Source organism: Homalodisca vitripennis, chromosome 3 (genome assembly GCF_021130785.1).
Source record: "Homalodisca vitripennis isolate AUS2020 chromosome 3, UT_GWSS_2.1, whole genome shotgun sequence".
In the NCBI taxonomy this organism is placed as follows: domain Eukaryota; kingdom Metazoa; phylum Arthropoda; class Insecta; order Hemiptera; family Cicadellidae; genus Homalodisca; species Homalodisca vitripennis.
Genome location: NC_060209.1, coordinates 115604976 through 115749154, shown reverse-complemented (window position 1 = coordinate 115749154; position 144179 = coordinate 115604976). Strand labels below are relative to the sequence as shown.

Here is a 144179-nt window from a genome sequence, read left to right as displayed (position 1 = left end):
TTTTCTTTCCTCTAACTCTTTTTGAAGTGCACTAAACAATCTATTTATAACTTCCGCTGCTGACCATCCTATGCACAACATTCTGGATATTCCACTGCACAGGGTGCAGTTTTCCAAAGGAAAAGGGATGATATTTTCAATGCGTCCCGTTACTTGACACTATTTGCTTGCACACTTTTTAGCGATATACGAGTATCTGACATATATTACCTCCAAGCACACGACCCTGATCAAACACAATCCACTGCCTTGATCCAGTCTTCCAAGACAAAAAGTTGCACTGACAAAGGTTTGCTCACTTCCAGTTACTTCATTCCGTTTGTTTTTACTGTTTATTTGTAATACGATGTTGTAAAATATATTCCGTCACAGGTCGGACGTTTTTCTACAGCTGTTGGAAAGCAGTTCTGCGGGCTCGAGCCGCCTTTTTTGCGCAGATACCGGGATGAAAGCGAAGCTGCCACTGTCCAGTTTCTCTGAGGCAACTTAATTAGATCTCTAATGAGGTGGCGGATTGGTGGTCGATATCGTACCCATTGTCGACAACAATGGCCTGGCTGCTTCGTCATGCCGGCCGATAGTAGCGACAATGACGGGACAATTGGCTGCTCTCCTTGCCTGTGGAATCGGGACTAGAGGTAAAGGTTGGTCTCTTCGTGACAGCCTCAGGGCACTGTTAGAACACGAGTGTGGTGGAGAACGCTCATAGATTTAAATTATACTTATTTGTAAAATCTCAATGATTATTTTTATTGAAGTTGTAACTTTCACAATAAAAACAGTAAACTGTGTAACATGGTGCAATTTTAATTTGATTACTATATTGAAAAATACAACCACCAATATTGTTCTTTGTTTGAAGTTTGTATTGACGATGGAAAATCGAAAGGATAACAGGATTTCGGACATTTTCCATCGCTATAGGTTATAACACAACGTTTGGAGGATCCCACAGCAGTCAGTGCTAGTGTGATGTGTGATTGTGATCCTCGTACTTATAATTTGTGCTCTGGACTTGTAGGGCATCCTGTGCAGTGACAATGCTTGGACTAGACTCCAAACAGCTTTTGGGTATGTTTGAACCCTTTTCTTTCCCTTCTTTACTTCTTTCTGTTCTTTACCTCCCCCACCTGACGAAGAGGATAGATTCCAATCCTCGAAAGGTTGTGTTATAGCTTTCATAACCCATAACGATGACAAATGTCCGATATCCTGTTATCCTTTCAAACCAATATTGTATAACTTATTATTTTGTGACGCATTTCTATACTAAGGCTATCTTCGTCAGACACGTCACGGAAGTAACACAAAAATACATATTCTAATTGTCTATAATACCAAATATTTTTTTCGCCAGCCATTAATTAATCGTTGTTGCTATGGATACTGTTACTAGGAAAAGCCAATAACTTTTATCAATTTTGTAAAAAGATTCTTATATACATTACCAAATAGAATATAATATTTCATTTGGCACATTTAAGGTTACGAAAGTAACCTATAGCAGTTAATATTCACAATATTAAAAGTACAACCTAAAATTTTCAAAGTGTGATATGTTTCAGGTTGTTAACAGCTCTTCATGTAACGTTTGTATGATTTTGTGATATGGCTAGTAAAAGTTGAAGCACCTTTATAAAATCTCAAATGTTTTATGATTTTGCCCTACTAAACGTTTATCTTTAGATAATTTACCAAAAACAAAAGACTCAAAATAAGTTATTGCACATTATTAACATGTGAACACTTGTAAACCTTTCACACAACAGGTTTTATAAAATATTAATATTTTCCGGTATAAATGTTAGTAGCATAACACATTGTTAATTGTTCCTAAACTCGCATTTAAACAAAATATCGGGTTTTACGTGTAGATGTGACGAAAGCGCCCCCCAAAATTTCATTTGTATTAGTGTCACCTATTTCATCGCGTCCCTTAAAAAATAGTTGTATTCTACAAATTTCGTTTTGACTTGTTCCTGCTTACAATTTAATGACACGTACTTTAGATATTAAAACGCTGTTTAGTGCAAAAACATTCTGTCAGACTCTACCTCAAATTAATTCGAATCATTATCTATACAATTAACAGGCTGAACCATGCATGTTACCATGCACTCAACTCTCACTATCTTACATATTGCCAATTATGTGCACGATATAGTTTCTTAGTTTTTACAAATAATATTCAGTCACAATTAATTGTCTCTGCGTACGCTTGTTATTGGAATCAAGACCAAAATAATTTTGTTTTGTTCCTTTATAAAATGTACGACTCATACTATTGTTATACTGGTTGTTTAACCAATTTATTTTCACGTATGCAACATGCAGTACACATAAACGATCCCTGTAAGAAATGAGCAAGCAAATAATCTGCGCGCCTACAATGCAATAATACAGGCATTAGTTCGCACAATAGGCGCAACTGTGGACAATCGGCTCCCTGGAGAGCCTCAGTACACAGGGGGTCAGGGACCGGATATGTGAACTGTGTGTGGCGCCGTGCTGGGACTGCTGATGCTTGAATGTATTGTAAAAGAATAAGTTTAATCTTATATACACTTTACAGTAAGATAGCCTATCTTAGATACAGGTCTGTATAATGTTTTCTTCGCTATTTGTTAGGTTATTATTTAGCTTAATTTTTTTCACTTAGGTCAAGAAGCAGAAGAAACCCCTTACAAATTTCGGTCTTTTAAATAACTACTGCACTTGCTTCCGGAGTGGGAAGATATTTAGGACTGATAAGGTTGAGTGTAGAACCGCCTCCTATCAGGATAACAAGCATTATATCTCTGTCCTAGCCTCTTTCAGTTAAAGCGGGTACGGGGACAGTACTTCCAGTGTTTAGGCTAGCCTTTGACACTAAAGGAGCTCCACCCACTCCAACACTCATTCTCCGTAATAGAGCAGACCTAGACATACATGGCTTCTCAGATGCAACTAATGTTTGGTCTGCCCACTATAGATTCATGTTAGAAACAACTCTGATTATATTGTTACGTACTGATTCGTTACGATATAACTATTAATAACTATTGATAGTTTACTTATTTAAGTTAAGATTGTAATTGTTAACATTATAGTTACTCATACACACATAATTATGCTAGAGATCAAGATCAATATTTTTATAAATATATTCAACCGACCCGGGACTTTTTGGACACCCTGTATATGTATTTGAGAGTAGAGAATTACTATGATATTATATTTTCCAAACTTGTACTTCTTCTAATGCTACATAAGTTATGACGCGATCATCCTAGAAATATTCGTCATTTCATCAGAAGCAATTTGTGTCAGTACCAAAGTACTGTAGTTCATTGTGGCAGCGTCATGAGTGTACTACGTGATTTCTTCTGTAAGAGCTACGTCTATTGTCCGTAGAAAATCCATAAACTCTTTTTATGAGAAAACTTTCACTATTATACTACACTCTGTATAATCATAGCTCATATTAACCATAAGAGGAAAGTAAGTAGTGTAATTATAATTACGATTGTATGTGTATCAAAGTTGTCGAGACTTTCATTTTTAAGAAACATATTATATTAAGTTAATATTTAGTAGTATTTTGAATTGAAAACAGAATATTGACCCATATTAAAAAGATTATTTACACAGCCACTCTCTTCTGTATGTTCAACTATGAGCGATAAACTCATTTTAACCTTGAATGTGAAATCAATGTTGCCTATAGTTATAATCCACCACCGTATAAAGAACATTTTAAAGAGAGCATTATTAGAACTATGATCAATAAGTTCACACAACGCTGAATAGTATACTTCTTTTTCGTAAATGTCATTACCCAAACAGTTTGCTACACTATATGAAATCAAATATTCTATTCGTACATGCATAGTGTGTTATTACATAACACGTCAAATTAACTCAAACTAAACATTTTTCTTACATATCTTGTTGGCAATAATTTTTAACAAAAAAGTGTATTTTACATTTTTCTTTAAATGTAAGAAAATAATGTTCGCTATTGATGTTTTCGGGCAGCCTGTTATAAAATTGCACTAAGCGGCGCAACCCCCTTCTCAGACATGTTAGTACTATCCCAGACACAACTACCATGTTTTAATGAAAAAGACATTTTTTCTACTTCCACATAAAATTTATTTAAAAAAATAATTTATTTTTAAATAAATTTTATGTGGAAGTAGAAAAAATGTCTTTTCCATTAAAACCTACACACTTCCATCAAGAATAACAAAGCTCTAAACCGTTTCTGATATCCATGTTAATGGTCATTACAAAATTTTTGAACAAAACACATAACTCGTATCCTATCCGAATAGCCTGGGTAAGATTTTCGAGATCCTCTAAATAAACTGAACTCAAAAACCTCCACTACTCTGTAATGATTCGCGTACTCCATCACTAGAGGAAAACATTCTGGTAATATCTAATACGCTAGATGGACCCCAAAATATTAACCCATACCTCAACATTGATTATGGAAGTAACGTAGTTTTGTTAAAGTTTTAAATTGTTATTATGTATTGTATTATATTTTTATTTTTTTCTCGTGCTGTAATAGAAACAGTTAATTTTTACTCAGCCTAATAATGATTTTGTAATTTAGTTTCTTCGTATACGTACTTATAGTATATTATATTGTAAATTATTATTATTAACTTGTATTGTCAATATAGCTGTTTTGGGATAATATTCCTGTAGCTATTGTACAAAATAAAATAAATAAATTACTTATGAGAAATACATCATAAGTATCTCTTGGATACAGACTTTGGCGGGACTGTTAAACAAATCCTATAGTTCGAACCCTTCTGCATGATTCTATTAAGCCTATAATTGGCTAAGCTTTAGCGCAGCTGGAAAAAAATTCATTTCTGTCAGTCTGTCCTCGAAAATGAACTGAGAGAATATAGAAAATGGTAATTTATTATGTGGTAAGATATATCGAGAAAGATTTCATCTGTTGAGTCTAATTTTTCCGTGAGATTGCATAGCTACATACACAAGAATGTTTCTATGAAGGTGTTCTATCCATCATGTCCAAACATGGAATTTGGCTGAGCGTTATCGAAGGTTAAGACTCAGTTGCCTGATACAATTGAAGTGTGAGTTTAGTTCCTGTTCACCTTACTTTTATGACAGCGTTTGGTATCTGACGCTGTCTCAGACTTGACTCATGGAATCTGGAGTCAGTCCGTCTGAAGAGATCCAAAGAAAGTCGACGACGAAAAAGCTCAAAACAAAATATTTACATCGTTTCGACATCAGAGACACCTATATATAGGTGAAGTGGTAGTCTCATTGTCTCATAAATTACACAAATAACGAACTTACCTATAGACTTGAAATTGTGCATGAAATTCCATTTTGATATGAGAAACACTGAGTTCTATGATGGTGCACGTCACTTGGCTGAACTTTAGCGAATATTATTACATTATTTTTATAGGTAACCACGGTAGCAACGAGAAAATACCACAATAAAACAATATTTAAACAAACTCAGTACACTCATAAGATGTGACATTGTAGTCCAACTATCCCGACGGATTCAACATCTAATGAGATTTTGAATGGCCTTTAGGATAGTGCAGTGATTACACGGTGCAGTTGATTACATCTCCCTAGTAATATTTGTACTCTTCAGCTGTATCAAATTTGAAACCGAGACTTACGAAAAATACAACTGTTATGTTAAACTTTAAATAAAACTTATTGTTTATGACTGGCAGCTCTATTTAGCCACGGCCGATGGCAAGATTGGAAAAGCTGGATTCACTGTGGTACCTGTCTCGCCACTCACGAAGCCGAAGCGATATTGCGAGTGCTGCGTGTCTCTAATCGCCAGGCGCATGACTGTATACAGGCTTTGCCGGCAACCCCGTTCCTCGGTCTATATCCCGCCGTTAACTAGTGTAAGACACGACTTATAAGCCTATTAAAAATTATTAATAATATTCATTTTTAATGTAACGTACCGTACACAATTTAACAATATTGAGTACACAATACATTGCTCTCTCATTGACCATACACATCTCAACATTATTATTATTGACAGATACATACAACATGGAAATAAGGTGGGGAAAATGGTTTGCTTCTTTGCCTCAACTTAAGTGAATAGAATATCAAAGTTTATATTCCACATTATGAATTGAAAATATGGAATTTGTAAGAAATATTTTACAATGAGTGAGGAAACCCTCAAGAATTTGGTACCTTGTATTAATCCTTGTATAAGATTAGACTTATATTAATCGTGCAAAACGACAAAATTAATTGTTTAATTATTATTAAAAGGTTAAAGTAAATATTGAATTGTATTGTGTTCTTATTTATGTAAATACATTCAAGTTTGAAGCACAGTCCAATAGTCCAATTTTCACAAAATTTGCACTATCCGTTTGATTATTACAACAGGAATAACACTTTAATCTAAACTCGAATTTAATCGTTGGCATTTTAACTCCGTATACATTTATTTCTTAAAATAATGTTGTTTATTGAATTTCAAAAATGGGAATACATTTGTTGGTTGTTGAAAGTATGATATTGCATAGCTTCATTACGGTTTGCCTACTTGGCAGTCATATTTTTTCAATAACAACCGTGGCACAGATTCTATTCTGCGGCTTGGATCTGCATCAAAGCAGATGTTACTGTCTTAACATGTAACCGTATATACCTACAAATGGTGGGTGCTGTTAACTGCAATACACCAGGTCATTTCTGAGTCTTATACATTAGTGATGGGAGAGTCAACAACGGCTGATCCAGAAAGCAACTTGGTGACTTGCATTGTCGTCCCCCAACGCTCTAGTTTGTCAGTCGACCCAGTTATAGATTACAGAATAATCAGAGGGTCTTCTCATGACATTTGAATTCTTCCACTGATCACTCTTTCACCATATTTTTCACTCTAAGCCTTGATTCCTATATGTTCCTATAAAATGTGAATGCTAGAGCTGCCAAAGAGCTCTTACCACTTAGATCGACCTGAATGTTCATGGTCGAAGTATACGTTCAGATGATGAACATTTAAAAAGAATAAAATTCACAATCAATAAATTCAGAATAAATTGTGGATCAGCTCTTGTGGAGTTCCACTTTATAACACCGTCGTCAAAACTTTTATTTATTTCAACACAGATTAATAGCAGTATAATAAAACTGTACACATTTTCAATTTTCTTTTATGTTTTCGTTAATGAAAAGTAAAAAATACAGTAAGTGCACTGAAACCTAGTTATTAAACAGTTTACCCGAACAAAACAGAAGTATTGAACTTTTATAATCTGTGACGACTATTAAATACTTCACACATAACTTAGCTATTGTGGGAAGGGTTGATTCAATCCTAAAATCCATATTACATACTTAAACCAACTTCCAAAAATAGCAGTAACTATCAAAACCAAAAATGTATTATTAATACAATAACTTTTTAAGTGAAATAAACTAAATCGATAACGTTGCATCTATCTTATGGTCTTGGTGTAGATCAGGATTCATATATTGGGTAGATGAAGTGTTCATAGATAGGAGAGGGGTAGAAGGAACAATATAAATAGTTTATACTAATTAGCGCTTATTCTTGCCATATTTAGTTAACAATACGACTTTTTCAAAACTATTCGATATTTTGGTGATTGAACGAAAAAAAAATTCCAAAGAGTATTATAGAAATCATTGAGTATAAGTAGATTATCACATTTGGTACAATGTAATTCGGATTTGAGTTTAATATCTTTAACTTCGTAGATTGGGTTTTAACTAATCCATGAACTGCAAAACTACAATAGAAAATTCACAACATTTACTGGGGAGTGAGATAGTAAATTAAGAACTTTTCATTGAATAGGAATGTATTTTAAAATTAACACGTATCATATTCACCTTAATTTTATTTTAATATTTCGATAAAGGATTTCCAAAATACTTTATCAAAATATTACTTACAAACAGAAGTGCAGCGTCTATTGTGTTTGTCCCTGTGGATTTAGATAGGCGCTCTGTAGAAGTAAATGCGGACAGTAGTCCCGAAAGAGATTTTTAGTGTGGGAGTGCCTGGACTGGTGGGATTTTTAGTGGGTGCGAGTCCTACTCATCACAGGAATACACGGACAGTGGATTAGCATTTCCCCTGTCGCCACAAAAAGTTGTGTTCTCCTACTCCTCATTTACCCTCATTCTCTTTTCGGGAGATATCCCAGTTATAGTAGTTCTGTAAGCACTGCTTCCTCAAGGGATCTGAATATTTGCATGGTATCAAGACTGAAAATCTATTTCGCTTCACCGGATCCTAGCCGCTTCTTCTTGTTACTGCACAATATTCTGTCAGTTTACTGAATAAGGGCGTTCCCTGCTTTTTCTGACAGAATATGCCGTTACTATATTCTCTCAAGAAAAGTTTCAATGCCTTGTAACTATAAAAACTCTTAGCTTGTTCCCATCAAGGCTGATATGCTGTTTAATTGATATTTCATGAGTCTGTAGTTCCTTGGTTTGTCTTAGCCCTAAATGCTATCCCAAAGATATCTTCATTAATAGCTTCCCTTTCCTGAGAGCCCCTTTACAAATATAGTGCTCACCCACATCCTGGTTCAGGTCCTATTAAATGTGAGAAAGCCTTTTCCTAACACATGGTCAGCTTCTTTATTTCCTGCAACTTGTGCGACATTCAAAAAAGGGAAATTTTATTGTAAAACTGTACTACCGTCTCACATCATTAAAAAGTTGCTTACTGTTCCACAGCATATTAAAGTTATGATTAACTTTGATATCTGGAGAGTTCAGTGCCCTCATTGCACTTTGTCTACCTCGTATGAACAAAATGACGATGTCTCGTTTTTTGTGTTTCCGTGTAAATAAAACCGTCCTCATGACGGTCGATGACTCGCGCCATTTTTGAAAATCAGACGGTACTTCTTCAGCTTATTCCAAAAAACCTTAGTTCGTAGTTCAAATATACATATTTAATTCCACCATCGATCTTCAACCCATCTGTATACCTCTTTAATGATATGGTTCTCACGCGTTTATTTTAGTATCAATTAAGCTTCATCAGCTATATTTGTCCGAATTCACCCCAATTTCATTATTCTGACTAATGTTTTCTCAGAAGCCCTTTCCACCATTACTGGTTAAGGTAAGAGATCTAGAAAACCGCTCTGGCAGTTATCGAGCAGGATCTCATCGGTTCTGTAATGGCTATCTATACACACTCGCGTATGCACTTTCTCCAATGTCTTCCTGCCTTACTGTGCCTTAGTTTGCTAGCACCGTGAGTGAGACTGGGTCTCATTATAATAGTGTACATCGATCGTAATAGTTGTAGACTGAATTCACTTGTCCTCCCTGCAATTCACTTGCAGATCATTAGGTACAAAGTAACGTTCTTGATCACTTCCTCAACATGATTCTTTAACTTTAATTATTCATCGCCAGTTAGTTTCCTTAGGTATTTCCCCTCTGGATTTCACACAATGATTTCTTTATCCAACTTAGTGATTCTTAAATCCAATTTCCTGTTTAAACTAAACGGTACTATGGATGTTATAGTGGAGATAATAATAAACCCATCGTTGCACATGATCTCTTTATAAGATCAAAGAGTGCATTTTCGAATCTGCCTCTGACCACAATGACGATAGCAATGTGGTTGACCATGTGGTTTTTTCCCTCGTATGAAATGTTATTAAATAAGCTTCGGTTAAATTTAGGAGGGCGCATATAGCCGAATCTGTGGTTTAAGTAATTATTGCGGTATCTTTCAACTCAGCAGAAAATCTGTTCTATATACTTTCTGAGTTGGGTTAAGTGGCATTCTTTTAACAATCCCTATTCTTATATAAGTGTGTAATATCTTCTACATTGTTTAAAAAATTTGGGAATCGACTTTGGTTGGATATTGATTTCTTTCCAGTTTTAGGAATGTTACATCAAAATGAACACACAATGAATGGAATTCTGCCCTTTTCGGCAGCTCCGTTGTGTAACTAAGAACTAGTCTGCCATCGTCAACTTAATCAGATGTCGTAAAATCTCATTTCGTGTCGTATGTAGTATGGTTACCCAATGATTTAAGCTGGAGAAACAATCATTGGGTAAGTGTAGAAACTCCATTGTCCACTCCAGCCTTTGTGGTTTTGATAATCCTCATCTTCTTTTAAGGATCTTCGTCCGCTTTTCCATCCCTCTAGTACTGGCACAGCTTCATTTTACGTAGTGCTTTTCTTTTTCAGAAGGTGTAGATCACTTTTTGCTAGTCATTTTCTGTATTATTTGACTTCCAAAACGCCATGGGTCTCTCTACTTTTGCCATGGCTTTGTGAACCGTGGTTGCAACAGTGATGGAGATGTTTCATCGCAGGATTTTCTACAGCTTCCTCTGTTAGTTTACCTTATCTCTTTAGTATGTACAATTTAATTAATTTATATTTATGAGTAAGTGTCTCAGTCCCGATTGTTCTTGCCTCTTTGCATAAGTTCCTCACTTCCCTTTGGATTCATGCTAGATAAGTTTCGCTATATTGCTGCCCATCTTATTTTGTTGGTGACATCTAGATTTGAACGCCGATCACTGTCTTATTGAATTATTTCATTTCCCGTGGTAGTTACTAGCCCTAGATTCATTTTGAACAAAACCACTTTACAGCAATATGGTATATTAAACCCCTAGGGTACTTCTCAAACCTGGAGGTACTTTGTCCTGGTTACCCGTTATAATCAGATCAATCGTTATAATCATATGATAAGTATTTGTTCATTGAGCACCCTCCACTTCCTTACTGATCGCTGAAGAAAAAATGTTCATGAGTTTACAGCAATCGCCTCTTTTTTAACCGTTAAAAACGTAGGTTCATTTCCCAGTTTCAGTATCTTTAAAGTTATTCCCTCTTCCAGGGGCCAAAGAACCCGCTAAGTGTATTCTTAACGAGTCAGCTGTGTGTGTGTGTGTGTTATTTATAAATAAATTACTTCGTTCAGCATAGAGTTTTATTCAGAAATTATGAATCTCAAAAGAATAAACTAACGTAGTATCTCTTAATGATAGTACAAACATTTCTATGATTATGATTAGGGGTCAGCTGTGCGTGTGTTATTTATCAATAAATTACTTCGCTCAGCATATAGTCTTATTCAGAAATTATGAATCTCAAAAGAATAAACTAACGTAGTATCTCTTAATGATAGTACAAACATTTCTATGATTATGATTAGGGGTCAGCTGTGCGTGTGTTATTTATCAATAAATTACTTCGCTCAGCATATAGTCTTATTCAGAAATTATGAATCTCAAAAGAATAAACTAACTTAGTATCTTTTAATGACAGTAAAAACATTTCTATGATTAGGAACTGATACTGCCTAAAGAAACTAACGGTCGATATCTGAAGTGCCAGACTACAAGGACGGTCTCTGGTCAGCACGCAGCACGGTCCATCGCTCTTTATCACAACCGCTGATAATAATCGCTCCCACTTTCTAACAGCTGATTAATCACTGAACGTGCAATTCTCCCCTCCCACCTGCCCTACACACGAGCATACTAGCTCGTAAACACACTGACACTCAGACAGGTGAGAAAGGGAAGAAGGGGAAGTGGGGGAAGAGGCGAATAAGAGATACTGATCATTGCATTATTTATGTCTATTATACTATGCATTATACTTCTCAAAACATGCACATATATTAAACATTCATTCTCAATAGTTATCAGGACTGCTTCTTCTATGTAGCAATACAATATCGATATTGTTATCAGTTAACCATTAGAAACAACATTTAGAATTTTGAGACACGAGATGTATTAATGTAAAAGAATAACATAAAGTTTTTAAAGTTTAGTTTTTAATTTCATTAGCATAACGGATATTAACAAAGGATTTCCATAACATTGAGTAATATAAATAGTCCATTATAGTATTATATTTCAAAATTAAGGAGCAGACATGTCTCGAAGTCGGAGTATCTTATATTTTTTAAGATTTTATTTTCATTCAGCTAAACATAAACTTATAAATACACATAATAGCTCTGGTGGGAAGGGTTGATTCAATGAGAATATTCTGTTCAGCTCCATTATATCTTCCACTTACTACTAAGTGTAGCGTGTGAAATCTGACACTGGCGCATACTTGTTTCCTGGAATCTGGAGTCCACGACTGTCTAAAATGGAAAAACTCAAAAGTTGGTGAAATTCAGACAGTAATTGAAGCAACCTCAAAGCTGAGCGTATAAAGTGTTGTTTCGTACTGTAACTTCTGTTAATAAAATAAACAAAAACTCATAGATAACACTTTTTGTAAGAAATTTCGTTTATTTACTTGAATATTAAATATAACCACATAACCACTCTGAATTAAGTGACAAAGAGAATTTTACTTTGTATACTTTGGTATGACAGATCTGTTAACTGGAACTTGGTCATGATTCAAGATATAAAGTTTTTCAGATACCGGTGTATAAATCATGTCGATATGAATGATCTTACGAGTATGTAAAATCAGTCTGAAAATTTTTAATTTTACATGTCCACTTCTCTTTTAAGACCATGTACAGCCAGCTGGCCGATGCAACGATTCCTTCGGGACACTTACAGAGAGGAACCGGAAGACTACGATGCGCTGGCGGAATGTGTGGCTGTGGGCAGTGTGACACCGAAAGAGAGAGTGTAATGTCAAAAGAGAAAACAACAAAGTGTGGATCAGAACTGGTTTACCGGAGCAGAGCAGAGCACCCGAATGGTCGTCACTTTCATAAGGTCAACAGCACTTTCCGTACGGCAGAGACAGAATAGCTCCTCCCCGCACCACACCCTCCGTGCCGCTAGGTCCAGAACCCGGGAACTGGTTTGTCAGGGTGAGTCTTGGAACTCGGATGACACAGGTCAGACCGGAACCTTCTCCTGGAACCAATCCTGTCACAGTCATCAGCTAGCTGCCGCGGAAAAAATGGTGCTATTTTCACTAAAATCCTGATGTTGGAAGTGTAGATACAGACATATTTTCGAACTTATGAAAATTGTCGAATATGTTCTAACTCTTCATTTGCTAGTGCAAAGCCTAGAAACTCTTAATATTTTAATTTTCCAACCCAACCCCCCAAAACTTGGAAGGTCTTAAGATAGTCACACCAACTTCCATTTCAAAATCGTGCTCCGATTTGTGCTTTCGCACATAAATATATTTTTGCGCCACGTAGAGTATAAAAACAACGTATTTTTTGTGAACCCAATAGATTAGTTTCATGAAACCGATATATCGTTAGCCGCGCTATTTGAGGTAGGAGTCTAAGTGACAAGATAGCGAAAGGACTAAAGAATAAAATGTCAAAAACGCAAATAATAGTTACATGGCGTTTGCCTATTATAAAGACTGCGTATGTAAGAAATGGGATTAAAGCTGAAAAAATTATCTGTATGGCCTGTACAGAAATATACAATAATTTTGTAATTCCTTTCGAAAAATGTCATTCCCACCGAAATCTGTGTGGCCGACGATAATTTTCTGTTTTATTTCACAAATATTTTGTATTCTTATATAATAGAAATTTGTACTTACTAAGATTATTTACTATATTTACGCCATTTCACAAATGATACAAGAATACAACTAGAACTTCTAAGCGATGTAATCTAACTAGAGACTACCAGAAAGTATTTCGTGCCTTAATGATTACTGTTGCAATCAATAGTATTTATCATGGTTACGCTACACTATAAGTAACACAATACAAGAGGGGGGAGACACAGTTTGAATTTTCCTATGTCTAAGTGTGTCTTGTCATAGTACTGGATGTGATTGCAGATAGCACTCAAAGATGGCGACATCAATCGAGTCCCAGTATTAAAATATTGATTGAATTCGGTCAGAAACTTCCGAACCGTCACTGATGCAGTAGACAATGTTACTGTTCCATTGGCTGTATAAACCTAATATGATTCTTACCCAATATAAAGGTCTCCATACACTCAACCCTCTGTTACACTAGATACACAAATCTACAGCTATATGCTTCTGCGGGGTGGGAGGATAATTTGGTGCATTCAAGGTGAACCAGACCACCTTAGCCACTGATTATAGCGGTATAACAAGTGAAGATAGAAACTCAGTTTCAACTGAACTCGCCCGTATTTTGTAGCCAAAGTATGCGAATAAAATCATTTGAACCCCCCAAAAATACCCTTTACATATTTTGGGAGTTTTATAAGTTGTTTAATAAAGTAAAAATATCTGGTTAAAAATGTTTTCTTCGATGTTTTAAACATTCTGTACATTTACAGCAAGATAATTTGGAAACAATTTTTAAATAGTCTGTGTTTAGAGAACTTTAAAATGAAGTACCACAAGCCCCACCTTTACATTTTAAAATTGTACATAAAAAACTTCCAACCCCTATAAATAAATATTCCTTACAGATTTTTCTGGTGTTCAAAATAACTTTAGCTAATTAATCACCACAAAATTGGAGGAGTTCAGTTCAAACAGAGTTTCTATTTTCACTTGTTATAACACTTAATTCAGTGGCCCAGGCGGTCTTGTTCACCCTGTATTGTACTCCCAAGTATATAAACTAATTCTAAGTTGACGTTCAAGTGTATGGCCGATGTGTTGACAAACTGTGTTTGCTTTTGCTAATGTACTCGAGATTGATGCCAACTAGAGCAAGTTATTACTATAATCATGCCTCATCCTAAGAACGTATGGAAGGAGTAACATAACGGTTAAGGGAGTCCTCAGAAAGTAGGTTCAGGCTAAAGCACATGTTGCTCTCTCAGCTGCAACACTCGGTAGTGTACGGATCAAATCTCACAAGACTGAATGGCCCAAGCTGTTCCTTACCCTTATTTTAATTGTTATGTACTTATAACATGAAACAATTTTATCTGCTTAAATCTGTTGGTATGAAATATACTATTCGAGTAATTAAAACAAATCGGCACGCGTGGCCTCGGCGGCCAGCCAGGTGTTTGAGGTAATGTGGTTAGACCACGATATCTCGCACTAGCCGTGGAATATACGAGTATTGCATAGATGTTCCATAGTGTCTATTATTTTAAGGGGACAATCTAAACAGTTTTCAGCCAATTATGCACAACAGGTAAACAAGGGAGTTGTGTTATAAAGTTACAAACTGGCAAAATTAAATGTACTGAAAGAAACTCTTCTATTTGCTGTTTGAAGGATATCAAAAGATTGTTTACTGTTGTTGACGCGCATAAGTTCTACTCCATGCTAAGTGGATGTACAACACCTGTCCGTATGTACTAAACTAGCAATCAGTTCCTAGATTTGTACAATACATGTATGTGGACCACTTGGAACTGGTATACGTTCTTTCTGATAGTACTATGTCTGTGTCTAACTAACGCTGTTGCTCCGTCGCAGTTCGCAATACAGACATCATTTCATAACACAAATTCTTCGTGAAAGAGAACACGTGAGCATGCCGACAAAAAATGGATAATAGCCGAGTTCAAACACTGCGCTGGAAAAACCTAAAGTAGCACTTTCCCTTCACTTCCTATTAGGATGTGTTCAAATGTTCACTGGCCAGGCATATATGTTATTAGCGGCACTTCCGGGGCTCTGTGAGTCAGTTGGACGCCGCAACCCGTGCCATTTGTCCGCCACTGGAACCGCACCATCAGATTGCATCCGTCACTCACATTGTGACACCTCACCCGATATGGAAGGTACATTCATTTTCTCTTCGGGCCTTATCTTATCGCCCTCCTCTCTTTTTAAACCTTTGAATTTTTCCTTTGATAAACCATTGTGACGTCTTTGTTTATTACCTTTTGAACTAGTTGAAAATGAGAATTATGAATGTTTACTTATTTATACATTATTTTCTCACAGATCAGGAACGCTGACATGTTTAAGTGGGTTCCCAAGGTTATAGGCTACCAGCTGTTACCTGTGGACTTCTATATTACTATAAGGTTACGTTAGATATAATATTGTCCTCAGTTTGTGTGAGGCAGTATGGGACAGTTTATGCTCCTGAAATCTAGATGCGTCTCAGCATGCGTATGTTTATCTTCTAAGTTTTGATGAGATATAAAAACTAATTAACCGATACAGCGTATCGAATGACCTAGCGGAATGTTTTATCGACCAACTTCCTCGACCTCACATGCACTTTATGTCACTATGAACGCGGCACTTGAGAGGCATTTCAATGCAAGTTTAATGAAAGCGAGTGTGACTGATTGTTAAGTGTAAATGTTGGTATTTCAATTAATTGCTTTACGATATTTAATGCTAAATATCAATGTATTCTTACTTACTTTAAAGAATGGTGTTACATTTGTTTGTTTAGTGTAAATATGCTTGTTAATTTTACTTATTAACGACCTTTATATTGAGTAGTAGAGGGTGCTTAATAGTCTAGCTTAACTTCTCAATGCAGCCCTTATTTATTTGATTCCAACTCCCAATTAAGGGGATTGTGGAGTGATTTTAAACTTTTTCTTAAGTGTATTCATTTGGGAATGTTATTACAAATCCCCAAAAGCGATTTCAAAATTCATAACCTTGAATAGGGACATTCGGTATATTATATCGGTATTGCATTACGCACATATGCCTCATCAAAAAGTGCATACGATATTATTGATACTAGAGATTTTAGGAGTTACCGATTCAATATATAATTGATAACACAAAAAACCACTAATCTTGTACTTTATTTTATAGTTTTATAGTAACCTACTACGACTACTGCTTCTTTTTTAATGATCCACAGATGTTAGCTATCCTATAGACTTACTTATTAACAGGAATACTTTATTACATTCAATATGCTTGTTATGAGCCAAAACGGCACTTACTGCAATAAATGCTTTCGTCTGTTAAATTCGTAATTTAGAACATTTTCTCTTTATGAGTAGGCAGTTTTAAAATTGTATTTTAAAGTGGTTAATTACAACACATTTATTCTTAAGAATTAATTATGCGTGCCTTCAATTTTCAAGACAATTAATTGTGGTTTTAAACCAAATGCGTGGAATCTCTTCAATAATTAAGTACAGTTTTAGGAAATATATTTTATTCTTTGCTTTTACAGTTTTGTTAAACAGGTTAAAAGCTAAATTAGGATACATATAAATATTACGGAAAACATTTTAAACCTCAAAATGTGCTATTTTGCTCCTAAAGAAGGTTTTTACTAAACGATATTTTAGGGTAATATCGAACACGTACATTTACTCCAATGGTCTTGTTCATTCATGTTTCATAAATAAAAATGGTATAATAATAATGGTGGTAATAAATAAAAATTTATATATTCACCTATCAAGGAAGTAACGGATACAAGTTACGAAGCTAATTGCACCGTTATAGTTACAAGTTAATGCTGCCGATAACAACCAACCGGTCTTGCCTGCGACCTTTCCCCTCTTCACTCTCTTCGGCCGCCCAACCCGTCTATCGCGATTATTTGTTAGAAATGTCTACTCGCGTTTCACCGAGCTTTAAAATGCTAAAGGTGACCAAGAGGTCCGCTGACTTGGTCACTCTGAAAGGTCAAGATGCCGAGGCCAGTGACCGCCCAATCGCACACTCGCTGTTGATGTATGGACTACATGATCAAAGTTTGTTTTGGCCCCAAGTGGTAATTAAGTTGTAGAAGAGAGGCAATCATGAAAACGTATTTTGGCACCGCCACGAGCCTGGTTGAATAAGTATGTAATCATCTGACACCTAGTCATGCTGACATGTTTGAAATAAGCAGTTGCGTTAAAACATTATTTTTCACTTAAGGATGTCTCATTTGATAATTGTTCACCTGGGTAATTATTGGAACTTTGTAATTCCTTAATGAAGACTGTATGCGAGTATGGCGGAGAGTGCCAATCTGTAATTAATCCAAGCTCTCTACCGACTTTTAATTAGATTCACGTTACACTCAATTTGTTTGCATGCACACGCCTCTAACACATATAATTAATATGTTTTTGTTAGTTTTATTGTAAGTCAACATATGATTGGTGACTATTATTTCGTACTAGATTAAAACAATAATACAATCTACATGACACTATCGTGTCTATTCTATTTGATGCTTCCTACACCAAGTGATCTGATTCCTTGAAGGAAATTTAAATACATCCTATTTGAAAGTATAATTGGCGACAGGTAGAGGTAGGATACGGTCGTGAGTCTGCAGTATTCCGCCATTATTCAAATGCAAGAACAATGATACCGGTGAAAGTGTAGGCTATCACCGCACCACCTGTATCTGCGGTCAAGGTCAGCTATACTGTAATAGAGCAACCCTATCCCCCCCCTTTTGTACCGATGCGTTCTTGGATAAATCTTTAACTATTGTGACACACGCTTATATGCCGTTCAGTTAAAATTTTCTTGTGTAGTGCCGGTTTATTTCTTAAACATTTGGAAACAATCTAAGCTTAGGCTACTTGACAACACTGGAGCAGATGAAGTTACAATCCACTGATAGTTATAATATAGATTTACGTTTAGACAAAGTGCATGTTCAAATTCGAATGTTTTTTATCAAAAATTATTATGACCATTTGAAACTTTGTTTAGGGACCTATTTTGCTATTTTGCTGCTAATTATTATGCTAAATAAACCTAAGTTCACTGTAGATACCATTTTTATTCATATCACTTTAATGGACTTGTAACAAAATTGTCTAAATTTGCGTTACAAGTGCTCGTCTCAAGACCATAGCCAGAGAAGAGGAAGGATTACGGGCTCAAATCATCCCTGAAATGCAGAATAAATAATAAAGTTGATATTAAGCTTGGGTTTCCAAAGACCAAGATTTCACAGCTACAAACCCCCGAATTTTTTTCTGGCTACAGACTTGGTTTTCATCTTAAATCAAATTTCACAATAGTTTCACTCGTTTATTAAAAAGGTAATTATTTATCCAAATTCTAAATGTACGCAAATAGTTCCTAAATTTAGTTTCAAATTATTTTGTAAACGTAACTTTTTTAATTGATCCGAAAAGTTCGTAAAACTTACTCTTTGTTGAAATTCAATCCTTTGTGAGGATTTTTACATTTTTCCTCTTTTAAATCGTACGTCGTAAAACTGAGAAGACAGCTGGCTGAGTAACAGTAGCAGGAACTAAAGAGGGGCGTTTGCGGAACACTTGTGCAGGAGCAGGACGTGGGCGTGACGTTCAGTAGGTACCCAGCGTATTGTTACGATTGTACGACGGAGATAGCCGCAACAGTGACTGGTGTTATATGATTCATGAGTCACACTGACGCATTCATTATTACTTCTATACTTCATTGACATATTATTTTGTTGTCTAATGAATTCAACAAGTTTCATACCTTTTAATGTTTACTTAAAGGATTTTTGTTTGTGTCAACTGTAGATACAGGCGTTATGAATTGCCTTAAAGTGTGCTCAATATAAAAAAAAATATGTTTAACCCTTTGGGTGCCAAGGGCCGATATTATCGGCTCACTATATTTAACCAAAGCGTGCCGAGAGCCGATATTTTCGGCCCTTTACGTTTAACCGAAGTGTGCCGAGAGCCGATGTTTTCGGCCCATTACGTTTAACCGAAGTGTGCCGCGGGCCGATATTTTCGGCTTTGCGATTATATTATTTCTTTAAATCATATAGTAAGCGAATCTTCATAATAGATACATCAAACGAAAGGGGAAGAGTTACTTAACAAATTGATATATAACTTGTTATAGTATAAGGTCCAGGACAGTATGTGTCAAGTGCACCCGGGGTTGCCACCTTGACTGTTTCCCCCGCCACGAGTGTAAATAGACTGAACGTTTATGTAACAATGTATATATTTTATATAGAGACATTTCTTTGCATAGTTTTTTTATAGACTTAGTAACATTTTTCAATAGGCCTATGCTGTAGACTATAGGCACTAAAAAATGGTGAGTGATTGAAGATTGGACTTTTTCTGCCTTTCAATAACTGAGGGTGAGTAAAAGCAAATAATATAAAGAAATAGGCTATTTGTCATGCTTTTATTTTTTGTGAACATGCATTAGGGTCCTAACCAATGTTTTTCAACCATCTCAATGCTAGTTTAATAAATATAGTTTTGTTTAGAAAAGTCCTTACAATAACATGCCCTTACATTACATTGTCAATATTTTAGCATTTTAGTCCAAATGTAAAGTTTTATTAAAAATCTTATAAAACTTTTATTTCTCAATATTTCTTTCTGAAATTTTCTATATTGGTTCATAATTATACATACGAATGTAAAATGTAACATATGTTTACATAAATAGTAAAATAATATAAGTTTTCTAATTAAAAAAAAAATAAAATAATTTTTTTTTATTTATTTTTTTAAGTTTTCTTATTTATATTTTTGGATATTATCATAAAACTTTGTTATTACATAACAGTATATTTCATAACCTACAAAACAAAACAAAAATTGTCCATTTATCAGTATTAGGATAGGAGTTATACAATTTTTAGTCTAACATAACAAAATAGCTGTTTTGTGCTTGGCACACTTGGCTGTTATAGGCCATTTACCACTGGCACTCAGGAAACACCCACAGCTCACATGCATGGCATTACTCAAAACGAATCTTGAAATTTGCTTGGCATCCAAAGGGTTAAGGACTCACAACACACAAACGTGTAATTTTGTTATCAAGACTTAACAACCAACTGCTTTTGGTGACTTTGTGTACAGTGGAGGCTGTGTGGCTGAGCATTAGCGAAGCTTATAAATTTCGAGGGCCCAGCCAAATTCCATTTCTGTCTGTCTGTCCACACAGTATCAGGAACAACGAACTGATCGTTTGGAACGGACTTGACATTTTGCATAAAGTTTTATTTCCATATAGGCAACACTGAGTTCGATTATGATGCATGTCACTCCATGGGCTTTGTCTGAGCATTAACAAATACTTTTACACTGATCTTATGGGTAACCATGATGGTAACAAGAAAATAGTAGAATAAATCAATCTTCAATTTTGTTATTTCAGTACACTCTCGTGTTGTGTAGTACATTAGCTTACCGGAACTTAAATTATTTGAAGACCGCTATAAAACTTAACTTAATAAACAAAAATGTGAATTCACTCATATCATATTGTAAGATATCTCATAAATGATTTCAACTGTAAACAATAAACTGTACACCAAAATTCTCTCTACATAAACAAGAATGAGTTCTTTGATGGTGCATGCGCAACTTTGGAATGTTTAAGCAGATTTCTCAGTACCCTGACACAATTTGTCTTTGTCTGCCTGGAGGAGAGGTGGTGAGTAAACATATATTTTCTGTTTGACAACAATAGAAAAATTAAGTGTTTATGTGTTGATATTTTATTTTTGTTTATATCTTTGAAATAAAATTTATTTTTAAAATGTAGCTATATACATTCCACTTTTATTAAGCCTAGGTACTAACGTACAGTGTTTCCTAAATCTTGTCACACTTATACTTTTTAATTTTTGTATATAACTGTTTTTATATTGTTATTTTGTGTATTATAAAATAATATTATTGGCATTATCAGGTAAGTACCCGAAGTATTACAGTTTATCATTTTATAGCTATGAAGAAATTATTACTTTTAGTTTTAGTTAGGGCTGGATTTACATGTGGGCTGAATGGGCTATAGCGCAGGACAGCAGAAATTAGGGGTGGCAAATTTTGGTAAAACGGTAAAAAAATAAATTATTCCAAAAGTTAAAAATATGTTCAATTTTGACAATTCAACCTATTTTATTTTAGTTTTATTACAAGCTTAGCGATGCTGCCGCCGACAGCTCGACCCACCAAAGTACCAAGGTAAGCCTACATGGCTGGTTTGCGGAGGGAGGAGGGCGGCTAATTGTGGATAACCCAGGGGCGGCAAATCTTCAAATTCGCCTCTGGTTTTAGTAATCACATATGTATATAAAACATATATTATTCTAACACAATAGTTATAATAATTTTAAATTTAATATTTGTTTTATTTTAATTGTGTTTATTTCTCTTTAATTTACTTTCAATTGCTTATTTTATTACAACTAAATTGTGTATTTGTATTTATTGACACACGTTAAGTGTAAGAAAGAACCTAATAGTCCTAACTCCACCTGCCAAAATAAAGCTCTTAATCAACCTTTTTTTAATTAAAAGGCCAAGAAGCAGGAGCTTATTTTGGTGTTGTTATGGCGAAACAATTATTATGGACATTAGTCGCTTATAGAAACAAGCTGTGTGCCTTTTCTACATTTCCTGCCAATCTCAGCCAGTTAACCATGAAGGAACAACATATTTTATTCGTTGAGGGTTAGAGATGCTCAATTTTTACATATGTTTAGCAAATTGTTGGCAAAGCATACATATACCCTCAGTGAGTTAAAAAATACATATTGCTATTGGAGTTTTGTACTGAAATTCCAATAACCAACATAAAATATTCCATGCCAAAGGATTACTGAACTCAAGGAAGTGAGGTTATGGAGAGAACCATAAAACTGCACCACGCTACTCTAGACAGCATAATTATTCAGTACAGTTAAAGCTGTCGGCCGTCAGAGGCTGGAGGCAGTCAGTGAAAGTGGGTAATCCCGCCCATCTTACTCGAGGCTACTGCTTTTTTTGCCTGGCTAGCGTGTTTCTAAGGCAAAATATACAGGACGTCAAAAACTATTTCCTGCTTTAGCATAACAACCTGTAGAACAATTTGGGTGCAATTTTCAACAGTCTAATCGTTTCTTCTGTCACTAATAAACTTTTAGTCCTTTTTATGGTAATCAATGGCATTAATTGTGTTGTTACTGATGAATTGGATTACTCACATGATTACAAGTTGTTCAGGGACACATATGAAATTTAGCATACTTTAACGTCGTCGTGTCACATTGGTTATACAATCAATTCTTTTTCAAAAGGTCAGTGTAACATAGAATATAAGCAAGCATTCACTTGACCAACAGTTTGGTTTCAACTATCTCTCCAAACACAGTGTTGGACATTTGGTATATTAGCAGCCATTTGTCTCGCTTATCGTATGTACCATAGCCTTATTTTAACAGAATGTCTACTCTATAAACCTCAAGACATGCTTGAAATACAATGGCTTCATATTTTTGATGTCTAAACATAGGTAGTACTCAACCGATACCCTGAGGCCAACCACACAACTGCATGTTTCATTTACCACAAGGAATTATTCATTCATTGTTTCATTTGCCAGTGGCGCAGTGTAGTGGGTACGGCGGTTATCGCAAGATAACCAGATCAAGCAACGCCGAGCGTGGCTGCTGCTTGGACAGGTGACCGCTGAGCGATCCTGTCCTTGCAAGCGGCCCGCCTGCCCGGCCATTGGTGGTGGTTCGGAAGTCACCTTTAAGCCGTTGGTCCCCAGGTTAAGTGTTAGAGAGGGCTTCTTAGCCCTAACTTCGCCTGGTAAAATAAGACATTCTTTACTTTTTTTTTTTTTTTTTTTATTATATATCACTGGTTTTTGCCTTCTGGCTACTGCAGAGGTTAAGTATTTTGGCACACAGTCCAAAATAAAATTTAACGAATACTGCAACAAAAACCTGTTCTACTAGCCACAAGGTGCGCACTCTAAACAATTGCAGCTTTCTCTCACTATTATCAAAGTGTACAAACTAAAGTCAGGCTACAGGTATTGCAGAAGTCTCCACCCCCAGCAGGATTCTCCCTGATTGATTGCTATGAGCAGACATATTGTGACCTGTCTCTTTTACTCCAGTTTATAATAATTAGTGTTAGTTTTATTGAGTGTGTTTTAGAGATAGTGTGCCTCGATATGGATAACAACATACTATTGATTCTTAACTTCTGCACGTCATAACACATTAGTATGATTTACTTATCACAGCAGCACTAAATGATCTTCAGACCTGTAATGAGCCAGCACGCTAAGGTTTCTGCCGCAGTCAATGTGTTGTACTACTGTACAATAACTGTCTAGCTATAACACCTTACTCTCCATACTGAGTAATTTGAGTCCTGTAATGAGCCAGCACACTAAGGCTTCTGCCGCAGACAATGTGTTGATCTAGTTTGTAATCTATGTTCATGGTTTACCACCAAAGGAAGACATCATACTGCAAATATAAAAACATATTGTTACTATTTTAAGTTTCTCTTATTGAAGGAAAATATTTTTTAAATCCTGTTTCCTTCAAATTTCTCCATAGTAACAAAAGTTAAACAAAGATCTTGTTTGCATAATACAACACTCCAACCATGAACCGCTATTTATGTCAAAAATAGATTATTTTATGGAAACTTCTCAGAGAGTTGACTTTGACAGATATTTTATTTCTTTGTAAAGTGTTTTGATAAAAATAGTTTCATACAGGTTGAACTCAATTGAAAAGCAGTGTTATCCAAAGGGGTGAGGGCAAAAAGGGTAAGTTGCTTCGGGCCACAAAGTCAGGCGACCACATGTAAAAAAAAATGTCTGAAAACAGTTTATATTTTTTTCTTTTGAATGATTTCAAATTTAATACTGTGTAATGTATAAATCAGTGGTTTGTCTTGTGTTAGTCAGTACAGTGATTACAACCATGTAGTTGTTTTAGCCATGTTCTTCCTTTCTTTTCTGTTTTCCAAACTACATAGTGATGTGATAACCTACCAAATTCAATAAACAAGCTGTTCCTTCATTGCTTTTTCACTCAAGTAAATAACGAAAATAAAGTCCATATTACATCATGCTAGAGAATGAATTCTCTCATAAGTTTTGAAACCATATTAATTAATTACGTTATACATTATACAATTTTAATTAAACAATTACTTGTAAATTTCCATTGTAGCCAATCAAATACCTATTGTTATTGTTTAATTTTAATTTGAAAGTGTTTCCAAATGATTAGTCTTTCTCACAATAAATTTAGTTTTGATTTACATTAAAAATAAATTACATTGCTCTTTAGATATTAAAATAAAGCAATTTTTTCTTCAACTTGAATTACAATTACAATACCGTTGTTGCATAATTAAATAGTAATTAGCCTAACCTTAATCCACAGTTACTTCAAACATGATATTTGTAGTTCAGTAAAATTTATCTCTGTGTTTATTTATTATTCCATAAATTTAAATATATGGTTAAAAGTTAAAGAATAGACATTCTTAAGACATCACAAAGGTGTAATTGATCATAATTTCATAATTTAAAATCAATATTATAATTTAACGGTTTAATTTAATATTGATAAAAGTTGTAATAGTTGGTTAATAATTTTTGTAATTCGAGGATAAATGCTACAAAAAATGTATAAATGTGTTAATATGCAGTAAAAACTTCTTTGTATTTTATTAAACTGCTAATTATCTTTTACTGTTGATTCAATCAGAATTAATCGAACTACAAGTTAAATATAAAAAATTTGATTATTATTAAATTAGAAACTGTGTTTGCTGCAGAAATAACTGCATATTTAGAAAATACTAAAATATATTTTCACTAAATGTCAACAAAATGGAGTAGTATAATAGAAGCGATCTGATCCTTAGAAAAAAGTTTGTGTAGTTACAGTGATGTAATGTCAGCATTAATGGAACTGGAAGCCTTGTATGACCAGATAAAGTTCATGCTTATATGAACAGATTGATTGAATGGAAAAATTCCTCCAAATTTATTGTATAACATCAATTTAATACAAATTTTTCAACTGTATTGATTTAGGAAATAAGATCCTACATACTTACAAGCTTTGCTAATCTGGCCACTAAACAAAGTAAAGGGTTCATAGTTCCTACTCATAAACTGAAAAATGTGTGGGTTGCAATGAAAATAGTCTTTATTTCAGAGGCGAAGTTAGAGATGTGTATAGTCCTCTCTCCCAATTAACCTCCATGGGTTCAACTTCTTGAAGAAAATAGTTGAAGTACTGTACAGAAGTTAAAGATCCTGATCTAAAAGTGACTAATACATGAAAGAAAGTAGATGGAACTGTTGACGATAAATATGTTTACATGCCACAAGGAAGGTTTCAAGTACGAGTAATCAGTCTTATTCTTGATATCCTGGACTAGACTGAACGAACATCCCAGAGCTCATGACTGTTTTCGTCTGAACTTAAACTGAGGAAAACAGCAGGCTATTGTACCAATGGCATAACCAAAGGGGGGATAAAGGAATAGAAACTCCCTCCCAAAATCCATATCTTTGAAAAGATATGTATAACAGCAATCGTACATGTTTGATATACAACAGTTACATGTTTTACTTTGAATTAGGCCTATCTAATTTCTTTAAATTTAAATTTATTCCATACCCCCTCCCCCAGTGTGACATGCTCTTCAATCAGATTCATCCTCCCTCCCTACAAAGTCCTAGTCATGCCATTGTACAGTATACACATTATTTGTATATTTTTGGAAATTTCCACCATGTTGGTGGTGAACATTTTAAAGAGTTAGTATACACAACAATATTTCAACTATAAAATCATAATGTGGCATTTTGAGCTCTTATAACTATCAGTGCAAATGTAGATAAAGAAAGGATTCCCTGAAAAATTCTTGAAGGTCCCAAATTTTTGCAGCGATATGGAATAGTGAGAGATCAATTACTAACCTCCAAGACATCCATGTACATTAATGAACTTGTGATATGCATACATTGGAGCCCAAATTTTTTGAATACGCAGTGGAAGGTATGGGTGCAAGCAAAATAAGGATTTCTACCAATATATTTTACTGAGTTTGTGAATACACAGAGATTTCTTGATATACAAGTAAATGTACTCAATGACACCCCATGAGATTTTTGAGCTTCTGCTCTTAGTTCAACAAAATGGGATTTGTTGGGGAGATACTGTGAAATATCTCATCCTTCTAAGGGTATCATGATCACAAGACCATGTCCAATATATCCATTCTCCCATGGATTATTTGTAAGGTAATTGTGTGCTGTGTAAATGCTGACAACTCAAAGTTCACCTTTCAACAAGATAACTGCTCAAAATTCATCTTGATTTCCAAATTGATATGCAATACTAAGTGCAAGTATGGTTCAAAATGGCCACCGTATCCAACTCCCCCACCGACTGTCAAGTACATAAAAACCTCATTAGATTTATTTTGGTAAACAAATTCAACCAGTTAATTCATCATCTTTCGTGTTCTGTGGCATATGGAGAAGACATTATAATCTGTATTGCGGTTAAAATTTATGTGAATTGTTTCTTGAATAACAATTTAATGTCCACGACGAAAAGTGGGATGGCTGATTTACCTGTGGTTACCAATGACCTAATCAAACAAATCAATCATAAGGTTAGGAAAAATCAAAGATTCACAATCACTGATCTTTCAAAGTAATATATATATATATATATATATATATATATATATATATATATATATATATATATCTCAAAGGTATAATATTGTGACTTACAAACTTGGATATCTTAAATTTGGTTTCCGATGGTTATCTAAACGCTCAACTGCTGAACTCAAAACAAAGAGAATGGGACCATTCTAAAGTTCCTTATCCATTACCATAAGAAGGCAACACATTTCTTAACCACATAGTCATTGGTGGATTTCTATGTGAATGTCAATCAATAGAGTGGTGTGTACCTCATCTCCACAACCGTTGTAACTGATCATGTGCATAGGCAGTAGAATTTTATTCAATAGTTATTGAAAAAAATTCTGGAACGTAGATATGAAAAGTGCTTAAATTTAAACGATAGCTATGTTGAAAAATAGTTTTAAAGAGTTGTTCTTTAAAATGTGTATAGTAAAAAAGCTGTAAAGTTACTTGTTATACTTTATTTATTAAAGCAACTTTATTGTCTGAACAACTCTTGTCTTGTCTGAATATTATAGCTTGGTTAAAATATTGACAGAAATAGAAATGGGTTACAAATAAACCAATCTATCTTCAACAGCCTCGATTTTATTTGACCCAACTACGCTAACATATTATTCCCCTTTGTTATAATTATTATGTAACAGAGCAGATCAGTCTGAGAGCCATGCTGGTGGCAAGTCCTTGGCATAAGGGAAGCTGGACTGAGTCCCTCTCTTCATGATAGAGCGAGCTGCAACACTACAGGACACTTGAACTTTACGCTTCAAGGGCCATTCACTGCGGTACGCCAACAAAAAGGCAAGTGCTCCCAGAAACGCATCACCTGCGCCCTTTTGAAAATAAACATTTTATCAATACAGTTGTTAAGATATATATTAATTCAATATGACCTAAACCATTACTTAGGTTAAAAATAATTCTGAATCTTTCCAATCAATTGTCATTGCTCATTAATGAAATATAGAGTGAATCTCTAAATAAGAAAATCTCAATTTTCTCTTACTTTTATAATTAAATTTTTTTACTTCCAGAAAAATATATTATATTTTATAATAATTGTATATTTATCTATACTAATCTTAAGTGTAATTTCATTTGTGTTATATACTACCCTTGCACATATTATCAATAGAGAAACCATCAATGGGTTTATTTCACTCAATGTCAATTAATATTTTATTTTTCAAAGCCAACCAATCACATATTAAAACTTGTATTAAACAATTCCTAAATGAAATACTCTTTATTCTTCCATGACCAATGCATCTTTCATAAATTGTTCTATATTCTATTGTAAAACAACTGGTGTAGAACTGCACTAACCGTGGTATCAACAGGGCTGGCGACTGGAGTGCCAGGCTCATACTGTACAGCACGATGTTCACATGAGGCAAACATGGCACCATCCTTACCCAGTGTGATGATCACCGAGGCACAGCCGAGATCCAGCAGGTGTGCCAATGCGACCTCACATTGGATTTTGGTTTCTGTTGGCAGCCCTGTCATCATCTGGGCCTGTATAATTTCTTCACATCTTCATTTTCTAATTTAATCTTCTAAATCTATACATAGTTACAAACTTATATATTTTAAGCCAATATATTAAAATAAGTCGGATATATTGCAATATTACTTTGTTTTTTTAATACATATGTCTAATATGACTACTGCAAATATTATACAAATGTATCTTTTACAAAGTTTTGGAGTAAACACATTTTAAATAAATACACTTCCAAATATAGGGCAACTATAGTCATATGCAATTCAAATCCACAAAAGGCAATCTAGAGTGTAAGAGCTTATGATTGATACTAAATAAGTACATGACATAAAAATTTCAGATATCTAAAATGGAAGTGCACAAATCTAAAAATGAGGAACCCTTTCATGTTTTTAGAGATATTTAAAATGTTTATTTTAAACTTTAAAAAAACCTGTGTAATTTTCCGATATAGGGTCAACTTTGTTTTTTTCTTATAGAACACCCTATATTTTTTTTAATATTTATGTTAGAAAGAGTAATTTTAAGACATTTTTATTATTTGCACTTTTTTGATATTACCCTTAACAACCTAATAAAAGCTCAAAGTATTAAGATTCCTTATGGAGTTTTAACATTGAGAAAACACATTTTAAACAGGCGTCCATTTTTATAATCTAAACTGCGGATAATTCTTTGTTTTTAAGATATTTTATAATTGAGTAAACAAGAAAGCAGATGTATTCTTTTCAAGAGCATTTTCCTTTGTCCAAAGAGTAAGAATACAAAATAGGGAATAACAATGGAAATCAATAAAAATTTGTTTATTTACTTAAAATATTTACAGTTACAACTGAACAGTTATGATTGTTAAAAACAAACTATTTTTGAATACACATAGTAAAAATCTTAAAAATAAATTTAAAATTCCCAAATTTAAAATGTTGGGTTTGTAATTCAGAATATTAAAACAGACACCTATTTAAAAATGTGTTAATTCTCAATATTAAACTTAATAAGGTATTTTAATACTTTGATCTCTCATATCTCTGTTATTATTGGATAATAAATAAATAATAAAAAACATAAAGATATATAAAAGTCTTAAAATGATTTTTTTAAGAGTGTTCTATAAGAAAAATCAAAGTGGACCGCCATATTGGTAAATGATAATTAGCATGCCTAACCCTGGTAGGAACCTCAACTTTTTACACGACTATTTTATGAAATAGGATGACTGGAGCACAGCAACATGACTACAACACTCAACATGCTGCAAACTACCATCTTCCAGCTCACCGCCTAGCGCCCACGGAGAAGAAGCCAACGTATGTCGGAGCAAAGCTGTGGAACGCCCTCCCACTAGAACTGAAGAGGAGAGACCGGCTGCAGTTTGGACACAAACTAAAACTCTGGCTTCAAGACCATCCATTTTACACGATAAATGAATTTTTAAATTGTACTGTTCTCTAAGAATATGTTCAATAAAGAATTTACAATTTACAATACATACTGTGAACATTGTTTAGACTTTCCTTCATTCTTGCCTTAGAACCATCTTAGGTGAGGTTTTTAATATAAAATATTCTCTGCATTAATTACTTTCTCCTCCAGTGAATGTTTTGAAATAAAATACAAACAAACTGAAGACATGAAAATTTCTCAGATGTGAACTAACTAATCATAGCAAATATTAACTTATGATAAAAACTAAACACAGAACCTTGATAACTAATCCCACTCAGATAAACCAGCCCAACTTCTGAGCAGATTATACATACCTCTGTTTCATTAATGCACAGAATGTCTGTGTACTTGTACAGTTCTGGATCTACTGATTGACTGACTGGAGAAGCGTTTACTATTGTAATACCTAATCAGAAATACAAAAGTTTATTGAAAGTAAGAATCTATGTTGTAAAAACTACATTCCTAAAATTACTAATTATAAACTAGTATTAAAAGTAAGCCGAAGACAACACAATACCATACTAACAATATTTCAAATAAATACAACCTTGAGAAATAAATCTAATAACAATTTAATTACCTCACCTTCTTATTATGATTAACTAACTCAAAACTAAGGAGGAGAGTATACAACTCAGCATGTTCCTGTTTTATGCTTGTCCACAGATCTTTCTGAAACTAAGGGACAGATTTTGATGAATCTATTTTTAATGAAAAAGGTCCAACTCCTCTTCATCTGGAATCCTAATTACTGTACAGTAAACAAAACATTAGGCACTAAAAAGCTAGTGCCTAAAAACTGTATAAAAGAAAAGAAGTTTATACAAAAAAAACTTTCAGAACTGTTAATTTCAATTTAACATAAGGAGCTAAAATATAAATATTAATTATTTTCTAAGAAGTTCTTAACTCACCAGCAGGGTTGTTTTGTTTGCAGTATTTAAGAGCCTTAACAGTGGTTGTTAGTGGGGTCTCAAACTGAAAAACCACCACTTCAGCTGTGGACAGTAATCCAGAAGCATTTGTTATTTCTTGGGCACTCAAACGATTGTTAGCTCCTGCTACAATGATTATGTGATTGTCTCCTACAACAACAACGGTACTATAGTTCTATTAATATTATAAATCCTATTTTATTACTAGTTTTTAAAGATGTTCATGATTCGATTAAACAAAAACCATGTGTATGGATTTAGACAAAATTTGGCATGTATTTCATATATCGGGATATTATATGTAAAAGAATAAAATATATAAATCCTCTTATTCGAAATACTAACCCATAAATTCCTATGAAAAGTAATTTAAAGAAAATGTACTATACATAAGGTAAATAAACACTGTACACAACTTATCAAGTTATAATGTTGGCAAAGTCACAGAATTTAATATTTGCAAGAACATCACCTGGTTTAGTGTACTGTAATTAATAATGACAGTAGTATTATCTAACTTCTGCTACAGTAACCGGTTACTTGCCATTAACTTAGTTAACATCTAAATTTTTCTGTTCAAACTGCATTAAAACACTACTCTACAATTACACTCTTACAATATTTCAGATTCACTGTGGAGAACCATTTTCAGTAAATAAATGTTCAATCGAGACTGCCATTGATATACACCTGCTTTCACAGCAGTGAAATGTGGCCTTGTCAGACATTCATCATTCTGAATTACAACCTCATTAAAGTTCAAATATCATATTAAACAAGATATAAATGTATTATAGAAGCAGGATTGAGAAGTCCTGTGTTTATCTTTGAACAGAGTATCTTTGAAAACATATAAAATCATAATCCTTTAATCCTTGCAATAAATCAATAACAAGGCATTCACTAGTTGTAGTTTTTAGTTTACAGTCTACAATGATGTTATCAACTAGACATTCTGGGCAATGAAAATAAAATCCTCATTCTGGAAGTGAAATGAGTTATATGTGTACAGAGTTGAGCTAACTCTGAAATACATTTTTGTTTTTCTTTAAGAGTGATTATGAAAGCTTGATAAGATAGAAAAATCGTCATACTGAGTTAGTACATTAAACTATGTTTATCAGAAGATGAGCTGAGGTCAAACACTGCTGGCATCATTACAACATATCTTCATTACACTGCAATACAAGTCTTGCAGTTTTTGAAGCAATATTGCATCAATGCAATAAAATATCTGCCTAATTCAAAATAAGGTTATCTTACTATTTCAGAATCGTTAAAAGATTGAAAAAGCAAGTGAATGTGAATTTAACATGTGGAAAATTTAACTTCAATAGTACATCTAAGTTGTACTCTATACAACTACATTTCCAAAGCTTTACAAAAGCATTTGATTTTCATTATGCTATCTAAAAAGCTTGAAGATATAAGTAGAACAAATTGTAGAATTCACATAAAACAATCACCAATGAGAGAATGTAATTTGATTGCTTTATAGTCTTACTGAATGGCTATGAACAGTATAAAAATACTAATGACAGTGTTTCAACAGTATATGTAGACTCGTGTTTCCTTAAGAATCCGATATAATGATAAGTTAATTCACCAATCAACCCATAATTAGTGAAACAATTAATTCTAAATATAACACCTACAATTATATGAAGAAAGCACTCATATTTAATGTGGCAAGCAATTTAATCCAGATAAACAGTTACAGATTACATCCAAACCAATTAAAAAAGTGAGAGCAAATGTATTAACACAATCACTATCATGATACGATCTCCTGTGGAACAGAGTAAGATATCTAATGCAGTAAGCACATTAAATACCATAACGCTGTCTTGGCTATACCACGAAGCAAAAGAATGAATTACAACCGTTACAAGCCACTAGATTTGTGAGAGAAGTACTGATCTGTATGCCCTTGATACTCAGATCATAAGTAATGTTCTACCATAATGTGTCTTCCAAACTGGATAGCTCATCAAATATAACCAGAATTACTGAGATTCGCAGCACCAGCAATATTTTTTTCTTGTAAAGTACAAATATCAGCCTGATATTATACAAGGTGTCTTTAACAAGGAAAAGATATGGTGTAAAAGGACAGACAAGACTTGTTAATAAATCTGTACTATATGAAGCTTGCTTTCTTTACAAGAACTTCATAAGGGCTATTTATGACAAGAGTGCAGGGTCAAATGCCAAGTCAATCTTATACGATAAAGTGGCTAGTCATTACGCTAAGTGAATAATGATTGACAAACTCTGGGCCCTTTGACAGACCAGTTATGTTGGCTCTGTATAATAATCATCAGATCTTCCTTATAGTAGGATCATACATGTGCTACCTGGTGACCAAGAACACAGGCAAAGGCTAAGAATGGAACTTGACAGAATTCAGTGACTAATTGTCTGAGGACTACTGTACAGATCAGTATGTTCAATTTCACTCAGTGTCTTGGAGATACTTTAAAGCCTCCCACTTCTGGGTGGATTTAATCAGGGGGGGGACATGTCAGCAGCTCAACAAGTAAAGGCATACCATGGAAACTGCCTTTTATGGAAGTAATAATCTGTTCCATTATGTAAATAAAAAGTATTAAATTTTAACGAAGTTTGGGTCTTAAGATCACAAAATTCATTTCAAATAGCAAATCTGATGCTATGTGTCTGTTATGAGAGAAATGACTGAATAATGAGGCCATATCATTAAGCCACATAGATTTGGTTCAAAAATGAATTCAAGTTGGAAAGAGGAGCTGTGCCAGTGTGTGGTACCACACCCTCCTCCCTGAGAGAGGAAAAATTCCCTTTGAATTCCATTGTATTTCAATTGCATTTCTCTTACGTTTTCAAAAAGAAAATTTCACTAAAAACCAACTTACTATACTTTTTCTAACTGAAATGAATCACTAAAGTCTTATTACATTATCTTAATGAATAACACCAAGAAAATTCTTATTTGTTCAGTTTTATTCTTCTGTGATCTTCTTCTTAATGATTCTCTTTATCATGGAGGATATCACCTTTAATTTTTTCATGTTCTCAAGCATGCAGGTTCAATATTTATTTTACATTACTTTTCAACCTATTGCTGTTTCCATCTTGGACTTCCACCATCCATCTCAAACAAACAAAAATGTGTATATTTTGCAGTGTCTGCTCCTCACCATAAGTTGCAAGTAATATTATATAAGTATTTAACTGGCTATAAGTGATAATAATGTAATCAAAATTGCTAGATCCATTTTTAACGTTTATTTTTACTAAAAATATAGACTTGGGGTATTAACATTCAAGATAAAAAATTCAAATTCAAATTCAAATTCAAATTCAAAATTCCTTTATTCTTTTTATACATAATGTACATGAATTGCGTCAATTACCTTTACCACAATATAAAACATAAGACTCAGGTTAGAGTATTCATACTTTATATTTAATACAGTATAATAATACATATAATATTTTAAATATTTATGTCCATAGTGTTAATATGTTATTGTAATGGTAGGCAAATACAAACAAAATTACTTTCAAGTCACCGTGTAAAAAACTCTTCAAGAGAGTAGAATGAATGATCTGTACAAAATTGTTTTCAAACATTTTCTTAAAATTATTAAAAGAATTCTCATTCTTAATACAGCCTGGAAGGTCATTTATAAAATTTTATTCCTATGTATGTCGGACACTGTTTATATTTTTCTTTATTATGTTTCTTTACTACAAAATTTTCTCTATTTTTTCTTGTATTATAATTATGATAATCTTGTTGTTGCCTTGGTATAGACTCTGCAATTTGTCTTGACATGTAATATAGTTTTTAATAAATATATAAACTATATACTGTCATTATTCTTAGGTTAATAAAGTGGTCTTACAACTATCATTATTTTTAAGGTGTAGAATATGTCTTATTGCCACTTTTTGTAAATGTAATATTTTGTTTAAGTTATTTGCACTACTGGTTCCAACCATAAATTTCAATGCCATATGAAATGTGTGGATGTATCAAGGCATAGTAAACAGATTTCAGTGCATTTATTTCTAGGAAGAAGGATAACCGCCTGATTGCAAATATTCCAGAACTCATTTATGACAAATTTTTTCTACTTGTTTTGTCCAACTTAATGTATTACTTAGAGCCAGACCCAAGAATTTTGTATCTTTTTACAAATTTATTTTCCAATTGTATTTATCTCATTTGATTGTTATACATTTAAATTTCATTAGAATTGTTTTATCAGAATTTAGTAATAAATTTCTATCATTCACACTTTGTAAATTTTATTTGTGACATTGAATATTCTGTTGTAATTTATACACTTTGTAAATCTTTTCCAGAAACTGACATACTTATATCATCTGCAAATAAACATAAATGATTTTTATTTGATAAATTGGTCAAAATCTGTGCATACCTCCCAAGTAGCATAAGAACAAAAATGGGCCCAATACTGAACCTTAGTGGTACAGAATATTGTATTTTTTCTATTCTTGAATTAATATTTCTTATTTCATTATTACCTAGATATTTAATACTAACATACTGCGCTGTCGCCCTTCCAGAATATGACTGATGCCCAGCTTAATTCTTTTATCCTCAATACCATATGATTCTAATTTTTCTAGCATATTTTTAAATGGCAGACACTATCAAATGCCTTTGTCAAGATCCAGAAAGGCTCCAACAGTATGATTCCCTTCATCCATAATTTTCTAGCACACTTCTCAATATAATCAATTAATGCTGTTACCGTTGATCTATTTTTTCTATAGCCATGCTGCTCCAAATCAATCCAGCAATTTACACCTTCTCAAAATAGTCTACTAATTGGAATCATCATAGTCTTTTCAAATATTTTTGATAAAGCATGTTGTATTGCCAATGTCCTATAATTTAGAGGATTTTTGCTGTCTCCTTTTTTTAATACAGGAACAACTTTTGATATTTTTAATTGAGTTGGGAAGTTTCCTGTTATTATAGAAACATTCACCACATGTAAAAGAGGATTTAAAAGTGCATGTTTTGCCTCTTTAATAATCTTTATAGGTATGTCATCATACCCTGCCGACCTTTTGGCTTAATAGAATCAATTATTTTAATTAGTTGATCACAGTCAATAGTGTTTGCATTTAAATTTACTTTTATAATTTGAATTTCGATTAATAGAAATATGACTTTTTGTTTAAATTTGGAGCAACATGCTTTTTTACCATTTCGACAAAACTTATGTTTAATAAATCAGCTACACAAACAGGGTCACAGATTATTTTTACCAACCATCGTTAAGCTCTATATTTTTAAATGAACATTTCCTTACTGTTTCTAATTTCATTATTTACCACTTTGCCATATAGTTTTTATTGATATTTGTTGTATTCACCACTTTATTATTAATGTAATCTCTTTTCTTTTTTTTGAATCAATTTTTTATATTTATTTTTTTGTTCCTTCAAAGAAAGTTTTATTTGTTTGTTTATTTTTACTCTTCCTATATAAATTATGTTTATTTATAAGTTCTTTTTGTTTGCAAGTTATTTCATAATCTATCCATTGGTTTTTATTGTGTTTAATAAAGAAGCGTTTTAAAGGGAAAATTTTATATCAAAATAATATTTTAGAATGTTGTAAAAATATGTTAAACTTATCATCTACTGGTGCCATATAAAGTTTAGTCCAGTCCTTCCTTAGATATGTCTTTCTTAAAGTTTTCTATATTTCTTTCACTAAAAATTCTTCCAATTCTACTTATTTTTTAATTTAAACATTTTTATTTTTCTTTATTTTGAACATTTGAGCATCATGATCAGAGAGTATGTTATTATACATTCTACATCAAATAAAATAGCTTTCATGTTGGTGAGAAAATTATCTATTGCAGTTTCACTGTTGTCTGCTACCCCTGGTTGGAATTTTTAACTGTATAATAAAAAACCATGCATATTCAATGTATTGACAAAGTCTTTTTTTTTCTATCCTCCCTTCAAAACATCAACATTAATATCACCACCAATAACAATGTTTATCACAAATTTTGGATAAAATCTCTAAAAACATGTCTAGTTTTTTGTAAAAAACTTGCAGTATTTTCAGATGGACTCCTATAAATCCCTCCAACTAAGAATTTTACTGAATTGATTTTAATCTGAATAACACAAGATTCAAATATTTGTCTTCATTCAGTAGATCCCAAATTAACATCAACAAATTGTTTTTGTAAATTTATAAATGCACCGATACCAATATTAATAACCCCACCTCCCTCATAATTTTTTTCTGACATACCCTTTTTGCTAATACAAAAACCTGGTATTTTAAGTTTTTCAACTTCATCACTAATTTAATTTATGTTCAGTCAGAATTAATGATGTCAGGTTCAAGCTCTTGATAGTTATTGTCAGAGGATCAATTCTGGTGGCCATGTGCTGTATGTTCTGATGGAAGACAGTTACATATGAAGTTTGATTTTGTATGTAGTTCGGTTTTCCTTTTTATCTTACAATGACTTTTTGTTTTGTTGAACATTAAAAAAATCTTCAGAATTGTTATTTGAGTTATTAATTAAACTACATGCCTTATGCCCTACCATTTAACAATAATTCACCACTAACAGAATCACTTAAACCTATATACTGCTAGAATGACAGCTATCATTAAAACTACTATTTGCCTCAGAGCAGTCTTTTCTTGTAATACAATGCGTCGAGTTGTCATGTGGCGAGGACCTGGGTATGTAGAGTGTAGTCTCTGCTGGCTCAGTGAAACTCATCTGGTTCTCTTGAGCTGCTGTGTGTGCCCCTTCCAGCTTCCCTGGTGGTAATGGTGGGTTGTTTGTCCATGGGCGTTGTGTGTTGAAGCAGAAAGATAGTCAGTTGGTGCTGTCTTTTTTTTATCTTCCACTATTTTATGTAACTTTGTCTGGTACTAATAGTATCCTGAATTTTTTTCAGAAAAATCCTTGTGAGTCATACCATTTCTCAAGCTTCTTTGGGATTTTTTCATTAAAAACAATGATTTTAATTTGGGCATTAGTTGCATTCTGGAACTCAAAAATATTTTCAATGAAGTGACCTATTTTATTTTGTCCCGCATACATCCCATCGGTGAGCAGACTAATGTTTTGAAGACCTTTGTTTTTGAAATCAGCAGTGATTGTTCAAATGCCTCATCATAGTCGCTTTTTGATGGTTTCAATAAAATAATTTTGGATTTGGTTTGGTTATTAAACTGTATATAGTGGCTCCATTTTGTGATTGTTGGCAGGCTAGATGGCTGGTTATACAGTTTGACTGTGTAGGTTTCCCAAACTGACTCTTAAATACCACTGCAACACCGGCACTCATGTTTTTTTCGTCATTCAAGTCGCTTGATATGCAGTGTGAGAATGCCACTGATCTGTTATCTTTATTTTTTTTTATTTCTTTTGACATATTGGGCTTCAATTACTGTAATACTTTTGGTGCTAGTCAGTTTATCTTGTGCATTATTATTGGTTAACTTTGTATTTTCAGAGTTCTTCAACAAAATTTTTAATTTTGGCTGAGCACATATCAATATTGCCTTTATTTATTATTTTGCTGACAGTCATAGAACCCTTTCTGTTTAGGTGGACTCCATCTCTTGAAAGGCAGGAGTCATTAATGTACTTCCCAACATCCAAATAGACTGCTTTAAGTTCTTTACATGCCCACCTAATATTTTGGTTTGTTCTTTGCAACAAGGATTGTGGAGTATTTCTTCTAGCAATTATACTATTTACAATTATTGGTTTACCACTGAACGTTTTCTTGGCTATTTTAATTAATTTACACATAGCTCCCATTACATCTTCTGAACTTCCAAGACAATCCAAGTCATTTGAACCAAAATGTAGCACCACAGTTTTCGGGTTTTTTGCAATCGTACTCACATTTTTAAGTCTTTGACACATCTGTTCAGCAGTTGCTCCCCGAAAGAATTTTAATTCTGTGTCTGGCACTGATACATGCTTCAGCATAGAGTCCCCTAAAACAAGAGCATTGACTTCCTTTTGCTTATCTTTTTTATATGTAAATGTAGGATTTTCCCAATAGTACTTAGACTGTTTAATATCTGCCTCTACAATGTTCCGGCTCTACTCTTGGGTATCAATCTCCTCTTGATCTTCATTTCTGAGACATTCATATTTGTTAATAAGAGTTATAGGGTATTCATTTAATTTTGTGTTTGTTTTCACACTCTTGCCACTCTTAACCTGTGTCCAATTTCCATTATTTTTTTGTTTGACTTGACAGGCTTGAGACTTCTGAGTAACACGGTTCATCTCATTATTCTGCGGTTCACTATTGTACAATCATATCATTTAATTTATTTTTCAGTTTAGTTTTGGCTGGAACTTAGAATTATTGGGGCTAGACATTTGATATTACTAGAAGACCTCGTGTTGTGCAGTATTGAGTCAAGTTGAGCTCTTTTGGTCCCATACATCAATTTCATACAATCTTGGAATTTCAAAGTCTGTATCCACTGATCCAGTGTCCGCAATGTGAGCCAGTAACATTTCTGCCACTAGTAGCATATGTAATCCGCAATCATAAGAATTGTTCTGCTTTGTTATTGTACATTAGCTTTATTTTCACTTGTTCAGTCATACCAATGCGTAAGAGCAATTTTCGCTGCCACCTACCGCTTCAGCTACTTTGAGGTTGTAAGTACCCAAAGAGTCAAAATACAAAAAATTGTTTTTCTTTTCTTGCATAAAGTAACATACTCCAATGGGTTCCTGATCCTTTACTGTCTGTAACAAGAGGGTCTCCGATGGAAAAAATGAGAATCCGTTTATTGCATCAATATGTAGGATTTTTCATATAATTTTTAGAGGTTCTAAAACATTTTCAATGTGTCCAGAATGTTTCAAAATAAGTACAATGGCTGGTAGCATCAAACAGATTTTTTTTTGGTCTATAGTAGTATAAGTAGATCAAAATATATAGTTATAGCATCATCTGTAACCCATTCACCATCAAGCAGAGACAGGGCTACAGATACATTATTTTCGGTGTTAGACTGTGCCACTGTAACATTCTTTTCTTGAGAGCTTGTACAGTGTGCAGTTTGTTATTTAATTTCTCTGAGGTCTTTAATTTCTTCCTTGTACATTTTTTTTCTTTTTTCAGTAGTTTATTTATTAGATTTTCATTCTTGTCTACCATTGAACTGTCACTTTTTCCTGATTTTTTTTCATTTTCCAATGTCTTATTGTGTTAGACATGGTTTTAATTTTATTTTTATAGTTATTGCATGTTTTACTGATTTCGTTCTCCATTGCTTCATAAGTGTTAGTTAGACCCTACAACGTTTATTTTCCAAGTTTATTAATTTATTTTTAAAACATCGATTTCATTTTTTAACCTTTTGTTTTCTTCATAGTTCTTTGTAGTAATTTGTTCAACTTTGTATTCAGTTTTCTTTAAGTTTATCCTCGAGTTCTATTTCATTCTGTGACTTCCTTAACTTTTCATTGTGTAGCTCTTGTTTTAGATTTTCGTTTTCTTGGAGAAGAGCACTTCCTAGCTCAGCTGCATTTAATGAGGTTTCAAGATCCTGATTTCCATTTTGGCATTGTGTTATTCTTTTCAGAGAGATCTGGGTCAATGCAGAGCTCTAAATTTTGTTTTTGTACGATATTTATACAATTTGGACATTTCCAACATTGTCTCTCATTCTCTGATAGTTTTCTTCACCTCCGAGTATGCAAAATTCAAACATTTTAGATGAAACCACATTTTGCATTGTCCACTGCAGCCCAACGCTCCATACCTGACATTTTTTATGGCAAATTCCACAAGGATATTTTGTTTTCTTGGTCTTTGGATTTAGAGTCATAGACAGTTTTCATTATTAAAAGTTAACAAAATAAAAATCCAATTTTAAATATCACTTTTATTTGGAAGACGAAAAAATATCATATGCACACAGATATAATCTGTCTTTATTTGTTACTTATATAAGTGTCAGTTTTACACTGAAAGATAAATTATTTTATTGATTACAGAAATTTGAAGAAAAATGTTATAAAATGATAATAAAAGTTTTTGCAGCTTATTTTATATTACAATAACACATTAAATATATGCTAGCCAGTTAAAATCAGCCTTGCAAAAAGTATATGCTACTGGTTGGATTTGAACTGACGACCTCCAGAACTTGAGGCTGTAACTTAACCAGTTGAGCAATCTCAACTGATAACAGGTGGTATTGACAACAGCCCTCTCTTCCTCCTGTCAGATCCAGTTCAACATGTGGTCCTTTCAACAGCATGTAATTTATATTCAACACTACAATCAGTCCACATTTAACTACAGTGATGAAATAAAATTAATTAATTTATTATTATTATTGTTCAGTGTTGTGCACAAGTATTATTGAAAGTCTAGTATTGTTTTATTTATAGTTATCTGTACAATCCAGGTAAGCCTAGGTTCTGACTTTTTATTTGATTCTATAAATAACTGTAGTAATTTAACACTAGTAATAAGTAACCTTTAATTTAATGGCTTATTATTTTGTTAGAGTTTCATTAACACACAAAATCTTCACAGATCCAAATTGGAAATTTAAAAATAATGCAAAAATGCAAGTTCACTGTTCAGGTTAGGTCTGTAATTAAGTGAATAAATTTTATTGTGTCGAATGAAAACTGAAATTTAATTTTTTCAGTCTATTCAAGAGACTTTATTGACTGAACAAAACAAATACTATAGTCACCGTTTTGGCTTTTCCACTCAAAATCCCTCAAAAACACAGCACCAGGAACATACGTGGAACATACTCAAAAAAATAGTCAATGGACATACGTTTTCACAAAGGCTTAATTTTCTTCCGATTTCAGGGTACTTAAGAATAAGTAGTTCCATAATATCTGAAGAATAGTTTTCTTCTCCAGCAAAAACAATATTTCTTTATAATGTGCAAAAGAGTTCAACATATTTTTCCCCCATTACCAGATTTAATATAATCAAGCTTACATTAAACTTACAAAATAACACATAGAATAAGACCACAGTTTAAACTATTACAAAACCAGTAACTCTAACTAGTACCCACCACTATCTGCCACGGAGATTTGAGCAATTCCACAAGATTCCCCTTCAATTAGAGACACATGTTTAGTATCAACATTGTTTTTACGTAAATGGCCCAAGTACTCCTTTCCAAAAATATCGTCACCAAGCTATTGATGAATAACACAACATTAACTTATTGTTATAATTTAACTAAAGTAATCAAATATATAATAAGAAAAAATCATATATTAATACCTAACTAACATGTATAAAGCTATTTCAAGTCTCCTCTGTATAAAAGAAATTACAATAAAACATGCAAAGCCATATAATGTTGGTTGGAGAACTGCCAAAATTCTCAAAATAAAGTTAAAAAATGCCCAAATTTATATAACAAGGACAAGAAGTTATTAATGTGCTACAGGGTTGTAGTATATTGAAATACCAGCTAAACTATATAAGAGGTCTGTCCAAAAAGTATCCGACCGCCGACCAGTAGGCGGCCGCGGCGTAACCGACCAGCTCGAACCGGTTATTGGAGGGGAGGGGCGAGCCTACTCCTTCCCATATTAGGCATTGAATACGATCCGGTCACTCAGTGAGTCACAGCGTTCTGTTCCGTACAGTACTGCCGTGTGTGTGCGTCACATTACAATAAGACTGAACATGTTGAGCAGCGCATTTGCATTAAATTTTGCAAAAAACTTGGCCATTCAGCATCAGAGACGATTACTATGATACAGAAAGTTTATGGTGACGTGTCTATGGGTGATACACAAATAAAAGAGTGGTTTAGGCGGTTTAAAAATGGCGCATATCAGTGGAGAGTCATGACCGGTCTGGCAGGCCTTTAACGGCCAGAAACGCTGAAAATGTTGAACGTGTTCGTGCAGCAATTAATGAAAACCGTTGATTAACTGTCCAAGAGCTGGAAGAAGATTTAGGAATACCAAAATCGTCAGTTTGTAACATTTTACACGAAGATTTAAAAATGAACCGTGTTTCGGCAAAATTTGTTCCTCGGCTGCTGACAGAAGACCAAAAGAACTGTCGACTTGAAATCGCACAGGACAATCTGGATTTGATAAAAAGTGACCCAGGGCTATTTAAAAAAGTTATTACTGGTGATGAATCATGGGTTTATGGCTACGACCCTGAAACAAAGGCTCAATCTTTACAGTGGAAAACTCGCAAAGAGCAACGGCCGAAAAAAGCAAAACAAAGTCGAAGCAATGTGAAGGAAACAGGATTTTTCCGGACATTTTCCATCGTTCAGTGAAACAAGAAATCAGTAACACTACTTTTCGAGATCTGCAATCTGATCTCTTCTTCAGGTAAAAAACTAACCTAATACATAATTACAAACTAGGTTAAAATAAACAAATCTTACCAAAGCAGTGTGGCACGCCTAGGTCAGGAATCACAACCATGTGCATGTTTATAGTTAGTGAAGTTGACAAACAACATGGTGGTTGTGATTCCTGCAAACTCAGTTCTTTGGGCAAGTAATCTTTATAGTGACGTCCATTCTGTCAGGCTCTCATGCACCACTTACTATGAAGATTGTCAAAGACCTTACTTTTTGCATTATTGTATCAGTCTTAGCCACCCACATTGCTTTCATTTGCATCCTATACCTCCTACGCTCCCATGCACCACTTATTATGAAGATTGTCAACGGCCTTACTTCCTGCATTATTGGATCAGTCTTACCCAGCCACATTGCTTGCATTGCTACGCCTGTACAATTAAATATTTTAAGTCTAGAGATAGGGTAGGTAATATACTTTAAAAGCTCAATCTTATTGAACTGGCTTTTGTAATTTTATTAAATAAATATTGCAACAACATGTCTATTTACTGTAATTTAAAGTTTATTTACAAGATATATAAATTTGCCTTATTCAAAAAATATTTTAAACGTGTAAAATAGGTTTGACAGTCTATTATTTTTAAGTTTTAACTTGTTGAAGTGTATTTTTTAATGTTCTACCTTACAACAATACAAGCCAGAAGATGTCTTGTTTGTTAGCAATACAACAATTTTTAAAGGTAAGTAAATTTGTTGATTAGGTAGGTTAATTATAATAAGATGATTTTGGCCAAAATGGTGAAATTAAACTTCTTCTTACAATACTTAGGGTAGTAATTTATAATTTTTGTGTTTCCTTATTCAACACTCTGGTAGCTAAATTGTTAGTATCTCGAATTATCTACAGGTGACTGAGTCAGTTTCTCGAGGAATGGAATGGCAAGTTATCCCTCGATTATTAAAACTTCATGATTATACAAAATAGAATGTAACATCCTAAGAATGTGGAACTGACGGAGTAGATTCAACTTTAACAGATGTAACTGATTGATGAAGGGTGTTATATGGTCATATCGTCTAAGGTTGAAGATAAAGTGAACACAATAATTTTGAGCACGTTGTAATCTGTCCGAAAGCTCAACCGTCATGTCATTTGTAACTTCGTTACAGTAATTGAAATGGCAGAAAATCAGGGTCTTCACTAGGATTACTTTCAAATTCAAGGGTAAATAAATAGCAAATTGCTTAAGACTATGAATACCAGCAAATACCCTGCCACAAGCCTCGGTAACATTATCGCCCCAACTAAGAGTTTTTGTAATAGTCAATCCAAGATTTTTGACCTTGTCACTGTATGAAAGAGGACGACCGTTCAATATGAGTGTAGGAGAGTTGTTCAAGTCGATACCGCTCAGAACTCTGGAAGTTCCAATAAGAATGGTTTGAGTCTTGCTTTCGTTAAGTTTCAGTCCGCGTTTCAATTGTGTGCAAGGTAAACAGCAAAAATGCTGACCAACCACCACAAGGAGCAAAGAATGTCAAAGGATGAGAGTTTTTGGGCCATTACCAACAAGATGGAGAGGATTTGTTTTCTCCCATTGTTACTGGGGACGAGACATGGATATCCTAAATCAATCGAGAAACAAAATAACAATTGATGCAGTGGCGACATTCTTCACCAAAACGAAAAAATTTTAACCAAACATTGTACAATAAGTCGAAAATTGATGGCTACCAACTTTTGGGATGTAAAGGGTGTAGATTTTATGGAACGTAGAACAAAAATTACAGCTGATATGCACTGTGAAATGCTCACACACTGAGACGTGTGATCCAAAACAAACGATGAGGGAAACTGTCATCTGAATAATCCTCCTTCACGATTATGCACTTATCACAATGCTGCTAAACCTGACCTTGCACCTAGCAACTACTACCTCTTCTTGCATTTCTAAAGGTGGCTCGGTGGACGTTTTGAAACTGAAGAGAAACTAAAGACGGGTTTGTGAACTGGTTCAACTCTCAGGTGGCAAGCTCCTATACAGAGGGGTTAAAGAAGCTGGTGCAGCGGTATGAAAAATACTTACAAGTGAACAGCGTTTATGTAGAGAAGTGAAGTAGGTTTGTAGCTAACTAAATATACCAATAAAATGTGTTCTATATTTTTTCCTGTAACCAAACAGCCCTTACTTTATAAATATGCCTCGTAAAATACAACTAAATCTTAAATTTGAGGCTGACTTACACAAGCAACTAAAGCAGTCTCTGCTCCTAGACGCGTGGCTGCAATGCACTGGTTAGCACCCTTACCCCCAAAATCTCTTTGAAAACATGTCCCATGAATTGTTTCTCCACATTTTGGTAGTCTTGGAGAAAAGCTGAAAGAAAATATAAATGATTGTATAATTTTAAATGTTGCCAGTAGTGTGAGGCAGTACTACCACACTAGATGGAGCTTAATTAAAGGTTACACACGCAGAACATCATAAAAGTGCTTTTAGGTCAAAATAAATTTCCCACTAAAACCCTAGTTCACTTATGTTAAGTGAGTTCATATTAATTTGGAATATTATTATTGGTTTTTTTTGGTATTATTTAAATTTTTCCAAACTAAGAGTCATGGTCTTTATGACTGTTTATATCATCAGGAATATTGTAACTAGGTGGTTTTAGATGGTTATCAATGATTACTCAAATCCAATATTTACCCAGAAAATGTCTAAAAATGGTTTAAAAGTATGTTTTAAAACATAAAATTCACAATATTTATTTCGTTTATGTCTTTTGAAATAGTATTTACTTCACTCACTTTACCTAAAAGAAGCTTAAACCACAACTATAACAAAATAGGATAGAACTTTCAATTCAATAAAAGCGAGGAAAGACTTAAAACTTCTCTTCAAAAAAAGGGAGAAAAGTTAATACTTTTCTTTGGGTACTTTGGTATTATAAGGACACTCTGTTCCCCTCTACTACTTGTTATTACGTAATATAAGAAGGTATAAATTAAGTTATCATAAATGTTACTAGTAATAGCAAAGTTAAAGTTAACCTTTATGAGTCCTCATGTAATATGATTTTGAATTTAAGTACTATCTCGAGGGATATTTTTCTTTTTTCTCCAGAAGTGCGGGGTGGCGAAAGGTGCCACCATTGCCCGCACTGATGGCCAGGGGCATTTCCCGACCTCAAATCACATGCCAAATCGCCCAAAGTAATCTCACGTTGGAAAAGTATCGATCGGAAATGCCCTTGGCCATAAGTGTAGGCTCCGGTAGTGCTAAAGGCAAAAGAAGAGAAATATTCAACCTCCTCAAAATTCAAGCTCATATCATGTGAGCACTTGTAAAGGTTAACCTTAACTCTTTTCGTTTATAATATGTAGGTATGTATCTACTATATGTATAATAGAATTTCGGACCTTTTCTGTTATTATATATTAACATACAACGATGGCAAAATGTCTATAATCCTACTAACTAATAATGCTATTTTAATAAAATAAAACTGTTAAAATAAATTGCCTGAAGATAGGTTTTTAATAAACTTTGAAGTCAGATACATTTCTGATAAACAAATATTAAGTTACAGGTAATGGATTTATTTACTGTTTACTATATTATTTTAAATAACACATGTTATTAAAACTATTACATCAGCTATCTAATCCTATTCACTTTTTAAACACTTTAAAATTGAAAACTAAAAAAAAAAATGAAAAGTGAGTTACGTAATACAGTACTAACAATTTGATTTATACTAATAAACACTCACCTAGCTGACTCAGAACTAGACTGTCAAACTCACCCACGGATTAACCAGCCAACCCTACGGAACCAGCCTTTTTCCCGTTACAGCATTATTGTTATTTTATGTATCCAAAGATGGAACAACAGCTGATGTCAGCACTAACCAATACGAGGTTGACTCACAGTTACAAGACCATATGACGCCAAGCACAGATTTAGAACCAAGAAATGTGGCTGCAGTATAATAAGCCGTCACCAACACAATTGGATGATTATCGAATGATTCAACTATCCAAACGACTGAAAGCAAAATGTCAGACCAAGTAACGTAATAGATATTTCAAAGAACAATATGGTTTTGCTTGTTTTCAATATTAGAAATTAACGTATAAATATTAATATAATTTACAAATTCAAATATAATATATAGTTACGAAGAAACAATAACATTTACTTACCTTATGTATTTTTAAGGATAAATGTGCAGGTAGTAATGCTGTCAAAAGTACATTAACTAATAATTCAAAAGTCATAGTTTGTTTGATTTCAACTAAAAAAATAGTACAGATTTTTCATTCTATTCATAATATCAAATTTAGAATGTTCAAAAAGTCTTCTCAAGATTGTTTTTAGATACGTCATGTTTGTTCTTACTTTTCTTGTGATTTTCACCTTTAATTCTAGTTTTCATCTCTTAAAGGAGCAAGGCCATTATCTTGTACCCATTTAAAACATTGCTCAGTGTTTATAAAACATTTTGAGCCAATATCTGCATTGTGCCTGTTGTTGTCACTAGCCTTCTCCTACATAAACAAAATAAACAATAGCTGGTAATGACGTCACTAGTCTAAAGAAAGAAAGCTGGCAATGATTATTTATGAATATCTATAGGTCAAATGTCATATTCGACAGTATCAATATTTAAAATCGATAATCATAACCTGATTGTGTTGGTGACCGTTTATTATACTGTAGCCAGAAATATTTTTCCATGCAAGATAAGTAATTCTACTTTTAATGTTCTATAACTTTGTTATTTGTCATTTCCATCCCTTGAAACAGTATATTGTTTTGATGAGGAAGACATTAGCAATAGGTTAATAATGTAAAGCTTATCTTTTTCCATTCCGGTCCTTAATTTTAAATTTAGGGTAGAGTACGATAAGCGGACCCTGTTTTTTACATCCATATTGACAAACAATATTACTTAATCATAACTTTCGATATAACTAACCGATACTGATTTTTTAACAACAACTAACTTTTATCAACTATAAACACTTTTTCATTAATACACGTTTTTCTTTTATAGATAGTAACAGACAGTCGAAATCTCGTAGAGGACCATGAAACGAAGTTTAAAAAGTGGCATATCAGCCGACCTTCTTGCAAATCATCTCTGTGAGAATTTGTATCAGAAAAAAGTACGGTTTTATAAAGAAAATGCTTCAACAACTTCTCGAAAGCGGTTAATCATTGTTACCCAGGAGGGTAAAACTTTCATCTTATTATAAATGTTTTTTGTTGTTAGCACTTCTTTATTATTTATGAGTTTTTTTCTAATTCCAGTTCTAATTGTTTATTTGATCGTTAGAGCTCATTTATTATTCATAAAATTATCACTTTGTGCATTATACTAATTATTTTAATTAAAAATATGATTCTTATTATGACTAGAGATGTTGACATAATTTATAAGCGTGTATTTGATAAATGAATATTAAGTAACAATGATTGTAGTAATTGATATAAAACCGGGTCCGAATTGTTTATAGGGTAGGGTACGATAAGCGGACCCAGTTTTTTATATTGAAGAATATAATCATCGATACCTAATATTTGCATCTCGAATCCTAGACTATCAATTGATATAAAAGTATATATAGTCTTAAATAACAAACACATGTTTTAAATTAAAATATGAGTTTATAGGAAAACTCATAAATAATTAAGAAAAAAAATAATAGTCAAACCAGAACGAGATCGATCAAACAGGAAAACTCATAAATAATTATTAGCCACATTTCATATGGTTTAGGTCATAACTATTGAATTGTTTATAATTATACACACGTAATTATATATTAGGGTAGGGTACGATAAGCGGACCCAGTTTTTTTTTTTATATCGAAGAATGTAATCATAGATACCTAATATTCGCATCTCAAATCCTAGACTATCAATCGATATAAAAGTATCTGTAGTCCGCAACAACAAACATATGTTTTAAATTAAAATGTGAAATTAATATTAACAGTGATCAAACAAATTATTATAACCAAAATTATTAGGAAAACTGAAGACGACCATATTTGCTCACAGTTACATTTGTTTCTTCCCCACAAATTTCACATAATGGGTTTTTCGGTACGAGTCCTACATTTTGAAGCCACAAATAACATGTCTTATCATCTTTCAAAGCAATGTTGTGTAATTTTCTAAAATTGACTGCCATTCTTAATAATCCAATGTTACTTATGTAAAATTGAAATATTACCTTACGTGTATTATTTGAAATTGTTTACAGCTGTTGATATAGATTATTTATTTAAGTTAATTGTTCAAAATAATTAATTAGTATCGATTGATTATGTCGATGGTTATGATTGAGTAATATTGTTTGCCAATTTCGATATAAAAAACCGGGTCCGCTTATCGTACTCTACCCTTATTATTTAATATTTTATGAACTTCCATATGGATTGGTAGTTATTTTATTCAATACAGGAAATATCAATGATTATACCAAGGGATATAAAATCCCAACTAGGTCCCTCATAGTACAACATATGGGTAGGGTATGATAAGCGGACCCGGTTTTTTATATCGAAATTGGCAAACAATATTACTTCATCATAACCACTGATATAATCAATCGATACTGATTAATTATTTTGAACAAATAACTTAAATAATCTATATCAACAGCTGTAAACACTTTAAAATAATACACGTAAGGTAATATTATTCAATTTTACATATAAGTAACATTTGATTTGATTTGAAAGATGATAAGACATGCTTTAATTGGCTTCAACATGTTGGACTCGTTTCGAAAAATCCATTATGTGAAATTTGTGGGAAAAAAACAACTGTAACTGTGAGAGTAGCAAATATGGTCATCTTCAGTTTTCCTAATTTTGCTTATAATAATTTATTTCATCAATGTAAATATTAAGTCCATATTTTAATTTAAAACATGTGATTGTTATTGAGGACTATAGATACTTTTATATCGATTGATGGTCTAGGATTTGAGATGCGAATATTAGGTATCATGATTACATTCTTCGATATAAAAAAACCGGGTCCGCTTATCGTACCCTACCCCAACGTACACCTATGCTTCCTTTATTTGGTTTCACAATATATGAACATTGTGGAATAAATACATTAAACGGAAATAGTGTAATATATTAAATTATAACAATACATACCAAGTTAAATCGATCATACAAGATCCAACAACAACGATCTTTGCCATAGTGTCAGTTAAATACAGAATGCTTTAAAATTAATTCGTATTTTATCGGATATTATTTTAACTATATTTTTATTTTTATATCGATTTATATTAGAACATGTCTACTTCAAGCACAATGTACACATAAAACAAACCTATCATAACCATAACATGATAGGCAAGTACTTCAAGATAAGATAAACATCAACACCGTGAACACCAACCTCTCCCTTCACTTTTCCCTTCATGTTGATGATCAAATTTACACAGCTGTTTTTTTCAGTTTCCTCTTCTACCATGGAGTGGGATGGAATTAGGAAACTGAAGGAAACGTTGACATAATGACATTTCTGGTATATTCTCTACTTATTGATTCTGATAACCTTGAAAGCCAATGCAATCGGCAATATTACAGAATTACAGTAGGATGTACAGTACATACATTTTAACATCGTTGTAATAAAAGGTAAACAGTTATCTAAACTGTATTTGGCACTTGAATATATTTGTAATTAAAATTTCAAAATTACGTACACGATAGTACCGATTTCTATATTGTCGAACTGGAATATCTTCTTAACACCGAAAGATCAATGCACAGTACAATTCTAGGATTCCTACAGTGTCAAATCAAACTCTTGTCCACATTGCAAAATAAAAGTGAATGTAAAGAAAACATTGGACAGAAAAATGTAGACTTGTTGCAATGTAGACTATTATACTATTCTTTAATAGCTAAATGATATCCACTGAGATATTTAACTCTTGGGAAGAAATCAGTTGTCTGCATAAAACATTTTGAATAACTTTTTGAATTCGAGTTAATCAAGATGCCTAATAGCAGAGTTAAAACGTTAAACGAGATACAATTGAATTAGATTATAGTGATATAAGTCATTACAGAAACGAAGCCCTTTTATACAATTTTACTGTTGAATTTACAGAATTTGATGTAACTGAAAATGATAAGATGAGTCTTGTTTAAATAAGTGAATATTCAGTGCATATTTTTTATAATAAGCTTGAATGATAGGATTTCTTGTTATTGAGGGTTCAAATATACATCGTCTCTTTTAACGGAAAGCAAACATTGTTATTTTTAATCTTATTGATAAAGGTTTCATCAAGTTCTTTTCAGATTTCCTTATGTTAGTAATCTGAAGGGCAAAAATGCAACCTTGTGTTGTTCAGTATAAGGATTTTTAGATTTAATGTTGCTGAAAATTGTGAAGAGTTGTGTAAATTCGTTTTCAAATATACTTTTGAACAGTTAGAATAACAATAGGGATACGATGAGTTGTAAGAAATAGAAACTTGCTACTGCAAGTTACAAGACAAAACTAACAAAATATACATGCTTGACGCATTGTTGGCGGTTTCGTAGAAAGATCCCTCCTACAATTTCCACTCGGATGATGTCACCGTCGTAGGCGATAGTTCATAGCTCCGGTCCTAGGATCAAGTCCAACGCAGTTTCTTTTTTTAGATCTCCCTCTGGTGCGAACTATCAGTAGTCACGTAGGTTAGCCAACTATGCCTGAGATTGAGATAGCTGCTGCTGAGCATGTTCAGTAAGTAAAAGTAGGCAGGAACGCGGAAGTCATCCTGCTGGACAGCCTACATATCAGCACCATCTGGCCGAGGTAAATGCGTTTCGCTCGTCTAGCGTAGCAAATATGACACCGACGCTTGTGGTATTTTAAACGCTGTGTCTCACGAACGCATCTAAAAACCCAAGTCACCTCCCCGATTATGGAGGGCCCGCCTGGCGCTAAGCTGTGCTAACGGTCGGAAAGGTTATCGTTCGTCTTGTTCGTTTCAATAAGCATTGACTTCAACGCAGCCGGACGAAAAGCTTCCCTGCAGGATCTAGCATATAGAGAAGTCTCTAAGCATACTGAATTTGGGGACCTTCCGTGCCTTTACTTAAAAGGGTCAGGTTTTACATATTCCATTGAGAGCCAAATGTGCCTACATTTAAGTAGTGGTTGTCCATTTTCAGCAGCAACTGCGAATCCTAGCCACCATCTGAGACACTATCGACGTGAAGCGCCCTACACACATCACATCTGTCCAACAAAGTGGGACAACTCCGTCTTGTTGAAAAGGGGTATCTGTTTTAGACCGATTCAAATGTCTTCTTATTCTCTAACAGGGTGATTCGGGAACATTTACTGTATTGTTCATATGAGAGGAACTCATGACTGACTGGACGTGGAGTCTGCACGTTGCGAACTGGCAAAGCGGTTCCTAATTGTCTTTATTCATGTCCTCTCTTAACTAATTCGACTTATCGAATTTGCTCCGAAAAGCGGCTTTTTAAAAAACCTATCTCATAGTACGGAACTTTTCCGCGGTGGCTCCGACGATATTCACTTTATCCGCCGACCACGGGTAATCCTGCGCTTCAGGTCGACCATATTTTTCGTAACAGTGCTTTGCCCTCTATCCACCAGTTGAGCTCTACCGTATCTATATTTTTCGTAATCGAGGCGGTAGAGCATAAGTTCTATTGTCGTCTTTATATGGTCACTGTCGTCCTTCCTTACTTTCAGACCAGAGTCCTTTCCCTTAGTGACAATCTCCGTTAGGAGTGTCTTCGCTAAGCTTGGTAACGTTCCAGCCTTGAGATCGTAGGAGTTTAAGCAGATCGAGACCTCATGTACCATCTATACGAGACTGAAGGTGGTATTCCAGTGATCAGATTCAGCAAAGCCCTCCGTTAACCTGCAGTCCGAGACTGCGATACAAGTCTTCGCAAAAGTTATATCTGGACTGGTAAGGCGTCGTGAGAGTATTTCCCCCATTCGACCAGAATGTAGCACTTCCTAGTGTCCATCACTTCAATTCCTTATCGCCATTCTACTGCCTGTGCATTAAAGTTGCCAATACCAATCAACTATCGACCGTGGGAGCGAAGTACGTTCTCCAGATTGTCCCTGAAATCTGCCACGTTTTCGTTGGGTGTCAAATGGCAGCTGACGAGGACGACCTTGTTGCTACACAGTTACCTCGAGTCTTAATGAACACATTCGTCTATGGCACTCAAATTGCAGCTGTTCCAATGGTATCTCTGCACCAACATGGCCCGCGTATGTTACGGTACCGCTCGCTGATTATAACCACATCGATATTGTGTGTTTCTGGACAAGCTGTGAGAGAAGGTTGTCCTCAAATCTGCTTCTGAGAGCTGGCGACCTTCTTGGTTTTAAATACGACAGAAAAATACGAGTTTTGAGTTTAGCTTTATTTCACCCTCTACGTGAAATTCAAGGTCCGAGGTGCAAGATCTCATATCAACAGTGCCTAATATCTGACACTGGCAAACTTGACTCCTGGAATCTGAAGTCCATGTCTCTCTGAAGGAATCCAACAAGACCAAAACAGTAATTACCTTGGCAATACTTGCCACTATTTCAGTAATAAAAACATACTCTCGGCACACAATGAAGTTTTAGTTGTTTTTGTGTTGCACTGTTTCGACATGAGACACTTGGGCCACAAAAGCGCTCCGTCTGGTTTACTCAGCAGAAATCCAAGAGGTATTCTCATTGTGTCATCAAGTGCACAATTGGCGGAAAAGGCCGCATGAAGCAGCAGGTGAAATGGAGCGAAATTCAGCGTTTGTATTAAATAAACCCTACTCACCACAGCTGTTATGTGGTATAAACCTCAATATCAAAAAGTGAATATTTATAAAACTTTTATGTACTTATTTTCACTCTTCGAATTGAGAGATGTCTGATCAATGTAACCAATCAGGGATCAATATTTTTTTCTAATCAATATGACTTCTTTATAACAGGCTGCCAAGTTTTCTATAACCTGACACTATCTCTTTTGTTGAATTTAGCATTGAAATAACTTCAACAAAGAACTGAATCTACACTAGCTTAAAAGTGTTTAAGTACATGTAAAAAACTAGTAAAAATTAGTTATTATTCATCTAAAAAGCTTAGAATATTTTTATCTTCCTGTGTAAATTTAAAAAATGTTATTCATTCATGTAAAACCTATCCACTTATTCATTTTACCCATTGGAGAGCCCACTCTCTCACATGAGAAAGAAAGTTCTGAAAAAGTGGTCATGGAGCGGTTTCAAGCAAATAGATTGACAGAGTAAACCATACAAAAACGGAACACATTATATTTTCCCTAAAACAAATAGAAATGAGTCTGCTAAGCTATTGGGTATTGGTTTAGACCAGTAAGCTAAGCTGGGATTATCATTATCAGTGCTGTGTACAAAATTATCTTGTGTTGTCTTATTATGTAGATTAAGAGAATGTGTTAGTCAGGAAATGTTGCTTAGATCGTATTATGCATATTTTCATTCTCATTTGAGTTGTAGAATAACTCTTTGGGGAAATATCACAAGCTTAGAAAGGGATTTTATCTGCCAGAAAAAGGCATTAAGAGTTATAAAAAATAATCGTGAATCATGTTTAAAATTTTTTTAAGACCTAAATATTATGACTCTTCCCAGTTAGAAGGGTTCAAGAAATTCATTTGTATGAAACTAGAAAAAATATTTGCTTGACTTACCCTCTTATCAGTTGGGAGGAAACAAAAAGAAGTATCTTGTATTCAAGAACAAAATTTTTCAATAAACTGCCACAAGAAGTATGGACTATCCCTCTCCTAAGAATTAAAACTTAGACTAGAAGCATGGTTGAAAGCACAGGCTTTCTATTCGATTAATGACTATTTGGCCTGTAACATTAGTTCCTTAAGATTTTAATATTTTTATTGCATTACTGTTATTTGTAAATATTGCTTTGTTTGTCTATTTTTATATATTTGTACCTTTTAAAATACATGTGACTGTCCACGATAAATAGGGTATGTCCTTGTTTTGTATGTCTGTATTTTATAATTACTGTTGCTATGTGGACATATTATGTACAATAATAATGAAATTGTTCATACTGTATGTATTATATTCTGTAAATGTCTAAAGAAAAATAAAAGTTTGATTATGAATTTGAATTTGAAGCATGTGATGTCAGATTAAGGAGGATTGCTGACGAGTTAAGTGATATTGACGAATTTATCACTTAAAACATTACTGTAAATAAACTGTTTGCAAGTGTGAAATAAATTATAATATGGCTTTGAATGCAAAATTTGACACTTTGTTCTTTTCTGGATATAAGTCTAGCATCAAGTCCGACTACACTGACAGCCAAAATACAACCTCAAAGGTCTTGATTGATGGTGACTTAAATTCTCCACATTCTTTGGATGATGCAAGAACCCATCATAAAGGTGAGATTGAGAGGGAGGTTTTGTTGCATAAAACAAGAGGTTAAATCTTTCTCCAACAGTAATAAAGTGTACAAAGAATTAAAAATTACTGAAATGTAGTAACCACAGGAAAGGAATGGTCTTAACAATAAGTTTAAAACCCATTCTAAAGAATTCAATAAAAAGAGAAGAAGATGGTGTTTTCCTAGTGGGTCTACCTGAAAATTAAGATAGATCTACTACTAGGCTGATCCCAACTTTCAAGGTTGTGCATGAAACTCTAAACGCAAGTGATGGTAATCCTATTAAGCCTGGCAAACGTATGATGTGGCTTTTTTTATCAGGTTTGGACACTACTGATTCTATTACAACCTATTTGAAAAGTCTAAATAAAACTGTTCTATTTTAATGTGACAGATTTGCTTCTAGATATAACTCTTGTGCTCTTTTAAGTGGAGTAGCTTTTGAACTTTTAGAAGAGCTTATTAACCCAAATCTCTGGTCTGAATGTTATATTATAGAACTTCAAAAGCAATCACTGTGACAAGCAAGGGCAAAGAAATTGTTTAGTGTCAAGCAATCAAGAGGTATGTGGAACATAAGTATTGAGAAATAGTCTACAGAAAATGGGCTTGAATCACTTAAAAACATTTGTTTTCTGAACATCAGGTCCTTGAGAAATAAATCAGACCAGATGTGGAGGCAATTCTGAATGATAAACTGGTTGATATTGTCAGTCTTAATGAACATTGGCTTGCTAATAAAGATATAAAAGTATTATGTGCCTAAGTTTTAATGTTGCTGACTTTTAAAATGCTAAAAATAAATGTAAAATGTCATAAAAAATAGTAAGTGAATCAGTTATGTTAAACCAAAACCTATGTATTATACCAATTACTCTAGATTCTCTTAATGATTATTTTGTTAATGTGTCAAAGACTGTTCATATCAGTGTAAACATAGTGATCAAAACCATTCCAATGTTCTTGCAAATTTTGATTTGATTATACCAGAGCCTGGATTCAGCCTGACAGCCTTGAAATAGTATCTAAAGTTGTTTTTTACCTCAGCAACTTAAAAAGTAAAGATAACTATGGTCTCTCTCTATGTGACAAAAATATTGGTGCAAATCCTATGAATTTACTGATTAATCTGGTATTCATCCATGGAGTTTTTCCTGAATGCTAAAAATGTACTATTATCACAACAATCTTTAAAAAAGAAGGACCTTAATATACCCAAATACTACTGACCCATTAGCTTTTGTGCCCATTTTCTGAAAAATTATAGAATTATACTTAATTCCGCAGCTATATGGCTACTTTAATGTTAATCACTGTACAGCCATACGGGTTTCATCCTAAGCACAATACTGGTTTAGCTATTGAAGCCATTGTAGATTATATTGTTAATAATTTTGAATGTCTAATGGTATAATCTAGAATGAGTTAAATAGCTAAAATAACATTATGCGCTTGCACATGCTCACCCTTCCGCTCCCCCTGATAATTGTGTATTATGGCCTTTCCCATTTAATAATTAGCTATGTAATACATCTTTGGAGCAATTATTCCAATGCCTAAAAAGCTTTTATCTGGCAAAAAAAGTTCATTAAAGTCTTGGACAGTCTAATTTTAATACAATAATGTAAAGCAAGTTTCTAGAAACTGAAAATTGTCACAGCCCTATTTTTATGTATATTATATACTTGTCTCATGATAAACAGAATACAGATTCTTTTGCTTACCAAAATTCTTGTTAAGATCATTTAACTCTGATAGGAATAACCTAGTCACTCCATATGTATGACTTTCCAAAATTCTATATAGCCATACCATACGTTTAACAGCTTAGATTATATAATAAACTACCTGTAGCTATCGCAAATCTACTATTTAACACTTTAAAATCTTTTGTAACAGAGTGGATCAAGTATTTTATACCGCAGTTGAATATTTGGACTACAAATAATTCATAATTTGGCCTACTGTATATTGCATAAAAAATATATATCAATTTATATACATTTAATCTATAATATAGTAACAAACTTGGATGCAAATTATATTGATACATAACTATTGTTCTTAGTAAACTTTGGATGTGTCTTATTGCATTGTATATAATGCTGAGAGGAAATGAAGATTTTTTTTAATTACACCCAGTTGTAATTGTATAAAACATCATCATCACCAACCAAGTTGACTACAGTAATAGATGCAAATAACATCTCATGAACTAAACTTGAGTTTCATAACTGAATAGATTACAATTTAATGTCCATGAGACATTTACATTTAGTTAATAAATCTTAAACATTTTAATATTTTAGTCTGAAACAGAATATTCTAAAAAGTCAAATAAAACAACTGCAATCATAATATATAAACATTTATTTTAGTTTTATGCTCTTGCTAACACTTGCTTTAATACCAAAAGGTTCACCACCATAACGTGAGATTTCCTTATATACTCCTCGCACCTGAAATAAACACAATAAGAATTAATTTGTTATTACAAATAAGACATACACAGCATTTGATATAACTATAATATATCAAGAAACTATTAGCACTGCAAATGGAAGGAAGGGACTATGATAGGGATAAGTTTTAAAATGGCATTATTACACATTTGTACAGTAAATTATTTAAATTTTATAGAATAACAATTTCAAACACTTTATTATTATTAATTGAATGGCCAGAGATTCATTGAAATGCAAATTAATGCTCATTTACATATTGCAGGAAAGACAATGATAGTCATAGAGTATACACTGTTACATAAAAGCTTCCAATAACTATAAATCACATAATTATGTCTTACTGGAACAGTAAATTTATATTTCAATATGTCCATTAAAAAATGTTAAATATATATAAAATATGAAGATCTAAGCCAATTCTACGTTATTTCAATTGCTACACATAAACAAAAATACACTATACTTAGCCTAATTTAAAATGGCAATGTTCTTGGTTACCATTCTTTAAAATAGTTAAAATATTATGAACCGAATACTTACTTGACCTTTCCTTCGAACAGTTGCTTTACGGAACTTGTTTTTATTCTTGACTCTGGGATTTCTATTCTCCTTTTTACGTTTTGGAGTTAGCCCTTTGTTCTTGGCAATTTCAAAGGTAATGCCTCGTTTTTCTGTCTCACCTGAATAAGATAGCCACATATTAGATACTCATAGATTTTGTTGTTTGGCTCGTGTAGTGTCAGCCACGATGATTTGTTCAGAAAATCAACAATATTGAATTTATTTGTTTCAAATTTAATTGTTCTTGTCTAATTTCATTTACTATAAAATATTAGGCCTACACAATGTGCTCATTAACATTGTAATCTCATTTTACAACACTAATGAACTGATATTTTGTAAAAACTGTAAGTTGTATGTAATTTTGTTACTCATAATTACAACAAAACTGTACAAGAAGCAGCACTAGAATGTTACTGCACAAAGCAAAATCATCTCCCTACAGCCACTAGCACTTATGACTTAACTATTTTGTGCATTTTAACAAAATGAAACATGTCAGTTTCACATACATACATTAGTGCTTATGCAGTAGAATAAGCCACTTCCTAAATATTAAAATGTAACAAGTATTTCACCATCAAATTCAGACTTATAATTCAGTCTAAATAAAAATTAAGGTATACTATCCATAAAATAATATGAATCAAATAAATGTTACAGTTATGTATATTTAAGTGACACGATTCGTTCTCTTGAGAGGCCGCACAGCCTAATGCATCCAGTCTTTGGATCTGAGTTGAAATATAGCAGGTACAAACCCTGTCTGACTGTAACACTGTTATAAGTGCTGAGATCTTGTACAGTAGTATACCAACTCTCACCTTGTTCTGTTACAAGCCAGTGGCTTATGGAGATGGACAGAAGAAGGTAAAAAAGAACATTTGTGAATTTGTGTTTTTAAAACAAAATTAATCTGTAGATATGATGTTTGATCAGTTAGCTCACACATATCATGTCTTGTACTTTGTTTCCACATTGATCAGAGCCACATTCTGAGGTGATTCGTGTTACGTTGGATCTGGAACTTTGGGATGAACAAGTATTCTTTTTATGTTGTTTGTTCCCTGAACATGGTAGTTGGAAAAAACTGAGAGGTCTTTGGTGTGTAGAGAAGCTTGCTATATCTTGCAGCCATCTTCGAGAATGTTATTGAGAGATTATAGGCTATGCTGGTATGTGGTGATGAGTAATACACGTTCCGCCCTGTTTTTAGTGGGAGGGTTTGGAGATGTCTCAGATAACCAGACTTGGTTGACAATCATGGATTTTGGTTAACCACCCCTGATGAAGGCATCGGCTAAGTATTGTTTAAACGAGTATTGTTTAAAATAGGTTTAAACGAGTTGTAAGCAAATGGCTTACAAGAAGGCATTTTACTCTGTGAATGAATATTTGGCCTGTGATATTAGTTCCTTAAGTTTATAATTTTGTCTAGTCAAGTTTTAAGTTTTAACTTTTATTTTATAGTTTGGAGATTTTATGTTTTAACCACCTGACTTACATATTTTAAATATTTATATGGTTACATTTTTCATTGGGTTTTAATTGTATGTGTTATTTGTGTTTCTTGTCCAGTCTGTGTTTTTTTATATACTTTACCCTACAATGCTTTCTTATTTCTTAAATAATTTTATACAACCACTCTCTATTTATACCAGTTATTAGTTTTGTAAGTTCTTATGTCTTTTGCAACATTCCTGTTAATTTTAAAATAAGTCTCCAATTCTAAAATTGTTAATTTTTTAAGTATTACTGCCCAATAATGTGACAAAGTCTATTGTAACTTATTACGCTGCTTAATGACTAATAAAGACATCTTGAATCTTGTTGAATTTTCGAGGCTCCTGTTAGGTTGAAAAAAAGTACTTGCCCCTTAAGGCTTGGCTTTATGTGATAGATTTTTTGTATTGGATGGATGGTAGCTATTGAAGTGAAGGTGATTGATGGGCTTAAGGTATATACCGGTTTCTATTTGTCCTTGCACAATTTTTACATTTACATCTGGGAAGGTGATCTCTTTGGGGGAGTGAATTGTATTGATTTGTACAAAAGGAAAAGAGATTCTCAAAACATTTATAGAAGAGCTTAACACATTCATCATATTAGGATTTACTAAGATTATTATGAATTTGGTACTAAACTTCTTACCATACAGACCATTAACAAATCGTATAAATAAAAATGAATCACTAAGTGTATAGCTAAGCGCTAATCTCAAAAATGGCTGAACCAATATGGTTAATTCTTCTATTAAAATATTCATTGAAGTCCAAGGAAGGTTTATATGAAGAGAACATTAATGAAAAAGCTGTGAATGATTTCACACAAGGTACTCAAAACTGGTTGGCTTCCTTGAAATTTTTATATGGCATTTTTAAAATGGCTTGAGAAAAAACAGGAGGAATGACCACTGAAATGACTCAACAAGCCATTCTTTCCCTAACTACATTCTGAAAAACGGGATTTTTGTAATGAAAAACCTATTATGTACGATTATTTTTTAATGTTGCATGTTGTATGAATTTTTCCCTAATACTGGAATTAGATGTTTTTTGGACAGTAGTAGGCTTCTCAGTCCTAAGTATATATGTATAATGTCTTTACTGGGACAATAAGGCAAACTCAACTATGCACTAGAAATATCTTATACCAAAAGAAGATTGCAAAAGCTGGAAGTAAACCCTTTTTTTGAGCGATGTAGGTTTCTGAGACACATAGTTTTGAACAGAAGAAGTAGATTACAAGGACTGGAAATAAATGGTATTTTAGTGAAGTGGGTTTCCAAACCTACGTATATATTTTCTTCATCAGGAAAACAGGGAAACTCAGCTGCGACATCAAAATATAATTAATTTAAAACCAAAATGCTCCTACATGCACAAAACCTTATATACGTGTTGGTCCATCAATCTCTGATTATATTAACCATTAACACTGAAATAATATGTACCTGATGTATGCTTACTTACATTTGAAAAATATCATATGACACAATCATATTACATCATAAGGGGTTTAACTAAGTAGAGCTATGATTTAAAAAATTGCATGCGAAACCACTGGTAGCGTCTATTTTATTATAAAATTAATACTTTTTCATTTTAAAACAAATGTTTAATTTAAATTCAATCTACAGCGATTTAGTAAATGTTATAATAGGAAAGGTTTTTTTTTATTTAAATTTTGGCAATAACATAGAAAGAAAGGAAAAAAAGTGTTTTTTTTTTTTTTTTAAATTCAGTTCAACTTGTTTTTAAATATATAGAAATGTGTTATGACACTACTGTTGATACAGAAATGCTGTACCTCTAAGTTTAAATAATACATATGGCAAAACCAATAAATCTATAAAAACTACTTCTTGTCTAATTTTAGGTTAGTTTATATAAAATTTAAAATTTCATTAAGTGTGATAACATTTTAAAAGTGGAAACAGAATGGAAAAAGTACAGTTTCTTTTAGATTTTATACCGACCGTCAACTTTAAACTTTTATTCCTCTAAAACCCACAATCAGAACACTCATTCAAATTTAACAAGATTGTTTTCTTTGAAGATTAGAAATTTCAAAATGTAAACCATTCCTTTATTAATATATTATATTTTTACCACCTATCTCAATAATTATTAGAGTAGATGCTTAATAGTAGCATGTTTACTTGATCTTTATTCTTAATTTTGAAAACTGAAAAAAAAAACTATAGTAAAAATTTAAACAGATTACACTAAAACTTTGTAAAAGTAAATAATTCAACAAACTTTCTGCTTCAGGTTCTTCACTGCCACTTTCATCCAAGTTGTCCTGCATCTGTATATCTTCAAAACTTACACCTTCTGATGTTTTAATCCTACTCGTGTCTTCTTCATTTTTCAACAACTCTTGCAGCTTTTTCCTTCGCTCAGCCCTAAGAAAAAATTGTACATTATTTTAAAAAACACTCCATATAAGAATTAGAAGAATAAACATTATAAAGGTATTAATATTTAAGTAAAGAGTCACCAAAGAAAATAAATCTTTATTCTATACACTATAATTGCACGTGCTATCTTATTAATTTATTGTTTACATGAAATGCTTTTAACCTTGTTTCTGACCCATCATTTTATTTCTACCAAATCATTTCCAAGCCTCATGTAAGAGAATTTATAAAAAATAAGAATTTGAATATTAAAGAAGACGCAACATTATATATATTAACATTATACAGTAGAGTCCCGTTAATCCGACCTAATTGGGAGCGAGCCCTATTCGGATTATGTGATTGTTCGGATTAGCCAGAATTACAGAAAAATACGGTTTTAAACTTGAGAATGGGTCTATTTTGTTATAGAATTATCAACATTGTTTATTAAAACATGTTTTCTGACTGTTGCATTGTATTTCTTGAAAATAAACGTGTTTGCGAATACTAAGCACATTTACCGTATTTAGTGTGAGAGTTCTATTGTTAAGCAATGTGAGCGTACTGGATATTGTACGGGTCCACGCGTTCAATAGTTGTACGAAACTACGCGTCATCCAATAGACTGTCTTTAATGCGACAGAAGACAATAACTGAATTTATGTCTTTTAACAATTAATATTGTACTCAATAATAATATCAGTACTGTACGTCCAATTTTTGTTTGATTTCACTTCTTAATACAGTAATTCAACTCATACTTAACCTATAAGTTTCAATTTGGTACTGTATTTAACTTCATTATTTATGTACTGTACCGTACACAATTTGTCTTAATAAAATACTGTATGTCTATTTAATTAAAGTTTTCTTTGTTTATGTACGAAATGATGCACCCATTTTTTTTATGTAATTAGTTCCTATAACTGTTCATTATCGTTATAAATAATTCCTCCTGGACCTGTTCGGATTAACCGACGTTCGGATTACACGTGTTCGGATTAGCGGGACTCCACTGTATATATCTTTTTTGAAATGATATACATATATCTATCATTTAAAAAAAGATTGAATCACAAAAAGTGCTCGCTTTGTTGTGACCAGATCTCTCACTCTCTGGACAAGTGTGTTACCACCCCACAGAGCACTTTTTACGATTTAATTATTTTGTATTTGTCCGTTTTAATCACATATTTGTAGTGATATACAGGGTGTTTCAAGAGAGGTTGATACTACTTAAGGATATAATAGTTGACACAAGGGGAAGCATAGAAGTTCATATGAACATTATGTTCTATCTCGCTTTGTTTAGTGTTCATGTTTTTTTTTTTTCAAAAATCATGCCACAAAACCTGTTTGAATCAATTTAACATGAATCTTAGCATTTATGTTAATGATAATTAAAGGACGATAAAATAAATGTCACTTTCCATTTCAAAATGGCAGCATTATTCAAGAGTTTTCAAAATTAGATATCTCTAAAATTGTATATCCTTGTTTTTAACAATTCCTAGAATAATTATTTGTTGTAAATTTAATTACAAAACTAATATTACTATATTGTTGAAAATAAAATAATTACATCGGTTTTAATGCCCTCTAACAAGTGGAAAGTATATTTTTAGGTCCAAATCAAAATTTTTTTTACCATTGGCATTTGCACTAGAACAGCTGGTTTTTTTTTAGTAAATTAAAACATGTATATACATACAAGAAATGTAATTACAACATCTATATATCTATGCTATATAACGCAGCCTTTGGAAATGATAAATGTTCCAAAAAAAGCCTAAACAAGTTGAAACTTGGTGCAAAAATTGATGTTGTTAATATCTTGGCTGTTCGTTGACCAGAATGGTATGGCATTTTGTTTCAAATATGCGGCCATTCAAGAGGCAGAAGGACTATTGTATACAAAATTTATCCTAAACCCCAAGCTTTGTTTTAAAAGATTAGTCTGTATAATGACAGATTAACATACCTGTTGCCTGTTAGAACTGGAAGTTTGGGAATTTCCGGCTCAATTATAATTAATTTGTCTCCTTTTTGTTTAATTTCCAGAATCTCTTTCACCTAAAATGATATAATTACACAATTATATAGAATTACCAATTCACTAAAAATACAGGTAACTCTAACTGCAACAAAAATACAAATGGAAAAAAAAATACTATTATATGTTTATTAGGTGTGTATTTATTATTTATTTTGATTTTCCACTGTTATTTTATTTCTATTTATTTATTTATTTATTACATGAACATTAAGAACAGTAATTTGTCAAGTTACAATAAGTATAATTAAGGAGATGTGTTCATTAATTCCAGGAACTCTTCTATCTTGTACACAGGATTCTTCAACAGGAATTCTTTAAGCAAGCTCTTCAGTCTGTTGCCAGTCAGGGTCCGGAGGTGGTCTGGAAGGAAGTTTTTCAGTTTTTGGCCTACGTATGACGGTTTTTTCTCGAAGAGGGCTGTTCTATGTTGGGGTAGGACGAATCTAGAGGCATGGCGTGTGGGGTAGCTGTGAAGGTCCATGTGAGTCTGCAGGTTTAGTGTGTCTGCATATAAAATGGCTTCATAGATGTAGAGCGCAGGTACTGTTAGTATGCCTAGGGTCTGATAGGCTTGACGACAGCATTTGCTGGGACTCCAGGTTTGCAATGTCCTAATTGCCTTCTTTTGTAGTACAAGTACTCTCTTCAGATTTCCTGAGGAGCTTCCCCAGATTGTAAGACCATATCTAATATGAGATTCTACTAGAGCGTGCCATTTTTGCCGCTTCCTGAGTGCCAACCCATTTAATGCGTTTAACAACATAGACACCAGTGCTGATTTTATTGCAGATGTTGTTTACATGATTTGCCCATGTGAGTCCATTATCTAGAGTTATTCCTAGAAACTTAATTCATCTGATCAGCCACTGCTAAATTGGGGGATACTAGTGGGTAGAATTTTTTTTCTGCTAAAATGTACTTGTGTTGTCTTGTCAGGGTTTATTGCTAAATCATTTTGTTTACTGTAGGCTATGGCTTTTTGAAGAGATGCAACAGAGTTGTCGTACAATTCTTGAGCTGTGTCATTTTTTAAAAGGAGGGTTGTATCGTCTGCATACATTATGCAGCTGGTACTGTAGTTGTGAATTAGAGTTGGGAAGTCGTTAGTCAACAAAATGAATAGAATGGGTCCCAGCACGGATCCCTGAGGAACTCCTCGTTATTGGTTTAGGATCTGATCTGAACATGGTAGTAAGGCCAGCTGTAGTATGTTGGATGTCTACAACTTGGGATCTCTCTTTAAGGTAGCTGACAAACCATTCGTTTTCTAAGCCTCTTACTCCTAAAGTTATAAGTTTTTTAGAGATCAGCTCATGTCCCAAACAGTCGAAAGCCTTGCTGTAGTCTAAAAATAAGGCTGTTACAAATTGTCCTTCATCTATGCTGTCGATTATAGACTCAACAAGGTTTATGATGGCAGAAATAGTTGATTTTCCTTTTTGGAATCCATGCTGACAGTCAGTAATTAAGGCTTGATTTTTGAGATGGGTCATTAACCTGTTTAGTACTATTTTTTCTATAATTTTTGAAAAAGTTGAAATTAATGATATGGGCCTGTAATTTTTTGGGTCGGTTTTTGGTCCTTTTTTATGCTTTGGATATACCCTGGAGACTTTCAGTTTGGTTGGAAACTGCCCTAATGAGAAAGATTTATTTACGAGGTCCAATCAAAAAGTATCCGACCTCGTCGTGTATCGCGGCTTCTGCTGCTAATAATGAGATAAGATTTGTTGCGACAATAGTTCCTACTATGATAAGGAAAGGTACAAAGTCTTATCTTGATCCCCCGACTGGTTCGCCGGCCCGACTGGTTCGCCGGAGACGGGTCAGTCAGTATATACTGATAAGTCAAGTGCGCGTATCGGTTTTCTCTAACTGTGAAGATGACGGAAAAAGTGGAACAACGTTATTGCATTAAATTTTGCGTGAAACTCGGAGAAAAACAAAGTGAGACCATTCGGAAAATTCAGCTAGCATTCGAAAATGAGGCAATGAGTGTTACGCAGATTAAAGAGTGGTATAACCGTTTCAAAAGTGGTCGAACCTCGGCAGAAAGTGACGCGCGTTCGGGCCGACCAAAAACAAGTCGAACTCCGGAAATCATCGAGAAAGTAAAAGTTTTGATCTGTGAAAATTGTCGAATGACTGTGGAGGAAGTAAGTACTGAGTTAGATGTCAGTTTCGGATCAGCTGAAGCAATTTTAACGGATGACTTGGGATTGCGCCGGGTAGCCGCAAAATTTGTGCCAAAATTGCTGACAGACGAGCAGAAGCAACGGCGATTGGATGTTGCCGAGGACATGCTGCAATGTTGTGAGAATGATGCAGACTTTTTGACATCAATAATAACTGGAGACGAAAGTTGGGTCTATGGATATGACCCTGAGACCAAATTTCAGTCAACACAATGGCAGCCTCCCCAGGATCCTCGGCCAAAAAAAAGCAAGGCAAGTTCAAAGCAATGTCAAAGTGATGCTTCCTGTTTTTTTCGACCACCGTGGAGTTGTGCACCATGAATATGCCCCTGAGGGTCAAACTGTGAATGCACAGTACTATTTAAGTGTCCAACGTCGTCTCCGAGATGCGATTCGCCGCAAAACACCTGACTTGTGGGCGTCTCAAAATTGGCGGCTACACCACGACAATGCGCCAGCTCATTCAAACTTTTTTGGCGAAACACACGGCACTCCGCAAGTTCCTCAGCCTCCGTACTCTCCAGATATGGCTCCATGCGATTTTTGGCTCTTCCTCCACCTCAAAAAACCATTGAAAGGCACCAGATTTGAAAGTCGAGAAGCAATTATGAAAAAAACGATGGCTGATCTCATGGCGATGCCGAAAAGTGATTTTCAAGACTGCTTCCAGAAGTGGAAACGTCGCTGGAATCGTTGTGTTGCTTCTCAGGGTGCTTATTTTGAAGAAAATTAACGCCAGCTTTTTTCAGGTAACTTCAGTTTTACGTTGCACCAAAAGGTAGGATACTTTCTGATTGGACCTCGTATTATGGATGTGAGAGGGGTAGTTAATTCTTCTGCACAGTGTTTTACAGTTTTTGATGAGAATTCGTCTATGCCACTGGATGGTTTGTTTTTTAAGCTATGTATGACTTGATTTACTTCTTTGCATGTTGTGGGAGTCAGATAAAATGATTGTGTTAAAGGAGTGTTTGAAGGGTTTTGATCCTCTTCCAGTCTGCAGCCTCCCAATTGTTGATTGTTCTGTTGAACTGTTACTTCTGCTATCTGAGTAAAAGTGTTGAATTGGTCAGCTACCTGAATAGGATTGTCAACAACTGTATTGTTGATGTTGAGCTTAGGGCAGTTTTGACTAGGTTGTTTGGCATTTCTTTCTGTGTTTATAAGATCCCATACAGCTTTTGACTTATTGCTAGAGGTAATTATTTTCTGTGCATTAGCATTTTGCTGTAATGTCCTTAGTGTGATGTCATACGTATTTTTTTATGTTTACCATTGTTGCTTTGTCTTGGTGCCTTTCCAGTTAATTCATAGGTTTTCAGGGCCCGTAAGTATGCAGCTTTGATCTCAGCTGATTCTCGGTCATAGTAGTCAATAGGCTTGCTTTTTATTTTATTTTTGTTCTTCCTTTGTGGGCAAGATAAGTCCAAGGCAGTTCGCAGTGCTCCTTCGAAAGTGTTAAAGGCTGATTCTGCATCTTCGGCATTGTGGACAGCATCCCAGTTTTTTATGGAGAGCAGGGATTTCAGCTGGTCAAGGTTTTTCCTACCCATTTGTTGCCTTAGAGTTTGTGAAGTGGTATTATTTTTGCTGAAGACCAGACTGCACATTTCAGCTGTATGATCTGATAGCCCAGTTTGTAAAACTGTTGTACTAAGGTCATGGTCTGGAATATTAGTACATATGCAGTCAATTGATGTGCTTGTGTCAGGTGTAATGCGAGTTGCTGGGAGAGGAATTCTTCTCATATTTTGTGTTGCCAACTCATTTTCAAGCATCAGGCTGTCATGGTTATTAGGTTTTAAACTGTCAATGTTTATGTCTCCCACCAGAATTAATGACTTATTATGAGCTTGATAATGGTCCAGGATGTTCGATAGGATGTCCAAGCTAGTTTGAATATTTACACCTGGGGGACGGTAAACACCAAGGAGATAAAGATGCTTCCCATTGTTTGCGATATGAACCATTGCAGCCTCAAATAGTTTTTCTTCACAATGGTTAGTAATGTCAATTGCTTCTGTGTCCTTTGTTAGGTTGTCCTTACAATAAATAGCTACTCCCCCTAGTTTATGTTCTCTTCTACAGTACTCAGACACAAGTGTGAAGCCTTCAAGTTTTGTGTGTTCAATATCACTTTGTTTGAGGCCATGCTCTGTTAAAACTACAAGGCTGGGGCATATTTCACTTAACAGGTGATTTAGCCGGTTTATTTTTGTAGACAGTCCTCTTATGTTTTGATGACATATTGTTAGGCTATAATTTTCTTCTGCTGAGTGTTGCCTAAAAAACAGTTTCTATCTTCTGAGAATGAGTTAATGGGATCTCCCGTTCCAGTGACATCATGAGCAGGAATGGAGTGCAGACTGGTTGAAATATTCAAATAGTGCTGGTTGATTCTAGTGTAGTAGTCAATGTGCTTAGTAAAAAAATCTTCCAGGTTTTCATTGTCAGGTCGTATTCTTGCAGTCATCGGGGGTAGTCTTTCTTTCACAGTGTTTGAAGGATAAGTTAGTTGATGGGTGGGGTTCCTTTTTGTTGGTTGGCGTAGATGTTATAAGTGACTTGGGGGTTTGGTCTTCAAAAGGGGTTTTTGCATTAGGAACAGAGGTTTTCATTTTTTTACTTGAAGGGAAACACTGAATTTGTTCTCTTCTTTCTTAAAAACTGGTTTCTTTATATTGTTGAACTGAGTTTTATTTTTATGTATTGGCATTTTCAATTCAGGGGCACACTCTTCTGTGATTGTTGTTACTGTTAGGTTCTTTACGGTTGCTTCAAGATTTTTCAACTTTTCTTCCAAAATGATGTGATGATTTTTTAAATAACCCATTTCCAGAAGAAGAGAGGGGGAAGTGGTGTTTGTTTGAGAATCAGGGGTCAAAGTTTGAGTTTCTGCATTACAAAACAACCTATTACTTTTTTCAGATATCTGCCGCTTCAGTGTAATGAGTTTACTCTCCAAGTCTTGAATTTGTTCATGGTCGTCAATCATCATGTTCAGTTTTCTGTCATGATCTTCGAAGATAGCTTGAGCTTCAATTGAGTATTGTTTTTCTTTGGTCAATTGTGCTTCCAGCTCAGATACCTTTTCTTGAAGCCTCTCCATATTTGAAAAATGCTTGTTTTCACAGTTTTCAAGTTCCTCTATTTTGGCTTGCAGACTACTCAATTTGTCAAGAAGTCTGAGGTTTTCCTTTTTTAGAATACCGTTTTCTTGGAGTAGAGCAGATCCTATTTTAGCAGCTACAATCAAATTTTCTTCATTACTTTGTGCACTGCAATCTGTGAGGCTTTTTTCAAGTTCTTGGAGTGACTCGCTCAGGGGATTAGTTTTTGAAGGTGAAGTCTTGCCTACCAAAGTGGGTTCATGTAAAGAGTGAGGTTCATTATTTTGAGTCGATACAATATGACAGCTGCTACATTTCCAGTCAGGTAGATTCTTTTTTGTATATGTATATTATTACTTACAACCTACATAGAAGGAACAGAGAGGATACTTTTTACAATATTTTAAATATTTTAAGCTAAAAGATATATATATATAGCAATATTAAGTTTGTATATATATAATAACAATATTAAGTTTGTTATCAGCTATGTATATGTATATTTAGACCCTAATAAACATAAAAATGTACAGAGCTTCTATCATATGATTTTCAGCAATAGAAAAGTTGCCACTACTCTTTACAAATAAATAAGAGAAAAATCCCTTAGCCCATATAAATATGTCTAAAAGTTGTCAAAAAAAGACTTATGTAACTAGCTAGACAGTGGGCAGGGCTATCATCTTGTAAAAATATTCCTACACTCAGTTGGCAATGAAATAAAGTACAATTTGTATTATTTCCCATTTTTCTCACTGTGACATTTAATGGTGCACAGCAATTGAAAATCCTGCTACTTGTAAAGTGCATTCATTGATTAGGTTTTAATTGGCACAATATACTACAAACAGATGGGGATCCATTGCCAACTTTGTGACATTTATGGGAATAGAATAATGAGCAAAAGCAGAGAGAGGCAGAAATGTATTGATTTAAAAATGGCCACACCAATTTTCAATTGTTGATGAAAATCAATGAAAGCCTTTTGAAAATGTATGTTTCACGATCACTGAATTTTTAAATGTTAGTTCATGAGATTGTTACGGAGAAGATTGAACAAGAATTTTGTGCAAGTGAGTTCCAAAAATCAATACAGAAGCTCACAAAACTGTTACAATGCAGCACTTCAATAGTGATGCCTAACTTCACATGGTTAATATCTTAGTTGGCGGATTGTTTGAAAGTTGAAAACAAAAAACTTGTGTCACATTATGATAAGTGCATTATTTAAACGGAGATACATTGAAAAATAACCTCAGAATGTACCTTTTAATTGTATATAATAAGCTTTCTTTTTGTTTTTTTTTCTGAATAGTCTTTGTATATCAAAATATACTTCAAACTTCTGGTAACCACATGGTTAGAATATTTGTAAAAATATTCTTACCGTGGAAAGAATTCAGATATAGATTTATGAAAATGTGTGTGTACAAAGAGTATTTCAACTTGCTTACACTAACAAAAAAAAACTACTAGCCATCCTGTATAGGTAGGTCTAAAAAAACAAATATTAGCTTAAGTAAAAAATCAAAATACAACCTGTGGATTAATAATTTGCTGATCAATGGGGTCCATTTCTTCCAACAATTTGCGGAACTGAACAAGTCTTTTAATTACAGGATGATTTACAACTCTCACTCTCTTGCTCTTCAAAAGGAGGTAAAACGATATGTTTGTGCAGTAGCTAAAACAGAACAATATTATAATCATAATAATATCACCTATCACCAATAAAAGACACGTAGTAGTGATCCTTGAGGATAAACCAAGTAAATATTGTTTAACACATACCTCTATTTTAAAGTTTCAAGTAAATTAGAAATACATAAAAAGTAATTAGATCCCTATTATTTTATGGTAAAACTAGTAATCAAAATATGATGATTTAAGATTTAGTTACAGAAAGTTAATTATGAAAAGAAAACTAATTTACAATGGAGAAGCTTTTTACAATAAAATGATCACTAAAATATTGAATTTACAATTAAATTTTGTTGATGATATATACATATTTATATAAATAAATATATATATATATATATATATATATATATATATATATATAATTTTAATAAAGATTTGATCAGAAAAAGTACTTGCTTTCCCGGGAATTGGACCTGGATCTCTCACTAACCACCACTACACCACAAAGCCTTTGTTTTCTTAGGTTATTACCGTTTATACAAATTTAGCACATGTGCATGTGCGTACACACACACACACACACACACACACACACACACACACACACACACACACACACACACACACACACACACACACACACACACACAAGGATTTTTCTTATAATTAAATTAAGTACAAAAGAGGTCTCAGAAATAAATTACATAGTTCAATGTGATCAAGATAATAGATTGTACTGACAAAATTGATAAAGAATGAAGCAATAAATGTAGCACAAACAAGTCCGGCAAACAAGTCAGTAATAATTTAAAACCCCATCTCAAGTCAATAACGTAACTGCAATATTATGATAAGGCATTTTCTTAGTTTACCTTATATAATCATACAAAATTAATATTCACTACTTTGCACTTACTTTAAAGTTAGGTGGAACTTTGTACACACAAATTTAACAGCAGGACAGTCAGGAATCTCCCCAGCTTTCACCAAATCCAGAATAGGTTGTAAATAGTCTCTTGCATAGGTCATTCTCTCTGTAACCACAACAAAATAATTACAAGTGAAGGAAATACAGGGTATTTCAAAATGGATAATATAAATATGAATAAAAATTTATTCCAAAAGGGTACAGTGCGGGTTTCAGAGGTTTTAAAGGGAAACACATTAAGTTTTGACCCATGTAGTTCGCTAATGCAGAATTGTGCCGCAACAAGCGTGACAGAGATAAGTTTTGTCAACAGCCTTACGAAATCAACCTGGTGTACATCTCATAATCTGCAAGTCTTACATACAACGGTTTGGTGTGTGTTGAGAAAACGTTTGCATTTGAATCGTTAATAGGGGGGAGGGGTTGGAGGGTAGGACTTTTAAGACACCCGGTGTATATATAAGCGTTTATTAAGAATGAAGTAATTTAAAATTTAGATATTAGATATAGTAATCTAATAAATAAAAATGAATCGCAAAATGTGTTGCTAAGCGCAAATCTTGAGAACGACTGGACCACTTCGGTTAATTCCTTTTGTAAAATGTTCATTGAAATCCATGGAAGGTTTTTATGAAGCAAAATATAAGAAAAGTTACCTGGAATATTTTGAAATTCAGAAAAAATTTAGTTTTTACGTTTCATAATCCAAATTAAACTGGTACTAAACAACTGCTTTCAGTTTTATGTCGACAAATTGGCTGAAACATCTGTTTACATTTAAATTTGATCAAATATTAAGTAAACAGTGCTTGATCAGTAGTTTGCAGATAGTAAATAAAAAGTTAATATCAAAATTTTACTCCAGATCGCGCCAGTGACGAATTTAAATGATCTAATGCATTTTAAATATTATTTAAACACTACTATGTAACCAACCTTAATGAACAAAGTTATAATTATTTTCACATAAGTTACTTTAAACTGGTGGGCTTCCTTGACATTGTGATATGGCATTTTAACAGTGACTTACGGAAAACAGAGAAATGAACACTAACATGCCTCAACGATTCATTCTTTCCCTGGCTACAGTCCAAAAAACAAGTGTAACGCAAAACTTTAATAACGATTATTTTGGAATGTTGCATAGCCTTAATAATGATTTCCCCCTTATACCGAAAGTACACAGGAAGTAGATATTACTTCCCCTTGGCCGTAATAGGTCCAACGTATGTGTATATTTTCTTCATCAGGACAACAAAACAAACAACTATGTCCCTGGAAATATATTAAACTGAAAATAGATTACACAAGCTGATAGTAGACAATTTTGACAAAAGTAGATTTCCGAGAACTGCATAATCGAACGTATCTGGAATTTGATAGAGGAAATATTGCAAGCTAAAATGTGACATAGTAAATGAATTTAAACGATCTGAAGTAGGCACTTTTTACCAAAGTAGACTTCTCGGCCCTACGTAAATATATATTTTTTCTTCAGGACAAGGCAAACTCTGCTATCAGAATAATAATGCACGCTCAGCTGTGACATTGCAAATATAATTAATTAATTTGAACTAGAAATGCTCTTCTACGTGCAAAACATGATATAATAATTCAGTTACACTCTGATACCATTCACCATGAACTTAAATAATATCTACCTGATGTATGCCTTAATTAATTTTTAAAAAAATTCATCATAGGTGCTTTTTGCTAAGTAATATAAAGACTTCGGTTCTGAAAATTGTGTGTGAAGTCGCGGGTAACAGCTAGTATATATATATTACATATTCATTAATTTTCTATTAACTACTACAACACAGACATTTGGTTCTTTATGCCAATAGCTAATGAACTTAAAAACCAGCAGATTATCAACAATCCAGATTACCAAAAATAATACAATAATAAGTGGCGTAATCATGTTTTGTATTTTTAAGTGAGTATATAATTACAAAAAAGTTAGAAGAAATAGCACATGCTCACAGAAACTTCAACCCAGATCACTCAATTGGCGACTTGGCGGGTGAGTATGTTATCACTATACCACATAGCCCTTCCTTTTTATCCATTATTGTTGGACAGATTTACTTTCTTTCACATGACGATTACATATGTAATAAATTATCTGAATTAAATAAGAATTAACATCAATATGATGAATATATATACACACACATATATATATATATTTGGGGATGTGAGTATGTGTGCTCATGTCAGCGAGGGTAATCCTTCAGGGAATAAGTATAGTTTCATACATTCATAGAACATAACATTTAAGCACACCTCAGTCCAACAAGATAGATACATGTTAGCAAAATATACACAATTACTTTACCTTTAAAATCAGCGATTAAGCCCATGAATTCAGGTGATTCTTTCTCCAAAAGAGCAATCTTTTCTCGTTTGCTCAATTTACTGAGATCAGTTTTGATCACTTCATTATCATCTTCTAAAACAGAATCTTCCACTTGTTTGTCAGAGCCCTGTAAAAAAGCATTTAAATGATTTCTTTTGATTAACCAGAAGGAGTGAGGCATTATGTGGTAATAAAAATTTAAAGCGCCTTTGTACCATCTATAGGAGACCTCTTTACACTAAATATGGCCATGTTCTCTTGCTTCATTTTAAAACATAAGCATTAACAACATATAGCCCAGGAGCCAGAATTTCCCCTAAAGAAAGAAATTGATCATCTACCAAACTAGTTTCACCAGGAGTCAAAATAGGAGGATATAAAAATTCGGTATCAAGCATATTTTTGTACGTTGACACACTTTACCCCAAACCGTCACACACATAAATAAATGTTAAATCAGCGTCAATTAACCACATACAGACCTTTAAAGTAGTGACTTTCAGTCCCTACATCTAATTTTACGACAGTGATGAAAGTAGCATGACTGACAACTGTTATTTTTCTTAGGAAATATTCCTGTATTAATTTGAAGGTTTTGTGCTTATATAGTGAAAATTTACTCTCGGCTCCTAGACTAACAGCTATACATCATTTTCAAGTTATCTAACTCTTAAACATTTAATTGAACGACAACCACCAAGATCTAACTCAATGAAACATTGATACAGTTATACACAAGCAATAGAATTTAATAGTCTAAATAAACACTGGCATTTCACCATTTTTAATGGCTTTCACAGACCAGATGAACAGAGAATAGAAGGAATATGTGTTGGAAATGCTTCTGCTGAAATTTAATTCTTGTACCGAGAAAACCAATATAATACACATTTTTTGAAGGTGAAAAACATTATTTGTTCTTGGTACCTAAGATTGCCAAACCACAACTGCATAGGATACGTACATATGAAAATACATGTATAACCTAATAAGCAGACATAAGAACATTTCTACCTGCAAATTTAGAAAGTTAATAAAGTATAGGAAGTCATAAATGCCTATAATAAGCCTACAAGTAGCTAAATGTTCATCAAGACTGTTTAACTTCTCTTGATTGATTAACTATGGGAGAATAATAGGATTTTAGACATTTGGAATATACAATATACAAACATAAACGTACAGTGACAACAAATGTCCTGAAACCTGTATTCTTTTACATCATTCATTGATCAAACAAATTTGAAATAAAAATGTATGACCTTTTTGTTTCATCTGTCTTTACAAAAAGATTATTATCATAAAGTTACTAAAACATAAAATTACATTGAATAAATATATGCGACAAAAAGTATGAAAATTATTTCAACACACACAGAGAGGTCAGTCAGAAATCAGAGTGCTCTTCATTACAATTACTTTAGGAAAGTCAACATTTTCAAATTGTACAAAATAAGACTAAAATATATAACTTATAACATTGCAATATATCAGCATTTTTTTATATGGGTACAGATCATCTCATAACATTCTTCTATTGAATAGACTGAATTAATAAGAGATTCTACAGTTTAAAAAAATCAATTTCTGGGATACAATATTTTGAGGTATATGGTTGAACATTTGTGCCCATGTGTGTGGAAAATAGAGAAATTCTATGAGACAAAAACTCAGGACAGAGTACATCTTGTGTTATAGTTGTGTAGACCATATTTTGCCACATCACAAAATGTACATTATATACACAATCAAGATATGAAGGCTTTAAAGTAATCTCAACATCCCTCTATGGAGTTACACATACTATGATTCTTACTGATGTTTTCTCTAATATTAATATCTTGTTGATTCGATATATGTACTGCTCCACACAGCAACTCAAATTCATGCATAAATAAATTTTCTATGACTGAACTCAATCTAAGCTTACTTTAGGAAGCAGGGTACCAAAAGAAAAATCTGTGTCATCTAATTCAGCTATCAACCGAGTTTGAATTGCCCGAGCCTCTTCTTCTTCTAACAATGCAGCTTCTTCTTCTTCAGCCTTAGAAAACCCTAAAACAAATAATTTACTATGTTTAATTGATTTATTAAATTGTAATGTTACTTCATTTTATGAGGTTGACTTCTAAACAATGGGGGATACCAATAAAACATTTCACTCATGATGTGTTACAAATAAACAGAAAAACTACATTTCAAAACATTATAAATATGTCAAATGTAATTTAGACACCTAGAACTTTTTGGAAATTTGTTTCATGTAAAAATCAATGTTTTAAAAGGGGTATAATTAAAACTTCATGTTTCATATGAACTGATTTAATGACATAAAAAATTTATGGTATTACAGGTAAACTGTTTTCAATCATTTTAAAATTTGAATATTTTTATCCCAATTATTTTTATTAAAATTTGGCAGCCAACTAATCATAATCATAAAATCTCTAGTCAAACACAAATATTTTACTTCATATGTTCAATAGTTTTAATTAGAGATATTAATCTACAATTTAATCAAGTGTTACACGGAATTTGTATGCAAAACAGTTTTGTTGTGACCACAACCAAAACAAAGTATGAATACTGAAGTAAAATTAATACTATTTTGACTGACCTTATATAAAGATTACACTGTATAAAAACTTCAAATTTAAGTTGAAAGCTCTCATAAAGTAAAATATCCCCCTCAGGGCGGTCTTACTTTCGAGGCTGTACGGGTAGTGGCGACCCCGAGGTACCCTAGCTAATGCTCCAGATCCCTTCTCTTCTTGTTCTGGAGGCCTATGGCTGGCACACTTTTCTATGTGTCAGCCTATATTTCTTCTTCACTCTCTTCTATCTGAGGTAAACTTCCTCAACCCTTCGATTTAGTTTTCCTTTCATTTCTCCCACTAGGGGCCAAGCCACGGTGGAACAGCATAGGCCAGGGCTGAATGGCTGGTGGCAAACCAGTCGTACTATGCGGACTCTGGATTACCGGCGACCCTCCAGTTTAAAGCAGCTTACCCAGGCATGCGGGGGGGCTCTGTCTGGGTCGACCTTACATTCCCTAGCTACTCGTGGGAACATCATGAAGAAAAAACAAAAAACAAAACCAAAACCAACGAACCCTTGAAACAGTTCCTAAAGCTGTTTCTAACCTACCTCTTCCTGCTGAGGTAGCTCCTGAAGCTACCTCGCATACACCATCACCTGGTAACACAACTTAAGAGGTTGTTATGCCAACATCCCTACCTTCTCCTCAACAAAGTGCCTCAGGAACACAGGAGGTTCCAATGCACACTGAAGCTTCCATACATGGCAAGGCTTTTTTTATCTGAGGAAGGTAGTACAAGCGCTGAGGAAGCAAAAAGCCTTTCAAGATATAGAAGATCAGCTCCTCAACAGCCCAGGCACTCCCATGTCTACAGGTACGCTGGATGATGCCACAGAGCAACTCGGCAACCTCAGAATGAAGAGGCCTAATCTCACCACAGCTCAAAGGAGAGAAGCACTAAAGGCTAAACTTCTTGAAAAGGGTGAAGCTTTTGACCCTTCCAAGTGGAGGAGGAGGGGGGAAAAAAGAAGAAAAAGAACCTAGAACGGCAGACTGTGTGGGTACCAAGGCGGGGGAGAGATCGGCCAAAACGCCCCACGAGGCACCTTGGCCACCCCACCCTCCACTGAGGGGCCCGCAAAGAAGGCTAGGAGGGAAACCCAAAAGCCGGAAAAAGCCCACGATCCCGAGGCCTCTGGTAGCACATTCCAAGGCTACCTACAGAGAGGTCGCGGCGATTCAAAATGGCCATTAGCCCTCGAAGGCTACCCAGAGGCGAAGCTTAGTGCAGAGCAAGGAGAAGCCATCGAGGACGCAATTATGGAAGAAATCCAACCCCTGGAGGATGGTTCCGTTCCATCGTTTGCGGGCACCTACCTAAAGAAAGGTGTATTTAATTGCTTCCTGCATCAACGAGCACACCAAACGTTGGCTGGAAGAAGTAATTCAAAGAACAAAACCTCTGGGAGACGACATCTCTCTGAGAGTGGGTCCTGCGTAAGGACATCTTGAGGTCCACTAGGGTGTTTTTCAGAGCTCACCCGAAGCTTCTGAAGAAGACACCTAAAAAGGTACTTGAAATGTTTAAAAAGCAGAATCCCAACCTAAACGTAAACGAGTGGAAAATCCTTCCATCCAAGCCAGATCCGAAAGGTTACAGATTCGTCTGTTTCCTGGACGAGGTCTGCTACAAGGCTGTGAAGGGCTTCCAACTGTAGAGCCAACCTAGGACTCTGGCAGGTCTCAATTGTCTCTCCTCGACAGTCAAGGACAATGCCACGAGTCCTACAAATCAACCTACAGCACAGTAGGGCTGCTTCGGCAGCCTTCTGCCAGTTCTTCCTCCAGGAGGGATTTGATATGTTCATTAATTCAAGAACCATGGCTTCACCAAGGGAGAGAGTGGCGGGGCCTAAATTGAAACCAAAGGTAAGTTAATTTACTGTACCTCTATAAGGAATAGTCAGGACCTGCATCCTGTTGAAGAGAGGCTTGGATTTTCTAACCCTCAACGAATTCTGCTCCCGAGATCTCACTGTGGGCACACTGACCTGGAAGAATGGAGGCATGGTACAGAGCACAATTTGTAGGCTCCGTATACTTGCCATATGATGCCAGGGAACTCCCTCCATCAAGAGACCTAGAGCTCCTGGTGGAAGAAGCACAAGCCAGACATCAACAACTACTTTTAGGTTGTGACGGCCAACGCCCATCACTCTGCTGGATGAGGCAGCACCAACACTAACCCCAGAGGTGAGGCACTTTTACAATTTCTTCTAAGTAGGGATCTATTCAATTCAATTCAATTCAAAACAATCTTTATTTACAATTTGTACATCATACATTATACAATATACAAATACAAAATGGCGTCTATTTATATGTAATAATGTTAAACCGCCCTACGTTCGTAACACGAATTAGACAGGAAGTTATTGATATAACAATCTGCACGCAAGGTATACTTGGAATGGTTGATAATTGGCACGTAAAGCGAAGAGGCCTCATTATCAGATCACAGGTATATCCGCTTCAACTTGCAAGATGAAGCTGCAGAGCAGAGGTCCTCTATCGCAATCCCAGGAGGACTGACTGGTTGTGATATATAAGTCTGACCTTCAGTCACAGTTGGGATCGGTAGGCGGAAGGGTGCGATGCTTCACAGACATAGATCAGATAGCTTCTGACCTGCAGAATGCTATAATCAATAGCTTCCACGACAATTGTCCATTGCGACGGGGGAAAGAGTCGAAACCAATACTAAGTGGTGGGACTGCGGACATTAGCTCGCAAAAAGGGCTAATGTTAGGAAGCTGCACAATCAATGCAATAGGAGCCGTATCTGGGAGTCCTATCATAGAGCTCTAACAGAATACAGCCTCCTAGCAATCAAAAAGGCAAAACAAAGTTTCCTGGAGGCAGTTTACACAGAAGGTAAATGAATTAAGCGCGGCAGCTAGACTGCAACGTTTACTAGCCTCAGGTCCAACCGGTCACTTGGGATCTTTAAGGTCCCAGGGAGGTCAATACACTTCCGGGTCTAGTGACAGCCTCAAACTTCTCCTTGAGGACTCACTTCCCTGATTGCATCTTTGAGAATGACGACACTGGAACGTCTGGTAACCATGAGGTAGGCTCATGGCCAAGAGCTTATCGTGGTAGCTGGGCCATTGCCAGAAGGATTGTCACTCTCTCTAAAGCCAAATGGGCAATTTCTAAATTTGCCCCTTTCAAATCTGCAGGAGGGGATGGGAATCTTTCCGGCCCTGCTTCAACAAGGGCCGGAGATCTCCTCACTCTTCTATGTGAAACTATTCAGGGCGAGCCTAGCTTATGGGTACATACCACAAGTCTGGCGTCTCAACAGGGTGGTCTTTATCCCTAAAAAAAGGGAGAGCGGAACTATTCTGTCCCTAAATCTTTTCGTCCTATCAGTTTATCTTCGTTTCTACTGAAAACATTAGAAAGACTGGTGGAGAGGCACCTGAGAAAGGGAGTTCTCTCAGGACACTCCCCTTCATCGCAACAACATGCATACCAGCAAGGCAAATCCTGTGAATCAGCACTGCACCAACTAGTCAGTAGGATTGAGGATAGCCTGGTCCGCCAAGGAATTGGCATTGTGCACCTTCATAGACATTGAAGGAGCTTTTGACAATGCTAAATTCACTGTAATGGTAAGTGGGAGCACAGCGACGTGGCCTCGAGCCAGCTCTGTGCCGGTGTGGCTTAGGGCCATGCTGTGCTCCAGACGGATCAGGGCCGATCTCAATGAAGAATCGCTTGTGATCGCAACCCACAAGGGGATGCCCTCAAGGAGGCATCCTGTCACCTCTACTGTGGAATCTAGTAGTAGATGGTCTACTTGAGGACCTTACTAACAATGGAATCTTTATCCAAGGATATGCAGACGACAAAGTCCTTATGGTACAGGGAAAACATACAAATGTTGTTGCTGATATCATGAATACCAACCTTCAACATGTACACAAACTGGTGTCATGGAGAGGGACTGAAAGTAAATCCCTCTAAGACAGTAGTTGTACCATTCACTAGGAAAAAGAACCTAGAGTCTCTTTCCAGGCTGAAACTCGCATCCACACAGCTTGAGTGGTCAAAGATAGTCAAATATTTAGGACTGACTCTAGACCATAATCTTACGTGGAAATGATCATCTTAACAATATCCTGCACAAAGCAAAGTGGGCGCTCATGACGTCCAGGAGACTTGCAGGAATCTCATGGGGGCATAAAACCCATATAGCACTATGGCTTTACAAAGCAGTTGTAAGGCCTCAAATCACTTATAGTTCATTAGTCTGGTGGACAAAGGTGAATCAGGTAAACTGCTAAAGCCAAGCTTGAAAGCTTACAAAGGCTTGCACAATCTTTGCAACCGGAGCATTTAGGAGCAGTCCCTCAGCGACCCTCGAGGTGGCTTTAGGACTTCTGCCTCTTGATGTCTACATAAAAGCTGAAGCGCGCAAGTCAGCTTATCGGCTGATGGTTGCTGACTTGTGGAGGAATGGCGCGTCTAAAACGGGCCACGGCACCATCACCGAAGCTGTAAACCCAAACGCTATTCTCGAAATGGTCTCAGACATAATGAGAAACGGAGTTCGTTTTCAATAAGCCATTCTCTGTTGACTTCTACTCCAGAGATGAGTGGAAATCGCAAGATAACATCCCAACAATAAAAAAGAGCTTTGTCTGGTACACGGATGGCTCGCTTATTAAGGGCAGAAACCGGATATGGAGTGTTTAGTCAATCCCCTAGAACTGCCCTTTGCGGCAGTTTGGGACGGAACTGCTCCATATTTCAAGCCGAAATCTATGGTATCCTGGCCTGTGCCAAACCTAGGGCCTCACCAGAGGGTACCAAGGAAATAACATCTGCATAATGTCAGACAGTCAGGCAGCTCTTAAAGCTCTTGACTCCAACAGCATTTCATCCAAGCTTGTGTGGGAGTGCTTCAACACTCTCTGCAAGCTTGGATCACGCAACTTTGTTACGTCTTGGTTGGGTACGGGCCATACACGCATAGGTGGGCAACGAATGCGCCGACAGGCTTGCCAAAAGCGGAGCAAGCATGCCATACACCGGTCCAGAACCGAGTTGTAGTATAAGCAAGTCAGCTGCTTATCAAAGTATAAACAAATGGTCCAGGAAGACACACCGCTTGCGGTGGCAGAGTCACCAAGGACAAGCACTCGGCAAAAGACTGCTTACTGATTCTAGCTCCGGCTTCACCAGATGGCTGATGGGGACTGGGCAGGGATCAGGTTAAGCAAGTGATTGCCTTGATCACTGGACACGGGCACTTCAGGAAACACGTAAAACACTCTAGGTTTACGAAATGAGGACTCGGAGTGTAGACTCTGCAATAAGTCTGAAGAGACTGCAAAACACATAATACTGGACTGTGAGAGACTGGGAGCAAGGAGAAGGGCTCTTTTCGGTGATAAACAACCAGGTGACGAACCAGATGCTAGTATCGGGGAAAAGCTTCTTAGCCTAATTAAGGGCACAAAGATAGGCTTATCCCTCTAACATCAAAGGGGCACACAATAAGCTCAGGTTGACGTGTAAGGATCTGTGAATCCACCCCAATACCCCAACGCAAAAAAAAAAAAGAAAGTAAAATATCAGTTTATTACTTAAATATTACAGAATATACAAGTACTTAGAAAATAAGAAACATAAAATTTGTAACTTTTCCAGATTTTTATGGGACATAGTAAATATATATATATATATACATATAGAACACCTTTTCCTAAGTCAATTTACAAAATTATACATATTTGTATTAAAGTTTAAACAAAATATTTTAACCTCTATATTTAGATCACAAAACTGTTCCATGGCCATTATGTGATGAGTAGAAAAAAAACTTTGGTACAATACCCAAATTTAAACCAATATCAAGGAACATACATGTTATTTTATATTTCTATGTTTCATCATTTTTTTAAATTACATTATAGTGATGCTTGCAAATGGTCTACAAGAAGGGATATGAATGCCAAAAAAGAGGGTTATGTAATAAGCTGTTACAAATAAAACAAGAAAAACTACATTTCAAAACATTATAAATATGTCAAATGGTAATTTAGACACCTAGAACTTTTTTGGAAATTTGTTTCATGTAAAAAATTAATGTTTTAAAAGGGGTATAATTAAAACTTCATGTTTCATATGAACTGATTTAATGACATAAAACATTTATGGTATTACAGGTAAACTGTTTTCAATCATTTTAAAATTTGAATATTTTTATCACAATTATTTTTATTAAAATTTGGCAGCCAACTAATCATAAAATCTCTGGTCAAACACAAATATTTTACTTCATATTTTCAATAGTTTTAATTAGAGAATATAATCTACAATTAATTTAATCTAGTGTTACACGGAATTTGTATGCAAACAGTTTTGTTGTGACACAACCAGAACAAAGTATGAATACTGAAGTAAAATTAATACTATTTTGACTGACCTTATACAGGTATAAAGATTACACTGTATAACTACCATGTATAAAAACTTCAAATTTAAGTTGAAAGCTCTCATAAAGTAAAATATCAGTTTATTACTTAAATATTACAGAATATATAAGTACTTAGAAAATAAGAAACATAAAATTGTAACTTTATCCAGATTTTTATGGACATAGTAAATATATATATATATACATATAGAACACTTTTTCCTAAGTCAATCTACAAATTATACATATTTGTATTAAAGTTTAAACAAAATATTTTAACCTCTATATTTAGATCACAAAACTGTTCCATGGCCATTATGTGATAAGTGCTTATTACATAACCCTCTTTTTGGCATTCATATCCCTTCTTGTAGACCATTTGCAAGCATCACTCTAATGTAATTTAAAAAAAAATGATGAAACATAGAAATATAAAATAACATGTATGTTCCTTGATATTGGTAAATTTGGGTACTGTACCAAAGTTTTTTCTACTCCGCAAAGTGCGAACATTGTTTTACTCACTCCTGGAAGTGGGTATTTTTTCAGTCACTGGATGAACCAAAATACTCAATTCACAGATTGGATATTTCGATTCACGCAATGCTTGAAGTAAACCTTTACTTCTTTTTGATGATGCTTTATTTATAATAGACTAGAAAACATTTAACCCATTGCGGATCACTGACGAGCTGGGCTCGTCATGCAGCGGCCGGGCCTAACGGCACGGTGACGAGCTCAGGTCGCAAAAGCGGTCTGCTTTTAAATTTCCCTCCAAATAGTTCTGTTAATGTCTGATAGATCGGGCGATCGTCTTCACTTGTCTACTAAGAGTGTTTAACAACGGTCTACGTTTAGAGTTTTCAAAAGTTTTATAAATATCTTACAGATCGCAGTTGTATGTCGAAGTTGAAAAATCATTCATATGAGTTTACTCTCTGCTTTTTAGTGCTACTGATTGGGTGTTTTCCTCAGTTGTTATTATAATACTTTTGAGGTTAGTGACACAACTAAACGACGCAGACGTACATATTGGTTGGTTTAGTCTAGACAACGGCCCGGATGTTGCAATCGATTCGCCCAAGCCGCTTTATTTAGACATCATCCCCTGCCACGCCGTAACCTTACTCGCGTGTTATCGTTCCTACATCACGGATACCCCAGCAGGCCCATGTTCCATCTGAACGAATACCTTCACAGCTGAATTTTCTAGTATACAATAGCGAGCGATACGATGTGGCGCACCATTGTTGTTCGTGCAGCCGCTGACCGTGAATTAATTCGCGCCCGCTGGTGCCCCGTGCGCCAAAACAATACGATCCGCAATGGGTTAAATAGATTATTTTTTAGGTAAAATTAATATTTCATTGGATTAAAAAAAATGTTTTATCCTCCTTAACTTGGTTTAAAAATGTATTTAGTTGTAAATTAGAATTAAATGTTTTATTATGGTTGAATAAAGATTTTTAGAGACATATAATATGTCATAGAGAGATATGTACTAGGTCTGTCCAATAGATACATGAACTTGTGCAATCTAGAACCATGACGCGGACTATATTACCACTGGTGGTGCTAGTTGCCAGGGGACTCAATGAGCCGTCAGTTCTTGGCAGTACCTTGCGTATGGTACTTGGTATGTTATGTTTCTGTTGTCCTTGTTTTTACTCTTTGTCAAAAATGCAAATTGACGAATTCACGGAGCAACAAATCAATATCAAGTTTGTGAAGTGAAGTAGTGAAGTGCAGTTAAAGTTATCAAGAAATTACTGAAATGTTGATAGCTGTAAGGTGGTAATGCTCTTAATAATGGTAATGCTGTTTAGAGCAAAACGGTGGTATTGCTCTGAAGAAAACATCCATTTTCATATGAATTAAGCGTTTTAATAATGGCCTACAAGACACCATGGATTATGCAAGGCCGGGACAACCCTCAAACAGCTGTGTTAACGATAAAATTGATTGTGTGTGGTCCCTTGCCCTTGACGATCGTCGAAAAACTGTCAGAATGATAGCTGATGAACTGAATCTAGGAAAATTAACAGTGCACACTATTTTAACCAAACATTTGGGCTAAAAAAAATGTGTGCAAAAATCGACCCCAAGCTGCTGATGCCAGATCAAATGTTGAAAAGAGTGGAATGTATTATCGACTGTAAAAATTCATTTGAAAACAATGCTGGATTTCTCAATAGGTAATCACTGGTACAAAATCTTGGTTTTACGAGTATGAAATTAAATCAAAATCGTAAAGTAAGGAGTGGAAAGTAAAAAATGAATCTCAAAGTCATACTCCTTGCTTTTTTTTATATTGAAGGTGTTATTCATCAAGAATTCCTTTCTGAAGGACAAAGAGTAAATGCTGAGTTCAAACTCACAGTTCTCAAGTATTTGAGAGATCACGTGCGTCATATGCGGCAAAACTTTACTCAAGGCGGTGAATGGATTCTTCACCATAACAATGCACCTGCACATTCAGCATTAATTCCAGTTTCTGGCAAAAAATTCAATCACTATCCTTGATCATCCTCCTTATTCGTGCCCCCTGTGACTTTTTTCTATTCCCAAAATACAAAAATGTGATGAGGAGACATCACTGGGAATATTTGGCCACAATAAAGCAAGAAACTATGAGAAGACTAAAAACCTGCCGAGGACTTCCAAGGATGATTTAAACAGTGGAGAAAAAGATGGAATAAGTGTATAGCAACAAATGGAGAGTAGTTTGAAGGCGAAAAAATCTATACAATTGTTTTGCGTTTATACGTTTTGCAAAATAAAGTTTTTATGGCCTCAGTTTGTATATGTAATGGACAGACCTTGTGAGACATTTTATTAACCATTTGATTATATAGAAAATAAAAATGTAATCAAAATTCATCAAGTCAGTTTTTGACATTTTCTAAGAAAAAAAAAACAGTATTTTAAGCCAAAAAGAATTTTAAATTAAACTAAATCATCAAGTATGTTAAGTGAATTATGCATATATCCTATTTAAAATTTGAGAAAAATTGGTACTGTAGATGTTTGTGTCTTCAGTTTCATATATACATATTAACAAATAAAAAATTAGTTTGCAAAGTGTTGTAGTATATAGGGTAGTATAAAAAGGTTTTAATAGAATTTACAAAAAAGTCTTCACTGACACATTACTGTCTGTTTCTTTTTTATATCTTATACAGGGAAAAATAAAAAGGATTAATGATAAATTATTCATGTCGCAAAATATAACTAACATCAACAATAATGTTGCATTGTGTTACTGAGTAATAAAGTGCCCTCACATTAAAGTATGAAATAACAACAATTTTTATTTTCTATTTATTTGTGATATAATTAAAATCATTATTTATAGTTTGTAACTATAAGTGAATGTACCTCCATAATCCTGATCCACATAATCTGTGTTGTAGTAACTTTTCTTTTTGGAGCCCCAAGCTTTAGAATCTGGTAAGTTGTCTTCATCCTTCCCCTCGATGTCACTGTCCATCTCATCACCAACTGGTTCCTCCATTTCACCATCGTCATCTTCATCATCCGACTCATGTATACCAAATACTTCTTCCTTTAATAAAAACAATTTTAAAATAACAATTACAGTTACATTAATAGAAAACATTTAATGTGGATTAGCCTAAAGACATTATCCTGTAAACAGTTTTTCAAAATTATATTGAATTGTAATACAAAATATATAGTTAAAACATGACAAACTTTGACAACTGGTAACTGTATAGTTAAGATAATAACAACTGGGCAATAACAAACATACTAAATCATAAATTTATAGTAATACAGTCTAATTCAAAGTGCCATTTAATATTAAACATTAAACCATCGTTCAGCCAGACACCTGAGAACATTAACAGCATTTGTAATTAATGTATGCTTTCTTTTTACGAAAGCTACTTTATTTACTTTATTTACAAATATCAGAAAAATCTTCCAAGGCTCATTAATAAACAAAACATAACATAGGTAGAGCAGTGAGAATAAAAAACTGACTATGTCTATAGATCTATGGATAATAAAGTGATTCAAAAGCAGTAAAAAAAGGCTAACACCAGCTATAAAATACATCTTTAGATATTTTTTTATAATTTGTTTTTTTTTGTAGGTGAATAATGCCAAACCTGTAGGCGGACAATCTGAAACCATACGAATCTTGTTTCCATGGGTGTATTTAATGTGATAAATAAGTTGAATACTTCATTATATAGTAAATTATAATTTTGTATCATACAGAAATACAATTTTACAAGAATATGTAATCAATGTCACGGTAAACTATATTTTGTCTTAATTTAATATGATATATACGGTAGCTTAATATTGACTTGTCAATATTCCTTGTCAATTAATTGTTGCAAGCTGTTTTTTGCATGTTTTTACTAGTATCTGTTCATAGCATTATATATTATAATTATATAGCATTTTTAGTATTGATATCATTCATTATATTGTATAGTATTCACTATTTAGTTAAATGGTATACCTACTATTAGTTGTAGTTTCAAAATCACTAAATTACTGGTCAATATAGGTCATTCTTGTATTATTTCAAATGTTCTTTACCTAATTAGTTCTTATATTGGTTAATAGTGTTTTTATAAAGATGCTATTATGCTTGACAGTTAGCATCCTTGTGGTAGTTACCTCTCACATGTAATATTGTCGGTTGCTTATACTTGTTCAGGTGTGTAAGGAATATCCCTCTAGTATCATTAACTGCAACTTGTTGTGACATCTTGGTACTTATACTATTGTATTTGTAAATTCATTGTAAAATAGTGTTAACTGACCATATAAAAATAAATCACAGACCGATTATGGTTGTGATATCTAGGGATAACCTAGGGATAATCATTTGATCTTTTTTAACTACTTATACAGTTGTTATAATATAAAAATAACTGCATCAACGTCAATTTAGGTAACATCAATATGTTAGGTAGACAAATGATTAATCACATTTATATAAAATAGCATTTAATTAACTGTTGCAGTGCAAACATTTGTTATTCCTGAATGTTTGTTCCACATAATGTAAGCGTTTGATTCATTGTTATATAGTATGAAATTGTTAAGTGCATGAAATTTAGTATTAGTAGACAAAACAATATTATTTTAGGCTACTAAATATGTGGTTAAAGTTGGTTCTGTCCAAATTGACGTTTTTGGGTTTATATACATTTTAAAAATTCCACGCATAGTTTCAATTTCTATTAATGTACTGCCTGAACTGAAATACATGTGAATATATATTGCATTGTTTGAAAAATATAACTATTGATTGAGTGTTAGTTAGAAAGTGTATCAATTGGAAAAAAATTTCTTTCAAATGTCTCAAGAACTAATTGTGCAATAGATTTGAAAATTTGCATGAAATTTAATTTATAGAAATATGTAAGATCGAGTCGGTGATGGCGCATGTCCGCCCATGGGATCTGACTAAGTGTTAGTGAAAACTATCACTAAGAGGGGTATCTTGAAAACAAATAAACAATAAAATTGAAATTTTGTGTGAAACTGCATTTTCAAGTAGGCAAGATTGAATTTTATGATGATGCATGTTCCTCCATGGAATGTCCTTAATTCTATTCTTGTAGCAAAGCTTGGTACATGAGGTAAAACATTATTTACTCAATTTTGTTACTGACAAATCTCAGGCCTCATTTGTTTTGGGATAGAAAACAAATGTTTAATTTTTGTATGTTATTGAGTACAAATTTTGATGAAAACAATTTTAGAAAATGGATTAGTAATGATAAAATTAATTATATTACCTCGCAACACAGTACTAATTTTAATCTGAATAATTTCATCAATATGGTTCAAAATTTATTTAGGCTATACAGTTAAACATTAATTTGCATTCTTAGATTATTTTTTTGTTCATATAAAATGAGTAGAAAAAGCAAATAATAAATCGGTATTTTCTTATTTAAAAAATTTAAATAAGAGAATATATATTATCTCTTCTGTAATACAAATCGGCTTCAATACTCTTCTAAGTACTTTAAAGTTTACACAAAAACAGAATATTCAGTGCTCATGTTTAATTCTCGAGCTCACAGAACCCTTCATCAGAACCACTTTGTTCTTAGTTTGAGTTCTGTTTGTACGTTTTTAATTCAGTGTGGTTCTGATGAAGGGTTCGGTGAACTTAAAAATTAAACATGTATATATTAGGCATACAATGCTGTAAATGAAGTTTTATAATGAAGATTAAAGAAAAATATGTTAAATTCAAAACTGTTGTTAATGACTTTTTAAAAGCCACTGAGATATGTTAACCAGCTTTGGTTACTTAACAAGAAATAACACTGTTTATATATGTTAATATCAACCAACAAGTCACTTTTGTAGAGGTCTGTCACAAACAAAAATGTAAAAAACTTATAACAAATCTTTGCTATGTAATCATGTTGCTTTTAAGACAGCAAAAAACTTGTTTTCAATGAGTTATGTTCAGCCGAATATATTAATTTTTCAGCAGCTGGCAATCAAAGAGTTAAAATGTAATTTAATAAAATTAACTTACTTCAGATTCTTCTTCATCATCATCATCAATTTTGGAACGTCTCTTAGCTGCTTTCTGCAACATCAGTTTCTCATTGTCATTATAATCATCGTCAGACTCCGACGGCTCGTATTCTTCCATTTCAAGATCTATGTCTGCCTTTTGACTCTTCATCCTAAAGTAACAAATAAATCAGTAATGTAATATACTGCACTTGTAAAATCTGTCTTTGATTTGCAAAAAAAACCCCAAAAAATAGATGGAAGAATAATACTAATTTATTGTTAATTGAAAAGTAATATACCTGGGTAACCTGGATTAACAATTTTTACTAAAGTATACTATTATTTTGTTAGTTCACTGTAATGCTGACAATTAACTGTATTATAGCTTTTTAGCCAGCACATGTATTTATTTTAATACCTACTTTATTTCAAAAGTATTAGCAAAATGCTATACAGTAGGCCAATTGATTAGAATCAAATTAATTTAACATTTCCAATGAAGTATAAAAAAAAGTACCTTGATGCATTTGATATTTTGGTATCCAGAGTTTACCAGGAATATTACTGCACTCAATAGGTACAGTAGATAGATAAAAAATAAAATATTAAAAATTGCTGTTATTTGTAAAGTTCAGTCACTTATAGTTAAATAAATTTATATAATTCTTAATAAATGAGATAACTTTTGGTGTCTAAAGGAAATTACGACCGTGGTTATAGGTAAGGAAATTAAATTTATCATACCGAAAGAATGTATTTGATCATAGTAAATATCTTTATGTGTTGAGATATAAAAAGTGTAATCAGATTTTAAATTATACAAATTTGACTTTTGGTATTCAGAATACTTTTACAAGAAAATCTAGTTTGGGATAGTATTTAATAAAAAGACAGTAACACTGTCTTTCTTCAAAATTGGAATGAGCTTGTCGTTGTTAAGGATGAAACAGTTCATTTGTGAATGTTGGAACTTGTTGACTACAGCACATGATTGACTATGCAGTAATAATACTCCACTATACTGTATAAAGTAAAAAGAAGGATATTAAATGAGAATTTGTAATATTAATTTAATATAGATAGATATGTAATTTTAATTAATTTAGATGATGAGGCTGGGAGATAAACTGGGGCTGAACTCACTATTTACATTGAATCAACAGTTCCCACTATAGCTACGTTATACATTTGTGGCTACGTTATGTGTAGAAAACTTGGTTGCTACGCTGTGCTTTTGAATCGTGCCTAAAACATTTTAGTGCACTCAATTGTTCACCTGATGAGACAATGAGAACACCTCTTCATCTACATTACACTTGATTTTGCAAGCCTAGTCTAGATATGTTGAAACAATGCAAATAGTTTGTTTAAACTTTTTTGGATCTCTTATGAACTCAAAATGATTCCAGGTGTTGAGAATGTGAGAGCATTAGACTTCAGATATACTCTAAGCAGAAGGTACATGGAGCTGAACTCTACATTCACAAAAATGTTTTAGTTATATTTTTTTAATTGTTGGGTTTTTTCTGGTTTGGAAACTATTACCAATGATTTGATGGTTTATTCACCATTATCATATTTTTAAAGACGATAATATACTTTACATGTACATTGGGCAGTCACCACTATTTACAAGTAGAAATTAATGTTACTAAAAAATTGACTGTCGGCATGAATATCCAGTGTGCTTTTGTTCTCTGGCATACTGCAGGCAACTCTAATACCTTCACCCCACAGTGCTACCAGAAAAATAAAAACATTCCTTGATAGTATCTAAAAAATAAGTTCATGGCAAGGCTAGACTTTAATAAGGGCCTACACTCGTTATTCGATTGCTATTATCGATTGGTTCTATTGTTTATATCAGAAGGATAATTCAATATTACAATTTATTTAACTTATCATATGATTTCAGCTTATTAGTTATTTTAACGTAAACAATAAACAAGAAGGGGGAGGCTTTAATAAGCGGCCTACACTTGTCATTCAATTTTTATTATCGAACAGTTCGATATATTATCCAACTTCGATATGTAACATTCGTACACAATAAGATAAGATATAAATTATAATAAATTAGCGTAACAAGAAGAATCTCATATATTACAATTTTAAAAACATAAATTTAACAATCACATTACAAAACAACAAAACTAACTATGACCTAGACTCAGATATCAAAGAATTCTTACAACATTTATAACTTGCTCAGCTTGATATCAATGAGTAACCGCTTTTGTGAAATGGAGGAAAGAATCTCCCCTTTTGTTACCAGGAGCCAAACCCACATGTTGAAGCCACTTAAATAGTTTTTTGTGAGAAGTATGTCACATATTTTCCTCATATTCATCGCTATTTTCAAAGTTTCAAAATATTAGTCACTTCTTGTTGTTTATTGTTTACATTAAAATTACTGTAACTAATAAGTTGAAATCATATGTTAAGTTAAAAAATTTGTAATACCTATCGAATTATTTCTTTGAGTATACAAACAATCGATCCATTCGATAAAAACTAACCGAATAACAATTGTAGGCTGCTTATTAAAGTCTACCCACAACAAGAAGTAACTAATATTTTAAAATTTTGTAAATGGCGATGAATATGAGGAAAATATGTAAGATATTTCTCACATGTGGCGAGATTTTTTTAAGTAGCTTCAACATGTGGGTTTGACTCCTGGTAACACATGAGGAGAATTCCTTCCTCCATTTCACCAAAGGGGTTACTTATTGATATCAAGCTGGGCAAGTTATAAACATTGTAAAATTTGTATATTTAAAATTGTAATGTACAAGATTCTTCTTGTTACGGTAATTTATTATATAACTTATTGTGTACGATTTTTACATACATCAAAGTTGGATAATACATGGAATTGTTTGATAATAGCAATTGAATAACGAGTGTAAGCCGCTTATTAGTCTCCCCCATTCCAGTGTCTCAAAAGGTTGGAAAAGATAAACAGTACAGCGTGTACACAGTAAATCTTCCTATCACTCAGCAACATCAGCTCAGATCAGATTTTATGGTAGTCAAATCATAAATAAACTCCTTCACACTAAAAAAGTAGTTCCAATCATAACGTTATACGTTTTTATTAATTGTCATTTTTCACTCTGGCTGTTTATTTCATATTTAACGCTTCCTCTTGCTTTCCTATTCATTTTAATAAAGCATTCCCATTTGAAACATAAACATATAATATATAATGTGAAGTAGGCTAAATATTTACTACTTGGTTTTTGTATGTACCAAAAAACCGATCTATGTTTTGCTTCTGATATTTCACTTATTTCAGAATGGTATATTCTTCAGAAATGGTAGGTCTGATATGATATTTTTTACATTCTCCCATGCAGTAAATAGCTAAATGACAAGCATAAGTCAATATAAAAAACCTATTTATGTAACTTACTTCGATATTTTCCCCATAACGATGTTTAATTAGAGTTCTAAAATATAACTGATATTATATAAATCAATCCGTATAGTTAAAATTATTCTTAACACTTTCTCTGTGGATAATTAATAAAGAAACGAACTTAGTTAAACCAAACAAACCACTCTTAATATTGAGGTTAGACAAAAGTCCATGTGTCGTTGCTTACTGAATGCCAATAATGCCAACTACATTTGATTTTTTTTTTTTTATCTCTTTTAAGCCTCAGCTTTCAAGCTATGCTGGCTTCGATGTACACTGATTTATTACACTGGTATTTATTTTTGCAAAGTACTCTAATATATTATTACACTGGTATTTTGCAAAGTACTCTATCCATTCATGTCTTTGCCTGATTGGACCTCCCCGGGATTCGAACCCGTGATCTCTCAGTTAGAGAGCCGAGACTATAACCATTAGTCTGCGGAGGAGGACAAACATTTGATTGATCGTATTGTACTACCCTCTAGTACAAGCTTAAAATCCTAAATTTTACAAGTCATTTCAGAGCTTTTTTTAATCAATTAATTTTGGAACTACTTTTGTATATACCTGTTTTTACTTTGTAGCTAATTTGATTTTAAAAGAGGTAATTTATTAATAATATTAAATTATCTTTCAACAATATTGGAACAGTATTATATAAATTGTATTCGAAATTTATTTACTATCCATAATATGTAGATGATAAATCTTTGTTTTGAGTTGTAATCCATTTTAATCTTCTAGTAAAGGCATATTATACAAAAATGAAAACTGTTAGATATTTTTGTTAATGTTAGATTTTACTGAATATGACATGTTTCATGATTTTTTTCTACAAGTGTTTCACGGCAGTTTTACAGTAGATTACAAATTAGCTCCAACTGGAGTAATAATTTGAAGTACAAAATTCAATGGGATTTCAAGAAACCTTTACATTTTCAAACAATCAGTTTCAAAGGAAGAGGGACTCGGTGCTTTAGATTCAATACATCAGTTTAGTTTCTTTAGTTCGGAAGAAAACATCAATACTGCTTCTGCCATTGTGAAGGAAAAGATTGACGAATTACCCTGAGATCACTTTCAGAAACACTGAACATTTTAATGTGTGCCACCCACACGTTAGTAACAGAAAGATTACACATGAGATGTGTTTCCAAGACTTTATTCCCGAACAAAAGGACAGGTCCCTTATATTCCTATGCAGGTCTGCATGCAGTTAAAGTTGGTGATATAGGAAGTAACATCCAAGTGCTTAAAATGTATGTTTGTTGTTACAAACTAAAATGATAGATTAAGTTCAAACGCTTTACAGCTGCTCTTTTAATCAACGTGCTTAATATGAAAAGAATTGTTAGTTCCGTATTGTTATTCAAAATTGTAATTCAAAACTAATTGTAAACCCTAAGGGTAGTGGCGCGGCTGAGAGAAACTTCCAATAACCGTGGTGCCTGCCTGTCGCTGGTCGCTCGCGTTCTCACGGGCCCCGCGCCATGCAAGAGCGCAGGTGCGGAAGCGAAATGCATATTCGCTCAGTTATCACAGAATGCCCTACTTTTCTAGTTTTTCTATTGCTTTACTGCATACCTCAAGGGTCAAGAACACTGTTATATCTAAAAATGTATACTTACAAACATAAATCTAGTGCTCAAAAAACAAAGAAAGGCAATAGAACATTCAAATTGTAAAAATAGTATGTAGAACATTATTTTACGTTGGAATTAAAATAGACGTAGCCAAGGCCACTTCTAGTAACGACCCCAATCACCCTTGTGCAGAAGAAGTTTCTCATAGTTTTGATGAACACTCAAACACTAAAGAAAGCGAAGATCGTAAAAATGTAATGTGGTCAAAGGAAAACAACGGAAGATAGCTTCACCTCGGAACCTGACCCTAAAGAAGATAATTTTTTTTTGATAATCACGATACTCTAAATACTATCAAACTTGGATTCTGGGATAGGGATTATCATTACAAATTCAGATTTGGGACTTCTAAAAAACAAGATGGTCAAAAGTAAAGTAAATGTAAGACCTATACTGCTTATATAATAATCGCTAAATATCCAATTTTTTTCAAATTTTCCAATTCCATTTGTTTACTAATGTTCATTCATATATACAGAAAATTAAAAATCATGGCTTTGGCAAATTTATTATAGAGGAAAGTAAATAAGTTAAATAACAACAAAGTAAGTTAGGTATCAGTTTAGTAATTTTGAGTTTAAAAAATTGCTTGCAATGTTAATAAAATAGCCAATTGAGTTGTCAAGGTAAGTAGGTTGGTTGCCAGAATCTAGGGGCCCGGACTTCTTAATTGCACAGGGGCCCAAGAATCCGGTCGCCGGGCCTGCTTATGTTACTTCTTAGAATCCTAAAATCCTGCTTTAAAGTAAATAACTACACCAGTACATATAGAACGTTACATAACATAAATGTACCATCTACTAACAGTTTTAACATTCTTATAAATAAAAATGTATTTCAAAATGTTTCAAAACGCTAATCTTGAGAACGGCTGGACCAATGTAGCTAATTATTTTTGTAAAATATTCACTGCTATCCGAGGAAGATTTATATAAAAATTAGAAAAAAAGATTTGAAGTAAAAAAATACAGTATTTATGTTTCATAATCCGAATTGAACTGACTCTAAACAGCTGTTGACTCTTTCAGTTATAATAAAAGTTTAAGGAATTGGCTAAAAAATCTGTTTAAATTTAAATTTTACAAATAATTCATAAATATTAAGTATACAGTGCTTGATCAGTAGTGTAATGCAGATAACAAATAAAAAAAATATTGAGTATAAAATTTACTTTTTATATATTTAAACATTATATATAAATTTTACTCCAGATTGTGCCAGTGACAGATTAAAACATCTAGTGCATCATAAATACTATTAAACACTGCTATAAAATAAACAACAAAGTTGTAAATCTGGTGGGCTTCTCTGACATTGTGATATGGCTTTTTAATAGTGGTGATATGGCATTTTAACAGTGGATTATGGAAAAACAGAGACATGAACACTAACGCGCCTTAACAATCCATTCTCTCCCAAACTACAGTCTGAAAAAACAATAAGACTTCTACATATAACGCAAAGTGTTATAAACGATTCTTTTTAGAATGTTGCATGAACTTAATAAGGATTGATTCCTTATACCGCAAGTAGATAGGAAGTAGGTAGGATTTCCCCTAAGCCGTAACAGGTTTATCAGTCATATGTATGTATGTATATTTTTTTCATTGTGACAACAAGGCAAATTTAACTATGGCACTGAAAATATTTTAAGCCGAAAATAGAACCGATTGTAGATGCTTTTTACCGAAACAGATTTTTGTGAGCTAGATAAGTATATAGTTTGTTTTACCTGGGAAATAAAGCAAACTAAACTGTGGCACTATACGTGAATTTAGGATTCCGAGGTCTCAAAAATTCCATTTGTAACAAGGCAGATATATTCGTAACGTTATAAATATAATAAATTAGTACAAGAAATATCCCTAAATGTACAAATTATGATATAATAGCCAGGTTGAACGTTGTTACTCTTAACCATGAACACTTTAATGTCTACCTGAACTATGCCTACACAGCAGATACTAGCGCATGCTTTCTTGGGTGAAAATAGATCAACATTTGAGTTGGGATGGGCAAATAAGCAAAGTTTTGACAAAATAAACCCTGGTATTTATGCATTGAAGAAAATGGTATTTTTTACAGCTTGTTTTGGAATATAATTAACAAACTGTTATCCTTTCTTTAAATTTTTTAATAATATAAGGATAGCCGCAGTTTTTATTAAATAGTACAGCGCAGCAGCACGGGTTCTCACAATGCCTGTTAGCAACACATTGGGCAAACACATAAAAAAAGAAAATTTTTTCTGTCTGCTGTTGACAGAACTCAGAAGACGGTTGAGTGTAGGCTGATAGCTAAAGATTAGGATTAGACTACAAACAAACTGTGTTTATGTATAAAAAATCTAAACCGGAATACATATCACATTTAAGTTTAATATATGTTGCAGGGGACATAAAATATTCCTTAAACCAAGTGTATTAAAATTGTATCTCAATCCTAGTACAGTAATAATAGTTTGTTAGAAATTTGTACTTTGTGATCTCCAGTTGTTGTTACACCACGAAACCCAAACGTTTAGGCTAAGTATTAAAATGAATTTACAATTTAAATTGTTGGTCACTGAATACATTTATTATTTTATGGCTTTACACAGACCGGCATTATCCAGCTAAAGGTTCTGAACAATGCAACAAATTCTCTGGGGTAAATTAGTTTTGGTTTTAGTTGCTATAGTAGCTGTTCTCCAAGTTGTTCATTTAGTGCTTCTTAGTCGACTAGAAGCTAGGCATCATATGCACCACCATATTCATAGAACTGCAGCTAATCAAGGAGATTCTTCTGATTCACAAATAACTGAAGTAAGATTTTCCTAATGTAAGGTATGTTGCTAGATAAGCTGTGCTAGGGCTTTTATTTGTTTACTTTCTGTGCAAATCAATGTCAGTCGTAGTTGTTGAAAAACGTCTTGGAATTATTGTCAGTCAAGTGGACCTAAAGCAGTGTTTATACTAGGTTGATATGGCTGAGCTTCAAGTGTACAACGTAAACACAAATATATGGCTGGGATATATGTCTTGATTTGGGAGCTATGCCTATATAGCCAGAAGTTTGTTTTCTACAAGTGGTTGGTAAAGATCAAAAGAAATATGTAGCTTAATTATATAAGTCAGTTCTCTAAAGCGAGAGCAGGTGGCTTAAGAATATCATTCTTGCTATAATGTTTGTGTTCTGTATCATAATTTATTAAAAATTACTCTTGTTAGTCATAGCCTTAATGTGGAACATTGCTTTCCTAAAGTGCTCTATAACTCTGGAGAACTAAATCCAACTTAGTTTAAAATAAAGAGTACTAGACCTACCCATAACATATATGCAACACAGTTCTATCGTAACAATCATTTAGGTAAATATATACTACCCACTTCACATTATATCAAATTTTTATCTCAAATATGAAATGCTGACAGAGTGAATACAAATAGGTAAATCATATCAACATATCGAGTGGAAGTACGTATAACAGGAAATACGAAATGTTCGTAATTATTTATGTTTTCTCAGGAGAATAACATAATAATACATACACAGGTGTAGCAATGATTAAATCGTTTAATCAACAGAATTTTGAAAAGGAGCAATGATAATAAAAGTAATCATTAATAACAAATAATGACAGTAAAGAAACCCAAAGTGGCTATTCTGAATGTTTTCAGAGATTGGCATACTATAGCCTACATTGTAGCTGTGTTTAACATGAATAGTGGGCTATGTGTCAGATACAATTTTAACCAAGGGGTGCTGTACTTACGAAACGTAAATGATTAAAAAGTGAACTTCTCCGGAGATGTTGACCTGTGCTCCCTGTTCTATGCAAACCTGACAAGTCATCTCAATTCAAGTCCCAGCAGACTGTGTATTTTTGTTCAACATTCACTATAATTAGAAAATATTGACATATATACATATGCATCTAATTGAATTTATTATATATAACATTTTTTATTAAACAGACTTAAAGTGCTGTTATAAATTTGGCTTGATTTGATTTGCTAATTTAAAAACTTTTTAAAATATTTGTTGCTCATGAATTAGATCTTCAGAGCATAATATTAACAGTTATTCTGAGCAATTATTACAGATTCTTTAATATTTTACTTTTTTGTGGACTGTCTGTTGACTAAAACATGAAGGAAATTTGAATGTACATATGATTTTTCTTTATTATTCACATTAATTTGGCCAAGGTTATACCCAAAGAATAAAATGTATGAAAAATCAATGATTTTTCAAAAATGTTTTGAAGAACAGTTTTACCTGAATGTTGTGCTGCTGAAAACTATCTTACCTTCTTTCTCACATATCAGATTTTTCAGGTCATATCTAAAAAAAACTGCATAATATTTTCTAAATAGTATATGTTATTACAAAAACATAACATTGATTTAAGTTTCATTTTCTAATTTATACTAAAAACTCAAATTTTAATTTAATACAATTACACTTGGCTCACAATTATCTGGGATGTGATTATCCAAAGCATATTAGAAGAATACATTTGTACATCCAGTTGTTAATTGTATGAATGTATTTTAAAACAGAAAGTTAGACCTTCTGACATCCAGAAAGCATATTCTGATATCTCTTGTATTTAGTTATTTTCCTGTTTTTGTATCATGAAATGTGTTATACCTATTATGAAACAGTGTATAAATGCATTATATCTGTAAAGTGTACATGATTAAAGTTCATTTGAAACATTTACAATTTATTATAATGATTTTACTATCCAAAAAGAGAAGAATTTATAATTAAATTACAAAATGATAGAAAACAAAAAGAAAGTATTAATGTAAATAATGCAAGTGAGCTTTACTCCACTATTGTGAAAGTACAAAACTAAAAATAAAGATGTCCGAAGAAGTTTGCCATTACTAAAGCCAGAACAACCTATAGTGTGTAAAAATAAATTTCAAGCATTAAGCGAGTCGGAAGTAGAGGAGAGTACTTCTGACATAAAAGGATCACAGGCAACAATGACAGGAATACTGGAAAAATATAACCAGCCAACAAACTCGAGGTCAACAAAAACCAAGAAGCCCAGATTGCTGTTTGTGGCAGATAGTCATTGGGAAGCATATGTCACCACTTCTGGAAGAAGAACTGGGGGAGAGTTCACTGTGGAAGTTGTCACAAATCCAGGAGCAAATTTTAAAAATATTCTCTGTGGAAGCAATGAACTGTGATCGAGTCAAGGATCATGAATTACTTGTAAATAGTTTTAAGTTAGATAAAATAGTAAATGTAGCATCTAAAACAAATGTACATATTCTAAGCATTCCATTCCGTTTTGATAGGCCTAAAGAAAACTTTGCTATTCACTGTGTAAATGCCAAAACTACATAAATGTATGTCAACATCTAATATCAGAGGTTTTATAGATTTGTCAACCATTCAGCCTAACTACTATACAAATCATGGCTTTCATTTTAATAGAAGAGGTAAAGCTTTACTAGCTAAGTTGATAAGACAAAATGTGAACAAAGATCATTGCTGTGCTCAGAGTAACACAAACACACAAGACAATTCAACCACACATAGAATCTCTAATATCCAGAACAAACAACTCCATGAGCAATAAAAACACATGTAGTCACTTGTCAACACAACCTTCATTAATGTCACCACTGTCACCTTTTTAGCAAATCAATTGCAGAAGAGCCCAGTAAAATAGAGCAGAGAAAAATAATATCAAAGGTTCAATTTTACAAAAATAACAATACAACAAATACAAATAACATTAGCAATTTTCATGAGAACATACAGCACCTGCCCTCATCAAACTGAAAGTTACATGATTTTTCTCAAGATAGTAGGCATACTAAGGCCAAGGGAGCTGTCCAATCATCATCCAAGTTTTCTATTTTTCATCAAACTGTTCAACATTTGTCATCCCCACTTAAATATGTTAAATATAAATTTAGAGGAAATACAACCAGATATCTTAGCACTAACTGAACATAAATTGACAGCAGCAGAATTGGTTGGGTTACACATTCCTCAGTACAACATTTTGCTCGTCTTTTGTGAGATCTCATTCATCTGGAGGCGGAGTGCTAATATTGGCTAAAGAGCATATACATTTCAGATGTATTAAATTACCAGCAGTTGAAGCTCTCTTAGGAGAAAAAGAATTTGAGTGCTGCCTGTCTGAAATAACTATAGATCAATTTTCTTTTGTATTGGCAGTTTTTATATAGATCACCCCAACACTGTCTAGTAGACAAATTTTTAAATAACTTAGATATATTGTGTAATATACTATGTCATAAATTCAAAAATGTTGATTTTGGCTGGAGATATAAACATAAACGTATTAAAAAAAGATATAATTTACACTAAATTTAGTAATATATTAAAAGTGTATAATATGACAAATATTTGGTGGACTTCCCAACTAGAGTTACAGCTGATTCTCAGACAGCCATAGATAACTTTATTACGAATATAGATTGTACAAAATTAAATATATCCAGGTATCATAACTCAAATATCCGATCATGATGGTCAACTTCTAGAATTTTTTAGAATTAAATTGTGTTGATTCAAGTAAAATGAATATAAAAAAACTATGCAGAGAAGATTTACTTTAAATAACACTGAAACATTTTTGCGAGATATAGCAAAGGAGACATGGATAGAAGTTTATCAATCACCGGTAGATATGAAATATCAACAATTTCATAGTATTTTTAGTTATATTTTCGAAATACATTTTCCTAAAATTAGTCAAACTGTAAAACATTTCTTAGGACAAAAATGGATTACAGATGATGTACAAATTAAAAAGAATGAATTAGTTGAACTTGAGAAACAATTTAGAATTTCCAAAAACACAAATTTGAAGTTAGTCATAAAAGAAAAGAAAAATGTACTGAAAGAGTGCATGGATAGAAATAAACAAAAATACTTCGATGATAAAATTCTATTCTCTGACAACAAACCAAAAACAACTTGGAAAATAATTAAATATGAGGTAAATATACAATCCAATGTAAATCATTAATAAAAGTATTATTGCAAATGGAAAATTAATAACTAATCCTGTTACTGTAGGAAACACTTTTAATGATTTTTTTGTGACAGCCGTTGACTTGCTAGTATTACCTAACATACCTCAGCTCAACTCTATTTATACCAATAGTGAGCACATGACCTGTGCTCGGCCATGTTTCAGATTTCAACCGGTGTCTGAGTATCAGTTAAAAACAATTGTTTTGTCATTTAAAACTAAGTTTTCTGTGGGCACGATGATATACCAATTGATATTGTGAAAAAATCTGTTAACTTTATTTTAAAACCTCTTGTCCATGTAATCAATTCTTCTTTAATTTCAGGAATATTTTCCTGATATTTTAAAAGTTGCCAAAGTGATTCCTCTCTTTAAAAAAGGTAATGTGACTGATCCAGCATGCTATAGGCCAGTGTCATTGCTCCCAATTTTTTTCTAAAATATTCGAAAAAGTGGTTTATGATCAGCTTTTAAAACACCTAGAGTCTAATGAACTGTTGGACAAACAACAACATGGCTTTCGTCGTGGAAAATCAACAATAACGGCCGGTATAGAATTTATCCAGTCCATTATTGACTCAGTTGATAAAAGAGAAAAAGTAATTGGGATATTTTTAGATCTTACCAGAGCATTTGATAGTGTCAGTCATGTAAAGTTAATAAGGAAATTAAACAGCTTCGGTATATATGGAAAGGAGCAAACGTGGTTTTGATTCCTATTTAACAAATAGAAAACAATATGTAGAAATAGAAGAAACCATTTTTCACAATAAAAATCATTATGTGAGGGCACATAGATCACAGCTGCAGACACTACGGCATGGTGTGCCCCAGGGGTCTATCCTGGGTCCTCTATTGTTTTTATGTTATATAGGAGGTTTTTGCCAGGGGTGATGGAGGGGTTGGATGGTGGCGTGTGTCTGTATGCTGATGATTCAAATGTTTTGTTTTTTCTGGTCAGAAGCTTGAGAATATTGAAATCTCGTCATATATTGGTCTAAGTAGGATTAAGGATTTTTTTGACAAAATAATCTTTTATTAAATTCAGATAAATCTAATTATATTTCTTTTTCTACAAAGCAATCCAGATCAAATTTAAACTGTGACATTTTTTCTAGACAATGACAGACTTAAACAAGTAGACCACACAAAGGTTTTTTAGGACTTATAATAGATAAAAATTTAGCTTGGATAAACATGTAGATCATGTTACTAAGAAGATGTCTACTGGTCTATATGCACTGCGACAAATTATTGCCGACAATGCGGCAAAAATTAGTAATTTACATACACTTAAATTAATATATTTCTCTTGATCCATTCACATTTAGCTTATGGAATAAGCATTTATGGAGCAACAACAATAAGTAATTTAGATAGGCTTTTGGTCCTACAAAAAAAATCTTTGAGAATCATGAAAAATTTAAGATATACAGATTCTGTTAAACATATTTTTTCTGAACTTGGAATTCTGACAGTATATGGTTTATACATATTTGAATCAATAATTTATGTAAAACAGTTTTTTTGATCCGATACTACAAACCAATAAACATACATATAATACCCGTTTTTAATAGACATGTCCGATCAACACAATCTTGAATTTTACAAAAAGAAAACATATTACAGAGGTGTTTAGATATCTACATAATTTACCAACAAAATTTATAATGGGAACAAATCTGTTAAAAATTTAAAAAAGAAGTCAAAGATTATTTAACTAATTTGTCTCTATATTCTTTTGAGGAATACTTCAATACAAAAACCAATTAATTCATTTAAAGAAGAATTGAAGATAAATTGTTAAGATGTTACGATTGTATTTTTTTTACTTATATTTTAAAATTAATATTAGTATTTAGTTTCATTGTAATGACGCTATTCTTTGTACCTTGTACATATTACAGAATAAAGTAGTTTGACTATTGACTATTGACAAATAAAAAAGAAGAATGACAAATGGAATTCTTTAACATTATTGATGATTTTATAGCATAGGTATTAATAAAATGCTGTCTGGTTATTAGTGACAACAGGCTTTTTTCACCTAGATAATGGCCACCCAAAATTCTCAAGGTTGATTGTCAAAGAGTTAGATCACAGGAAAATTTCTCCTCTTAGAGTTGATATTATTGCAAAGAGATACATTTGATTGGAAGAACTATAGACCTGTGTTATAGATGATATTTTGAAAGAGACATACAAAATTCACATCACTCAATTAGGTGTCTATACAACCTGGGTGACATATTTTTACACCAGATTTTATATTTTTTATACCTTTTCTGTAAATCAACTGAGTACTGTTCATTAAAAAAACTTAGCTTCTGTAAACTATCCTATCTCAAATTACATAGCGTTCACAAATTTATTACAACATTAAATTATGAACAGTAGTTTGGGATGGATTATATTTGTAATGTTTATAAAATGATAAAGTATAATTGGATGAATTGATTTTGTCTCAAGACCTTGATGTTTGTTGAAGGTGGATGCAGTATTTGGCACACTAGTTCGTACTGTAGAGCAAGGTCGAGTGTTAGACTCAAGTGGAGAGTTCCAGATAGTCCCTTCGATAGCAGCTGCTACCAAACAACCACACCCTCGAGGACTGATAGCGTCAACTCCAGATATAAGCATCGTCACTCAATGTTCATTCAACCATGTTTACCGCCTCATAGCCCTAACTCAAAGATGGCAGGTATGAGTGCCTCATTAAAATTGTTTTCTGAAACTAATTAGTGTATAAAAAAGTGTATGTATATTAACATCTTATAAGAGCAAATGCCTTGTTTATGAAAAATTTCCCCGAAGTAACAATGAAAAAAAGGTAATAAATATTAATTCTTTTATTGACACAAGTTTCTGATCAATTTTCCTTAACCTCTTAATGGTATTTAAAATTAAGTTGTTTTTTACGGAGACAAGTTGGTAGAGTTTAGATAAATACCTTTTTATTAAAAAAAACCACTTTATTAACCCTTTGAGTGCCAAGCACTTTTGACGGGTTGGCGCTGCCTGTGTCAAGCCTTTTTTACCAAGCACTCTTTTAGCATTTGTTTAGTGTTCTGGTAAATAATTTATAACTTCAAAAATCATCACATCAAGATGATTTTTGTTGTATTTTTAGGGAGAAAACTGGGCTATAAATTAAAATATCTATTTTAATGATAACACATGTTAACATTTTTAAATTCCAAAATAATTAATCAAATTTTATTTAAAAAAATATTGTTAAGTGAAAAATTTTAATATTATGTTGTTTATTTATTTGTATGTATTTTATTTTCTTCATAAATAGGAACAAATATACTAAATAAAAAAATTACGTACCTTTATAACTAAGTTTTGAATTTGTTTTGTGTTAGTGCGCAGTGTCTAAACTCTACTCCTGTGTAGAAGCCGACTCTCATATTTGGTAAATAGCAATTACCAACTGTACAAAATTAAATCAAGATGGATATTCTTTTTTTATTTGATTTGATATGTATACAATAAGACAAAGCAGTTTTCAAAATCATTCACAGTTTGTAGTTTTGTAAAATTAATTCAACTTACATTACTTCAAAATAAAAGACTCATTGCGTTTGTTCAGTTTGCTTCAGACATGATGTTAAAATAAATAATGTTCCATCACACTGAAAGTAGGCTACTAGTAGTCTATGTCAGTTATAGTTATTCAGTAAGGTCTATATGCAACATACTATTTACAAAAGTAATGTTTTACAAAAGTTACAATTAGTTACATACATGGGCAGGCTCACTGCCACTACCTTTGAGGTATCAGCTGTAGTACAACAACGAATACTATGTAATAACAAATTGTGTATGCGTTTGTTATACATTTCTTTAGCTTTAATTTGAGACTAAGTACAATGCCATGTGCCAACAATTGGTAACAGAATAATAAATATTCAAATGCTAATCTAATCGGCCCTTGGCACTTTTCAGACATACCCTTAGCACTCAAAGGGTTAAGGCATTTTTTTTAATACATGCAAACGTAAAAATCGTCTATTTGTGTGTTAATATTTCCATGATACAATAAACACTAGAAATAAAACTATAAAACACTCCAGGGTGGGTGACATTCAACAACACATGGTAGCTGTATGCATTGTGTGACTTCAGCAAACTCATAAAGTTCAAAAAGCTCATGATGAGGACTCAGGGAAGTGTTGACATCTAGTCAGACATAATCATCAGCACAAAATTAGAGAACCGTCCAATGGTTGTCATGGGGGACATGTTAACATTTTAAATCCTGACAGAAAGAATATTCTGTTAGATAAGACTTTGGCTTCCCATAATATCAAAATACTATAACTTCTGGCAAGTAGAAATCTGTCTTACCAAATCCTCCTTGACACGTTAGCTGCCACGCCGACCCGATCGGATCGGCACAGTTTGTCGCGGCAGAAACATCGGCCGACCCAATTGGGTCGGCGGCGGGATTTTACAGGACTAGTAAATTGATCTGTGACGTTTATCAGTGGTTGTTAGCGACTATTTTAAGAGTCATACTATAAGAAAACAATAGTATAAATGTTATAGAATATTAGTTTTGTAAATAAAAAATTTGTATTCTACTTAAATACTGTTGGATAATAGACGATATTTTGCCGACCGATCGGGTTGGCACATTTAATCTTTTAGTTTGTACACTGTTATTTTGCTGAAATATGAATAAAATTTGAACCCAATTGTAATATTTTTTGCGGAACATAATAAATATAAAACTGTATATGTGTCAGAATATTTTTTTAATGTTACATGTTATACGTTAAAAACTACTTTCACAAAGATCCTTCCTATTTATGTAAGTTCTTAAAACACTCTTTACAAAGAAATGGTTTTGCAGGACATTTTTCACAAAATGTAGTAATCTTCTTGAGATTCTTGGTTGCTTTTCGGTCTCCAGTTCGTGAAGCTCTGGCATAACAAACTTTGCAGTTTTTCCGGGCTCTCCTCCTGTTCTTCCCCTTGTCTACAAATATTGCCGTTTCGGATAAGTGGTGATGTCCAACTTGTTTGACTGGCTCGAGTTGTCCATTTTGCAACCCTAGAAGTGCATACACAATTTTCTCCCTGAAGGTCGTAATGGAGTAGAGATGTTTGTTTTTACTTTCAGAGTTGACCCCCGCAGCATCCTTGTAGGCGAGCCAGGCATTGACGACCGCTGTACCCAGCAGGAACTCTTCTGCGACTTTATGATACCATCGCATAGATTTTCTGATGGCTGTGCTATACGATGATATCTGGTCAGAAACATCAATTCCCATCTTCGCCTTGTTGTATTCGAGGACCACAAGAGGTTTGAGAATGGGTTCGCCCTGTCTGGTTTTTTTCCCAGTGTCAACATAATCAGCAGGATGTTTGGTCGACATCATTTTCACTTCTCTTTTATCAAACCATTTGGTGTAAACAATACCACTTGGGTGTTCAAGACAGCTCATTTGACCCTTCTTCAGATTCAACTGGTCATCGGAATTACCAGGAATGGTTTTTTTGTGATTGAACCAAGACCTGTTGCTGATTACACTTCCGACGAGGTGAGTGTTTCTTGCTAAAAGCATGTGGGCAAGATCGACAGTGGTGTAAAAATGATCGACATACAGGGTATGCCCTTTATCTAGATAATCTCTCATGAGATCCATGACTACTGATGCCGCTAGTGTCAGGTTATCTTCAGTTCCTGTCCCGGCGCCCATGTAAACTTTCATCTTGTATGTGTAGCCAGTAGTGTCACATATTTTGAATACCTTAATCCCGTACTTGTGGGTTTTATTGGGTAGGTACTGGCGAAAAAGAAGTCTTCCTCTGAACGGGATCATGCTTTCGTCAATCACTACATCTCCGCTGGGAGTTTTCTTCATCTTGAAAGAGTCGTTTAGACGATCGATAAGTGGAGATATTTTACCTAGACGGTCATCTTGTCTTATGTTCAAGTTATCATTAAAATGCCAGAATCTTAAAAGCAATTGAAAGCGGTTTCTGCTCATTACTTTACCAGCAACAGAATTATTATACAGCAAGTTTTTCGACCAGTAGTCAGTCAGCCGTGGCATTGGCACTAGCCCCATCCATAATAAAAGGCCGAGAAATTTTTTCATTTCATTTGGATTAGTAGGCCGCCACTTGCGGAGTCTGCTACTACGATTCAATCTCAGTGTACTTAACACCTGAGCAGCATTCCGATTAGTTTCGTCTACCATCATTTGTATCAGATCATCAGATAAGTATTCATAAAAATATTCTTCTGGTTTCGCATTTTGGGGCAGGCCAAAAGCAAAATTTGATGTTTCGTCAAAAACAATGTGTTTCTGTTTACCTTCAAACAGCTGCCATTTTTCAAGTTTTTTCTTTTTTCATTTGCAATCTTTCCTTCACATCTTCACTCAGTCAGAACAGAATCAATCATTTCATCCGAACAATCCATAGTCTCTATAATACCAACTTCATTGTCATCGGATTCACTGCCTGGCACTGAATCATCACTAGAGAGGAAGTCGGGGTCTTCGTCCGTATCATCCATCTCACTATTTACATTACTGCCCCAACCATCATCACTTACACCATCCATATTTGGGTCAAATTCACTAGAAGGGGCTTTGATTGCTCTTAATATGTCATCACTGTCTAGATCGTCACTCATGATTAACTAATCAAACTTCAGGAGAAAGAAGAACAGTTTGAAGTAGACTGCGAAAAAGCGCCGAACTGACAATAGAAACAAGAAAACAAACTCACGTTTGGCTAAAAGGCGCGAAACAGCTGGCGGGATACTCGAGAGTCGTCGCGTAAGAACAGCTGATGTGCTACCAACCTCTCAAACGAAATATACGCCAGTATACACGGGCGACCGATTGGGTCGGCAAGTTTGTTTTTCAATCAGTATTCGTTAAAAAATATTGATGCCGACCCGATCGGTCTAGAATTTTAAACGATTTATTTTAAAAGTTTTAAAGTATATCTTATTGTAATAGTGTATAATAAACACAACTAAAGTAAAAATATCTAAAAATAACTAACGGTTAAATTTGGCATTACGCCGAAAATTTGAAAATATGCCGCCGGCAGCTAACCTGTTAATCTGGATAAGCACTAATATAAATATTGAGAATCTCATTTGAGAAATTTTTCATAGTGGCCTATCAGATCGTACTGCGTAGAGTTGTATTGTCAGTTTCTCAGAAATTCGGAGTAATCCAACCAGAATTGGTGTCTCACAAGGAAAAATCTACAAGTGCTCAAATGCCTTGGTGTCAAAAAAATGCCAATGGTGAAGAAAATTGGTTTTAAATGCTGAAGATGTTGATGTAGCTTTCAAAAGACTGCTATATAGTAAGACGTCATGGATGTAGTATGCCCACAAAGAAAAATTAGAAATCAACCTAAATCCTTTGCTGACACTGAGGCAAATAGATTAAAAGATGTTTATTTAAGAGCACTTCATAAATACTAGATGATAGGAGCTGTTAACAAAAAGAAGAATCAACAATATGTGAGAAGAACTATGACTTACATTTGAAACTCAGAAGAAAATGAGCAGCTCCACACTGTATCACCCATGCCGACAATAAATCCAAGGCTATATGATAAATACAACTTGGTTGAAAAAAATAAACTTCTGTTGAGGAAATAAAGCTTGAAGTAGATGGGAAAGTAATTGACAAGTCAAAAGATGAGCTGATAAGCTAATCATACTTTGCGTTCATTGTTAAAAAAACTTTACAAACAACAAAATACAAAACAAAATAACGGAAAGATTAAACACACTTTACCACCAATACACTCAACTTGGTTAACATGCCTCTGAGAAACTAATGAAAATGTCAAAACCGTCATGAGCAATCTGAAACAAAAAAACTCCTCCTTAGGATTGGACGGGATGTTATTCAAAGTCCTAAAAAATTTGCTCTTAAGAACTTGTATTATCCCTTGTGGACATACTTAATAAGTCTTTCCTTTAATAAGGTGGTAAATTTCCTTCAGCTTTGAAATTAACAAAAGTTTATCCAAAACACAAAATGGAAGCAGATTGGAAGCTTGCAATTACATACCTATCTTTCACATTTCAGCCTTCTCTAAATCTAGTCAAAAAGTTGTTCTCAGAAGAATACTGAATTACTACACAGAATTATTATAACTTACAGATAAATTATCATCATGTCTTTACTAAAGGAAGATCTAACACATTTGTAATAATAAAAATGGCTGAAACTTTTATAGACAGCTTAGAAGAGGGAAAATTGATAAACTGGAATAATCTTAGACATTCTAGTATAGCCCTTGACTACCTCAGCCATGATCTTATTTGTAAACTAACAAATCTGGGAGTAACAGGACCAGTAATGGCATGGTTTCAAAGCGATCTTGAAGGACAGGACAGCTAATTAAGCTAAGACACACAGAAAATTGAATATGTAAACTTCCAAGATTCAGTCCCCAACTTGTTTGTCGAGGTGCCCCACAAGGAGTTGTTTTAATGCCAGTGCTTTTTGTTCTCATTCAAATAACTTGCCCCAATACAAGGGAGATGCTCACTTACCCTTGATTTAGTTTGAAAAGAAGCCACCGTATATGGGAAGGAAGCTCCACAACCTCCTTCTACTGGTACTGAGAAATAAGGAAGTGATGGATCTCAAACCCTCACACACAAATGTTTTGTCCCTTCTCCTCTATAGAAAAAATTCGCTCAAGGAGCTTTTTGTACATAACATTGTATTTTGATATACACTTGTAAAGGGTTAATTTCTTGTTTTGTCAAAGTAAGATTCAGTTTATTAGAGTAGCATGTTAATAAATAAGAAGTATTTAAGCTGTTTAAGAATACAAACCCATAAACTGTGGTATTTTAGTTAGTCTTGTGAAAGATGTTCAAGTATCTAGATAAAACTTATTAAAATTTGTTGTACTTTAAACGTTAAACAATCTTAATTTATTTCTTTTCTGTGTAGGGTCCAATATCAGTGGCTGTATTTGCAGAAGATCATCAAGTGTCAGAAGCATTATGGAAGGTGGCTGAACTAAGAGCTTGCTTGCCAGGAATCAGGCACAATGTGACATTTGCGTTAGTGTCACCTCTGCCAGCAAAAAGCTCTCCACCCCTGTCCATGCCCTCTCCCCCTCCACCCCACCCTTGCAGTCTCAAGCACGACTTGGACACCACTACCACCAACTATGCCACCACTCACAACTATCCTGTCAATCTCTTGCGGAATGTGGCACGTCGAGGCACAGCATCAGAGTTTGTATTGGTTGTTGATATTGACATGTTGCCTAATGAAAATCTACGCCAGGTAATTTTAAATTTATTTTGCAAATAATAAATTGGTGTTAATGAATTTTTCAGTATTATGTGAATAAGAATTTAATGAAATATATAACCTGTATACTACATTATATCATACACAATAATAGTGTACACACAAACACACAGGCATGTATTTGCATTCATGAGCACACACAAATGGGATGGCACTGAACTCTTCTCTAATAATGTAGGGAATTATTCTTAGGTTCTGACCATTTCCATCCATATAAAAATGTTAATTTCGGGTGTGTAAATAATAAGAAATCGTAATTTTGAGTTTTTTGTATTGACTAATTTTCAATTTTACTAATTTTATATAATTTGGTATATTGGCTTATTAAATAGGTATTCTTTAATCTTGGATTTAATAAATTATAATTTTAGAAATCATTTCTACAAGGTAAGTTATTAAAAATGATAAAAGTAAAACTACTCAAAAACTCGTTACTAAGTAAAGTACAACAATATGGACTAGGAGCCAAGAGCCAATTTTCATTGCATAAGCACATTGCTTCGTTTTTTATAACCATTAGATGAATTTTTCCTAAGAAAGAAATTGATCATCAGCCACACTAGTTTTGGTGGAGATCGAAATGGGAGGGTATCAAAAAGTTTATATAGAAAACAATAGAACAAGTGTACACACCGGGATATGTTACAATTCACCAGGATATGAATTAAAAAATCTGATCACATTTTTCATAAACTGACACACTGGAAACAAACTGTTATACATAAATAATAGTTATATAATTTTAAGACAACTATATAGAGGCTGAAAGTTGCCTCTTTCATGTATAACATTCGTGGTAGTATAACATTTATTTACTTGTATGATGGTTAGTTACCCTTTTGATAAGCTCCCATCGACCTCCACCAAAACTAGTGTAGGTGGAGGTTATCCAAACTTGCATTATCGATTTTAAGAAAAACCAGGTTGTGTGCTTATAAAATGTAAATTGTCTTTGGGCATCTAGAATATTAAATATATATTTTCATTACAAATGCAACAAACAGACTAATTTAAAAAGAATCTATTGGAAAATGACTGAGCTAGAGTCTGAAATATATCCTATCTTTCAAACTGTGTTGCAAACCAGGTATTTTTTGTGTGGTGCAGAACTGATGACAATAAGGCAACTATTAAAAAAGGCATTTGTAACTAGACTCTCAAATCCAGTAACATATGGTAATAATAATATTCTGGAACGTTTTGTGTTTTTGGGAGAATTTTTTAAAAACAATTAAGTTAACTGGAGATAAACCTGGATTCACTATGATCCCAAGGGAAAAAATCAATGGAAGGAGAACAGATAAGTATGGGCAACCCCTCTACAGAAGTTATGGGACTGCCGAAAAGTTTATGCTGTCCCGTTTTTGGAATTGCAAGATGTGTTTATGGCCAAATACTTACCACATGGTCAACCCATCAATTCCAACGCCTACTGTGAGATACTGGAAAACTCAAAAACATGGATTACATAAATTTTATAAGGGGGGGGGGGGCACAGAATTCTTAATGCATATCATGATAATGCACAACACCATTGCAAGTGACAGACATGTGGAAAGATTGCACTTGTCTATAGAGCCCATATCCCATTCAGCCCAGATTTAGCACAATGTGACTTCTGGCTCTTCTCGCAACTAAAAAGGAATTTGAAAAGAGTTGGATATGAATCTGATGATGAAGTCAGTGAAATCTGCAGTTGCAAACTGGCTCAAAGGTAAAGATGCTGACTTTTCTTTAATGAAACACAGAAATTGACTCATCGCTGGTGTAAATATAGAGACCTCAACTGATATTATATTATGAAATAAGTGTAACATCTTCTTAAATATACTGTAAGCTTAATTTTGCAATGTAGTTTTTTTTTTTTTAATTATATACATCTTTACAAACTCCTTAGGGTGTTGGAGGCATTACTTATCAGCAGCCTCTCGTACATATAGACAAACATGTTAACTATTTAATGAAATTGATTCAAAGGATTATTCTCATTATTTATTTTAATCACAGTGTTTTCTCTCTGTGAGAACACCGTGGCAGACAGCGGTGTGGGCAGTAGTCGACCACATATCTTCACACTACAACATTTATCACTGCCGAATTCAAGTAGCCAGTTTGTGCTGAGCAGCAGTTGCATAAACATGGTCACCTCTGCTGATTCTCCCACCAAATGTGAATTCGTTTCCTGCAAGCAGAAGGGGATAATGCAGCAGAAATGTATCGGGAATGTGCTTTGTTTATGGCTTGAAAACATTATGAGTGATGGTTTTGTGCATGAATAGTGTCACAGCATATTTACCCATCAACAAACTGTCCACTAATAGAAATAGAAAGGCTACCATAGTACTGTAGAGGAAGAAGGGTGGCTCTCATCCTCGGCTGTGACCGCAATGCATACCACTCCTACTGGGCAGCATAAACTTTAGATGTGAGGAACTTCTCCAGTTCATCTTCATGCATGATCTTGAACCAGGAAACAAAGGGTCAGAACCCATCTTTATTAGAAAAGTAAGGCGAGAGACAATTTCTATTCTCTAGTAGGGTAGATGACAAGTCAGGGAGGTTTCTAAGTCCAGGCAACAATAAAAAAAAGGTTCACAGCATTAACCCTTAATGAGCAAAATATTAAGATAGAAAAACACTTTACCACACATATTTTTTAAATTAAATTTTCTTTTTTATTTTAACATTATAATTACATAACTGCATGAAAAAAGTATATAAAATGTTTTTTAATTAAATATCTACAAAAATTAATAATTAAAACTTGATATCTTCAATCAATAAAATGAATAAGTTACAATACCTATATTTTGTTAGTGAGTAAAATACTTGTATATTACCCATATTTATATGTTTAGAAATATTATTTGTCAGTATAACTCAAATATGTTCCCTTGAAATGGCTGTGGTAAACGTGTAGTGTAGCGTCCTTGGACTGGCGGGGGTCATGACACCAAGACGAGCGAGGCATGGTAACGGCGTGGCACAACAAATGTCCGATATTACTGTCACTAATTTCCTACATTAGAGTCTCTAAATTATTTATATATAACTAAAAACACAACACATAAAACACAGCTGAAATAAACATAATTTAAATGTAAGGTTACTTCAGAATCACTGATCACGAGTTATTTGTTTTGTTTACTTTACGAAAGATCGCATTGGAAAAGGCGGGAAAACAAATAACACACAGGTTTATTGATACGTGCTGCTACCTACTAAACAGAAAGGCGTACTAAGTGTACAGGGGTACATTGATTGACAAGTGCTGCTACGTAGTAGGTGACGTTGAAAGTAATGTGTGGCGACAGTGCGGCAGCCAGCTGGAACGCGGCTGGCGCATATATACGGATGCCGCTCAACCTCTATAGTCGAGCGCTGGCGCATATATATGGATGCTGATCAACCTCTATAGTCGAGCGCTGGCGCATATATACGGATGCCGCTCGGCAAGGGGGATTAAATGTCTTTCCGGGGGGGGGGGACAAAGTCTTTCCGTCTTCAGCCTAAATCATACAGGCCTATCAGCCTAACCTCCTTCATGGTTAAAACTATGGAAAAAATAATAAATAACTCAATCTGTATCAACATGCATATGTTGAAAGTAAGTCAACCACTACCTCAATCCATAGTTTATTGGAGGTGGTGGAAGACACCTTCAAGAAAAAGGAAGTCGTAATCAATATTTTTTGGACATTGAAAGAGCTTTCCACAGAGTAGCATATGAATCCATGAAGGCACTGGGAAAGGTTTGAAGTTCCATCAAAAGCTGTCATTTGGATTGTAACCCTCTTTAAAAGTCGTCAAGTAAGAGCAAAGCTTGGAGAGAAATATGCCACAGTTATGGCCCAGAAAGGGTGCCCCCCAAGGAGGAGTACTGTCTCCCTTTTTATGAGCAATGGTGGTGGATGATCTCTTGACTAAAGTAGAAGAAAGGGGTATAAAACTACAATGTCATGCTGACAACCTAGTGCTTATGGTCAGGGGAAGAAATAAAGACATGTTGGAATGCCTCACTCAAGATACCCTTAACTTTATAAGAAACTGATGTCATGGGGATGGGCCTGAAGATTAACCCATCACAAACATGTGTAATAACCTTCACCAGAAAAAGCTCAACCTGTTCTGGTGGAATAAATATTTTTAAGTGATCAAGTGTCCAGGAGTAGTTTTGGACAAAAGGCTCACATGGAATCCTCATATTGAAAATACTATGTACAAGTAACAAAGGCTCTTAGTGCTTGCAAAAGACTCTTTGGATATAAATGGAACTAAAACCCAAAATTATATATTGGATTTATTAAGCTATAATATAACCAATGGTCATGTGTGATATTGTAAAGTAGAACAAAATACAGAACCCAAAAGGCTACAGAGTCTTCAAAGGTATCTCATGTAAGTATTACCAGGGCAATGAGCTCCTGTCAACTCTCGAACTGGAAGCAGTACACTGGGAGACACTCCTCTGGGGCAGGAAGTAAAGAAGATAGCCGCATTAAGTGCTATGAAGCTGCTGAGTAGAAAGGTGATTAAACCTACTTCCTCAGAAGGATAGTAGGTAGTAATACAAGAATTTCCTGAGGTCGAAATGATAACCTATGTTTCTGAGTGTATTGTTAATAAATAATCCTTTGGAAAACCATATTTCGTTCCCTACTAAAGGTGTTCTGAAGTTTTACACTGACGGCTCACACCTAGAATCTGGTGCAGGTTTGGAGTATATGAGCCAGGGTACAATATTAGCAGAGGCTTCAGGGAAACACGCCACGGTCTTCCAATTGGAGGTCATGGCAATTTAAACATGTGGCAGAAAACTCACACAAAGGACACCTAATGGTTCAGAGTATTCAATACTTTCAGACAGTCAGGCAGCATTAAAGGTGCTCGACGCCTGCTTCTTTGATTCAAAAACAGTATGGGAATGTAAAAATGCACTAATGGGACTGGCAAAGAGGAACAAAGTTGCCCCTGGCTGCATGCCGGGCTATAAAGCAATTAATGGGAACGAAACAGCAGACACCATTGCCAATATAGGCTCTGAAAGCCTTCTGGTAGGAATAGAGGCAGGCTGTGAAATAGCCTTCTCTTACAGCAAAGCTCTAGTAAATGATTGAGAAAAGAGCATTAGATCCAAAATTTGGAGAGGTCTCAGGACTCAAGCAATTGAAAATGTTTATTTCACCATATACAAAAGAATGGTCAGTGGTCATAGATCAAAGCAAGGATGATATAAAACTAGTATTAGGGACACTGACAGGACATGATCCTCTAGGGAAATATCTGATGAAGGTGTCTAAACCATACTGATGAATGCAGAGTCTGCTGAGAGGCAGAAGAATCAGCAGAACATATATGAGTAAACTGTCTTGCCATTTGTAAATCAGAAAAAAATCCTAGGAGGTTATCTCCTCAGCCGAAAGGATATCAGAGATCAGGAGCCCTCTAAAATTTTATAGGCTTCTGTAAAAGCCTCAGATTCTGAGGGCCAAAAACTTAAGTAAGGTAGGTCCTTTCAGGACTACGTGCAGTGAGTTTTGTCTCTTTCCCTCTTAAAAAAATTGTGTTAAGTAGCTGCAGCTCTTATTGATGTGTTGGGCTCCCCAACGAAGTTTACAATACATCTATAGACTTATCTTCATTCGTTACAAATTCAGCCCTTCTACTTCTTTTCATGGTATTTAAAACTGCCGGTTTCTTCTGTACTGTTGGATTTTAAAAAATACTGTGGATTTTGATATGGATGGTCTGTATGGAAAACTGTTATTAAAAAATGAACAACCTATTGGAATGAACTGAAACTGACTCCTTAATCTCTCATCATAAGTACTTTAATTCTTTTACTCTTATTGAGAGATATCATAAAGTTTAAAAGTAAAACACAATATAAAAGACTAATTCAAAAAGTTTTGTGACAATGTAAGTTAAAAACTAATGTATGGTACAAAAAATACTAAATGGCCTTGACATATTTAGACCATAAAGTTTAAGAAGGAAATTAAGTTTCCTGTATAAATATTATACTCTAAGAATTATAAGGAATCTCAATGATGATAAATATGAATCACTAGTCATTGTTGGAATGACAACACGAATACTTAAACACAATATAAAAGACTAATTCAAAAAGTTTTGTGACAATGTAAGTTAAAAACTAATGTATGGTACAAAAAATACTAAATGGCCTTGACATATTTAGACCATAAAGTTTAAGAAGGAAATTAAGTTTCCTGTATAAATATTATACTCTAAGAATTATAAGGAATCTCAATGATGATAAATATGAATCACTAGTCATTGTTGGAATGACAACACTAATACAAATCAAGTTGAATACAATATCCGAGAAATATTCGCTGGGAGCATTGTTGCCAAATTGGTGTGATATCAGATGTTTTATTTCTTTTTTGTAACTGAGTAGTAAAATTGTAAATGCTGCCATTTCAGTTGGAACCTTTTGAAGATTGGTTTGCACATTGTTTTCTGCTTATTAAGATCTTTAATTTGATGTACATATTGGCGTATACGTACATTAAAGATTTTCTATGGGCTGAGCCACTGAGGGACTAAAAAGTGGGTATTTGCATTAAAAAGTAGATTTTTATGTCCCATGTTTATGTAGAAAGTTGTATTTCTGTAAAAAAGGTATATCAGATAATAAATCACTCCAGGACTTTTCTACCACACTGTATACACATATACCAGCAATCGTAACTCACATATCTTGTGAATGTCAGAAAAATTTATTTCGTCAAGTTGACTTTTCAAAAATTATATTTTCAAAGTTCAAACAAATTCGGCTTAGGGATTAAAGTAGTAAATAAATAATTACTAATTAATTGTTATAATACAAATATTTTTTTTATTTTCTTAGGACTTCTTTGCATTTGCGTCTCAGCGAGGACTGTTTCGCAAGAGGGAACATGACGAGAAAAATGTTTTTGTGGTACCTGCATTTGAGGCAAAAGAGGAAACTCCTGTGCCACGACACAAAGCAGAATTGCTCAAACTCGTAGATTCTGGAGATATGCGGCCGTTTTATGTACAGCTATGTCTTAAATGTCAGGTAAAAACATAGAAAGATACAAGACACTTAAAATTCATCTTTGGATAAATATTATCATATTGGCTGATAGGCTGTTGCTTACTCTTTCCCATAATATAATAAATAATACAACATTTATAACTAATATTCCACCTTTGTTTTAACTGAAAATATTTGTTGTGTATTCTCAACACTGACTAACTCACTCACCCAACACTATGAATTTTATTTATTTTGACGTTCTCTTATGTAGTTTAGCTATAGTAAATAAAATAAAAGTCTATCTAACAATACTAAGTTCAAACATAAAATTTAACAAAAAAACAGGAATAACGGTTTGGAAAATGTTTTTGTTTATTTAGTTAAAGACAAAACTCATGTATTTTATTCTACTCAGTATACTCAATATAATGAAGAGATAAATATAAAAATTACTTATATAATTATCTTATAACCTTTATACCATTGTACTTTTAAGTAAAATATTACTTTCAATTGCATTAATACATCACATTTTATTTAACTGTATAAAAATTGATTACAATATATATATATATATATATATATATATATATATATATATACATATATTATATACATATATATATAAGGTTTGGTTAGTTTTGTATGTTTCTTTTTTATTGTGTATCAAAAAATCTAAAAAAATATTTTCACAATACACTTTTTCAAACTTCACTTTTATATAAAAACATTATTGCTTAATATTCTTACATTTTTGAATTTATAACAATAATAGAATATTTCTCATATTCTTCATGTTATTTATAAAAAAAATTAGAATGATTACAATCTGAAAATTAATTATTGTGTATTAGCTTTATTCCTTATTGCAAATTTGGAATGGTCTGGCACCCAAAGGGTTAAGTTCATAGTCTCGGAGAAAAAGTGATTTATTTCAGAATTTACAAAATTATTCAGGTCATTAATATTAAATTAATTGTCTAGTTTAGTATTTTGTATTGAAAGAATATGCCAGTACTTCAAAATAAATGTGAGATTTTTTATTGGGATCTCCAATTACTCTAAAATATTATAATTCAATTAAATATTTGTATGTATTAATATGTGTACTACACATAATAGGTGCATACAGACTATGAGTCGTGGCAAAAGGAACCTCCTGCTGCAGAACTTGCTCCACTGTTTGAGGTCTTGTGGAAAGATCCCTGGGAACCATTCTATATTGCCCGGAATACAATACCATTTTATGATGAACGTTTCAAGCAGTATGGTTTCAACAGAATAAGCCAGGTAACATAAATTTATTATCAACCTAAATCGGTGTTTATATTGTACCATTGTTTATGTAATATCTTAACATTCTATTCTAAAATGATACAGGTATGTGAACTCCATGTCGCGGGCTACAAGTTTTCAGTACTCAACAACGCATTTCTTGTCCATCAAGGTGTCAAGACTCATTCATCTTTCCATGCAGATAAGGATGCAGAGCTAGAAAGAAATCGTATGCTGTTTCGGCAATTCAAAATGGAGTTAAAATCTAAGTACCCTGAATCCTCAAGACGATGTTATTAATTAGTTTAAATTATATCTTTTGAGGTAATGAAATAAAAGATTGAAATAGAAACATCTGTTAGGAATCCAGTGTCAGGGTAGAACAACAAACTCTTTGTGATTCATTTATTTAAATAGTGCATTTAAAGATGAAATCTTAAAATTGAGTGTAAAAAAGATTCACGTAGAGAAATGATATATTCTCTAATATTAAAAAAAACGTACAAAATTGATGTGATCAAGAAAATTTACAGCTCAAGATGTAATAGTGTAATTGTGTTACAAAAAGGTTTACTATAACAGAATTGCATTTTCTTTTATTGTCAAGCCCCAAGTTACTGCTTAAAGCCCACTCTTTTGAGCTAATTTATTTCTAATAATGTTTTGATAATAATTATAAAATCTAAAATGGGATTTTATATTTATAATTAATTCTTCTACAAGATAAATTAAATTCTTCGTTTATTATTTATTAGGTTAAGTATAATTCTTTATGATTTGATTCTTATCTTATCATCCATGACTCTTCAGTTCTCTATATAAATCATAGAACAGTTTTTTAAAATGAACCAAGCACAAATAAGTATGTAATTATTATAGAAACCAGTATTTTTATGATTTCTCATTAATTAAGACTGATTAAGTTTTATTTGTGTTCCCATGTAATTTTTAGTTGTAAATTATTTATTAGAAGATTAATATTTTAAGAATATAAATTATTATATATTTTCCATGGCATCTGTGTATGAATTTTAACCTATTTTTTATTGTAATTTAGATTTACATTTATGATTTTTTATTTACTCTTCATAGTACCTCCTGTCCAATCAATAAGTTTATTTTATAAATATAATTAATAAGTTGGATTTTACTGGTAAATTACAATATTTGAAAAAGATAGAAATGATCGATTTTATGAGCAAAACATGAGACTACTTGATTAGTCATGGTTTCATTGTCGTTAAAATTGTTGGAGCTATGTGGCAAATAATATTTCACAATTACATTGTTATTTGTAACTATCTAGCATATTATCTCCATGGCTAAGTGGTTACAATGTAATATTGTCATCAATTTATCTTCATTAATGTTCAATAACTACCAAATCACTAAGCTAATGTATTAACTTGGTCTGTCCGAATTATTGAGCATCCGAGTGTACAGATTTGTTAGTCAAATAATATGTTCACTATGACCTGTGCAGTGTCCCACTAACTGATATAAAAGATATCAAGTCATTGATGCTTTATATGCTTAGCTATTTTAGTATTCCCATTTATATTTTGGATTTATTTTTGTGTAAATCATTTGCTGTCTTAAAATGACTGATTGTTTGTGTTAGGGGAAAGGGGGGTACCTTTGAACACTTTTTGAAAAAATATTTTTGTATTTTTTTAAATTAATTATTTTGATAAACAAGCATGGGGACATTGATCTTTAGACTATTATGCAACAAATTACTTAAATTAATGTTAATAATCTTCAAAATATCTAGGCTAAAAAAAAAAATTAAAGTTCACTGCATGTTGTTCAAATGTACCCCACTAAGGGGTACATTTGAACAAGCCTGGGGTAGGTTTGAACAAGGACGGGGTGGATTTGAACATTGGATAATTAGTAAAGAAAAACTAAGGAAATACACAAAAACATTTTATTCATAGTGTGCACTAATCAAAGGTACATTACAGATTGTGTAAACAAAATTTAGGTTCAACTTCTACTTTTTACTTTTTAACATTGAGTATTTTGATCGAATTCTCCTTTTACACTTGTCGTCGATGAGAAAGGGTCCATTTCCAATCAAGGTACTGGCCCGTAAAAAAGATATTTATTTTCTATCACTTGAACATCATCATGTTTTGGCCACTCATATGAATCTCCAAGTCCTTCTTTCAAAAACTTAATTTTAGAAAATCCTTCATCCGGGAAATCAACCACCCTTCCTAAATACCAACTTATATCATAAAATACAGCATAGTATTTTTCAAGCATCGGACATATTTTTACTTGTTTAGACAGGTTAGGCCTATCGAAGTTGTCATCTTCTTCAGAGCTCTCCACCCAGTCTGATTCTCCACTTTCCATATAAATTGGGTCAGGATCGTCACAGTCAGACTCGTATGAAATAGATTTATGCTTATTTGTTTTTCTTCTTTTGTTATGTCCTGATTTTTTGTTTTTTTCTGGTAAATCTAATTTTCTTTTTGCCTTTATGTCACGCTGCTTCCTTAGTTCTTCTTTTTTTCTGTTTTTCTAAAAGCTTCTTTTGATTTCTTCTTCCAACCGAATTTTTTTCTGGAGTGGCCGTAATTATTTTCGATTTTCCTGGTTCTCTTCCTTTTTTACATTCTACTGAAGATTTTGCCTGCAGCTGGGGATAAGGCCTAACAACCTCTGGACTAGGAGACACTGCTACGGTTTTGTTTAAAATCCCATCATTTAGGCTTTCATTTTCAATTGATGTTGAACCTGTAGGTCTAGCATTAGATTACCTTGGCTGTAATTTTCATTTTCGCGTCCTAGATTAGAAGATTTCGTAGTGTCAGGTGTAGGCGTACTAGAGGTTATCATCGCTTCAGAAAATGGGAAATCTTCATCAGTAAACACAGTGTTGTAGAATATGGCCATATTCCACACTCCTCAAATCCTTTTAAGATATTCTTCCTTGTAAATGCTAAATTAAAAGCTTTTGATGCCAACCCAGCTAAATCATGAATTGAGAGTTTAGATCCGGGGTTGTTTGTTAGCCAGTTATTTTGAACTGTGGCTAAGTTTTGTTTAAATGGTCCTAAAATTGAAACATCTAGAGGTTGGACACGATGGCTACAATGAGGAGGTATTGTCACAATACAAATACCATTATCTCTTGCGTATAATATTGCATCCAGAGTGCAATGGGATTCGTGGTTGTCGAGAATCAACAAAACTGGTGATTCTTTTGAGCAGTGGCTGTACTTCACAAAGTGCTCCAGCACTTTGAGGAACAAAGCATTAGTGATCCACCCACTAGTAGGGGAGTTAACAAGTCCTAAGCTTCCACTGATAGCACCTACCATTAAACTGTCATGTAGTCTAGCTCGGGGAAATATTGAAACTGGAGGAATGGTATTGCCTGCCGCATTAACAGTAGCAACCATTGTAATAAGGCTGCCTCTTTCTCCAGACACAACTTGGCCTACTTGTTTAGTGCCTTTTTTAGCTACAACATTTGGGGCTTGCACGACAGTTTTAATCCCAGTTTCATCAAGATTGTAAATGTCACTCGGAGAAAATTTGTGTTTTTTGTAAACATCATCTAAGTTTTTTTGAAATTCTTCAATGTTTTTTCCGATTGAAACCTAATGTTCTAGCTAAGCTTGTGTTTTCAGGTTTTCTCAGTGATAAATCTTTATGTCTTTTCATAAAACCTTTCAAACCAATCTAAACCAGCTGTTTTATTATCTTCCCATTTTTTTGGACATCGGCCCAATTTTTCTGCATACTGAAATGCAAGAGCTCTAATGATTTTGTACGTGTGAGACCATAGTTCATCGCAGAACATGTAATAATATATTCTTCTAGCATTTTTTTTCTTCTTGAGCTGAAAATACTTGGTTAGAAGTGTAACTTGCTATTAAATGTTAAAAAGGGGTGCGGGTGCTGAAGGGACTCGGATATCAGTGTGCTCAGATGGTAAATTTGTCTTTAGAAGAGCCTTTTGCTTTTTTTATTCGATAGAATAACATGGTATGAACCAAGCCAAACGATTCTGCTGCTTGACGTATTGGGGGACGTTTTTTTTCCAAAACAAGCTTAACAGCTTCCTCCACATCTCGCTCATTTATCTCTGGGCCCAACTTTTTTCTTGATGTAGTTTCTAACCATTGTAACCTGAAACAATACAAAGTGAGCTATTACCTAAACATAATGTAAGTTAGTAATTTATTGTTTTAGTAGGCCAAGGCCTACAATGTAAGATCAAATTAGGTTTGTTTCAATATTAGGCTGCTGATATCAAATTTTTTTTAATGAAGAGATTTAAGACGTAAAGACAACTTGTGTGTTTTAATGTAAGATAAAAGTACTAGATTTAAAAAATATAAACATTGAACTAATACAAAAAATAGGCCTCATGCTTATTCTATCTTGATGATAGCCTACCATTATATGTTCTAGGTTTAAAACAATTCTCTTAATATTTATAATTTCCAGTAAAAAATAAAATAAATAAATTGTTTAACTTGTACAAATGCTAATAAATAACCTAAAAAATTCGGCTTTCTTATATTTTACCTTTTTTTACAAAACCAGTAACTTTTATGAATAATTTTAGAATGTTCAAATGTACCCCCCAATGTTTGTTCAAATGTACCCCACATGTCACAGTAGAAGAAACTGATTTTTTTCTTAGTTAGTTGAACAGATTATCTTATGTTATTATATTCAAAAAATTGCTCAATAAATGTACTTACCTTAGAATATAAGGTTTGGTCAATTCTTCAATTCTTTTCTTCCGCTGACAGTCTTACAACTCAAAACTCAAAAGTTTACAAAATGTGGCTAAAACCTAACCTATCTGGCACTGAATTGAATACAAAGGTTAAAAGAAAATGGAGGGAAACAGGTGTACTAGGTCATACAGATGAGAAGAAGAAGTAGAAAAAAAATCAGGCAGTTAGCTCATCAAATGGCGGGAAATTTAAACTTGTTCAAATGTGCCCCCAGTTCAAAGGTACCCCCCTCTCCCCTACATTAAAAAATATTCATTAAACACCATTCCTTTCCAAGGTTCAAAATTAAATTTTTCAATAGCTGTCTTCGTCTCATCAATATTCTTAACATATTACATTATTATACAAAAAGATAATGAGTAATCTCCTACATATGTCTATGACTCCAAAGATTTTGAAAGGCTTCTTCCTGAGACGTAGTTTTGAAATAAATCGTCATGAATCTGGTTCAAATATCTCCAATAATTGAAGAAGTAAGAGGGGATAAGTGTGAGGTGTCCTGTACGAGATAACACGTTTACAATTTGTACTTCATTTTTACTTGGACTAAAGCTTTGACTCATTTGGTACATAAAGAAATTTTTTCTTGCTGCCAACAACATTCCATTTAGTAGTATGTTTAACGAATTGAGTAATAACATCTAAAACAAGCCATAATTTAATATTCATTATTTATATTGTTCATGTTTTAGTGATATTGTGTATTTTTGTTATTTTTATAGATAGTTCAGAATTGTGAAGTTGTTTTTATATTGTCTAGAATGAGAATTGTGGGTATTACTACCAAACCTATTCTGTTTAAATATTTCCAATCTTCAAAACATTTATCTTTAAAGTTTCAGTGAGTGTGGTAATACTACCCATGTCTCTACTTTCGCCAAAGACTGTATATATATATATCTGTAAATATATTAGTTTAATTACAAGTAGTTAATGAGAGGTAAAATGTATTAATTTGCATGGAAGTTAGAAGTGATAACTTGTGAATTTATACCATATAAACTAATTTATTCTGATCTTGGTCAGCAATCTTTTAAGCACAAAATGAAATAGAAAATTTACTTATTATGATCACGTTTATTCACCATTCATCACTATCTATAAAATCAGTATAAAAATAAGCCATTTTAACTTAACTAAAATTAATTGTAAGAGAATAACAAGAAAACACATCCCATTATGTACAAAGATTTAATTTTGTAGTAAAATATTCTTTATAATTAAAATGTTAATGATCACACAATAAAATAATTGTGACAGATTAAGATAATTGTGTCATACATAAGTTATTGTACATTAAATAAGTAAGTGTTAATTTAGTATTAGAACAAGTAATTAAAAAAAATTATGTAGCAAATCAGTAACCTATAGCTTACAGATACATTAGGAAAAAACACATCAGTACTCTTGTATAGAACACATAGCTTTGTTAATTTAAGCATTCTGTATTTAACCCTTCATGGACATCTGAAAATTGGTAAAATAAGTTTTAAAGTAAATTGGTGAAATAAATTTGTATCAACAAAATTTGTTGACAAAAAGTTGTGTGGATCCATCCTCTTCCCATCCTTACATAACAAGAATGTTAGCTGATATTTATCTGACTGTTATTAGCACATATTAATGAATGGTATGTTGCTATTAGCAACTCTGGACGACAATAAAAACAGCATATTTTAGTGAAAACTTTTGCCTTTAATGAAAAAAATACGAGTTATTTAACGTAAAAGGTACAAAAAACCACAATGAATATACTTGAATAAAAAAAAACCATTACAGTCAAAGATCATTTTAGAAAGTCATGAACATACCTTTTCTGATTTTTCAAAAGAATTAAAAACGTTTTTATGTCATCTTAGGACAAGAAGCTGAGAAATTGCAGGTCCTAAAAAGACCTTTCTGCTGCTTCCGGAGTGACGGGATATTCTAGATGGGTTGAGGGTAGGGGCTTCCTCTTGTTGAGATCCATGAAGAAGGATTTTTGGCATTAATCTCAGTCGTGTCTTCTTAGAAGAAGAGGAAGCCAACTCTGTACCAACCTCTCCAGTGAAAGCACATGTGGGAAGGGAGGGGTTGGGCTGGCATATGCTTATGGCTAGGCTAGCAACAGCCTCTAACACTTGGGGAGCCCCACACTAACTTCAACAGTCATCTTCCGCAGTAGACTAGACCTATCGATCTACTTTTGCACCACAAATTTTGATATTTGCGATTGGTGATGTTCATATAAAAAAACAGATACTAACTAAACTAGAATAATATGTTTTAGTATGGTGGGCACCAAACTTAACCATCACCTCTAAAGTGCTGGTTCTGATTCTGTCGAGTGACTCTAGAATTGCCAACACAGAGAATACATTTCCTGTATAAATACTCAGTCATGTTTTAAGAATTTTTGTTTCCATTTTTATAAATTACTTCTGATAAATACAGTTTAAAACCGTTTTGTATGAAAAATACACTGGTATAGTTTTGTTCTGATTTTGAGAATGTTTGTGAAAAAATTTAACCTTTAGCGAATATATTCGCATCTGCCCATGAAGGGTTAAAGTTCTTCCTCAATTTTGATATTTTTTAGACCAGAAACTACGTTTGCAGTCATAACTCCATTTAAGAACTTGAATTTTAAGGTTATTTTGCTGGATTAACTTGCTTTAATGGAGTGTCTTATACGTGTTAATATATACACCTATCCCTAACTGTTTCCTATATTTGGTATATGAATTTTGTTAATTTACAATGTTTAATATGGGAAATATAACTCAATATGGCTATTATATGATGATTATCATCACTTAAATTTGATTCATACTAACTTAAATAAATTGAAGCATTATATATATATATATATATATATATAAAGTAAAACATAAATAATGTTGTGCATACAAAAACAGTGTCTCAGTAATGTATAAATATTTAAACTGATGCCATAGTTTCACTTCACTTATTTTATTGTTTAACTTCACACATCACTGTAGATGCTAAGTTATCACTTCATTAATTTATAAATTCATTATAGAAATTTTAGATTTCTAACTATCCAAAGAATAGGAATTGTTTTTATATTTTTTGTTACTGTGTAAAATAAAGTGTATTTTAAAACTAAATTTTATTTTTTCTTACAACCTTATGTGTAACCCTTGCTTTTTTTCTATTTATAGTGAATGGCATAACAGAATGATTTTTGAATAACTGCCTGTAACACACAGTTTAACACTTCCAGCCTCAGCCATCTATGTTACTCTACAACACCAGTATATGACATGGCAGTATGTTTTGAATAACTGCCTGTAACACACAGTTTAACACTTCCAGCCTCAGACATCTATGTTACTCTACAACACCAGTATATGACATGGCAGTATGTTTTGAATAACTAACTGCCTGTAACACACAGTTTAACACTTCCAGCCTCAGCCATCTATGTTACTCTACAACACCAGTATATGACATGGCAGTATGCTTTTTGAATAACTGCCTGTAACACACAGTTTAACACTTCCAGCCTCAGACATCTATGTTACTCTACAACACCAGTATATGACATGGCAGTATGCTTTTTGAATAACTGCCTGTAACACACAGTTTAACACTTCCAGCCTCAGACATCTATGTTACTCTACAACACCAGTATATGACATGGCAGTATGCTTTTTGAATAACTGCCTGTAACACACAGTTTAACACTTCCAGCCTCAGCCATCTATGTTACTCTACAACACCAGTATATGACATGGCAGTATGCTTTTTGAATAACTGCCTGTAACACACAATTAACACTTTCAGCCTCAGTCATCTATGTTACTCTACAACAAATGTAAATCGTATTACGATTGCTTCTTGTGAGGTTGGGAGTATTGAGGACAGAAATATATCATGTAGCTGAATCATGGCTGTGTTCAGATTACACCATTAATTATTGCTTTTACTATCTTTTGTATTATATATTTTCTGCTTTTCATTATGTGTATTTCTTTTGGAAAAGTTGCATCACAGATATTGAAAAAGAAGAAATTATTTTTAAATATTATTAAACTAGCAATTTTACATATTTGTGGAGTCAAATAACTGGAACAACTGTTTTGTCTGCAGAATGGGCTGCAAATAATATTTATTTAATAAAAATTATTTTGTAGTTATAAAAACATATTTAATTGACCATAACTTGGTTTTTTAGGCGTTATGTCTTAAAGTAAAATATCAAAAATGTATATTTAGTACTAAAAAAATTGCATGAGCATACCAAATTTTTCTAAAAAAAATATTTTGTTTTTGTGGCAAATACTTGCACACATTATACAAGATCTGTCCAAAAAGTATCCGACCGCCGACCAGTAGACAGCCGTGGTGTAACCGACCGGCTCGAACCGGTTATTGGAGGGGAGGGGCGAGCCTACTCCTTCCCATATTAGGCATTGGATACGATCCGGTCACTCAGTGAGTCACAGCGCTCTGTTCCGTACAGTACTGCTGTGTGTGTGCGTCGCATTTCAATATGACTGAACGTGTTGAGCAGCGCATTTGCATTATATTTTTCCAAAAACTTGGCCATTCAGCATCAGAGACTATTACTACGATACGGAAAGTTTATGGTGACGTGTCTATGGGCGATACACAAATAAAAGAGTGGTTTAGGCGGTTTCAAAATGGCCGCATAACAGTGGAGAGTGATGACCGATCTGGCAGGCCAGAAACGCTGAAAATGTTGAACGTGTTCGTGCAGCAATTAATGAAAACCGTTGATTGACTGTCCGAGAGCTGGAAGAAGATTTAGGAATACCAAAATCGTCAGTTCGTAACATTTTACACGAAGATTTAAAAATGAACTGTGTTTCGGCAAAATTTGTTCCTCGGCTGCTGACAGAAGACCAAAAGAACTGTCGACTTGAAATCGCACACGACAATCTGGATTTGACAAAAAGTGACCCAGGGCTATTTAAAAAAGTTATTACTGGTGATGAGTCATGGGTTTATGGCTACAACTCTGAAACAAAGGCTCAATCTTCACAGTGGAAGACTCTTGAAGAGCAATGGCCAAAAAAAGCAAGACAAAGTCGAAGCAATGTCAAGACAATGCTGACAGTTGACCAGGACGGCGTTGTTCATCACGAATATGCTCCAAGAGGCCAGACAGTGAATAAAGAGTATTATTTTGAGGTCCTAAGGCGACTACGAGAAGCAGTGCGAAGGAAACGACTGGAACTGTGGACAAGCCGTGACTGGATCCTGCACCACGACAATGCGCCAGCTCATTCCTCAAATCTTATTCAGCGTTTTTTTTTGGTCAAACACAACATCAACCAACTACGACAGCCTCCGTACAGTCCTGGCATAGCTCCTTGTGACTGGCTATTTCCGAAATTAAAAATTCCTTTGAAAGGAAAAAGATTTGACGATGTTGAACAAATAAAACAAAATGCGACAAAGGACCTGTTAGCCATTCCGCAAAATGAATTTAAGGAGTGTTTTCGGAAGTGGGAAGGAACGTTGGAATAAGGTAGTGGCTTGTGGAGGGGACCAGATTGCCGTTGCCGCTGAGTAACGTCAGTTCATGCCAGACGTCAAGGTCGGATACTTTTTGGACACATCTCACATACAGGCTTTTTAGACTTTAGAGTTCTAAAATAAACATTTGCACTGAAAACCACAACTAAATTTTTGTAGATGTAAAGACTTTCCTCTGCAATATGTAGAGGAAGACAAGCTTAAATATAGACGATTAAAAATTTTTCTAATTTTATGTCCTTGTAGAATTCTTATTCTTCAGTAAGTATACATTTAAAAACCTCATGTGTAATTTTAATATTGAATATTAATTGAATTTGTACATCTTATGTAGCACTTAAATATAAATGGAAATATCAACCGATTGAATGATGAATGGATTCAAAAGATAATAAAAGAATGTCTGTTTGAAACTGAGTTATTAGAACGGTTCTCTTTTAAAGTATCATAAAATGTGTTTTACTATACTTTCCAATGTATTAGGAAAATCGTTACAGAAAGGTAGTACGTAATGGCCATCTAAATGTTCTTAATACTTCTTTCTTTCCTGGGTGGGTTTTATGGTACATATTTCTTTTGTAGATGGAGATTTGCATTGTATGGAGTAAACAATTCTGAAATTTAATCCCAAAGCACATTGATTTTAAACAGACATTCAATGCATTTCTTGTAATATGTTGTAGTTATTAATCATACTGAACATTCTTTGTTACAAATACTTCAATGTTTCAGTGCTTACTCTTTGGTTCATTCAAAGATGTTTGGTTTGGTCCATGGACTGTTTTGTCAAATCTATTTGAAAATATCCTCATTTAGTTCAGTGACTAGTACTTTGTCTTAATTTTTCACTGTTTTGTTATGCATTCTTATAAGTTTCGAGTTGTAAACCTTTACATTTACAATTGTATTTCAGCAATGTAATTTTATTCATTGATATCATCAAAACTTAGTTGATAGTGTATCTAAGGAATAAATCTCAGGGATCAAGGAATAGGATCTCTTTTTTAATAATTTTTATAACCTGCTTATAATTTTCTACTAAAACATCTTAAATGTAATTTGTGCCACAATACCTTTTGTTATAAACATTTGTTTTAACCCCAGCCATTTTTCCATGGACTTGCTATAAAGCCCATGGCGATAAGGGACCATAGTGCAGAGTTGAGGAAAAATACATCTAGTTTTCTTATTTTTGAAGATAACTTTGAGGTTTTTGTTTTAAATTGTTCACAAATAAGTGTACTTTTAGATGTAATAGTTAAAAAGTAATTTTACAGAATGATTTGTTTTTTTAGCGTATATATACATAAAATTTTTTTAATTTTTTATAGTTTGGACATACATAAAGGGTAGAAAAAAAAAATTATAGCCCCTGAAAAATGAAGCAATGTTGTTGTACACATATTTCTTACTACACACACAAAATTTGAAGAACTTTCCTTGATAAATGCAGGAGATATATCCAATTCATTGTATTGCTGCATAAGCACTTCTTCATATATTTCCACATACACGTCAGTAAAAGTATACAGATAATATGTATACTTGTTTTTGCACTTTTGAAATAATAACAATATTGTAGAATAACACAAACTAATTGTAACAATTGTAATTGTTTATAACACTAAAACTTGTTTAATTTTTCAAAAAAGTAAAAGAAATAATATAATATTTACAATATATACATTTTATATAAAGAACTCAGTTCATTCACTCACTGGTGACTTTTCTCTACGACGTTTACTCATGTTTTTACTAATAATACAATAAATCACATGAAAAACAACCGCTTTCTATCACGCAAACTAATTGAGGTTATAACTCAGCATACAACAACAAATGCAACTGAAGTCGTCTGACGGGTGACATCGACAAAATAATAAACTACGATCAACGACGACGAAATACAATGCCAATTGGAAGGTATATTGTTTTTGCATGTAGCCCGTTTCTTCACCGACCACTATACCGAAACTGATGGCATTTGGACATATTATTAGCCAGCTACATTAAATTCTCGAGACGTCCGGTATATCGGACGTTGGGTATTTTAGCTAGACCACCTCTGTCCGATATATCGGACGCCGGGGCTTAAGGGTTAAGAATGAAATTTCATAACTTCCATAATATAAATTATCCGATCATGCAGGCAAGTACCAATTCATTGCTGTTATTTCATGAGTGTAGTCATCATTACGCACAAGTGCTAAAGTCTTCCTTGTTCGCTGACTCTGAACTGATGCCATTTGGTTCCTCTAACTAAATTGTGTTTTCAGTTTGCTGTGCACATTTAAAATGTTAAAAAAATTACTGATCCTTCAACTGTGAGATTTTTGCTGTAATACGATTTATGAACCATTTATAAAGTTATTAAGTTAAAGATGTTTACGGTGAAGATATGATAAGTAACAGAATGGTGTTAAAGTCGCCTCAAATGTTCGAAAGTGGCTTTTGAATTCGTCAGGCCACACATGAGTCTTATTGATCTCTCATTCAGCTCTTAGGGCCATGGCTAGTGGCAGGCTGGGTTCAGTGTCTAGACTTGTTGATTTTATAACCATTTACATCATACTGACTCGTGTTTCAAAGGCAGTATTAAAGTTTCAGGTCTTTGAATGACGCATTTAAATGGAATTATTGAATACTTACATGTTTACAACTTTCCAGTTCGAAATATTTAATTGTATATAGATGTCATGTAGTGCTGTAAGATTTCCTCTGTAACCCAAATGTTGGTGAAAATTAAACTAGATTACCTTTTTTTTCATTTCAAAATGTTAGCCTAAAAACTATGAAATGCAAGAATTATTTTACAATGTAATAACGAGTGCAGTTGTGAAGATAAACCATTTTATTTTCATATTTACTTTCACAGTAAACTCAAGGTTCTTTTTGTATGAAACATTGTACTTTTCTCAAATAATTCTCCTTGTTGCTTAGACCTTAATTATGGAAAATTGTCAAATGCTAACATGAGGCATATTGTACATAATTATGTTCCTCTTAGGCCTACCACACACGGGTCGACCCGTTTGCAACCAGAGTTTAGAACTAGTTTCAAACGCAACGAGTTTGCAACCAAAATAAAACCTGACTCCACGCACGACGCGACTGGGTGTGGATCAGTTGGCGATCTCTGTGCGAACATGCGTATAGTGGTATAGTAATGTTTACATTCACATTTTTTACTTGATAAATTATCAATAATTGAATAGTTATTTGTCGGAGTGTAACTTTATCGATTTTGACAAGTACTAATGAGGATGAGGAAGACATAATTGGCATGTTTTCTACGTCGTAGACAACGAAGAATGCGCAGAAAATATTGGTGTCACCCATACATAGAGAAAAATGTAAGGTGCAGACTATTCGTAGCAGTGAACAATTAAAAGAGACAGACAGAAAGTTTTATAGCTTTCTACAGAATGTCCAAAGAGTCATATGTGGAATTGGTGACGCTGGTTGCTCCATTTATACATAAGGTTGACACAAATATGAGGGAATGTGTGACTGCTGAAGAAAGAATACTCATAACTTCTAAGGTATGTAATTTATTGTCAAAATACAAAATTAGATATCAAGTAATTATTCCAGATTTTGCACATAGAACTGGTTGGCGTCAATGTCCTGTGTAAATTGCGTGTAGTAATTACCAGCGGATGTTGGCGGCGCACTAATATTGCTGCCTGACTGGTGAGAGATTAGTGAAATGCTGGAATGTGGCGACGCTGGTGTGACATCTGATGTGCCTGATATTTCATCAATAAGAGTAAAAAACTTTGCGTTTAAATTGTTTGATTTGTGAATCACTGAGTTCTTCCAACTCTGGTATCAAGCTGAGAAGGAACATTTTCAAAGCTTCTTTTCTTGTTACTATCGTTTGCGGTAGTACTATTTTCAAGTCGTGCTGTTTTTTGCCTTAAAATATGCAGCAAAACATTGATCTGCTTCGACAGCGGCTTTTTTCTTCTGCGTTAGGCGTATTTTACCTTCATTCGGAATGGACGATGGCTGTGAGCTGGTATGAGGTTGTATTGGTATGATTGGGGATGACCGGGAAGTATTATCCTATACTATTGACGGCGATTGCGGTGATTCAATTGAAGGATCATCTGGAATATCATCCAATATTTGTGATTCCAATAAAGTTTCGTCGGTATTTACGTCGCTACAGTTAGGAACCTCTGGTAAATTTCCTGTAGAAGGAGGAGCTGATGTTCTTACAAACGGCAAACAAAACTGCATGGCCTCTGCCAGGTAGTAGGCCTTCTTCTTAGCGCCAGATCCCGAAGGTGAAGGTTTGATTTTTTCGCATGAATACTGTCCGGAGATTACGCCACTTGTTTTTGCATTCCGCAGCTGAAAAGAAAAAAAGGGATAGCAAAACTTGAATCGGTTGGCCGATGTAAGTTGTAGTATAAAGTAGAAATGCACAATATTGTACGTGTGATAAGTACATTAAGTATTTATATATAATTTATGAAAACCCGTCAGTAATTTATGCTTGTTTACATTCAAGCGTTTGTTACAGGTATTTGGCTACAGGATGTTCATTTGTCGCTCTCTCTTTTATATTTTGCAAGAGGCGAGAGTACAGTTGGAGTCATTATTAAAGAAACCACGAAAATCATTTGGAATGCATTGCAAGCAACTTACATGCCGGTACCAATAGGTGACCAATGGAAAGTAATTGCCGAACGTTTTGAGACATTGTGGAACTTACCAAATTGCCTTGGGGCGTTAGACGGAAAGCATATCCGCATTGAGAAATATCCAAATACTGGTTCAGAAAATTTTAACTATAAAAAGTTTCAATTCATTAATCTTACTCGGATGCGTGATGCTGCTTTCACTATGATAGAACCAGGATATGCTGGGACGAAATAGCGATGGAGGTGTTTACAAGGTCAGTGCCATGCGATACTGGCTAAACCATGGTGCTTTTCAAACTCCGCCACCCACCCCATTGCGATACGACGACATACAAAGACCATTCCCTTACTACTTCTTGGCAGATGAAGCGTTTCCACTAGCACGCAATGTAATGAGACCATACAATGGAAAATCACTCAATGATGTAAAAAGAATATTTAACTACAGATTAAGCCGAGGAAGAAAATCTATTGAATGCACGTTTGGTATGGCTACTGAAAAGTTTGCAGTGTTAAATGGTCCCATAAGATGTCGCAATGCAGAAACAGTAATCGACATCGTAAAAGCCGCTTGTATCCTACACAATTACGTACGTAAAAGAGAAGGTATCGACTATAACACCGGCTACAGTGGAAATAGCTGAAGGACCATGCCCAAGACAGCATCCAATCACTGAACGCTCTTCGGCAGTTACTGTGAGACAATATTTGGCAAGTTACTTCATTTCTCCTCAAGCATCTCTGCCCTGGCAGTGGGAAAAAGCTATAGAATAAATCATTCTTCCAAGTGAAACATCATTGATTGCAAGATGTCGGTTTTGCAAGCCTATAAGGACTCAAGTAAACTGTCAAAACATACTTCAATAAAACTTTGTACATTAAATTATAACTATATTTTGTAACTGACTTATTATTAATTTCTTTTCATTTTAAAATTATAATACAGAATGTCCCATAAATAAAGGACCAAAAATCCATGATATTTTAAATGGGTAAAATATTTTACATTACCGCCATTATGAAACGGTAAAAAAATGTTTTATTTTCTCAAGACTGTATTATCAACCGCATGAATTTTAGTTTCTCACATATACTATAGTACAGATAAAGTATGGTGGTCATGAAAAAAATTCTAATTTTAAACGGTTTTTTAAACTGTCAAATTATCGATGATAATGATAGGTCTTGAGATATCAACACTAAACATTTTTTGCTTATTTTGACTGAAAAACCATATCGTTTGGCTGGCACTACTTCACAACTGGACACCCTGCACATATCTGCTATCAATTACCTGTCATGTTCATTGCTACTCCAATCTCGTGCCAAGCCTTGTCAGTTATATCCTTTCTAGAATATCCTGGTAATTTGTAATTATACAACACTTCGTACTTTTCGACCTCTGCTACAAGTTTTAAATTCAACTCTTGATCACCCATCTTGCACTCACAAACACGTGAAACTATGCAACGCAACTGTTTGGTGACAAGAAAATACGGTCGCATGCGACCAGTCGGCAACTGATTTCAACTGGTTGCAGTTTAGTCAGCCCGTGTGTTGATCCCCACTCCAGCACACGTCCAAGGTCAACAAACAGTTGCGTCTGCAACCGATTTGAAACTATTACCAGGATATTCTAGAAAGGATATAACTGACAAGGCTTGGCACGAGATTGAGAGTAGCAATGAACATGACAGGTAATTGATAGCAGATATGTGCAGGGTGTGTCCCGTTGTGAAGTAGTGCCAGCCAAACGATATGGTTTTTCAGTCAAAATAAGCAAAAATGTTTAGTGTTGATATCTCAAAACCTATCGTTTATCATCGATAATTTGACAGTTTAAAACCGTTTAAAATTAGAATTTTTTCATGACCACCATACTTTATCTGTACTATAGTATATGTGAGAAACTAAAATTCATGCGGTTGATAATACAGTCTTGAGAAAATAAAACATTTTTTACCGTTTCATAATGGCGGTAATGTAAAATATTTTACCCATTTAAAATATCATGGATTTTGGCCCTTTATTTATGGGACATTCTGTATTATAATTTTAAATGAAAGAAATTAATAATAAGTCAGTTTACAAAATATAGTTATAATTTAATGTACAAAGTTTTTATTGAAGTATGTTTTGACAGTTTTACTTGAGTCCTTATAGGCTTGCAAAACCGACATCTTGCAATCAATGATGTTTCACTTGGAAGAATGATTTATTCTATAGCTTTTTCCCACTGCCAGGGCAGAGATGCTTGAGGAGAAATGAAGTAACTTGCCAAATATTGTCCTCACAGTAACTGCCGAAGAGCGTTCAGTGATTGGATGCTGTCTTGGGCATGGTCCTTCAGCTATTTCCACTGTAGCCGGCGTATAGTCGATACCTTCTCTTTTACGTACGTAATTGTGTAGGATACAAGCGGCTTTTTACGATGTCGATTACTGTTTCTGCATTGCGACATTTATGGGACCATTTAACACTGCAAACTTTTCAGTAGCCATACCAAACGTGCATTCAATAGATTTTCTTCCTCGGCTTAATCTGTAGTTTAAATATTCTTTTTACATCATTGAGTGATTTTCCATTGTATGGTCTCATTACATTGCGTGCTAGTGGAAACGCTTCATCTGCCAAGAAGTAGTAAGGGAATGGTCTTTGTATGTCGTCGTATCGCAATGGGTGGGTGGCGGAGTTTGAAAAGCACCATGGTTTGAGCCAGTATCGCATGGCACTGACCTTGTAAACACCTCCATCGCTATTTCGTCCAGCATATCCTGGTTCTATCATAGTGAAAGCACCATCAGCATCACAGCATCCGAGTAAGATTATTGAATTGAAACTTTTATAGTTAAAATTTCTGAACCAGTATTTGGATATTTCTCAATGCGGATATGCTTTCGGTCTAACGCCCCAAGGCAATTTGGTAAGTTCCACAATGTCTCAAAACGTTCGGCAATTACTTTCCATTGGTCACCTATTGGTACCGGCATGTAAGTTGCTTGCAATGCATTCCAAATGATTTTCGTGGTTTCTTTAATAATGACTCCAACTGTACTCTCGCCTCTTGCAAAATATAAAGAGAGAGCGACAAATGAACATCCTGTAGCCAAATACCTGTAACAAACGCTTGAATGTAACAAGCATAATTACTGACGGGTTTTCATAAATTATATATAAATACTTAGTGTACTTATCACACGTACAATATTGTGCATTTCTACTTTTATACTACAACTTACATCGGCCAACCGATTCAAGTTTTGCTATCCCTTTTTTTCTTTTTAGCTGCGGAATGCAAAGACAAGTGGCGTAATTTCCGGACAGTATTCATGCGAAAAATCAAACCTTCACCTTCGGGATCTGGCGCTAAGAAGAAGGCCTACTACCTGGCAGAGGGCCATGCAGTTTTGTTTGCCGTTTGTAAGAACATCAGCTCCTCCTTCTACAGGAAATTTACCAGAGGTTCCTAACTGTAGCGACGTAAATACCGACGAAACTTTATTGGAATCACAAATATTGGATGATATTCCAGATGATCCTTCAATTGAATCACCGCAATCGCCGTCAATAGTACAGGATAATACTTCCGGTCATCCCCAATCATACCAATACAACCTCATACCAGCTCACAGCCATCGTCCATTCCGAATGAAGGTAAAAAACGCCTAACGCAGAAGAAAAAAGCCGCTGTCGAAGCAGATCAATGTTTTGCTGCATATTTTAAGGCAAAAAACAGCACGACTTGAAAATAGTACTACCGCAAACGATAGTAACAAGAAAGAAGCTTTGAAAATGTTCCTTCTTAGCTTGATACCAGAGTTGGAAAGAACTCAGTGATTCACAAATCAAACAATTTAAACGCAAAGTTTTTACTCTTATTGATGAAATATCAGGCACATCAGATGTCACACCAGCGTCGCCACATTCCAGCATTTCACTAATCTCTCACCAGTCAGCAGCAATATTAGTGCGCCGCCAACATCCGCTGGTAATTACTACACGCAAGTTACACAGGACATTGACGCTAACCAGTTCTATGTGCAAAAATCTGGAATAATTACTTGATATCTAATTTTGTATTTTGACAATAAATACATACCTTAGAGTTATGAGTATTCTTTATTCAGCAGTCACACATTCCCTCATATTTGTGTCAAACCTTATGTATAAATGGAGCAACCAGCGTCACCAATTCCACATATGACTCTTTGGACATTCTGTAGAAAGCTATAAACTTTCTGTCTGTCTCTTTTAATTGTTCAGCTGCTACGAATAGTCTGCACCTTACATTTTTCTCTATGTATGGGTGACACCAATATTTTCTGCGCATTCTTCGTTGTCTACGACGTAGAAAACATGCAATTATGTCTTCCTCATCCTCACTAGTACTTGACATGATCGATAAAGTTACACTCCGACAAATAACTATTCAATTATTGATAATTTATCAAGTAAAAAATGTGAATGTAAACATTACTATACCACTATACGCATGTTCGCACAGAGATCGCCAACTGATCCACACCCAGTCGCGTCGTGTGTGGAGTCAGGTTTTATTTTGGTTGCAAACTCGTTGCGTTTGAAACTAGTTCTAAACTCTGGTTGCAAACGGGTCGACCCGTGTGTGGTAGGCCTTAGTGAATCTATTCTCATTCGAGTAAAAAGTGTTCAGTATAACGTGAATGAAATGACTCGCAAAAAAAAAAAAAACATGAAATGATAAAGACGTTTTGGAAGGTTACTAATAACTGCCAAAGTATTGACAAAGGAATAGAAACTAAACGTTTATTTAGAAATTTACTTAAGTACAATTTAATTAAAAAAACATGCAATCTGAAAATTATTTTTTTCTCACAGCCTGACACATTTACAAAGATATATTACATACAATAGATTCCTACAACTATTGTTTCTGTAAGGCAATTTAGAATTTCATGTAATAGGTCAAATAATTACTACATAGTACGTATATTACAAAATGTACAAAAAACAACAAAATTCATATAATTTGAATAATACAATAACACAAACTATAGTTCAAAAATCTGTGAGTTTATGCTTATATACTTTATACACACACACATTCCATAACTATAGATGTAGCTTGTCATTGCTAACGAAATAAAATGTCAACCATTGACGTGATTTTATATCATCAAATAAAGTTTGTGCACTTAGCACATTGTAATTTGAGATCATAACACTTATAACATAAAATCTATTGAATTACTATGAATATTATATAACACAATCTTAGCGTAAACACTCAAGAACACTTTAAATCAAATTTTTAAGTAACTGAAGACACAGTTCTTAATAATAACTTCATGCAATATTACAGTTGAAACTGGAATAATAATGTTAGGGCCTACAGCTATAGTACAATAAAATGATTCAGACCATATAACATAAAGCATGTTGTATTAAATCATATTAAATTTGGTTGTGATAAAATATAGAATTCACAAAAGCTGCTTGTTTTAAAATAAAAAGTATAGCTTTAAATCATGTAAAATACAATGACTGGTAAATACTTTTTATACAATTCAATTTGGTCAAATCTTTGGCAATTTTTACAAACTACAATTATGAGGCAAATCTGATCTATATATGATCCATATGTGATAAGTAAAGCTAAAATAAATATGGATTCATCTAAAGAAAATTTTTAACAGCCCAGTTTTGCATTTAATATATAAATTAAAAGTTAAAAAAGGTTAATGAAACCAGAATTTGATTTTACTACAATATTTTGGTACACATGTGACAACTTTATCAAGAACATAACAGAAAAGAAACACCAAATTTAAGTATAAATATGTAATAGTAAATGTAGACAAGTTGTTCATTACAAAATTAAATATACAAGAGTATATTTAATTTTTGAAGCCATTACAAATATGTATTTAAATAAATAATGAAATCATATCAAATTATTATCTGTTAAGTCCATATGATTTTTAAGTATAAGTTGGTAATGCTAGTTAATGATTTGTTAAATTTTAATAATTCTCTTCGTTTGTTCAGATGGTTTCAATTGTGTTGTAGATTTGATTTTATAACAATTTTCAAAACTTTTGATATAATGTACAGTGCATAAGGAAATTGATTTTTATCATGACTATTTATTTGGAAATGTAACTGTTCCTTTTCCTTACAAGGAATTTGAGTTTTCCTGATTATCACTAAATTCCTTACTAAAATACTACAACTTGGTTTATACAGCTAAAAGACAAAATTTTAGAAAGTGATACAGTGTGAGTTTAAGATCTTACATATATATTCTTTAAATTTTGAGGCCTTTTAAATAGTCTTGATGGTTTAGATAGTAATTTGTTAAGAATGAGCTTTTAAAAGTTTGTTGCAACTTTAAATTAAATTTGTATAAACCATGGTAGAATTTTGTTATACATTTAGGCTAATTTTTAAAGTCCTATTATTATTTAAAATTATTCTTAGGTTGCCTGAGTTGCTGATAAAAAATTTTGTAAGTAGCTCTTAGAGGTAAGGGCGTTGCTACGTTTGGTTTTATAATTTTTGAAATCTTAAGTAGTTGGTACACAAGGAATTGCCTCTAATAATGGATAGAGTTCTAAGCATGTACTTATTGACATGGTTTAAATGGCAGTCCTATAATGAAAATAATTCATCTTTTATCATCCTTAACATGTATTTTTGTCTTCAAATTATATATATATATATATATATATATATATATATATATATATATAAAACAATTAAAATAGGTGTGTGGTGTTTGTTGAATAAATAAGTAGATTGATTGAAATTGACAAGAGAAGTTATGGTAAGGGAAGGTTTTCTCGTGGTACTTCACTGAACGTCTTCCAACAGTTAGCTAGTATACAAACTTCAATTTACTCTGCTTATGTTTTGTTGTCAAACAGTTTTTATCCCATGAAGATTAGCAAATCAAACAAATGTTATATATACATCTTCTTATTTACAAAAAAAGTTGTCAATATTTTTTAAAAGAAAGAAGATGTGGGACTTATGAATGTTCTAATTATTAGTCTAGTGCAACAATGTTATTGAACATTAGACATACAAGTATTATATACAGTTAACATAATCATACCAGTCTGAATCCTTATAAACCTGAAAGTTTGCAAATATTTAAAATGAACTTTAAACTATAAGACCAACTACTATAACTATTAAATTGCTAACAAATTTTATTATTTTAGGATTGTTTCTTAGTACAATTTTTACAATAATTGTAATCATTTTACTAACTCTCACAAAATTCAAAAAATTGTAAAATATTCTACAGAAGGTACAATATAGTTTGTAACATCATAATGAGACAATGGTATGGTGGTTTAATAACAATGTTAAGCAGATTATAGTTTGTATTACCGCTTTAAATAGTACTTTATTGTTGTGGTTGGATATTGGTATGTAATTGCTGAGAAGAAAATATACTGCTACAGCAAATTTAATTAGTTAAACAATAATCGTACAATGTAATTCAACCTACATAAAATACATTCAAATTAATAAAATTGAGTAATACATTCTCCTTGTTTTCTGTATTTAGTAATACTAAATATTTGTTCAAAGTTTTAGTGAACAAATACAAAAAACCTATGACAGACAATGACTGTAGTTTTAGGTTGTGTTTACAAGTTACAACAACAACAGTTGGAACTGTTATAGCACTTCAGCTAAATACGCAGATCACTCTTCCTGATGGAATAAAGTTGTGAGTAAAAAGAGAATGACTGGCACAAACTTGACTAATAATTCAGATAATGTTTTACCAAGACTCAATTATGGACAATTTGAATATACTAACTAACTAAACCCAAATTGAATAGTTATAATACAGGTTTCCTCATACCATAGGTCTTACTTTGGAGTACTTCAAAATTTAGGTGAACTTGTATCTACATCACACTAAAAATGAATTGAATCACACTAATAACAGAAATTCATAATAAAAAAACGCTACTTCGAAATATGTAATGAAAATATATAACGTTATCAGAGCGAACCATCCTTTTAATATGAGCCAAGGACAATCCATATATATGAAACTAGATTTAAGCATTTTGTTGACATGCCTCAGACTAGACTCAACAAGAGTGATAAGAGTCCACTTGATTATGTCTAGTAAATGCCTTAATAAATTTCCTCTAGAGATAAGGCAGCTTCCTAGTTTTAAAATAAAAGTTAAGGAATTTATGTTAAAAAAATGCTTCCAGGAGTTCATGAATACAGACAATCTTAGACTTTTAAGATATATCTAAGAATTTGATGTGCTAAAATTTAAGACTTGCCTATGTATTTTTGAATATATAACGTTTTATTACAGAACACAATGTTTTATTTTTAATCTATGTCAATGATTTCAGTGTTAATGTGCCTTGTCTTTCAATATTATACGCTGATGATACCACAATGATTAGCAAAGGTTACGATGTTCCTGATGTTACTTTACAGCTAAAAACATCTTTAGAGTTAGCTAAAAATTGGTTTTCTGTAGTAAACAAACTACTTATTAATGAGGACAAAACAGAGAATATAATTTTTACATTACGAAGTCAAATAAATAAAGAGGATGAATGCTTACTTAAACCTGTAAAGCTATTGGGTTTTTACCTTGATAGTAAGCTAAGCTGGCATGTACATGTTGACAATATTTGTAAGAAACTTGCAAGGGTAACTTATTTGC

The 144179-nt window shown here is 33.6% G+C and overlaps 3 protein-coding genes and 1 pseudogene across 4 annotated transcripts; 1 reads left to right on the top strand and 3 right to left on the bottom strand.

The window, feature by feature from the left end:
- Positions 1 to 27879: 27879 nt before the first annotated feature.
- On the bottom strand, positions 27880 to 51002 carry LOC124357364 (ribokinase-like). 2 transcript variants are annotated; one of them, XM_046809089.1, is made up of 7 exons: positions 50759 to 51002; positions 45818 to 45950; positions 42301 to 42427; positions 31182 to 31352; positions 30579 to 30670; positions 28638 to 28829; positions 27880 to 28144 (listed from the first exon to the last, which is right to left on the bottom strand). In XM_046809089.1, exons 1-7 carry the CDS (start codon positions 50803 to 50805, stop codon positions 27965 to 27967), a joined length of 942 nt encoding a protein of 313 aa, XP_046665045.1. In that variant the 5' UTR covers positions 50806 to 51002; the 3' UTR covers positions 27880 to 27964. The 2 variants fall into 2 exon arrangements, with proteins under 2 accessions (XP_046665045.1, XP_046665046.1); XM_046809090.1 differs by lacking the exon at positions 30579 to 30670 and having other exon boundaries at positions 28638 to 28840.
- Positions 51003 to 58406: 7404 nt separating this feature from the next.
- LOC124357363 (something about silencing protein 10-like) lies at positions 58407 to 94444 on the bottom strand. The gene is made up of 11 exons (XM_046809088.1): positions 94255 to 94444; positions 90853 to 91006; positions 87687 to 87873; positions 77210 to 77334; positions 75259 to 75406; positions 72906 to 73023; positions 71885 to 72029; positions 64966 to 65057; positions 62842 to 62987; positions 59060 to 59199; positions 58407 to 58513 (listed from the first exon to the last, which is right to left on the bottom strand). Exons 1-11 carry the CDS (start codon positions 94269 to 94271, stop codon positions 58424 to 58426), a joined length of 1362 nt encoding a protein of 453 aa, XP_046665044.1. The 5' UTR covers positions 94272 to 94444; the 3' UTR covers positions 58407 to 58423.
- A 3728-nt stretch (positions 94445 to 98172) lies between these two features.
- LOC124357362 (beta-1,4-glucuronyltransferase 1-like) lies at positions 98173 to 122170 on the top strand. The gene is made up of 6 exons (XM_046809087.1): positions 98173 to 98710; positions 105413 to 105625; positions 111885 to 112226; positions 119128 to 119319; positions 120403 to 120570; positions 120661 to 122170. The coding sequence occupies exons 1-6, from the start codon at positions 98537 to 98539 to the stop codon at positions 120853 to 120855; spliced, it is 1284 nt and encodes a 427-aa protein (XP_046665043.1). The 5' UTR covers positions 98173 to 98536; the 3' UTR covers positions 120856 to 122170.
- A 12730-nt stretch (positions 122171 to 134900) lies between these two features.
- LOC124358326 lies at positions 134901 to 137002 on the bottom strand (annotated as a pseudogene).
- Between the last annotated feature and the right edge of the window lie 7177 nt (positions 137003 to 144179).

Coding starts and splice junctions, on each gene's coding strand:
- LOC124357363 (XM_046809088.1), bottom strand. Junction 87,874..90,852: donor ATGATGAAGAAGAATCTGAA/GTAAGTTAATTT, acceptor TTTTTATTAAAG/GAAGAAGTATTTGGTATACA. Junction 62,988..64,965: donor CCAGTTCTAACAGGCAACAG/GTATGTTAATCT, acceptor ATTTTTTCTTAG/GGCTGAGCGAAGGAAAAAGC.
- LOC124357362 (XM_046809087.1), top strand. CDS start 98,537: ATGCAACAAATTCTCTGGGGTAAATTAGTTTTGGTTTTAGTTGCTATA. Junction 112,227..119,127: donor CTAATGAAAATCTACGCCAG/GTAATTTTAAAT, acceptor TTATTTTCTTAG/GACTTCTTTGCATTTGCGTC. Junction 120,571..120,660: donor GTTTCAACAGAATAAGCCAG/GTAACATAAATT, acceptor AAAATGATACAG/GTATGTGAACTCCATGTCGC.
- LOC124357364 (XM_046809089.1), bottom strand. CDS start 50,805: ATGGCAAAGATCGTTGTTGTTGGATCTTGTATGATCGATTTAACTTG. Junction 45,951..50,758: donor TGTATGATCGATTTAACTTG/GTATGTATTGTT, acceptor ATTTTCTTTCAG/CTTTTCTCCAAGACTACCAA. Junction 28,830..30,578: donor TGTGCATTAATGAAACAGAG/GTATGTATAATC, acceptor GAAATTATACAG/GCCCAGATGATGACAGGGCT.